The sequence below is a fragment of the Manis pentadactyla genome, chromosome 15, assembly GCF_030020395.1.
Source record: "Manis pentadactyla isolate mManPen7 chromosome 15, mManPen7.hap1, whole genome shotgun sequence".
In the NCBI taxonomy this organism is placed as follows: domain Eukaryota; kingdom Metazoa; phylum Chordata; class Mammalia; order Pholidota; family Manidae; genus Manis; species Manis pentadactyla.
Genome location: NC_080033.1, coordinates 37,482,778 through 37,626,956, shown reverse-complemented (window position 1 = coordinate 37,626,956; position 144,179 = coordinate 37,482,778). Strand labels below are relative to the sequence as shown.

The 144,179-nt window shown below is 41.6% G+C and overlaps 2 protein-coding genes across 9 annotated transcripts; both read right to left on the bottom strand.

The window, feature by feature from the left end:
• Positions 1 to 32,094: 32,094 nt before the first annotated feature.
• Positions 32,095 to 94,182, bottom strand: CYLD (CYLD lysine 63 deubiquitinase). Of its 8 annotated transcripts, none has more exons than XM_036880980.2 (18): positions 94,063 to 94,098; positions 93,358 to 93,431; positions 86,603 to 87,254; positions 85,155 to 85,457; positions 82,827 to 82,932; positions 58,861 to 58,959; positions 57,171 to 57,287; positions 52,177 to 52,556; positions 51,095 to 51,260; positions 50,054 to 50,195; positions 47,222 to 47,344; positions 44,998 to 45,089; positions 44,100 to 44,166; positions 41,425 to 41,557; positions 40,382 to 40,490; positions 39,381 to 39,499; positions 38,889 to 39,105; positions 32,095 to 37,279 (listed from the first exon to the last, which is right to left on the bottom strand). In XM_036880980.2, exons 3-18 carry the CDS (start codon positions 87,104 to 87,106, stop codon positions 37,095 to 37,097), a joined length of 2,862 nt encoding a protein of 953 aa, XP_036736875.1. In that variant the 5' UTR covers positions 87,107 to 87,254; positions 93,358 to 93,431; positions 94,063 to 94,098; the 3' UTR covers positions 32,095 to 37,094. The 8 variants fall into 8 exon arrangements, with proteins under 8 accessions (XP_036736875.1, XP_036736876.1, XP_036736877.1 ...); XM_036880981.2 differs by lacking the exon at positions 94,063 to 94,098 and adding an exon at positions 93,971 to 94,021; XM_036880982.2 differs by lacking the exon at positions 93,358 to 93,431 and having other exon boundaries at positions 94,063 to 94,182.
• A 7,452-nt stretch (positions 94,183 to 101,634) lies between these two features.
• On the bottom strand, positions 101,635 to 136,269 carry NOD2 (nucleotide binding oligomerization domain containing 2). The gene is given in 25 exon segments (XM_057492680.1): positions 101,635 to 102,851; positions 104,283 to 104,366; positions 107,969 to 108,052; positions 109,734 to 109,817; positions 110,297 to 110,379; positions 111,820 to 111,821; positions 112,216 to 112,298; positions 114,515 to 114,598; positions 114,826 to 114,886; positions 115,691 to 115,713; positions 118,725 to 118,788; positions 118,791 to 118,961; positions 118,964 to 119,044; positions 119,047 to 119,343; positions 119,346 to 119,537; positions 119,540 to 119,762; positions 119,764 to 119,945; positions 119,948 to 120,133; positions 120,136 to 120,507; positions 122,893 to 122,993; positions 129,992 to 130,229; positions 130,232 to 130,257; positions 130,259 to 130,454; positions 132,473 to 132,617; positions 136,019 to 136,269. Coding segments are annotated over 23 exon segments (2,982 nt in total). The 5' UTR covers positions 130,447 to 130,454; positions 132,473 to 132,617; positions 136,019 to 136,269; the 3' UTR covers positions 101,635 to 102,778.
• Positions 136,270 to 144,179: the final 7,910 nt, after the last annotated feature.

Genomic DNA, 144,179 nt, shown 5'->3' with positions numbered 1-144,179 from the left:
TGGGATTTTAGGATCCTAGACATGGAAGGATATGGAGACCATGCTTGAGAAACTCACCATCAGGGATGAGAAGGGGAAGCTAGAATCTGAACAGATCATCACAACATAGCAGAAAGGCTTTGAGTGAGATGGGCATAGGAAATAATAATGACAACATTAAGAGTAGTAATGATGGTCAGGATGTCCACATTCATGGAATTAGTCAGAATAAACCAGGTTATGCTGCAGTAACAAGCAAACCCATGATCTCAGTGGCTTAAAGCAGCCAAGGTTTATTGGTTGATCATGATACTGTTCATTGCAGATAGGCAGGGTCCCAGGGCAGGGAGAAGACTGCCTATTAGAATTACTAAAAGAACCCAGCAAGTAAAGCATCCACCATGTCAAAAGTTGACAGTCATTGTGCCAGAGTGAGAATTCAGGGGAGTCTTACACCTGCAGTTAAATACTCTAGCCCAGGCAGTGACACCCATAATTCTTCAAATAATTCATTAGCCAGAGCTAGCTCCCACCTACCTTCTGGGGATGGAGTCGGGGGGTAGGAAGGGTAATTCTCCCATGCTTTCACAAGTCAGGGAGCCAGAAATATTTACTAAACAGCATTAATAACCACTATAAAGGCTAGCTCAGGTGCTATCCAAATGTATTACATATATTAGCGTATTTAATTCAGACAACAACCATAAGAGGGAGAGACTGTTATCTCCATTATGTAATTGAGGAAAAGGCAGCCTAGAGAGGTTAGTGTACCTAAGGTCACAGAATAAGTGTTGGAAGTGGAATTTGAGCCCAGGACTCTAGCTCTGGAATCTGGCCTCTTAACCACATCACTCTATTGTACTCAAAGGAAGACAATCTCCTGGGGCTTGGGGACAGAAAGGCACCCTGGAGAAGCTGGAGCTGGTGGTCCAAAAGCATCACTATTACCATCATACCCATCCAGTCTTAAAGAATGTTCTCACACAATATCACGTATCCATCATTTTTGCCAAAAATATGTAACCTAAATATAATCAGAAGGAAACAATCAAACCAAAATGGAGGGACATTCTACAAAGCAACTACCCTGAACAACTCAGCATCAGTGTTTGAAAGACAAGTGGGGAGGCTGGGCAGGGGGGCGGCACAGTCCCTGATTAAAGGAGATAGACATGTCAATACCATCCTTGATTCTTCAGCTGCATGCCAACTTGGGGAAGGGGTGGGAGGATGCTTTAAAGGTCTTTACTGAGACAACTGGTGAACTTTGACTGTGGATTGGATATTGGATGATAGTATTGTATCAATGTTAACTTTCCTAAACTTGATGATTATACTTTGATATGCCAGCAATAATCATACCACTAGATGTATATAGAAGGAGAGATAAAGCAAATGTGGCAAATGCTAGCAATTGGTGAATATAGGTGACAGTACACAGGCAATCAGTGTACCATGTCTGCAACTTTATATAGGTTGGAAATTTTTCCCCAAAAGAAGTATTATTAAATAAAAAGTGCCACCTCCCTCTGTCCTGGTTATACTATGCATGCATGTGTGTTGTGTCTACCTTCCAGCTGGTGACATGAGCAGTCGTTACCCACTGGCTGCCACTCTGAGGACTGGCTCATCCTGTCCAAATTGGCCTGAGCAGGTGCTCAGGGCTGCGGCTGCCCAGCTCCGACCTTGTCACTTGTCACAGCCTCTCCTCCCTCCACGAAACTACTCTGGGTCACAGTCCTGCTCTACCTTGCCTCCTCCTGCCCCCTTCCCACCAGCATTTTCAAACCTGTCCTCCCCCTCCTTGAATTGGAAAGGGAGAGGTATGGGGCCCCCACTGTGTGACCCATAGAGAGACACTGCCCCCCTCCCTGCCTCCAGGGGAACTAATGCCCATCCCTCAGGCAGCAAGCAGCCCATCTCCCTCTGCCCAGAGGCCCCAGGGCAAGCAGGACAGTCACAGCACACATACTCCATGTTCCTGCCCCTTAGAAAAGAAAGCACAGCAGTGGGATCAGCTTCCCTCTCCTCCTCCGGCCCCTTACTCTGCCCACACCACGCCCTGTGGGTCTGAGGTGGCTCAGTGCAGACATGCACATATGTGACCATTTGCTCCTGTGCAAGCAACTCTCTAGTCAAGTATGAGTCTTTTATCAATTATCTATTATTATTATCATTATCTAAATAATGACTTATATTAAACCACCCCAAAATTCAGTGATTTATCTAACAATAATTAATTATTTTCTTGATTCTACAGGTCAAATGGCAGTTCTGTTTAAGCTGGGCACAGAGGGACTCACTGATGTGTCTCTGATCCCCTGCAGTAAGACTGACAGCTTTGCTCAGTTCACCTCCAAAAACCTAGAGTAGAATTGCTTGGCTGACTCTTCTGTGCTCCATGCAGTCTCTCACCCTCCAGCCCACGAGCCCAAGCTTGCTCTCATGTGGAAATAAAATCCAAGAAATAGAGAGCTCAGAACTGACATAGGTCCTTTCCACTGTATTCTATTGGCCAAAGCTACTAACAAGTTCAAGGGGTGGGGAAATAAACAGACTCCACTTTGTGATAGGAGGTGCTGCAGTCACATATCCCTGGATACAGGGACAGGTGGAGAACCCGAGCCAATTTTGCAAGTAATCTACCAAAAAATGTGTGTACCCTTGGGTCTGTCCATATGTGCATGCCTGAATACATGAGCTTGTGGGAGGTGCATACACATGAGAAATAAAGAAATTGTGTTTTCACCATAGCAGGCTTCTCACACACAGGGATTGTTAATTCCAGACTCTTCTGTCCTCCCAAAAACACCTCTTAGAGGCAGACCTCCATCAGTGGTGGCGGTACTACCTGGGAGTACTTGCCAGTCTCTTCCCAGACCCAGTGCTTAGCACAGCTGTAGAACAAATTAATGTCTGGTAGCCCTGTCAGTGAGGCTGGCCCCATAATTTCTGGGACCCAGTGCAAAATGAAAATGTAGAATCCCTTATTCCAGATTTACTAAAAATGTCAAGACAGTAACAGCAGAGCATTAAACCAAGCATTGAGTCCTGCTAAGCATGAGGCCCTGAAGAGATCACAGACTCATGAAGGGGGCCCTGCCTGCCAGGCCTCCTCACCTGGACTGACCCTAACCATCCCCCATTTGCAGTAGGAGCCCCACACAGCTACTGCTGGGCCTGCTTCATTCATTCATTCATTCATTCATTCAGTACAGATTTATTGGGTGTCAACTGCACCCCAGGGGCTGTTCTAAATACTGAGGATGTAGCAGTAAACAGACAAGCTTCTGCTCTCAGGGAGCGTATGTTCCAGAGAGGGAGACTAACAATAAGCAAGATAAATACATATGTCATGTGTCAGAGAGTGATAGGGGCTATGAGGAAGAAACAAAATGGAAAGAGACCCAAGAAGTGTGGGGCAGGGGCCCAGCCCCAGAATGGGAAGGAGGTGGACAAATTATAGCTAGAGTGGTCAGAGCAAGCTTCACTAAGAAAAGGTAGGAAGAACATTCCAGGGAAAGAGAACAGTCAGTGCAAAGCTCCTGAGGCAGGAACATGGAGTATTTGAGGAACACCAGGAGGAAGGTAGGACTGCAGAGAAAGGGGCTGGGGGAGAAAGCAGGGGGTGAGGGCAGAGCAGAGGTGGTCAGATGTACACGGCCTTACTGGTCACGGTGAGCTGTTTGGTTTTCACTCCAAAGAGGAAGGAGGAACCAGCACAAGGTTTTGGGCAGAGGACTGACCTGGCCTGACTTATATTTCAAAAAGATGGGCCTGGCCGAGTGAAGGGTAAATGGGGAGGCGAGAGCAGAAGCAGAGAGGCTGGTCAGGCGATGCCGGCCTTCCCCACCACACACCATTCTAGTCCAGGCCATCAGGTCCCACAGCCGCACCTGTGGCTCTCCGCTTGTGGGCTTCTGCAGCCAGCATTCAGACAGCAGGAGGTGCTGGGATTAATGCCCGAGGTGCAGCCCTCGGCCACTGACAAGTGAAGTAGAAGACAAAGTCCTCCCGCTTCCTCGCCACCATATATGACAACTCCAAACTGCACCCTACAGCACTGCCTGGTCCCCAGCAAGACTGTGCCCCAGTTGCCCATAAAGGTCACCTGCTTGATAACATACCTCTATGGACTTCCCTTCTCCACATGGTCTCGTGGGGTCACCTCCCAGTGAAACCACACACCCTCACACTCCTGTCTCAGCTTTGCTTCTGGGTAAGCATCACTAAGAAGGCTGGCAGGACCCCGGTGGGTGGGGTGAGGCATTACAGATGGTAAGGAGGGGTCAGCTTCTGGCTGCCCTGGGGAGGGATTCAGGACAAACAGAAGGTGGGGTCGACAAGTTCAGGCACCTGTCTTCACCTGCTCAAGTGTCTTTGCCCCCCAAAAATAGGTCCCCAGGCCTGAGGGGCATTCAGCCTCCTAGACACTGAGAGGCAGACTGTGGCCTGCACACAGCCCTTGGTGCCCAGCGGCCAGCCCGTGGCCTGCAGGCGGAGGCGCCCAGGCTCCCGGAGTTAATGAGGTCCCAGCTGAAGCAAGCCGGGCTGAAAGTGACAAACGCAACAGCATTACAATCCCTTCCCACAATTACCGTCGGATGGCTATAATATAAATATGCAAATTCTCTGGGCTTGAACTTTAACATCCTCTGTAGAGACCATTCATCTCTTTAAAGTATTAATTTAAGTTGTAAAAGGGCCCATACATCACCGCGTGTCATTTTGAAAACAAATATTAATCAATTTTACCCTCGGAATTGCTACTGCGGAGGCGGCCCCCATTACCGTGCAACAAGGCAGCAGCGGCGAGAGATTTACATATTCATCCGAGCTTAAGGAAGCCCTTGATAATGCAAGTACAACCCCAAAACTTGGGCCTCCAGACCTTATCTGCGCACCCCGCTGGCCCATGCTGCTTGGCATTCGTGCCACAGCGCCATGCAGATGAGGCCCGCCAGCTATCCGGATAACCTTGAAGGCTGGGACTGTAGGCCGAGGCCGGTTCCCACCTTCTCTCCCAGAAATAAAAAAGTATTAGAAAAGGTTGGATTCACCCTCCCAAAACAGTGGAGGCACAGCTCTGGCCTGGGGAGTGCTGAGCAGGACAGGCTGGTGACTGTGCTAAGTTTTCTTTTGCAGCAGCCTTAAGACCAGGACCTGGAGTGGCAGCCTTGGAAGGAGGGCTCCAGCCTCAGGGCCAGGAGCTTTGGGGGTCGTGGTCTTCTGGGGGCAGAAAAGGGCTGTGCGTCATTTAGCCCCAGGTTCACAAGTAGACTCTGCATAAACATGCCGTGTAAGTTTGTCTGGATTGTTTTAGTGTCTCTGAGCCTCAATTACATCTTCTGAGAAATGGACCTAGACAGTAAATACATCAACTCACAGAGTCATTGTCAGGATTAGAAATTATCAATGAAAAGCACCTGGCACAGAAATGGGTTACAGTAAGTGCTCAGATTGCATTATCAACACTTATTACTATCCTCAATTCTTCTCCATACTAATCAATCTCTAGGGGGCCCTTCCCTCTGGTTCTTCATCCTTGCATTTGAAGTGAGTTTAGAAGGACAAAACCCCCTCCATGTCCACCCTGCCAGCTTCTAATATCCAAGTCTAACAGAATCTCCTGTCACCTGCCTAAATATCCACCCCTTCTTTACAAAACGCCAGAGCCTCTACAAAGTCCCTAGGATGAAATGAGTACAGGTGAAAGGTTAATCATCCCAGTCCATTAGACTCTGATAACCCTGTTCCTCTAGTCATTCTCCTGAGCCAGGCTTATAGGAGTCCTGTGGACCCAGTTCAGCACAAGGCTGCCACTGTCCTCTGATAAAGCCAGCAGAAGGCACATTGCACCCGGACAGGTGCGTGAGGTGCCCTTTAGTGACCTGCACACATTTGTGGGCACCCACTGCATCATCTGCGTGTGCACGCATGCTCATGCACAAAGAGCACTCACTGTGCGATCAACCTCCACAACACATCCCAGAAAACTCCACTTCCCTTCATCAGCCCACCTGCAATGCTGGGACAGGCCTTCCCTGATGGACTTACTGGGTGGAACTGTGCACAGCCTAAGGGTTTTCCTGGGAATGTTATGCTGACTAGCGAACATTGTCCACCATCTCCTGGGAATGTTGGGTGTCAGTCAGTGTCAAACATTCACTGGGGCAGCTGCAGATCCTGGCTCACTTGACAAACAGGAAGAGTTCCCCATCCTTCTCCTCCATATTAGGGCAAGAGAAACTTATTTCATCACTTCTAAGCTTAGGGAAGGCTTTGGGATCACTCAGGGATACAATGAAACTCCCACCCCACAGGTGTACCTGAACCACACCAAGCATATATACATGTATATGTCAAACCACATGTAAACATGTGCAGTGGCACATGTGTGTTGGACCATATGTAAGTATGGGCATTCATACGGGTGTGTGCTTGGTCACATGTGTGTGCCCATTTGTTTTGCACTATATAAGTGTGTGCACCTGCATATGTTGAGCCACATGTAAAAATTACAGGTAAGTGTATGCACACTTTTCTATAAGAGTAACATGCAAAGAATGACAATCAGAGGTAATGACAGGAAAAAAATAAACATGGTAAGTGGCCAGAAACAAAAAAAGATGGGAGAGAGGGAGGGAGAGAAAAAGAAAAGAAATCATTGTTCACAACATCATATAGTCAAATTTTTAATTCACCAAACATTCATCCCACAGATGTTTATTAAAGATCTAGTAAGTCTCAGATAAAATGTCCAGTCAAGTGGCCCAAAGACGCAGTTATGGGATGTGGAGCAGGCAGTTCTAAGTTTTCATACAGTTCATTCAAACTACCCTAGGCTGTGAATGAAGGTAGGCTGTGAAAAAGTCAGGAAGTTCCAAGCCAAGTCCTTTTCGTCTGCCCTACATCTTAGAAACCAACATGGGTATTTCCCAATATTTAAAGAAACCCCAGGATTTGGAAAGTCAGTGATAACAAAAGAGGTAGAAAAATCCAGAAAACATGATTTTTTTTAAAAAGGGATAGCATATGTTACTTTTCTAAATAAAATGTTGAAATAAACTAGCCTTTGCCAAGAAATCTGTCTTCAGACACAAACTCTATTTACCAAACAGTCCCAGAGTCCCTTGTCAATAGATCTCCAAGTTTCTGGAAGCAAATTGCCTGATTAGCTGAACAGCAAGGATAATGACCTTGGGACGTTATTCACTGTGATTCTACTTCTTCACCTGTAAAACAGGGATAACATCAGTACCGGGCTTATAGCATTGCCATGAGGATAAAAGCAAAACAGTCCCTGCCAAGTGACACCCACTCAATAACATTAGCAATCAGCTGTCCATCATCATTGTCATCACAATTCATCAAGTCAATAGATATGTTGAGGTTTTTAAACTTAATTCAGTGCCAACACTAAAAACTAGAAGTTAATATAAAATCATTCAGAATTCCAGTTTCTCTTAAAAAACCCAAACCTCTGGGTCTGCCAGGCCTGCATTCACCTGTGGTGACATTTGGCTGCAGGTGAGCTGAGGTGGTGCCCACCAGTTTGCCACATACCCCACCTGGCCCACTTACTCATCTCTATTGCTGCTTGGCCCCCGTAACGAATCTTGATGTCCTGCTCACTCCCCTTGGTAAACAGGTGGGAGGACTAAGGCCCAAAGAGGGAAAGGAAGCTGCCATAGCTGGGCCTTAGCAGCTAAGTGGCCCCAAGCCCTAGCCCAGAACCCTTTCCACCCTCTCCTACTAAATTCTTTTGGGCCACAAGACCAGAGAGAGGCTGAACCCTCAGCTCTAATTTGTCCAAGCTCTAAGAGACCCATTCCCTCCCTTACTCAGTATAATGGGATTCCCAAAGATGGAAGGGGACACAAGTATAGGGTGGGGTTAGGGGTACTGCAGGAGAGCTTAGCTTGTCTGGAATTTGTTTTAGCCTGTCTTCCATGTTCTTTTACATTTAACGTATTACCAATATTAAGGCAAAGTAGATCTATTAGACAATTACACAAGGGAGCTCAGCAGCTACCATAAAGCCAATGAAGTTATGACAGCAGGACCCGGGAGGAATCAAAGCTGAGTAAAACCTGTCGAGGCTGCTGACAAATGATGATAAAGTGATGGCTCGTGCCATCGCGGGATGGAAATTGACAAGGTGAGCCTCCCCACCTAATGAACAGATGCAACCCTTGCTCCCAATGAAATGCACGGCAAGTTTAATCTCAATAAGCATCAAAATAAATTTGCTCCCATGTTTAGCAAGGGCACAGACACATGAATAGGAGGTGTGGCCTTCATAGGAGGACCCCAGCGTGTGGTGTGGGCCATCAGCAAAAGCGCTGGAGGCCTCCCCATATATAGTATCCTCGATGTACCTTCCTAAAAATACCTCCACTGCTCACCTATCCTGCTCCTAGAACAGGAACCGGGGCTCAGATGGCACCCACGTCACAGGGACCCAAACTGCTTGGAGCAATTGTCTCCATGACTCCTATTAAATGTCCGCAGCTCTGGATTCTTATAAAGTAATGTCAGTTATAGAACAATACCAGCCTGCCAGACAAGACACATTAGAAGAACAAGGCGGGTGGTGTGGGGGTGGGGGAAGACACTCCCACCACCAACCCTCGGAATACAATGCACCAGCTGCACATTAATAAATATGTAATGTTTGATTAGAAATATGTATAGTATTTTTCCCTCCTCAAATGCCGGCTCGCCCTCAGGCGGAAGACGGGATCTGGCCCACACTGACGGGTTTCTTTCTTGCTTGCTTTGAAAATACAAACTCAAATGTTTTCCTGTCCCAGCTGTTTCCCATTGTTGCTGTTTATCAGCTTGAAGGATGAACAGTGGAATAAAAAACACGCTTGCATTTCAAATGTGCCAGTCAGTCACTCCATTGTTCCAAGAAGAAAGCTTAATTGTCTGTGCTGGCAAACTTCTTTTTGGTGAATGTCCAGGTTTTAAGAAAAGCTATTCAGCTGTGCAATTTGTTTAATACATGCAGAGAAAAGCATATAAAATCACACGTTTTCTAGAAAAAAATAAATATAGGAAAAGAGGAATTTTGGAAAAGAACGAGTCACATACTGAAGTTTTCCAACTTGCCCACACTGGGCACAGACTTCTTCTCCCCTCTTTCCTGAAGTCTCAGCATTCTGTGGGGATGCTCCTGGAGAGTCCCACCTTGTGGTCAAGCATGGTGCAAACAGCACAGCTCAGAGGCAGCAGCAAAATGTGACTGTGCTGTCCCAAACCCTGCCTTCCTGGCCGATTATGCCAACTTCTGTGTGAACAGCTCCTGCTTTCTAGGAGTGAGGCGCAGACACAGTTAGCCACACTCAGGACATATCTGGGCAGTTTCCTCTGGAACCCTCTCCAGATTTGAAACTACAATGAGAAAAAGTTTCTTTGGATAAGGTTGGACATGCCCAAAGCAGACAAGGCTCATCACATTACATCTCAGCCAGAGCCTGTCAGGTGGGCACACAGGAGCATGCCTGGGCACCCCACACAGGCACCCACCTAGCTGGGGGCAAGGCTGCCTGGTCAGCCTGTAGGGAGAGCCCACCCTTTCCCACAGAAATGCCATTTACAAGGCAGCATGGTCTTCTGTTAGGGGGGAATGTGCTGAGCTTACCTCTCAAAGGGACCTGGCCCCAGTAGGCTTCACATGAAGCTGGTTCCTAGGGGCCAGAGAGCAATTAGAGCATCAGTATCAGTAGGAAGACCCTGTGTCCCTTCCAGACTCAAGTGTCTAAGAAACTGCCCCTAAGATGGAGATGACTGATAGCAGAGCTTATGTGTGAGGTAGAAAGGAGAAAAACTTTACATCCAAGAGTTGAAGGGTGTCTCACCTGAGAAGTTTCAGCCCTGGGCTGGTTCACTATGGATTCCATGAGACTGAGAAATGAGAACAGAACATTCTTGGAGCAAAAGCATTTATACCCAGCTTTAGTCTCACAGCACTAGTTCGAGCACTAAGATCACATCTGCATCCAGCAGTCTGCAGGTCCATAATCCAGCTCCTTCTCTGCCTCCTCCCAGAGCACTGGGCGGAGCTCTTCACATAGTGACTCAGCCAGTAACAGCCCACTGCCTACAGGTGTGGAAGCAGTAGCCTAGCAGTAGGCCAATTACATCACCAAGTAGTTTAGGGTCCGGTGAGGATTCTGGCCATAGGAACTTCCATTTTTCCCATAAAGAGACACCAAGGAATTAGGAGAAAGGACCTAAAAGTAGGGTGAAATAAGAGTTATTGTCGAATTTGAATTTTGACATTTTCACCCATCTCAATCTCTTCCCCAGTTTGACCTCAGCAATGCTTTTCTGCACTAGAAAGAAATATGACAGCTGTATCATTAAACCCAGTTCATTACAGTGTCCCCTGAACTTGTGAGAGAACAAGGGGCTCAGAAAGGGGCATGAATTTCCCAGGACCCCACAGTTTCTAGGTAACATGATAGCTTGAACCCAGACCATCTGAGTCCCGGTCCACCTGGGTCTGGGAAGAGAATCCAGGCAGAGAAGTTTAACCTGGGCCTGCCCAAGTTCCCCAGCTTCCAAACCAGCACCCTCCTCAGAGTGACTGGGGACTGGCCAGGGGCAGCCCTTGAGGGCAGGACATCTGACCCAAGGGCTGGCCCCCCCACACCCACGGGAAGTTCGTTTCCCCGGCCAGCTCCTACTCACACTCCCCACAGTGATGGTTGCCAACACCCGCCCTCTCCAGAACCTCCTGGCCCCTCTCTTCCATCCTCTCCCTCTCCCCATGAAACCTTACATCTTTTCTCACAGAGAATATAGAAGGACAAATGAGAAGAAAGTTGTTCATGTTTACTGCCAAACCTGTGAACACACCGACCCAGAGCCAGCCGTGGCCGTGCTGCCCGTCTAAGGCCAGCCCCACCACCCTCCCCTGAGCCCAGCCCACATGCTCATCAAGGGGCCTCCCTGCTGCCGCCATCACCTCTCCCTTGTATCTTCAGCTTCCCCTGCTCCTCTGGCCCCCCTGATGCCATGAACATATATCTAAGAGTCTCCTGACTTGAGAAAAACAAACACACAAAACAAAAGGATCTGAAGGGCAACCTAGGCATCCCATTTCCCTGTCCTCCTGCCCCAACTCCCTGAAAAGAAAAGCCACCACATTTGAAAAAGAAAGAGTGACTCTATAGCCACCCTAGAGAAGCAAGCACTTGTCCACAATTCCTGGGAGATGGGAAGCAGATGAAAAGGGGTTGGCAGGAGCAGAGGAAATCAGTGAAAACCATCAAAGCCAGAGCTGCTGAGAAAGGAAGAGAAGACGCAAAGCACCCTTGGGTTCAGAGGAAACAAATACAGAGAGTCGGGGTGGGGCAATCAGCAGAGTGATTAGCAAAATAACTGTGTTCAGTCAGCCTTCCTTGGAGCTCGAGAGGCCCACCTGCCCCGTCCTCCAGACAGAAGGCTGCAATGGCATTTAAGCCCAGGGTAAAACCCAAGAAAGCAAACTACTTCTATGGTCAGTTTTACTTTCTGATTTGTCAAGTGGAGGTTAAGCCACCTTCATTCAGGAGTTAGAAATATTTATTTCCATCCAAGCCTAAAAAATCCTGTCATGATGTAAGTACAATCCCAGAAACCCTCCAGGCTCATTCATAGTGAAACAAAAAATATAAAAATACCTCGTAATAAACCTACCAAGAAATGTTCAAGACCTATGAGAAGAAAACTAATAAAAATTTACTATGGGACATAAAAGAAAACCTGAATAAATGGAAAGACACAACCATAGACCTGGATGGAAACACTCAATATTGTAAAGATGTCAAATCTCTTCAAACTATAAATTCACTTCCATCCCAATGACTATCCCGACAGGATTTTTTATGGAACTGGACAAACCAAATGTCATTTAAAAAGGAAAAATGCAAGAGAATAGCCAAGAAAATTTTGAAAAAGAAAAGCAATTGGGCATTTCTTCTACCAAATATTAAAATAGCCCATAAAGTATGTAAAAGAGTATGAAACAGTGGGATTAGGAAAAGAAACCAAACAAGCAGAATAAAAAGTCCAGAAATAGACATGCATGTCAAGGAAAAAATCAGGGAAATTCTGAAGTTTCAATACATGAGATTGTAACATCTGGCACTTAATTTGAAAAAAAAAAAGTCTGATCCCTACCTCACATCATGTATAAAAATAAATTCCTACCTGATTTAGAAGTCGGATATTAAAGACAAATCTGGGAAAGTGTTAGAAGATAACCACATGTTTTATCTGATGTGAATTTGAAATCATGTAACATAAAAATAATAATGTCTTCCTGTTACATGCAAAATTAGAAATCTCCCCAAAGTAAAACAACTCATCAAGAACTGTGTAACCTCAAAGTCAGTGGACCAAGTGAGCTGAAACTACGTTTACATCATTGCAACATGGTGATGCCTCTTTAGCTGGTGGAAAGGACCTGCTGTCTTTTGTCATTTCCATGACACCCATGCAGTTTTTCCCCATCACAACTGATGACAGTAATTTTGGTAACTAATGTGCATGATCACAAACATAAACTGATCTTATGATTAAAAATATATTTTAGTCTTTTAACATCATCCAAGCATGTAGTAAAATGTGGTAGTAACGCTCAATTTTCTGCTAAAACACACATATACAGATACACACACATGTGGGCACACACCCCTAAACATCAGTAACTCTGAGCTAGAGAATGGAGAGGATAAAGTTACTTTGAAGACCAAACACCCACTATGATGTACTGTCACTTTATGAGTGCGTGCCCTGTAAAATATCAGAAACATCACTGAAAAGAATTCATTATCATCATAGAGTTGTGCATTCCAATACTATACACACTACCTCATGGAACAATTAGTCTTGCTTTATGTTAGTTTTGAATTAGATGGGATGTTTAGGATGCTGTTGTACCCTCCCAGGCCCTCTTTCTGGACCCCAGCTGCTAGAGGTAAACTGCCCTTCCTCTGGAGAATTGCCCTCAGCTGATGGGAGGTACTTTGCCCTGGAAGTTAAGCCCCAGCACATAATAAGGGCAGCCCACAGCCAATGTCTAGCTGATCGGGGGGTACAGAAGACTCTGGCCTCAAGGAGGTACACCTGCTATGTGCTTTATTAAGTTTCAGAGTTCCCTACCATTGTCATGGCTCAGACAAGACTGAACTTTACTGAGGTTACCTCTATGGCCTGCTCTTCTGCCACTTATCAGGCTGGGTTCTTTCCCTTACAGGCTGCCTTGCCTGAGGGTTTCAGCCCTGGGCTGGTTCACTATGGATTCAGTGAGACTGAGAAATGACAATGGAACATCCTTGGGGTAAAAGGGTTTATACCCGGCTTTATTCTCCCAGCAGTAGGTCGAACACTAGAATCACATCTGCATCCAGCAGTCTGCAGGTCCATAATCCACCTCTATCTCTGCCTCCGCCCAGAGCACTGGGCAGAGCTCTTTATATAGTGACTCAGTCAATAATAGCTCATTGCCTCTGGGTGTGGAAGCATGGGCTTAGCAGTAGGCCAATTACATCCTCAAGTAGTTTAGGATCTGGTGAGGATCCTGGCCATAGCAACTTCCATTTTCCTCACACAGGCTTTTCCTAAAGAGAATGTTCTCAGTTGACTATGTGATCCTGAATCCTTCTCTCAGGTTCTGCTTCTAGGAAACCTGAGTCAATATAGTTGGTACCAGGAGTGAACCTAGGAATGTTTCCTCATTCAAGGGATGGGATTCTGAAGTTGTTAGCTGGCTAGCATCAACGACCCATCACTGGTGGTAGAGAAGAAATGTCTGTGACCTGCAGGAGCAGTGTAGTTGCTAAGACATCCATCTGGGGTACACTGAGGCATGGGATACAGATGGAAGGGGCACACCGCCTTACGGGAGAGTTCTGACATTTGAGAGGCATGGGAGAAAAAGGGCTTAGAAAGACATGGAACTGGCTGCCTATTGATGAACACCAGTGATACCTTCAAAAGAAGAGAAAACAGGCTCAGATAATCAATCACAAGATAAAGCAAACCATGAGAGATCAAAAGCCATGGGGCTGAATTATAGAGCTCCACATCCCCTGTAACTGGAGGCAGACAGAGCTGACCACCAGGGACAGAAATGCAGGGAAAGCTAATTTCTCAACCTACGCAAATTTCCTACACCAGAATCAGGACCCTAAGGAGGAAGGTTGTAGGACTCTGAAACTTGGGGTAGAATCATCTGAATACACATACATGAGAGCTTTGAATCCTCTGGGTCTACAGAAGTTTGTGAGAAGACACTGTTGGCCTGCCTCAGGATCTGGAGCCACCTCCTCCTCTAGCCACCAGATGAATTTCTAGGGTTAGATCTGAGCATGAGTCAACTATGCTAGGACTACTAAGGGACCAGAACACTAACAAGCTGAAGTTGCAGGACCTGGTGAACATGTATAGGCAGAACATGTATAAGCCCAGGAGTGGGTTATGGGGGTGCTGGGTCAAAGTGGACAGAACATAATGTTCTGGGTAGGAGAACATTTGTTAATAAGTGAGACATCTCCTTTGACCCAGGATTTTACACCTAGGAAATGTGTCTAACACACAGCTGGGATGGCTCTCAAAAACTTAGAAAAAGTGATTGCTCACATTAAATCAAGTAGAGAGGCCAGAGCCTCAGAAGGGAGAATACTTCCCAATGCATTTTATGAAGCTAGCATTACACTGATGCCAAAACCAGATAATAATATTACAAGACAAGAAAATTATAGATCAATATCCTTCATGAATGTATACTCAAAAATTCTTTTAAATACATGAACAAAAAAAAAGTCAACAGTATATAAAAAGACTACTACATCATTACTAAGTGGGGTTTATTTGTCCCAGAAATGCAAAATTGGATCAGCACTAAAAAAAGTATAAATTTACCACATCAACAGAATGAAAAAAGAAAAATAAAGTTGTCATCTCAGTGGATCTAATACAGAGGTTCAAAGAATGCCCACTTGCACCACTTACATTCAGCATTGTACTGGAGGCTTCCCAGCAGTGCGGTAAGGAAAACAAAAGAAGTACAAAACATCTTTGTTCACATTCAATATGATCATCTGCATTAAGAAAGAAAATTTACCATAGTTTCTTTTTACCATAAAATCTACTAGCTAGTATATGAGGTTAGCATGGTCGTAGAACATGAGATCAGAATGCAAAAGATCAATTATATAGATCTTTATGTGCTGGAAATGAACAAATAGAAGTGGAAATTTTAAAAAAACATTTGCAATAGCTTCAAAAAATATGAAATAGTTATGGATAAGTCTAACAATATATGTGTAGGATTTGTGTGCTGAAAACTATAAAACATTGCTGAAAAAAATAAGTTAAAACAAAATAAATGCCATACTGTTAAAATGTCAATTCTCCCCCAAATATTTCTATAGATTCAATTCTATCCCAATCGAAATCCCAGCAAGCCGATTTTATATTTACATGGAAAATAAAGGACCTAGAATCACCAAAGCAATTTTTTAAAAAGAAGAGCGAAGCTGTGGGAATCTTACTAAATTCAGACTTACTACAGCAGTGTCTACTATAACCAAGATGGTATAATATTTGCAAAATGCTAGCCAGATAAATCAATGGAGCAGAAATAAGAGTCCAGACATAGACCCACCATAATGAGCAATTTATTTTTGACAAAATGCCAAAGATCATGGAATGGGGAAAAAAATAATATTTTCAACAAATGATGCTAGAAAATCCAGCATTCATTTCAGAATAAAAAGAACATTGACTATGAAATACCTTTTTGAAATGACTCATGGACCCAGATGTCAGAGCTAAAAATATGAAACTTCTAGAAGAAAACATAAAAGAAATGTTTGTGATCTGGGCTTAGACAAATAATTTTTAGATAGTAAACAAAAAGCTCAGACCATAAAAGAAATAATTAGATTTTGTCAAAATTAAAACCTCTGCTCTTCAAAAGATAGTGTTAGCAAAATGAAAACACAAGCCACACATTAAGAGCAAATACTTGCAAAACACATATCTGATTAAGATATGCAATCTCAGTAGAGATGATATTGCCCTCAAGGGGGAAAAAAATGGTTCCTCAGGGAAAATTGTTTAAATATAACAATGGTGTGTGGCTTCTCCAAAAGCAATAGTGCATAAATAGATACACAGTGTATGTGTGGTCTAGCCATATTTCATGATGGGTGGCATTAGGTAGAAAGGTCTAAAATGGTTCCTTGGGTTGGGGGAGTAATATTAGAATAATGTATTTAGAAACACTGGATAAAATGTTGGCAATACAGAATACAGAAAGAACTTTCTTACATCTCAATAATAAGACAAAGAATCCAATAAAAAAAAAATCGGGCAAAAGTCAGACCAGATCCTACATCAGGAAAAATATGTGGATGGCAAATAAGCACATGAAAAGATGCTCAACATTATTAGTTATTAAATAAATACAAACTAAAACCACAATAAGCTACTAGAATGGCCAAAATGAAAAAGACTGACAATCCAAGTGGTGGTAAGAATGTGGAGCAACCAGAACTCAGAAAATATTTTGCCAGTCTTTGATAAAGTCATAGGACACACACTTACCTTATGATGCCACAAAATATAATGCTAGGTGGACATATATCCACACAAAGTCCTATATGCAAATGTTTGTGGCAGCATTATTTATATTAGCTTAAAGTAGAAACAACCCCAAAAACTATAAACCAATGATGAATGTGATGGAATACTGCTTAGCAATAAGAAGAATGAACCATGGAATCTCAAAGCACTGTGACAAGTGAAAGAAGCCAGACCCAATTTGTATGGTTTCATTTACATGATATTCAAGAAAAGATAATACTAGAACAGAAATCATATCAGTGGTCACCAAGGTCAGGAGTAGGGAGGGTATTGACTGCAAAGGGACGTGAAGATTTTCCGATGCAACAAATGCCCTATATCCTGGTTGTGCCAGATAAGGGACTGTATACATTATCAAAACTCACTGAACTGTTCACTTTTTAAAGTGATTTTTACTCTTTATCAATTATACTTCAATAAACCTGATAAAAATTAAAAACTTAGGGAGCTCCAACTACATGTTAAGCATTAAGCTGACACTGGCCTCATGAAGGTAACAGTCATGTAGTGACTTTTTTATGATGCACGGTTCCAAGACCAGAAAGGGGACTCAGTGGGTGGGAAAGTGTAGGAACACAGACACCGCCTCAGTGCAGCGTGACCTCTCAGCCACCTTGACCATCCGACTCGTCTGATTTACTGCAGCTCTCCCTCTGCACCGTAGAACACAGCAACTGTCAGCCACAGCTCAGATGCTGCCCTCACTGCCTGGTTCCTCAAAGTGTGGTACCCAGACCAGCAGGGTCAGCATCACCTGGGGGGAAGGGGATTGCTAGAAGTGAAGAGTTTCTTACCCAGCTTATGCCTACTGAGTTAGAACCTGCATTAACCAGACCCACCGAAAGTTCAGATCAACACCTGAACTGGGCTGTGAGGGCTTTCCATGCAGGGGGAACAGAACTGAACCAAGCAGAATAAAGGACTAGGTCAGACCTGATGAATAGATTAGAAGTAGGCACCAGGAAAACTGTGTTTAGAAGGATTCGGAAGCCACAGCCAAGCTCAATAAAACAAAAGTGCTGTGATCAATTAATGATGTCTGCTATGGAAGTAGGAAAGGAAGACAGTGATATACAAGTCATCCTGACCTAGGCTGTCACCAGAATGATGTGGCACACAGAGACACACTTAGAAGTGTAAAGAGACATGGTCAGCTATCATACAGTCCACGCTCTCATTCATTCACTTGTGGAGAACGGTAAAGCACCGCTCTTGTCCCCAGGGTCCTCCCCTGTCCACTCCAGCCCCTGGCTGGTCTTTCAGAAAACAGGTCCCAACATGCCAACTCTTCCAGTTTTTCAAGAAAAGCTGGAGACCCAGATTTATGTGAAAAATTCCATTTTTTAAACTCTGGCAACTTTTCACTTTTATTTCCAAACACCACGCAGACTTTGCGTTTGAAACCTCCACAAAGCAGAGAAAGGGCTGTGGTTTACAGCTTCCATCACTTCCCCTAGAAGAGGCAGAACTTTTGGGGACGCATACCAGCCCCACCCTGAAAGGCCAGTGCATCTATCATGGCAGCAGTCTAGCCCACAGTCCGTCCCCACCCAAGGCTCTTAGGTTCTCAAATGCACGCCTATTATATCTGCCACCACTGCCATGCCCTCTTCAGATAAAGAACCCAACTTTTTCTGCCTCTGGTGTATGTGATCAAAGTGCCCTTTCTTTGCTGGAAATATAGATCAATATGGGCTACTAGGGGCCTGACACATACAAGGGCCCTCCTGGAAGCCCCACTGCCCTGCCAGCCGCCCACAGCCCACCTGCCCCTCTACTAGCCACCTCCTACCCACACAGCCATCTCTGCTCAAAGGGACATGCCTGCCGCTCCAGTGACAGGTGTGTGAGGTATGGAAGGACTTGCAGTTGATAAAAGCTCTTCCCCCGAATGCCTCCTTGGCATCTGGGCAGACATTCAAGACAGCCTGAAAGAAAACTAATTACCTTATAAAAGCACCTAGAAAAGCAGTTTCTCTCTTACCATATGCCAATCCTTTAAAAAAAAAAAAAGGAAAAAGAAGAAGCTACAGTCTGGAATCAGAACTGGCTCCATGGCTAAACCGACAACAGCAGGACCAAGCAGCAGGACACAGCGTAGCCGCGCACAAAAGCTAAGTGCTCCCTTCCTGGTGAAACGGACAAAGTGAAGCACAGAACCCAGGGCGCATGTGTCCCCATCTGTGTCCCTAAAACAGTGGCACCTATTTGCCTGCAGCTATCATGAAAGGAATATTTCTAGAACGAAATTAGAAACTGGTAAAAAGGCTTAACTCCGGGGAAGGGAACTGGGAACTAGGAGGCATAGTGGGAGGGAGGTGTGCTTTCCACTTCTGTATGTTTGACATCTTTTTAAACATATGATTATATCAGTGGTTTTTTAATAAAATTTTTTGTTTGGGATTGTTTTTAGATTTACAGATTTGCAAAGATACTATAGTTCCCACATACCTTCATCCAGTTTCCTTTAATGTTAGCATAACTATGGTACATTTGTCAAAACTAAAAACTTAACATTGGTACAGTCCTATTAAGTAGATGAGACTTTGTCCCCATCTCAGGAGTTTTGGTACAAATGTCTTGGTTCTGTTCCGGGTTCCCATCCAGGATCCCCCATTGCTCTGAGTCCTTCAGTGTCCTTAGTCTCCTAAGTGTGCGATAGTCTTGCAGACTTTCCCTCTTTTTCATGACTTTAACCCTTTGGGAGAGGAGTGGTCAGATACTTTGTTGAACGTCCCTCAGTTTGGGTTTCTAACGTTTCCCCATGACTGGACTGGGATTGCAGCTCCGATACAATGGCTGGGGGAGAACAGCGGAGAGGCGGCACCCTTGTTACCAGATTGTACCGGGTCCCGGAGAGCCACGCGACCCACCACCAGCGGTGTTCGCCCTGGTCACCTGGTTATTAGCATCTGCCCGTTCCCCCGTGAGCACTGCTGTCCTTCCCTCGACACTTTGGTCTCCAGAAGGGAGTCCCTGCGTCCAGCCCACACTCAAGGAGAAAGGAAGCCCCACCGCCTGGGGTGGGCTCGTCCACTTCCGCTATTTGTGATTTTCTGAAAGGGAGATTTGTCCCCTCTGCCCCATTCTCTAATGTATTCAATCATTTGTTTGTATCAGTATGGGCTTGTGGGCATTTATCTTATTATTAGTGTTATCATGCAGTTCTGCACCTATTTATTTTGTTGCCTTAATTATCTCAGCTTTCATTATATTTGCTTTTTAAAATGTTTTTTTATGATAAAAACTTACAGCCATTTGGGAAACTGTGACCGAGGATAAAAGGTTGCTTGAGATCATCAGGAACTATCTCCGGGCCTCAGTCTTCCATATCAGAGGGGACAGTCCTGGGGAGTGACAATGGGTTCAGGCTTCAGAGTGAGACCATAGTTCAAATCCCAGCTCTGCCACTTCTGTGCTGGGCAACCTTGTGCAGGGTGTTAACTCCTGATGCCTCCGTTGAAATATCAAAAAAAAAAAAATGGGATGACTATGATAAATAATAATACCTCCTACCCCTCAATTTTTTGTGAGAATCAATTACGACAGGATCTGGACAGCATTTAGGTCACCATCAGCTGTGTCAACTCCGAGGCCTGAGCCCACTGTCACTCCCCAAGACTTCCCCATCTGGTATGGAAGACTGAGGCCTGGGAATACTTTCTGATGGGTTCAAACAACATTTTGTCCTTGGTGCCAGCTTCCTTAAATAGCTGTAGGTCTGTATCATTAAAAACCATTTTAAAAGACAAATATAAACCAATATAATCGGCACGGTGGGGGGCACACGTTGTTGGCTTGCTGGGGGCTAGGCGGGTTGGGGTTCCTACACACTCACCGCCTCCCCCTCCCCCGCCAAGCAGTTCTGGTCATCAGCAGGACCTGGGGAGGGCCACCCACTCCCTAAGGAAGGGAAGGGTGGGAGGCCTGACTTGGGGTGCAGCCTGCCTCTGGCTCTGCCTCCTGGGGCAAGGGTGTCACACCCTCTAGGCCTGAGTTTTGTCATCTGTGAGGAGGGGCTCACAATGCTGCTACCCTGCCTTTCTCAGTGAATAGTGAATATGTAAAGCCTTTGGAAACTACCAAGTTCAGGGCACTTGACAAAGTTCACGCGGTTGATTCTCAAAGCTGTTGCCCCCGGCAGAGAGTCCGGATACCTTTCCTACCCTGGGCACCCTGGTCTGTTCAAGGGGTTCTCTTTCAAGCTTCAGTAGGCTCAGAGAATCCCAGCCTGCCTGCCTCCTCTAGTTGCCCCCACGGCCCCACGCAGAAGCTGAGTAATGTGGAAGACCCCATCCCCCACAACTACTCCACTGGGACTCCACCTGGCCGTGGTGACAGGGCAGGGCTGCACTCCCTGTCCTTCCTCGGAGCAATGAGTGGCCCGGGGCCCATTTCACAGCCCTGGAAACTGAGGCCAGAGCGCACTGCTCACATCAACATGGTGAGCAAGTTTCCAATCAAGGACTCACCCGAGGTCTAGACCCCCCAGGATTACCCTGCCGGCCATCCCACCCTGGGCAGCCGTCACCCCTCTGGGCTGGGGAAGCAGCAGGAGGCCAGTGGGATGAGCAACTCTCTCCTCTCCACGTCTGCGCCTCCTGCCCTGATCCTGTGCCCCGGGAGGTGGCCCAGAGCATCCCCCCAGCCCCTGGGGAGCCAAACCTTGCTTCAGGACAGCCGCACCCCCTCCTGCTGCAAGCCCCACTGACCAGACGAAGGCCCCAGGAGCGCTCTGGGTTCTTTTGGACCCGCGTTTGAACTCTGGCTCCGTCATTGCTGAGCTGAGATATCTGGGAAATCACCGACTTTGCAAAATGAGGTACCCACACCCCCTTAATGGGAATGTCACAAAAACAGCTGAATGTGTAAAGCCCTTGGCCTTGGTAAATGTTCAGGAGGTGGTAGATGACACTCCTCTTGTTCCAGCAGGACTTGCACAGCAGCCTGCATCCTTCCTTCCTGCCTTCCTTCAGCCAGGCTCCGTGGAGGTCCTGTGAGCAGCAGAGTCAGGGAACCGAGTGCCGAGCAGAGCGACAGGGCGGCTCTCCCAAGCCTGCGCCCTGGTACGGGAGCCGGCCCGCCGGCAGACAGGCACACAGGTGTAAAGTGACCGCTGGGGTGGGGACCCGTGTGGCCCTGAGAGCCCACACATGGGGCCTTGATGGAGTCAGGTGAGGCTTCTTCATGGCCAGGAAGCACAAGCAAAACCTGAGGGGTGAGTGGATACCGGCCAGGCCACGGGGCAGCATCCCGGCTCCCGGAGGAAGATGTCTGAGAGAGGAGGGTGAGGGGAACAGTGGCCCAGGGGCCTCGAAAGCTCTGGGGAATGAGCGAGTGAGGGAGCCAGGAAGCCAACCGGAGGTGAGCAGCCACTTGTGTCCAGAACTTCTACCCCCATCCACCCCAGCTGCCAGAGGGGAGTCCCTGTGCTCCCTATTCATTACCTGACATAACTAATTGCCTGGTGACATTTCCCATATTATAGACAAATGTGAATTATGGGCCCAGCTGTTCCCCTTCTCGTCACCAGGAATCGGTTGATAAATATGTTTATTCGAGGTCAGCCTCGCCTCATCCATTAGAAATATTGTTTTTCTAAACATTACATTGATTTAATTTAACTCTAATCAATTTAAAATGGTTCTGACAATTAACAAAAGCTTCAAATATGACCTTAAAGTAATAGGATTCATTAGCTATGTTTAGGATTAAACTTACCCTAATAGGGCAATTTTTCTTCTGAGGGTATTTGGTAACCGACTAGTGGTCAGTCAAAATGAAATCAATTATTATAAATTATACAGTTAAAGTTGATTATGTATCCCCTGCTAATTTGTATAAATAAGGGTCTCTGACAATAGGAGTAATTTATTAATAACTATCTCTACCCCAGCCCGGTATCACACTTCATGTAACAGCTGCCAGGGCATGTGTAACCAATGAAGTATTATTTTCCAGAGCTGCTCTCGACGTATGCTAATTAAACCCATAATTAATTGGAGCAGTTATAGTTAAGACACAATGCTGGCGCCCTTTGCCCTATTATTCATGACAGTCAACTCATTCAAAAGGCAATCTGATCAAAAATTCATATGCTAGCGCAGGCACCCCAGAAAGAAAGGCGATCCTACCGCCGAATGCCTGTGATGTGACAGCTGGCATGCTGGGGAGGGGACGAGGCAGCCAGGATTCAGGCCCTAAGCCTTACTGGGTCTCCCACACTGCCACCCCCAGCCAGTACCCCTTGCAGAAGGGATGTGGACAGAGCGGCAGAGCACAGGGACTGGGACAGGCTGTCTAGGCCAGACCTCACAAATCGGTGGCCAATATAGTGTTTAGAAACAAACAAAAAAACTCAGTTTTTAGGCAAGGCCCTGCATGCATCCAGATGCAGGTCCATCACCACCCAGGAGAGCCTGGGATCCAGACCAAGCACCAGCCCCACTCAGTTGTTCCCTGTGCAAACAGTGCATCCCATGGGCAAAGGGCCTAGCCATGCCTCCCTTCCAATCCAGCTCTGCTTCTAATTCAACACATGGATTACACGTTTCTGGGTGCAACCCTATGCCCTGCAGTTAGGCCATAGATTCTCCAACGTTAAAATGGAAAGTTGGACCTGATCTCAACCCCTCCAAAGACTCCTGACTGTAATGGTACTGTAAGACAAGGCCTACTGGCCAACTTGACCTCCCAGAGAGTTTTCTCATCCTTCACTAGCCCTGGGTTTTAAAAAGAAACAGAAGGCAACCATTGTGGAAAGCAGTATGGTGGTTCCTCAAAAAATTAAAAATAGAAATACCATTTGACCCAGGAATTCCACTCCTAGGAATTTACCCTGAGAATGCAGGAGCCCAGTTTGAAAAAGACATATGCACCCCTATGTTTATGGCAGCACTATTTACAATAGCCAAGAAATGGAAGCAACCTAAGTGTCCATCAGTAGAAGAATGGATAAAGAAGAGGTGGTACATATACACAATGGAATATTACTCAACCATAAGAAGAAAACAAATCCTACCATTTGCAACAACATGGATGGAGCTAGAGGGTATTTTACTCAGTGAAATAAGCCAATCAGAGAAAGACAAGTATCAAATGATTTCACTCATCTGTGGAGTATAAGAACAAAGCAAAAACTGAAGGAACAAAACAGCAGCAGACTCACAGAACCCAAGAATGGACTAACAGTTGCCAAAGGGAAAGGGACTCAGAAGGATGGGTGGGAAGGGAGGGATAAGGGGGGAAAAGGGCATCACAATTAGCAGGCATAATGTAGCAGGGGTGTGGGGTACACAGGATAGGCAGTATATACAGAGAAGACAAGTAGTGATTCTATAGCATCTTACTATGCTGATGGACAGTGACTGTAATGGGGTATGAGGGGGGGACTTGATAGTAGGGGGAGTCTAGTAACCATAATGTTGTTCAAGTAATTGTACATTAATGATACCAAAATAAATAAATAAATAAGAAACAGAAGGGACACACACACCTTAAGCTGGAGGTAACTAATCAAAGTTCCTAAACTTGAATGCAAGAACAAATTTCATTGAAACTCATCTATTTGTTTAAAATACTGTATAAATTATAGCAAAGTGAAATTGGTGTTAAGTGATAAACTATAGCACACTAAAATTTTCAAGAGTTTGTTTAAGCACATGTGGATTCCAAACAGGCAGCCCCAGACCAAACGTGGTTAAGAGCACTCCAACCTCAGAGTGGGGATTTAGAGAGCAATTGCGGAAGCAAAGCAGGAAAGCTTGTGATTGGCTACCACTTACCAGGTGCCTGATGTGGGGACACTTCATTGGCTGCTTGTGATAGGTTGGTCTCAAGTCTCATTTTCTCGTGTTCCAGAACCTAGACTCGGGCATCGGTTCTGAGTTGCTTACTTAGGCTACCAACACATTAGAGCCACCCAGTCTAATGGCCTCCTTGTTTAATTACTTTGATGTTGGCTAAAACTAATAATAATAATAAGGAAAGGAGGGAAAGTAAATTGGAAAAACAGCTTTGGAAAAATGGTGCAGCAAAATATCTTCCGAAGTTAAGCATGTTACCTCTACTGTGGCCCCGCGGACCACTCCTGGCACTTCCAGGAGGAAGGCTTACATGAGTGGCCAAAAAACCCTCTTAAGAAGGTCCCTAACAGTGTTATTCATAATAGTCCCAAACAGGAAACAACCCAAATGTCCATCAACAGGAGAATCAAGAAACAAATTATGGTATACTTATACAATAGAGCATACATAGCAATGAAACATAACTCCTGATATACATGAGTGAATGAAAATCACGGACAAACCATTACACCCACAGGAGTCCGAAACCGGGCTAAAGGAACCCATGGTGACAGACTGGAGGCAGCAGGAGGAACTGGGCGGAGCAGAGGGGGCAAGCCCAGGTGCTGGTAAAGTCCCTGAAGTCAACCGGAAAGGTGCATAGCCACGCAAAATTCGTAGGCAGGGCAGAGAGCAGTGAGTGCCCCGCTGCGCCTAGAGGGCTGGACGAGAAACCGCAGCACGTGAGGCTGGGAGAGCGCAGTGACATTGGGGGACTGGGTTCCCAGCGCCCCTCTCCATTCTGCAGAGAGCAGGCCGCAGGCTCTGAGCTCAGGGTCTCTGGGGAGCGGGTACCCGAGCCTGCTGCTCTGGGTCCTGCGGTGCCTGGAGAGGCTGCTTAGTTTCCAGAGCCCGCGCAGCCTCCAAGCACCACCCAAGTCTAGTTAGCATGTAACTTTGGGCACATCCTCTATCTCCCTTGGCCCCAGTTTCTCCATCTGTAAAATGAGCCTCTCCTCTCCACTCAGAGAGTACGGAGCAGAGAATGGAGCGTTTTAGGCCCGAGTGCCTTCCTTAGGTCCAATCCCGCAGAACCAGTTCTTCTTCACATGAAGCCTGACGACTGTTCAGCTGCCTCCTTCTCTGACAGTTTAGGCTGTCCCTCGAGACCCCTCCCACCCCCTCTCACCCCCACCCCACCCCCTCGCACACAGAACAATCCTGCTGGACTGGTAATGGCTTCTGTTTGGGTCCAGCCTACAGCAGCCGCCCGACCCACACCTTTGATGTGGTGAGGTCTTAGCGGCCTCCCCCTCGGGTGCCAGCTGCTGGTCATTCCCTCCCTGGAGTCGTAAAAGTGCTCTGATCTCTGTGGCCCCTCCACACTCCCTTGATTTTCCCAGACAGTCTTTTTCCTTCCCAGGCCTGCCAGGAAGTGGGTATCATCTTCTTTCAAACTTGGTGGATGTGCACCTGGGGCTTTATCTTGCTAAATGACCTCCAGAATTACCACTCCAAACTCCCAAACATCCCAATAGTCTTTGATTTACAGCTCACAAACTTTCCCACATCCATTATCTCTTTCTGATTAATGGCTCCTACCAGGCACCCTCACTCCATATCCTGTCATTCAGTCAACCTAGGGTTTCAATTTGGATGATACTGACAAAAGCAAAAACAAAAACACACAACTCACTGGCATACACTCTAATCTATGGAGTAGTGTGTCTACTGCTAACAGATATTCAGTACAGTCATACAAATCTCTTTGTAAACAAAATTATGCTATGATACATAACTTTTTTATAACCCACATTTTTCACCTAGTATACTGCAGACCTTTGCTCATGTCATTAAAAAATCGTGCTGTAGAAGAACCTTCAGTGGCTGCAGAGTACTCCAGAGTCCAGCTATACCGCAAACTGATCAAGGTCTTGTACATTAAAGTTTGTCAACTTTAGCCCCATTATAAAAAATGTTGCATGGAGCCTTAGAGCTAATCTTGGGCACCCCTGTGATCATCACATCCTTAGAAAACTTCCCTAGCAGTAGAATTGCCAGGCATAAAGTATACACATTCAGACTTTTGAAAAATAAGCACCCATGTATCAAACACCCACAGGACTCATAATTGAGTGCAATTGTTCAGGGTCAGGGGCTGAGAAAAAACCAAAGACAAATCAGTCTGAGAATGGGACTGTGTGTACATAGACCCAAACACCATCAGATGTGTGACAAGGAGAGGGGGCTTATTAAGCAGCTGAGCCCCTGAATGTCACAGCTGGCTAGGACATATATAGTCCAATCCCATTGTATTAGGGATGGAGAAACTGAGGCTCAGAAAGATGGTGACCTCCAGTTCTGGATCTTTCCAACACACAGCCCTGTACTTTCTTTAAAGTGAGCCTTGCTCAGGAAGAACAAGCCAAGTGTCAGGCTGAGCCTGGGTATGGGAGTGTGAACTAGCCTTATCCACCTCCTAAACTGATCAGGAATGAGAAAAGGGCGTGAGACCCAGCTTACAGCAGAGGCAGCGATCATTTAAGCTCTTTGGGTCTGTTATCACTTAATCTATAGCATAAATTAGGGAAGATGGGAATGATAGCTTTGTAAGAGATTCTGCCTTTCAGGCACACAAAAAGCAGTTCATGCAAACTCTGGATTTTGCTGAAAAAATGGCAGGTCTCAGGCAGTGGTTCTCAAACTTCAGTGTATATAGGATTCACTTGGTGGGGTTAGAAAGAGGTGTTCAAATGCAGATTCCAGGGCTTCACTCTGAGAGCTTGATTCTGTCCATTTTGTGTGGTGATTCTGCAATCTTAAGGCCCAGGAAACATTGATGAGAGTGTGGTTGATTGTCACATGTCACCCCGACAATGTTAGCCAGATTAAAGTTACTTCAATAGATACTAGGTTCACCCTGACAGCCTTTTCCTACACCCCATTTCCCCATAGAAAAATGTCACTAATGAAAAGAGAAATCTACACCAATTAAGGACCTTGACAAAGGATCCTATTTGCCTACTTTCTCACTGATTTGTAATTCATTCCTCCGCAGATCCCTGAGACCTCATGTCCGACCTTTCAGCATTTGCCCAGTAGATGGCAGTACCTCATTTGAGGTGCCATTTGTACGAGAAGGAAAGCTGTAGGTGGAGAGACAGGGAAAGGGCAAGACAGAGATGGTGAGAAGACGGTCACAAGCAGAAATGTCCAACACTAACCAGCTGTCCTGAAATGACACAGAGAAAGCATAAACCGTCCTAGATGTAACCGATGTGTAGCCCTGCCCAAATGCCACATTTGCTTTTAAAAAAATCACCTGCGGCTTCCCAAACCTGGGATCTGGCGTCTGGTAGCTCGCTAGGAGTTAAGATCTTGGACATTGCCATAACCCATTATGACCACAAGATGGCGGTGCTGCGCCAGAAGGACAAGTTGACTAAGAAAATGTAAATCTTTAAAAATTCCAAAGACTTGAGAATATGACCAGACATGGCAAAAATTCTGAAATAAATTAAGTGACAACAGGTCCGAAGAATGAGGAAGAGAGGCAGGGAAGGTTATCAGTCAATAGCCATGAGCCATGGCTAACCAGAAACTCCATGTTCCTGGATGAAATCATTTCAACAAGCATCTGTCTAGGTCCCCAGAATCACTACATCCCCCTTGGGTGTGACCAGTGTCTGACTACCATCAACAACCAATCCACGAGCCTTCTTTATGGACTAACCACCCATCCCGGACTTACCCTGCTTCATATTTAGCCCACCTTCCTTGTCTGCAGCCAATGTGAATTTAGAGAACTTTTCTTTCCTTGAGACCCCTCCCCTCCATAAATGTGCCCTGTTTCTTGATGTTGGTGGACAAGTTATTTCTGTTAACTGGTCTTGCTGCTGGTGAAGCAGAAGTTTCCAGTCCCAGGACTCAGTCATTATGTGGTTAGCATTTGTAAAGACCCAACAAAACCTATTTCAGAGATCTTTCAGTCTCCAGAGTTTTTGATTGGTCAGACTTGAGAATAAGATCATGGAAGTGGTGAGTCCCAAACATAGTATACAAACACGATGGACCACCAGGCCTGTGGGGGTCATATGAACAAGGACAGTGGCCTGCTCAGCATTTATGTATGTATCTCAAAGACCTAAAACCAGATGCCCCACCACCCCACCTTCATACTTTGCATGGTACAAGGCCCTGTATTCTTTTCCTAACAAAGGACCACATACCCGATGACTTAGAACAACAAGTAGTTATTGTCTCAGTTCTGGAGGCTAGAAGTCCAAAATCAAGGTGACATCAGTGCCATCCTCTGTCTGACATCTATAGGGGAGAATCATTCCTTGCCTCTTCTAGCTTCTGTAGAATCAGCAAATCTTGGTGTTCCACAGTCTGTACATGCATCCTTTCGATTTCTGCCCCCATTGTCACTTAGCTGTCTTCTGGCTGTGTGTCTCTCTCCTATTCTTATAAGGACACCACTCATACTGGACAAGGGGCCCATCCAACTCCAGTACAATCTCATCTTCACTAATTATATCTGCAATGACCCCATTTCCAAGTAGGGTCACATTCCAAAGTATTGCAGGTTAGGACTCCAGCATATCATCTTGGAGGAAACAGTTCAATCCGTAACAGTCCCCAACACCTCCACCTAACTCCAAGAGTGAGAAGGGACCCCAAAATTCCTGAGGTGAAACTCTCCACAAACTGGCAGTTTCAGGACTTGTATACCAAAGTAAGCCAATTGAGAGGATATTAAGAGTAAAAATTTGTCTTGTATACTTAAGTTGGTAGACTGGAAACCATGGATGCTATCATTTTCCTTCAGATGTTTAATATTATATGATGTGCTTAATATTTTTAACAATCCGTGTGTGCAATTGGTTGGGAAATTCTCAGCAAAGGCTCCCTACCCTCACCCTCAGTGTTTCTGTTTTGCACGGTGTAAGTTCCTGTCAATAAATTATGAAATAAATGAATAAATAAGTGTATCATGGAAGATTCCAACAGAAAACATATAACTTAATATATTCCTTTGAATATATCAAAACAAGTTCTAATAAAGTCAGTTTGTACTTTGACAAAAAAAGAAGAGATCATGAAAGTGGAAGACGGGAGGAAAACGATGTGGCGTTGATTAGCACTTTGCATACACTGTTTCATTTCCAGTTCGTAAAGCCTACGAGGGAACTTCTACGAGGTCTCCACTTCAGAAAGGAAACATTGTGTGGGAAACAAGGCTGGGACCTCTTATATTATCACAAAAGAAATGGGGACAGTGATCTAATTCTGTTTACATCAAAAGTACTGAATGGGGTGGTTTCTATGCATAAAAGTTCCTTCTTTCACTCAGCAAATATTGGAGTACCTTCTTTGTGCCAGGCACTGTGTGTTAAGGAATAAGAACTGGAGGAACGAGACAAAGTCCCTGCTTCTACTGCAGAGAGACCACCGTAAACCGTTAGGTCCAGGCCAGGGCCTACAGGGGAAACGCAGAGTGCAGGGGCTACAAAGTGCCTGCAGGTGCTTTTCACATGATGTCAGTAGTAAACTGGACCTGGCTCCCACTGGCTCACAAGAGCCAATTGTTAAATTTTCAGGAATTTTGAACCAGTTCTTAAATACATCCATTATTGAAATTAAATTATATAAACTTGCAATTAAGTAAGTTAAAAGTTATAATTAAATATAATTTAATTTAAAACTCATCACTTCCTAATTATTTCACATTTTACAATTGTCTGTGCCAGGGGTAAGCAAACTTTTTCTATAAAGGACCAGATAGTATTTTAGGCTTTGTAGGGCGTGTGATTTCTGTCACGACACCTCCACTCTGCCGTTGCAGCACAAAAGCAGCGGGTTATGTAATATGAATGGGCATGACTGTGTTCCAATAAAATGTTCTTTAGTAAAACAGGCAGCCAGCTGGGTTTGAGCCACTGGCCACAGTTGGCCAACCCCTGCTCTTGTTCAGGTATTTATGTCTATCATAACTGTGTGCTGGAAATGCTCTATACTTACGTGCTAATCCTACTTGTATCTCTGTGAACTGCACCCTCGGTGGTGTCACACTGGTGGCTTGCAGCCAGCCATGTGAGAGTATTTACACAAAACCAGCCAACACTGCCATCAGGGCTTTGCTTCTCCCCGGAGAGCTGCTTGTTAAGCACTTACCAGCACATCACCGGCTTGTGCGGTCTGTGAGGGCCTCTGAGGAGGCAGCCTTTGAACAGAAACTTGGAACTGCACTTAGCCTTCCTACCCTGCAGAGCAGGAGGAGCAACTTCTCGTAGGAGTGGTTAGAGACTGGCAACTCAGGGCTTGGACATGCCAGTATTTCAACAAATGACACAGAATCATGATGCCAGTGTTGCTGGGCAGCTACATCTGAGGAAATCTCTCCCTGCACACCAGGTGAAACCATGACCTGGATGACAGGGGATCGTTCTTGACTGAACAAGAAAGAATTCTCCATCAGGTCAGAAGAGTGTAAGTAAGACAGGAATTCATTAAAGCAAGAGTGGTAATGAATGGCAGCTGCCTTGCAGGCAGCTGAGAGCAGGAAAGTGCAGAGAGAGTTGGGGAAAGCTTGGTGAGCTTCTGCTCAGCATAGGGCAGATCCCCTTGCCAACTCCTAAAGCCAGGGTCACCTGGCATCCCATGTCCACTTGGATCTGCATTGTGTGGGGTCTAGCCCCTACAACCCCAGAATTTGAGGGAGCTGCAGACCATGGGATGGAGTGAGATTATGTTCTGAGAACTTCCCAAAGAGATTTTCAGGCAGGCTACTAAAGAGCAGATCACGCAACTGCAGTTCCATCCAGGTCACCCAGGTGATGGGAACATGCAAGCCCTGATCAGAGCTCTCAGCAGCCCCTCCCTACTCATCTGGAGTAAAACAGAGACAGAGTGAAGCCTTGGAAATAGAATGAAATAGCAAAGAGACAAAGATGCTTACCACTGGAAGAGGGCAGAGACAAAGCTGTTAGCAGCACGCACTTAAAGAAAGGGGAGTGCGGGCAGCCTGAGAGAGGAGGCTTTGAAAAGGCTGGGGATTCTGTATTTTAAGGATTCTCAGGAATGTGACAAAGGGCCAGGGGTTATAGATTTCTAAAGCACTCTAAAGATTCTTATCTCTGGTGAGAGACAGTATGTCTCCTCTCCATTATCAGTCCTCCAGGTAATTCTGCAAAATCAACACAAGACCCTGGTCAGTTCCTCTCCAGGATAGCGGCTTCCCTCTGGGAACATGTTAGTTAAGACCACCCACCCTGCCCCCATGGTGGATTGTTATTGTCTGTTTACCAAAGAATATGTTAGGAATATTACCTCCTAACTTCCTGGTTTTTAAAATGGAGTCTTCGCCTTAAGATGGAATCCCTCCTGTTCTTACTATGCTGTTTATATCTTGGCTTTTTTGAAAATTAATAATGATGCCTGTCTCCTATCTCTGCCCTATCTCACCAGAAGGCAACCTAGAGATCGGAACAGGAACAGTCTGTGAGCTTCGCTGAAACAATCACAATGATGGCAGAGGCCTGATGAAGGTATTCATTTTCAGGTAGCACATTTTCCCAAAGGAACCTTCTTTCCTGGTACCACTGCAACAATGGAAGAAGTCATCCTCAATTCCAGTTTTCCCATAACCCAAAACCCTTCCCCAAAGAAATCAAGGAAAAGGAACCATAAAAATTTAATTTTAATGATACAGAAATAGTATATAGTACATTTCTTTCCACAGCAGCACTTCATTCATCTCTAGAAAATTTAACAAAATTAAGGCTAAATCAGAGCGATCTGATAGTAAAGGGATATTTTGTGTGGTGCTATTTTTAAAGAATGTCTTCATAAATATATAATGTTCTTCAGAGAAAAAAAAAAACATTAAACAAGATACCAGGTATGGGAAATGCAGTACAAAATGTTCTCCTTTATGCCAGTTCAAAAGAAATGACCACAACTTCCCTGGGAAGTTACTAGTGGGTTTTTTATTTGTTTTATAATGAATGTTCACAGGCTATTAAGACTTTCTGGAGGTAAAATTCCACAGTACTAGAGGGCAATTTATAAAATAAAACCAAGAACAGTTGAGTCTCCAACATAATCTCTCTAGAAAAAACTGAAAATCAAAGTGGATTGTTTAAAAGTGCAAGAGAATTGTATCAGAAGCTGTGGTGCTTGAAGGGACAATCCTCACAACTGGCCTTTCCTCTGACCTGTAATGGAATGAAAGACTTCAGAATTGGGTCAAACAAAATGCCAAGACAGAGGGGCAGAAAATCAAATGTTGAGTGACGAATATAAGTACTGATATTTACTATGATCAGAAAGTGGGAATCTCATTTCCACTTTTTTACAATCGTTGGCCATATTTGCTGGCTAGCTTTTCACCCCGGCTTTCTGACTCAACAGAGACCCTTCAGTTGCCTTAGGATTTGGAATAAGATGAAGAGTCTCTTTTTCTTTCTTTCCCTCCAATAAGACTTCCTAAAGGAGAACAGACAAGTCCAAAGTAACTCCCCGCAGGAAGCCTCACTCTAAAATAAAATGCTCCTCTCCAGCAAGTGCCCCCCGCCGACCCCACCCCCTACCCCTGAGGAACACAGAAAGCCTGACTGCCGGGGGCCCAGGCCCCCACAGAAGCTGTAGGAGGTCTGCCTGCTCTCCTCCTCCACCCTCCCTTCTGCGCGCTAGTTTCCATTTCAATGTGCTGTTCTCTGCCACCCCCCACCTGCCCTGGTGAATGCAAGTACTATTTTCATCGAAGGAGAATGGTAGGTGTGTTAACATCACCAACCCCTGGAGAAGGTGGTCTTGTTTTTCATCATAAGCCATACAGTCCATCATTTAAACAAGGACATTTTCCTTATAATAAGAAGACCTATTACCCCAGAAAAGTATTTTCTCATATAATGTTAAAATGTTCATCATAAAATAGCAGGTAGTAAGAAATAATTTTTTTCTTTAATTTTGCATAATAATTTTGTTTTTCCATTTCTTTGGTTCCCAAAGCCTCAATTTCCCCTAAAGAAATAAAGTGGAAGGCAAATGTCCAGGTAAGTAACATCGAACATCCTCTTAAGACTTACGTGCGTTCTAAAGACTGCTAAAACCTCTAGGAAACAGTGGGTTGAGGCATATACTAAAATCCATTTTCTTACATAAATTCATATGTAAACACAGATAAACAATATGATAAACATCCAATTACTCACAATTACATAGAACAATTAATACAATTATCATTATATGATCACACAATCACATAAAAAAGGATATTTTTTATTATTTCAATGTTTTTCAAATCTGGCTGATCACCAGTTTCACCTGCTTTTCACTAACAAATTTCCTAGGCCCCATTCATGAAGAATTAGAGACAGCAGGTATGGCCTAGGACCCAGAATTTTGGGGGGGGGGGTTCCTATAAAATTTGATATTCCAACCCTCTTGTTATACAAAGGAGGACACTGACGTCCAAAGAAGTCAAGATGTCATGTAAGGTTGACAAAGCAAGCAGCAGAAAAGGCCTGAGAACCACAGCTCTCATCTCCTAGACCTCTACGAGCTTCTGTTACACCACACTCGCTCACAGCTTTCCCTGAGCCCTGGCACCCTTACAGCTAAGCTAAGCAACCATTAGTAGACATCCTGTTGTTAGAAGTAGGTGATAAGTTGTTTGAGAACAGGGACCAAGCCTCATATTCCTTCTGACACAATCCTAGTAATTAATGTCCAATAAATACTTGTCGGCTGTCACCCAGCTAAGGCATAATGCCATACTCCCTGCTCGTACCTCAGGTTATGACCACTCAAGCAGATACAAAATTATCTAGCTGGATATTGAGATCCACCCAAGGAAGGTCACGACGCCTGAATTTATGAAGCTGCCACGTTCAAGCAACAGTAATTTGAATGACAATACAAGTTGCATAAGATTACCATGTCTTCCCTTGTTCCTGAATTCTGTGGAAAAAGCTAATTAATCCAAGGGATAGAAAGAAGCCATTTATCTATAACATTTGGCAAATGTGATTTCTATAATACTAAACTATTCTAAGGAGGTACTCTTTAGTGACTGTAACAACTCTATTTTATTGAGTTTTATTACTTTTTCTCTTGGTTTTCAATATGTTTTCCCACTCTTACAAAACATTCTTTTGTGGATGGAGTCAAACTCCTTTATAAAGCTGAGAGTGAGGGACTGAACACATTTAGCTTCTATATTATAACATGGTTGCTCTTCTCTCCCTGTCCCTCCCCCTTCCCTCTCTCTTTTTCTCTCCTTTCACATGTATACACACACACACGTATTTATTTGGAGGTGGGAGAACATAGCTTATTCTATTTTCTATTTGTAGCTATGAATCATGAGCCACATTACAAATAGATGATTTGACTATGTTGCCATCTCTACTGCAGATATGATGGAAAAAAGGGATAATGAAAGCATTTAAAAAGCCAATCAGAAAATACTAAAGAAAATTTAAGGCTAAAGTCAGTTAAACAGGTACATGGGTCACCGGTGGCACAGCAGCGCAGCCTTGCTCGCACCCACTGACACACTGGGCTTGCTGGGGCAGGGAAAAGGGGGCCCGGTCACAGACCACCCAGGCCGAGGGAAGGGCCCAACCCCCCGCAGGCACCACCGCATGGCAGCCCTCCATTGGGTGCTCCCTCCCCTGGGGAATATAAAGATGACCTAAAGGGCTACTTGAGGAAACTGTCCCTAGAAATCATTTCTGGATGAGGCCCCTTCCACCCAAAAGAGCCCTACACCCCATGGGACCCCATGCCTTCATCCAGACAAGTCTTCTTCAAGTCTTCTGCTATGACAGGCCAGGCAGGACAGACCTTCCTTGAGTTGTATTTTGTCTTAATTTTCACAGAAAACAAAGTGTCTTTTCATCTCTTTTCTTTTTAACTGTTAAATCCAGTCTTACCTAGTTACAGGTTCCTAATTATTCCTCCAGATAAATCTTCTAAAATCATACTGATGACCTCATTCATCTATGTATTCATTCAACTCATGTTTAAGAAGGGGGGATTGGACTTGTGGATGGTCAGGGCCAGAAGAGACCCAGACCCTCTGCAGCCCAAGCCTCTCATTTACTGAAGGGTGGAGGCAGGCCGGCCCTCAGCCCAGGGTTCCTTCCCAGCCTGACCTAGTATCCATCCCACCAGCCCACCCAGGCATTTAGCATAACCCCGTGAAAAATTTCTGTACTTCTTCATTTTAAAAATGAAAAACTTACAAGATGAATTTTTGTACCTTATGATTTACAATGCTAATAAATATTAGCAAAATGGAATGATAGAACCAAAGGGTAAACATGCCCTTAAAAAAAATAATTGCAGGGCTATAAAGATTCTTTCCTTTTTTTTTTTAACATTAAGTGTTTTATGAAGTCATATGCTGAACACATATGACAACTTCTCTGTCTTCCTGCATGGTTAGGAAGTCATTCCAGAAAGACGATACCACAGAACAATACCTGGATAATACATATTGCACAGCACATCTCACAGCACTAACACTTAAAATCTATATTCTAGTCTACAGCATCCACTGTGGTCTGGACACACACTATGGGTATTAGCTAAGAAAACATCCATTTTCTTATTTAATCAGGAGGATAAAGCTGCTGATAACATTTCAATAAAATATCTGATTTATAACTGTCATTCTCTCAAGTGAAATCAAACTGGATTTACTCAGGGCACTGACTGATCAAACTGAAGTTCTGGACAATCTCCTTAAAATAGCAGAGGGTGAGGTATCCAACACATCTCTTCAGGGAAATTTTGATGAGCAATTCTATATGCCAAATGTATTGTCTTATGGACAATAAATTTGTGTTGGAATATATTACCCCAATCCTTTAGTAAAGTTCACTTTGCCCTGTTCCATAAAATAGTTAGAGAGCCTTAAGAAAAAATGTCAGCTGACAGTTATTACTATGAATGTGAAGAGCTTCAATTGCTGTACACTCTAATCCCCCAAGAAAATTACATAAAAAATGGACGCTTTATGACAAAAATCACTCATTTATCTCAAAACCAGAACAAAGTAGAAAACAACACCATTAAAGGAATTTAAGTACTTTCCTGACCACTATTGCAGAAACATAGAAACTCAGCAGAATGCAGACATGCAGGAGTCAGCAGTATATAGAAAAGAATTAACAAAACAAACTCAGTACAACTTTAATAACTGGATTTCATGAAAGTAGACTCTTAATAAAACCAAAATATTTCCTCCTCAAGGCAACCATTAGCTACAAAGGAAAAATGATTTCGTATCCTTGGTCTATAAAGAAGACACATTTATTTACACTCTCAATGGACTAAAAGAGGTTTTAAACTGTCACAATTAAAATTTTATGCTTCCAAAAATATTGTATGATCAATGCACTTAACTTAAAGCTTCTGGTATTAATAACTTCATTTAGACTTCTTAAAAAACCAACACAAACATACTTTCTAGAGTGCAAAATGCTTCTTATTAAATACTTCAGTAACACAAAAGCAATCAGCTTTTAAACACAGGAATCCTTTTCTGAAGGCTCATCACCGTGAAGACATCCATTGCCGGCAATGGATGCTGAACAGAACTGCCAGCTCCAGTGAAATGCAACATTACAATTTTGCGTTCAGTTCTTGCACCTGTCCAAATGACCCCATTTATTTGTACAGACTCATCGTTGGACTCTGGTACATGCACATGTATGCATCACAAAGAAGTCTTCGTGCACAGCCTTGAATTCTTCTGGAGTCCAAGGAATGCAGGTCTTCTAGAGACATTTTTAAATACTCTCCGACTTCTGGGCATGGGGTAACCTGAGGAATATTGAAGCCATTCTGACCACCTATGGAAAAGAGGAAGAGCTCTATTTAGGGCAGTAAAGTTCTAAATCCTTTTGCTGCCCTGGCCCCAGAAGCAAGTTTACAATTGCTTTGTAATGCTTTCTACATTTAGTTTCTATGATTTAGTTAAGGCTGATTTCCAGAATCTGAAACACCTTATTTTACTTCTGATTTCTAGAAGTTGAAGCCTCTTTTTAACTGGACAGTTTTCTCATTTCTTGGTTTCTGAAAGGATTCTAGGGTCAATAGTGAATAAAACTGGTGAAAGGACACATATCCTGAGCAAAATCCAAAGCCTACTTTTTAGGCCTCTCTGTATTCAACTAGGGACTGATGGCACATGTACATAAGCGCACAATATTCAGCTCCTCGTGTTTCCATAGCCCTTTCCAAGATACAAGCACCCCTGTATACTTCACCATGAGATCGTCCAGGGTAGAGCAGATCTAATAAAATAAATACCATTTTTTTCCTCTTAATTAAAAAAAAATTTTTTAATTTCCCTAAAATTTAAAATTTTATTTCCCTAAATTGGCTCTACTTGTTCAACTCTGGGAAGGTTTTGATTTACATATCATTAGATTGAATAGAGATGCTGTTAGGGAATCCAAAAGGCTCTTCTGGTTCAGCATCCCAATGACTTTTCCAAATGTCTGAAACTGCTATGCTTTTGAATTACACTGTTAAATACAATTTTTAACTGGGATAAGGGCACATTTACAGATGGGGTTGTGCTGTATCCGTCAAATGTCTGACAGCTGAGAAAATGTTGAGAACACTTGGTCTAGACGTGGGGCCTCTGATCAAGAAGCTGCCACAGAGGGACTGGAGTTTGAGAGAGTGGCCAAAGGGTGAATGGGCTATAGAAGAAGGATGTGGGATGTGGAAGTGGCCTCACAACCTTGCCTGGGACTGGTTCTAATCTGTGAACACTGTACAGGGGTGTAGCTCCTTTGACAACCTTTCATGCCTGAGACCTACCAGAGCTGCTGGCATTTCACATGTTCTCATTAAGCATTTGTTAAATAATGACTAAGCATCCTAGAAAAATGGCCTAGAAAATACAGCATTTTCCCCATTTCAGAAAGAAACACATTACATGCAGAATAGGCTTATTTTTCCAAACACAATATGTATTTCTATTCTTAGCTTTGTCATTTAGAAGACAACATGGTTTAACAGAAAAACAAGGATAATCCCCATCTTGCAAGTGTTTAGGTATAATGACTTAATATTACCCCCATAATGTACTTCCAAGTACAGCTTGGCACATAGGCACTTAAATGGCGACTATGGCTTATACAGAAGGTGAGAGGAACCTGAACATAGAAGAAGACAAAGCCAGAAAGAAAACCTCTCAGTCCTACAAAAAGAATTTTAACACTCTATTTTTTTAACAAAGACGATATGCATGTCAATATATCACAGCAATATTATCCCATAGTTGAGTATCAGGGCTGTTAACACATTTTAAGATTTAAGACTATTGTGTCTCCAAGATATCCCTGAAATATTTACACAAACTATTTTATTATGCAAAACACATCCCACCATGAATTATCCCACCACAAACTAAAAGTGCTACAAGCAGAAGGGAGGTTTTTAAAATACCATCTCGATCAGCCATGCTGTCAAAGAAGAGCCAGGCAGAGTCGTCTTTCCCATACTTCACAAAAGCAACATAATGGCTTGTTTCTATACACAGAACAGCAAATAATTCCATTTTCTGACAGGGGATGCAGCCATGTCTCCAGTCCCAGTCAGGTAAATCTTTGGGAAGGGACACGGGGTTATATTTATGATTCAGTCGCTTGGGATGAAGGTGGACCTAAAATGGAACATGAAGAGAACGTCACTAATGAGCCACACTCAATGTTTCAAGTGAGTGGATTCCACTTATTCCAAATGAATACATTTCTATAAACAGCAACCACATACTCACATAAGTCTATCAACTAACAGCAGAGACATAAACACTACCACTTAATCATAAATTTCTAGAAGTTAATTATGATTTTGAAAATTTCAAATCCTAAAACCTGTTTTCAAACAAATCATTTACTGTTTGATAGGAAAACATCCATTAAGTGAAATCAAACTTACTTGAGTGTTGCAGGTTTTACAAAACTGCTTTATTTTTCCAGCTGAGATGTCAGGATCATCATAGCATTCTCTACACTCATACATTGCAAGCCCACCACATATCCGGCACTGCCTTGGGGCTAACATGGTGGGAGTAGAAGGGGAGTTAGGAAGCCTTTTAAAAATTCATTATTTCATTAAAAATATGAAACAGAAAAGTTAAAGTTTACAAAGGACTTGGACTCAAAAAAGTCTATTCCTCCATATCCCCATAAATTTGATGTTATATTTCCTTAGACTCAGGATATCTTCTTTAAAGACATTTTCTCAAATCATCTGACAATTTTTTTAAACTAATATATTCTATGGTGTTTTCCCATGATTATAAAATGTCTATTGACGAAAATTCAAAGATACAAGAAAGCATAAAGAAGAAAATTGAAATCATCTACAATTCCTGTTAACAAGAGGTAACCACTATCAATACTATTGTGAATTTTCTCCAATAATTTTATATCTGCATATTTACATAACTCTGTGTGTGCATGCATGCAGGCATGTATATTCAGGTGCGCGCGCGCGCGCGTGTGTGTGTGTGTGTGCGCGCGTGCAGCTCCTCTTGTGGAAGGTATCAGTGTATTTACCTTTTCACTTAACATTGTATCATAGCCACTCGCATACACTATATTCTTCAAAAACATGAATTGTAATGGCAGCAGTTTCATCATACAGATACACCTTAATTCATTTACCTACTTTCCTCTTGTTATCATATAGGTTGTTTCTAACTTCTTAATTATGTGACAATAAACATAGTTGCATATAAAATATGTATTTGTATCTCTGATTATTTTCTTAGAATAAATTCCTAGAACTGGAAGTACTAGCTTAATATTTCCAGGCTCTTCAAATACCAAATTGCCTTTTAGAAGAATTGTACCTTGTTGGACTCTGACTCGTAATAAGAATGACCTCACTCTTTCTGAAAAACAACAAAACGAACTAAAAAATCTCATACTTACTGTCTTCAAGTAAATCTGTGATATTTAATTCCAGAGAAGGAAAAATCTTTTTAAATAGTTTAAAGTCTTTCCCAAATCGAGGCATCTGAATAATCAAACATGATGGTGCCTAAAAACAAGATACATATTTTTAGAATCAAAATGCTAAAAGAAATTTTCCCTACAAAACTGAAATAGTCATGGTAGTAGCACCAAGCAGTGGTTCCACCATAACACCAGTGGCCTGTAAAACAGGATCCGTGCGTAAATGTGGAGTATGGAGGCAGAGCACCAAAGAGCCACAAGTCTTCAAGTGTCCAAGATCCATCCAGGATACCCAGAGGTCAGGCAAGGCTCAGCAACCTTGGTCTCTAACAATATGACCACTAGCTAAAGTGACATTCTCCTTTGGATTTATACTTAATACAGATTATGGAAAAATTATTTTTTCAAGTATAATAAAGAAACTGTCGTCACTAAAGGACGCTGTTTCTTATATTTCAACAACTAAATAACTGCCACTGTTAAGGTTTTCCAGAACATTCCTTCAGAAATGAATACAATAAAAATAAACCACAAACATGTCCTACACTAAGCTCATGAAGACACTCAGTAAATAGTAAAAGAAAAAAAATTGTATCATTTTGTTCATTAACAGACCAATATAAATGGATTTGTCTCTTGTTAAAGGAGGAAAAGTAAACATTCTTTTTTGATATATTTGGACAATATGCTTAAGTAAAATGTTAAATCGGGCAAGATTTTATACTAGGTAAAGTGACAAGTTATAAAAAAAAAATCTTCCTTTTGCTTTAAATACTGCTTAAAAGTTCTCAAGTTACAAAATTACCTTGATATGTTTTTTGGCACCAAAAATTAAAATAAGTTAATCTTAATTGTAAGGCATTTTCAGACACATTGAAACACTGGACATTTTTTTTAAGTTGTGTTTTATTAACAGTCTGTGTTTCTAACTGCTCTCAGTTAATAGTTACTGTGTCTATTATTAGTCCTAAGAATATTAAGGACTGTCATATAAAATACGACAAGTAATTATCACTAACCTCTGCAAATTTCAGGTTACTGTTGATAAAAGACCATTCTAACAATTGCTGAATTGTAGGAACACCAACTTTCTCATTTTTTTCCATAAAAATCTGATAGAAGTAACAGTCTTGTACTTTTTGACCTGCTGATCTGAAAATATAACAAAATAAAACATATAATTTATTTACAAAATGCTTAAGTCAAAAACTGGAGCTATATCAGCAGTATTTGAGAACATAAAAACTATGAAATTGATGGTACAACTTTGGACACTTCTACAACAGGGGGAAAACAGTAATTCAATAATAAAATGTACTTTATGCATAAGACCTAAAAATGATTTATTTTAGTTTTCATATTGCAAAATTCTCTTAGTGATCAGCAGGAAAATAATAGAATAATCTGCAATCAAGAAACACTGTGTGATCAATAATAGCCAGAAGCTAAGATTACTTGCTTCAATATAACTGTCCATATCTGGAAAGCAGCAAACTGCATAAATGCTTGAAACAGGAAAATAAATTCTTATTTGCCTGAAAGGGACAGAGCCTCAGAGACCTTCTAAACCAAACTTTTCATTTCTAAAATGAAGGCCCTGAGATCTGGAGATGGATAACTACGTCCCTGCAGCTCCAAGGTAGAGCTAGTAGGTGTCATAACAACCGCTTACTGTTCTTTCCATGAAAGCATGCTGTCTCTTTACATGTTCACTCATTCATTCAACAAACACCAAGTAAGCAACTATTATTATATGCTAAGCATGGTGTTACCCTTACTTTGTAAAATTTCCCTTCTGTTTTACTATTGAACACAGTTAATCTTTAAGACTAACTCTATCAAAAGGATCAATAATCTTTAAGTTTACCATTTACATTTTAGCAGAATTTCTGGGTATAGACTCAGACTCTTTATAACTAGATGTAGAAATTTTTAGGGAAAAATAGTAGCAGTTTTCATAATAAACCTGTTATTCAGAAGTTTTTACCAACCTTTAGAAATCCTCAGCTTCCCAAAGTGACCTATACCCTGAAATTAACAAAACTTACTTGGTAACAAAGCAGGAGCTTAAGAACCCACAGCAAATAAAAACAAATGATAACCAAAAAAACCTGAAGGTTATGCTGTATCAGTATTTTAATGGGTCATTGACTACTAAAAAACGCCAGCATTTTTCTGTAAAACCCAAAAACATTAAAAAAATTAATAGGTAACAGAAAAAAAATAAGAAAGGAAACTAAGAAAGCCTCAAGTAGTAGAGATCAGTAGTTTTAACAATGAGAAATAATAATGCTGACAGGGGAGGGATTGTGGCTGAAGAGAGAACAGAGTTGCACACACAGAGAGGAGAACCAGAAATGAGGGTGTAAAGCAAAGAGCTTTGTGATATTGGCAGGGAAGAAAATAACACCCACTCAAACCTTCATACTAAGGTTTTAGAAAGCTAACACCCTGGAGTAATATTAGCTGATCATTACAACACATGTATCCAAGAATCACAACAAAACTGGTGCTACTGTACAAAACTGAACAACTGAGATTGCCATTTTCCAGCAACAAAATCTCAGAGCAGAAGGGTGCAAATGTCTCCAAGAAAAAACAAACATCTACAAAGAAGATAAAAACATTCACAGATTTGTATAATTTTGGCCTATCTATCTGCATAACACAGACTATCATGAGTAGCAACTAAATTTCTTTACATATTCTGGGTTACCTTAGCACAGTGGAATATAACACATTCGTGTAATGAGAATACCCAGACTGTGTCCTGTAACAAGAGGTACTCAGTGATACCATCTGAAATTGCCATATTATCTTTGCTGTTTGACTGCTGATTTTATTCCCTTATTTTTCTTAGAATGCTGCAGTCACTCTCCTCTCTTGTTTGGGACTATGACTAGTTTCATTTTTCTTTACACTCCACACACAATTACTCATTATTATTACTACTACCATCACTGTTATTGTTTTCAAATATGAAGGCTTAATTTACTCACATTTACCAATTTCTTGATTCTTCCTTGTTTCCTTCACAGCACTTCCTTATACTAAATTTAGTTTTGTGTTAGTATATCCTGTAATAAGTCTCTGACTGGTATTTTAGTCCTGGTTCTTCCTGATCAGGAATTCTGTGCGTCTTTATTCTTAGAATTTAAGTCTGTCAAAAATTCTGGAAGATCTTCAGCTATTATCTCTCAAAATATTATTTCTTCCCTATTGTCTCTAGTGTCTCATTCTAGAACCACAATTACAATCTATCTTCCATGTCTCTTGTCCTCTTGTTTTCCAGCTCTAGTAGTTTCTATATAATTCTCAAGGATTTTCTGGTTGTACGTATAGCTATTACCATCTTTGACTAGACAATAAATATATATTCTTGATCTTATTGTCTTATTTCAGTAAATTAGAACTTCTAAAACAGTATCAAACTATAACTGTGGCGTTGTCCACCCTTCCTTCCTTCTTCTTATCTGTCCATTCAATAATGGCATCAAACAACATCACTTAAGACACAGAAATGAGTAAGAGTATTTGTCTGTAATAAGTTTTAAGGGAAGTAAATAGTATATTAGCAAGATTTTCAACAGAGAAACCCAGGCTAAAATGTAAAAAGTTCCAGTATTTAGACTGTGAACATTTAACTATCTGGAATTATAGACCATCTCTGCTTCTATAACAATTTAAAAGTTACCTTATTTTTAACAATGGTTCTACCCTTAAAATATGATGAAATAGGATATTCAAGAATTCTTCAGGATCTAAGAGAAAATCAAAAATCAAATAAGTCACAGACAAAATTTTAAAATAATTCTATTATTTATTTAGAATTGTATTTCTATATTGAATTTAATTTCAGAACACATTACTTCAATTAAAAGTATATAGTTCTCAAGTTTTCCTAACAAAAAATATAAAGGATATTTAATGGCTATGAAAAACTGTTATGGTCCAATTTTGTTATAACTTTATTGCATTTGAAAGGGTATAATACTTCACACATGGTGAAATGATTTTACCTTATGTTGGGGGATTTAAGTAGCATAAAGGCAGAAGTATGACCTCATTTTTTCCTACTATTCTAAATTTTAGTAAGTTTCTAAACATAGCTAGTTAAGTATGCTGCCAACTCATTCAATATCAGGAGGTGAATCTCTTGAGTAAACCCATAAGCTAGAAATAGATTAAAACACTCTCTGACCATGAACTTAATCCTAATTGGCTATTTTGTAATGCCCTCCAAAACAAGGAAAGCTGCCTGGGAAAATGCACATGGATTCTATGTCACCCTTCATTTACAGAAAGGGAAACAACTCTGCACACCATTGCTGGATGGAAGGAAAAGACCCTTTATTTATTCATTTAAGGCACTAAAACCAGCTAGCTTCTTAGAGGAGTTCACTATTCTACCTATCACTACTTCTAGAAGACAGAAAGCACTTACAAAAAGGGAAAAAATTTTGTATCACATAGGAATAAATTTCCAAGTTAAAATAAAATCCCCAAAATATAGGGGAATATATTTCAGCCAATAATTTGGCATCTATTTTCAAGTTATTTTTAACACATATCCTATAAATTAGGACAGTCACCTTTTTCTTCAGAGGTAAATCCTGATGCAGCCTCAACTTTTTCAAGTATTTTCCTCAGTTTCATAATCTTTGTTGCACACACATATCCATATCTATGTAAGTAAAAAACAATTAATTCTGGCATACATATTAAGTTAGTATAACATTTTGATAGTTACACATTATATAACTCGAGCATGTCATAAATCAATAGGTTAGACAATTATTTTCAAGAACACAATGACAGGCTTCTTCTTGAGGTTTGAAAAATTTGAAGTCTAGAATCAGAATTATCCCAGATACTATTATACTTTTAAAATAACTGTCATATACTAATATGAGAGAAAATATTTTTAATTTATGATAATTGGTCTTCTAATACAATTTGCTTAAAAAATTAAAGTACTTACCTTACAAAACAGAAAATATAATTTTAAGAGAGAGAAAGACCTTTTAATACTCAAGGGTGAAAGAGCCATCAAGGGAAAAAGGCACTGAAAATGTGAAATCTTCAATCAAACCAACAATCACATGTATGAGATTTTCTTTCATCTTCATATACAGGACACATTCAACACATTAAAAGTCAACCTTTGATAAAATTCTAATTCTAAAACTGGCTTCAGAAGAAATCTTTGAGGCCAATACAGGCTTAATAAGGATGAGTCAGAACCAGCTAATCTCATACCCATTTTTTATACTGACCATCCATCCATTCACTCATGAACTTTTGGCAACCAACATATACTGAGCATGTATCATTTACAGAGTAATCTGACCTGTCGGCCACTGGGAATACAAAAGAAGTGGAGTAAGGTAAAAAACATGGTCTCTGCCTTTGAGAAGCAAGAAATGAAGAAAGCAGAAGTCTCAGTACCAAATAAAACCAGCCAGTTAAAGACAGACATGAATGCTGCAGACACAGGAAATCTTGATTCAAACAAGGCATCTGACAAGTTTCTTGCTGTGGACAGGGTGACAAAGTCTGATTAACCATAATTCTTAACTGGCTGGACAACAGTATCCAAATAATGTTTAGTAATAGACTTAAGGTATTTGGAAAGGAAGTGGTAACATGCCTTAGAGTTTTGGATTTGATCTGTCTTGTTTTACTATCAATTTCTTGGGAGAGTACATAGTATGTTTGAAAATTTGCAGAAGACAAAATAATTTATGTTAAACGTAAGACTCATAATTACTTAAAAGGTAAAACCTACAGTCATGTTCATCATTACAGAATTTAAGGAAAACAAAAGATGTAAGTAGGGAAATTTACACTTTCTAAATTTCTCCCTTATAATTTACTTTCCCCCTCATGTTATACATGTGATAGAGTAAGTCATTCTGAATGCTCATTATATATCAGTGTTCTGCATTTTTTTTTCAAAATCCTGTACCAAACTATTTAAAAATTTTAATTTCTAAGAAAAGTATGTCACAAAACTTAAATTTATCTTAGTATAGATTTTAAATTACATTCTTTGCTCTCTATATTCCTCAATTAGCAGATTTGTTTTATGACCTGTGGCCCTCTTTATAATCTAAATTTTATAATGTGACATTATCACATTATACCACTTATCAAAAGTCTTTACTAGGTGTCTCGTCACTTGTGCTTGTCCCATTACGAACTGCTTCCTGTGGCCAAAGAAAGACATGTTTATAATTTGGAAACTAGGAAATGACCAAAAATATCACCCTTTTAAAGGAGGTGGACTGAGGCCTAAATATATTCCTCCAACCAAGAAATGTGTTAATAAAATACATCCAATTTTATTCTAATACAAACATATTAAATACTAGCTATTCTACAAATTTTAATTTTCCCTTGATTTTCTTTCAGATAAAATTTAATTTAAGAAGACCCAGACTGTACCAACTGGACTAGCAAGCATGATTACTGAGAGAGGTAGTGCTGGAACTACTTCAGACAAAGAGTACCAAGTACTTTCCATCAACTTTCATAAAACTATGGCAGTTAGTAATTTGTAGTATGTGCTACCAAAATGGTATAATCATGTCAGGGCAAATACTATGTGCTACACCTTGACCAGATTTAAGAAATTAGATAACTAAAGGCAGTATAGGGAACAAAGATTTTTTTTTAGTTGTTAATACTTCATCAAGAGAACTGTTTTCACCCATTTCTTATTAAATGAAAGCAAGGTATAAATCAATTACTATACCAAAAAACAGCAAAGAAGATACCATCTAAAAGCAAAATAACTATATATCTTCTACTTACATTCTCAGAGGATTAACAATTTCTGTCCTCAGCAGCTCTTGAGTTTCACTATAATATTCTACATCGTTCTTTTCTTTAGGTCTAAGTAACACAGTATCCAGAACAGAACTAAAAGCAAACAAGCTGCAAAATAAAAGGAATATTTTTCTTCATGTTGCACACATACTACTTTTTGAAAGACAGATACTAAAAAGACTGTGATGAAAATAAATGCAAAGTCTGGAGAACAACTAACATACAAATTAGTGTTTTTTCATTAACACAGATACCCGGGATCCCCATTAAGGTTCCGATGATTCAATCATCAGAGCCTAGAGATCCTTCCAAGTTAAGGAGAATACTGATACCAACAAGGCAAACTATAGATTGAGTGTTATAAGATAAAAATATGCCTACAGTATATTAATAAAACCTTACAAAAGTTGAAAGCGGGCCTGCAAATATGAGTTGAATTATAAGAGACAAGAGAGGAGGAAGTTTGGAAACTACTTCCCAAGGTAAACACATACCCAATATATAACTCACTCTATTTTTTTCACTGTTATTCTTTTATTATATCTTATTTCCAAATTTTATATTTTCTAAAATTTGAATATAGTTGATATACAATATTATATTGGTTTCAGATGTACAATGTGACTCAATAATTACATACATTACTAGATATTTGCCATGGTAGGTATAGTTACCCCATTCCCATACCAAGATACTACACTATTATTGGTTATAATCTCTATGCTATACTTCCATCCCTATGACTAACATTATATCATTTGCAATTTGCACCTTTATCCCCTTCGCTTATTTCACCTGTTCCCCCACTACCTTCCTGTGGTATATAGGTGTGTAGATATCTTTTCAAATTAGTGATTTTATTTTCTTCCTGAAAATTGCCATAAGTAGAATTGCTGGGTCAAATAGTATTTCTATTTTTAGTTTTTTGAGGAACCTCCATATTGTTTTCCACAGTGGCTGGACCAATTTACATTCCCACCAACAATGTAGGAGGAGGGTTCCCTTTTCTTCACATCCTTGCCAACATTTGTTATTTCTTGTCTTTTGGATAGAGGCCATTCTAAGTGCTGTGAGGTGATACCTCTTTGTGGTTTTGATATGCACTCCCTTGATTAGTGATGTTGAGCATCTTTTCATGTGTCTGTTGACCACCTGTATGTCTTCTTCGAAAAAATGTCTGTTCTGGTCCTCTGCTGATTTTTTAATTGGATTATTTGGTTTTTGTGTTGAGTTGTATAGGTTCTTTATATATTTTGGATATTAGCCCCTTATCAGATATATCACTTGCAAATATATTCTCCCATATGGTAGACTGACTGCCTTATTTTTTGCTGTTGAGGGTTTCCTTTACTATGCAGAAGCTTTTTAGTTTGATATAGTCTCACTTATTTTTCCTTTGGTTTCCCTTGCCAGGGAGATATATCCAGAAAGAAGTTTCTTAGGCTGATGTTTGAGATTCTTGCCTATGTTTTCTTCTAGGAGTTTTATTGTTTCATGCCTTACATTTAGGTCTTTAATCCATTTAGAGTTTGCTTTTCTGTATGGTGTGAGACAGTGATCTAGTTTCATTCTCTTACATGTAGTTGCCCAGTTTTCCCAACACCATTTATTGAATACACTGTCTTTTCCCCATTGTATATTCACAGCTCATTTGTCATATATTAATTGACCATATATGCATGGGTTTATTTCTGGGCTCTCTATTCTGTTTCACTGAGCTATGGGTCTGTTCCTATGCCAATACCATACTGTTTTAATCAGTGTAGATTTGTAGTATAGCTTGAAATCAGGGAGTGTAATACCACCAGCTTTGTTCTTCTTTCTCAAGACTGCTTTGGCTATTCAGGGTCTTTTATGGTTCCATATGAATTTTAGTATTGTTTGCTCTAGTTCATTGAAAAATGCCGTTGGTATTTTGCTAAGGATTGCATTAAATTTATTGATTGCTTTGGGCAAGATGGACACAACCCACTCTAGATATCATACTTCTCTCTCCCCACACCTCTTTGCAGAAATCTAAATCTCTTTAAATGCCAAAATCACCTGTGACACTGGTAACTTGCTGGTAATCAAAGAAAAATAAAATTTGGCTAATATGGAATTTTATCAGGAAATCCAAAGACTATTATGTCAATTTCATAAGGCTGTTTTTGTTAGCACATCTGAAAAATTCAAAGCATCCTGCCAAAAAGAAAGGCCCACCACTTTTATTCTTCCTCTAGACTTTAAAAAATTTTTAATATCCCCTAAGCTCCCCAATTCTTATGACACAGCGGCACAGAGCTAACAGGTTATACTGTTTAACAGGCAGCAGGTTTGGCTCCCTCTTCAGAGTGTAAAATTTCTTTCCATATTAAGTTGTTCTACTTTGGAATAAACTACATACACAAGGGAACTGTGCTTGCACTGAAAATAATTCTGTAAAATAACTTCATGATTGTTTCTACTCAGTAAAACAGATACAGACTGCAGTCATGTTATTTGATATGCTCACTAAGACACGTACTTGCTCTCCTCACCTAACGATTTTCCAGAGATTAGAATATCATTGCATTTGTACCACTATCATTCACCCCTTATTCATTATTCACAACATCACTTTTATATGAGTTTTTTGGACATAGGCAAATGATTAAGTTTTTGGATACAGGCTTCCAAGGAGTATATGATGAAATGCAAATCTCCCTTTCTTTCCTGACCCCCAGCCACCCCATTACTTTCCTCAGAGGCAGTTAGCAGCTTCTCTCTCTCACACACACACACACACACACCTGCCTCCATGGCACTATATTCCTATTGCATTAATTTTAGACCTACCAGAATAAGGTTGAGTCTAAGTAACAAGAATTGTAATGACCCTGGATACCTTTCTTCTTTCCAATCATTATCTCTAAACCTTCTTTTTCCATTTTTGGTGGAGTATTTTCTTCTACCACTTCACTTAAGTAGCCTCCAAATGCTGAAAAGTAAAAATGAAAATGAAAGGAATTCTTTTTAAACTATGACAATATGTATCCCCACATATCTTTCTTATTTTAAAATATGCTTTTGTATTTTGATGCAAAATTTGTTTTTAACCTAAAACTAAGTTAAAAGGTTAAGTTTTGGTTAATTTTTCTTCAATTTGGCTTATGAAAACTGGCACTGTTCAAAGTCAACCTTACTTCCTTCAAAATTTAAACTAAGTAATATATAAAAACATTTGTCAAGTAAAATATTTTGTTTGCCCAAATTTTCTTATTTGTCTAAAGATGTTTCAATTTCAAGATGGAAAAGAAAACAAAGAATTCTGAAGTACTCTTTCAACTGTAATGAAAAATGTTTTTCATAAAGATGGCTTCGCTATTTACGCCTGCTTGACAATCAAGAGGCTTCACCACAATTAGCCAAAACAGGAAAGGGATGGCATGAGGAAACTGCCACCTGTCACAGGTAGTAAGATCTGTCCCTCACCAATCAATCAAAAACTATGTCTCAGAGTAGTGCTGACCTCCTGAGAAGATAAGCTCATTGATGTAGTTAAACAACACATTGAGAAGGTAATCAGGGCCAAAAAGAAGGACAAATTTCAATTTCTACCTCTGTGTTTTTGAAAATTGTAACCAAGAGGAAAAGAAAAATAAACCCCACTATTTTCTAATTTTAAGCCTCACTGTTCCTAATACTTTTTTAAACACCCCTCTTAAAATAACAGTAACTTCTTATACTCCAAGTAGCAATTTTTACTGATTTAAAGCTTGATGAGCACTGGCAAGAAATATATTGAAACCCTGTCACTGCCACTTACTGCGAAATGACATACAAGATTAGTACTAGAGTCATTCTAGGTTGGTAAATAAATGAAAGGCATCCAAATACCTAGAGAGTTACAGCGTTCAATCTGATTGGAAACTGGCTGCAGTGATGCGAACCTAGAGTCAGGCCTGCAGCTCTTCAGTTTAACAAACAGTGCCTTCTTCAGAGCACAGGTGAAATACCGAGTGCCCCTGAAGGTTCCGTCTGTACAGCCCGCACATTCATCTTCCTGAAAAGGAAATCCTTCGACATGCATTATTCTGCATCTTGCAAAGATATTTTACAAAGAACTAAGGTTTCTAGGATTTGCTCCCAGTTTACTCTTTCTCATAACTCCTTCATCACGCCTGTACTGAGAACCCCATCAGGAAAAAGGGGTTGGCTAATGAGCGCTTCAGCCCACAGCTAAAGATTTAAGAAATTAATTCCTTAATCCAGCATGAAATTCTCAATGTAGTTCCTTTCAGAAAGTATGCTTAAACCTTCCCTAGTAAACCCACTGTCCTGGACCATAGCCACAAGTATTAAAACCACGTAGGGAAGAAGCAGAGGGGAGGAGGCTATTTTAACAACCACCCTTCCCCCAAAAAAGCAGCATTCACTAGCATGCTGACAAATTTAAAAAAGAAATATACTTAAATAAAAGCTAAATGTACTCAAATTGTCCTCTCCTGATTATGAAGTGCCAAACAGTATATTTTGCTAATCTCCAAAGGGAAAATTTGCCCCTCCACAAAGATCTCAAAAGATCTCTAAAATTGGCAATTAATCTTAAAGCCAATGACATAAATATTAGAGCTGGTTGCAGGGAGGGAAACAGAAAAAAAAAGGAAAGCTGATAACAGACTTTCTTTTCCTTTCTGTATTCTTCTGTGTCCTTCTGTATTATTGCTCAATATAATGAGCCTAAACATACTGGCCCCAAAATCTACTTTCATTACTTGAATACAAATCAACTAATATTAGGAACAAGTGCATCAGATGCTTAACGGGTGGCAAAGGAAGTCAGGAACATGGTAATAAAAATTTTCTCCAGTGATGGCTTTTTTGAAAAATATTATATTCACCAAAAAACGTAATAGGGAAAAACCTGCACAAAACCCTAGATAGGGAAAAATTCCAGCTTTTAGGTCAAATTAAATTACCAGTTCCAGTCCAGCTAGTACTTCATTGAGTCCCGGTGGCTGACCAATCCAACGGATTACCCCATAGAAAGGAGGGTTCTCTTTAACTTCAGCCAGCGAGCCCACTTCCAGACCATGTGAGTTACCAGATGATATGGCCAAGGGTGGACTCTCCTGGACAGGTGTGTTGTTTAGCTCGCCCATCACAGACTGAACTGACAGAGAAAGCGGACTGTGGCCAATACTTCCATTGGTATTGGGCATCTTTGTCAGATTGAATGGTAAAGAGTGAAATCTGTTCTCGCTGGATAATGAGTTGATGGAAGGCGGTTGCAGTGGTGGTGAGGCATGTCCAAAGTCTGGAGATATCTCTGTAAGCGATTTTGCAGGGTCTTCAGCAACTATAAAAAAGTATTCTTGTTTAGAGACATTCATTCAAGAATATTAAATATGCCCTACATGTCTAAAACTTCATATCTATATCTAGCCCAACTGCCCGTTTGACTAATAGGATTCTCCTAAGTTTTGCAAACTTCATTATCTCCAAAGCACTGTTCTTGATTCTCCTCCACACCTCCCATTTCTCAGGAAATGGCACCCAATTTTTCAAGCCAAAAAAATCTATTATTGATAGATATTAAATAGACTTTGTTGGTAATACAAATGAGTTAGAAACCAGTGCAAAAATTTTAAGAAAGATGCTTCTATAAAACTAATGGATCAAAGAAGAAATCATGTAAATTTTAAAAATAAATAAATAAATAAGAATATTTGTGGAACACAGCTAAAATAATACTTATGAAGGAAATTTTTAGACTTACCAGTTTATTTTAGAAAAGAAAAAGGTAATATTAATGAACTCAACATACAACTTTGTGAGTTAGAAGAACACAACTTCCAAGCAAGTAGTCAAGAGGGAAGATAAAGACACGAAAACAGAAATTAATGAAAGACAAAACCAACATACAACAAAGAGAACTAAAGCCAGAAACTGTTTCCTTAAAATGACTAACACAGTTGCTAGGCAGGTACTGCATCAATGGGGAAAGAATAAACTGCTTAATAAATAATGTTGAGATATCAGTTATTGTATATTTTTTAAATTAAATTGGACTCTTACCTCAAACTCTACAATAAAAGCATTTCCTGGTGGCTTAAAGACAAAGTAAAAGGCAAAACTATAAACTTGTAGAAGATAATATAGAAGAATATTCATTATGATTTTAGGGCAGAGAGAAATTTCTTAAACGTAAGTATACAAACCAGAAAAGAAAAGACTGGCAAATATGGCCATATTAAAATTAAGAGCAACTTGTTCATTAAAAGGCATCATAGCAAAATCTGAAAATCTGAGCCACAAGCAAGGAGAAAATACTTGCAATACATACATATGACAAGGGATTAAAATTTAACAAAGGTTTATAAATCAGTAAGAACAAGACCAAAAAAAAAAAAAAAAAAACAGAAAAAAGTGGACAAAAGACTTGAAAAGGCAACTCAGAAGAAGATACCAAACCACCAACAAGTCAATGAAAAGATTCTTGCCCTCACTAGTAAGTCAAAATCAACATGAGATACTATTTCAAAAGTTAAGTCTTAGAACATAAACTGCTGGTAAGGATGAGAAGCCAATGGTACACTTACACATGGTGATGGGAGTGCAAAATGATGTAAGTACTGTAGGAAACAGTCTGGCACTATTTTAGTAAAGGAAAGATGTGATATCCCATGACCCAGTAATTCCACTCCTAGCCATACACCTTAGACATGTCTAAGAATGTTAATGGCAGAGCTGTTAATAATAGCAGAAAAATAAAAACAATTTAAATGTCCATCAACAGATCAAATAGATAAGTACACTGTGGTGCATTCATATATTTCACAGCAATGTAATGGAATACTGTACTGTAATGAAAATAAATTATCATCATGTTTGGGTGAATCTGTGTAACATAACATAATGTTTAGGGTGAAAATTACACAGCATACATACAGTCTAATTCCTTGCATATAAAGCTTAAAAGCATGCAGAACAAACAGCATACTGTTTATATACACAAACTTATAAAGCTATAACGAAAACCAAGAGAATGATAAACACTAAATTAAAAATGACGGTAGCTCAGAGGAGCGATGAAGAGAATGGCAGTAGGAAGAGGCACCAAGGGGATTTTAAGGCTAATAATAATGTCCTTTTTCTTAAGGGAGTATTTGACTATATGGTGTTCACTGTACTTTTTATCTTACTGTTCTTCATACCTTATCTAAGATTCTTTAGTAATGATATTTAATATAAGATTTTTAGAAGTTATCTTTTTCTTTCCCAAGCCTTCAACCCACCAAGTTCAACACCGAAATCCATAAAGCATTTGGTTTAATCTCCAAAATGTATCTCAAATTTGTGCACCTCTCTTAACCTGTACTATCATCCCCCTAATCCAGGCCACTGTCATCCTCAACCTGTAACCAGTCTCTGACCTGTTCTCTCCTCCTTCTTTCTGTCCCTCTCCAATCTATTTACCACACCACAACTAAGTGACATCTTTTCAAAATGCAAAGATTTTATGTATCTTGTATCATCCTCCTATTTAAAAACTCTCAATGACTTTCCAGTATTCTTACAACAAACACTAAATTTATCACCAAGACCTACAAAGCCCTTGATGATCTAGCTCCTACTTACCTCTCCAAACTCATTTTCTATACCTCCTTGACTTCCTTACTATGCAGTAGCCCTCTGCACTACTTCCTGCTCCTCAGAGACACTTTCTCACCTCAGGACCTTTGCCTGTACCATGTCCTCTGTCTAGAATAGTCTTCTCAAGCTCACTCTCTGACAAGTTTGTTCACATCAACCAGATCTCAACCCAAACATCCTTTCCTCAAACAGACTTTTCCAAAACACTCTATGGTAGACCACTTCCCACCAGTTGCTCATTTCCTTCACTGTACATGTCACAATCATTATCTTGTCTGTCTATACATTTATATCTGTCATACCAACTAGAATATAAGCTCCATAAGAACCGGAATTTTGTCAGTCTTTTCCATGGTTGAATCCACAGCACTTGGTCAGTATAGCCACTAACACAAGAAAATACTCAATGTTTGCTTTATAAAAAAGTGAAGAAAAAAAAAGTGAATACATGAATCAAATGTTGTAGTGAAAAGTTTTTTGAATGTGTAAGTGAAATTAATTACAGAAATGTTCTTTTATACCTAAATTACTTCTGTTTTCTTATTTAAATATAAAGGCTACACCATACAAATTTTATTACTTTATATGTCCCACTTAGGCATTTTGAATCAATATTCTTAGATGAAATTATTAAACAATATTAGATCAGAATCAGTAACTTAGGAATATTCTACCACAATATAGGAACTGTATAAGAATGAGAAAAAAACAGCAAAAACATAAATAATTCATGTTACCTAGATGATGGGAAAACTATGGTTTTACTAGTTTCCTTTCCTTAGAAAGAAACCAGTACACAGTTAAAGTATTAGCAAATCTGCCAGTAACAACATGGTAACTGGGTGGAGCTGCACCCAGTCCCTGTGCCAGCTCAGGCCCGCAGGGCTGTGATTCACCTAAGGACCCTTTCAGGCCCTTGATGTTTCAGCACTCTCAGGAATTTTTTGAGCATTGATAACTGCTAACACATGAGGCAAAATCCTAAGGAAAGCACTCTATCAGGAGACAGAACCTCCTGGAGAACTGTCATTCAAGTAAGCCACCTGCTTTGTGGCTAGGAAGAACTGTTGGGGATCAAAGGCCTTGACTGTTTATCTTCACAATACCCTATCTGATTAGAAATGAAGGCATGCAGAAGACGAAATCAAGGATAGCTCACTCATCATTTCCCACATGAGTATCTAACCCTGACTGATGTAACAGCAGACCTGTATTGGTACATTTGTCATCACTGACATCTCCTTCCTCCTCAGCTCGCACTTTCAATCTATCTATCTGTGAACCTTTTCTATTCATTTCCTAAATGTCTCCAATAGCCATCCACTTCTCCCCATCTCTTCCCCAACAAGTCTAGTCCCAGCTACTATAAGCTATCTCCAAGCCTTGCAACAGCCTTCAGTGGCGTCACTGCATTCCATCCACTGTCCACCCTGCAGCAAACCTGGTCATGTCACCTCTGGCTGGAAATCCTTCAGCGGCTTCTCATTTCCTTTAAATAGGCACACCAGGCCCCACACACCTGGCCTTGTTTGCCTTTCTCATAAAATGTTATGCGTCTCTGTTCTAGCTACTTCAGCTCTTTTTAGCACTTGGCAAACACCAGGTTCCATTCTTCTGTGAGGCCTTTAACATCCGTTATTCTCTCTGCCTAAAAGTTCTTCTGTACCCACCCTTTCACTCTGTTATCTACCACTCCTCTGATAAATCTAAGCTCATGTCCCTTCCTCAGAGAAACATCCCTGAACCCCTAAATAAATTCATCCTTAAATATACTCTCACACCACCATGTGCCTTCATTGCATTCTTCACGGTTGCAATTCTACGCCTGTTTCTGTGATTGTCTACTTTAACAACTTGATCATAAACTCAAAAAGGGCAAGGAACATGTCTGTTTTTTATCACCATTGTAACCTCAGTGCCTAGAAGAATGTCTAGCACATAATAAGTACTCAATAAATACTTGTTGAACACATGAACAAAGAAAAGAATAAAGCACAAGAAAATGATGTCCCACAACCAAGGGAATACAGTTTTTAAAAAGGAGTATTTTAAAGAGAAAAAAAAAAACCCAGACAGAGAACTCTTTAGATGTTTCAAATGATTCTACCCTAAACAGATCAGTTAAGGTAAGAGAAGAGGTTTCTAATCCATTTTCTAAATGTTTTATTAATCTTAACAGTAGTGCAGTACAAATTGTATATATGATATTTTTAGCATTCTGTTTCTAAAAACTACATATATTAGTGAAAAAACCCATTGTTCTCTGATGAGTTAAAAGGAGAGGATTACTATAATGAACACTAAAGTTGTAGATTACCTTCATCAATGTACCATGTATTTTTTGATTTGGTTTGTGGTTGTGAGTCAACAGAAGACCCATTTAAGGTATAAAATAATTCAGATCTGTTTCTATTTCCAGGGTCTGAGGTAGATCCTATGGAACAAAAAAATTTCCTTTAAAAATAAAATCAGTGTGGTGGGAAAGTTTTTCCATAAGAGAAATTAATAGGCGTATGGTGTTAACAAATATTTATACAACCAGTAGATGTATACAAACACAATGTATTTTACTACTGTCTTCGGCTTTTAAAAGTTTGGTAACAATTTTGGCAATGTCAAAAAGATTCTTCCATCCAAAAGTCAATATAGAAGGGGAACAGGAGTAAGTTAAAAGAAAAGCCTGCTCGTCTTTTAATTTCCATTTTTTAAGTGAACCGCTTTGAAAAAATCATTTCACATATTATGGGTTATTTCCAAATATCAAAAATCACCACTCCCCAATTTCATTTGATGAACCATTAGTTCACAAATTTAACCTATTATTTAGAACAGTTCCTTTCAGAAGAAGGTAATCTTCAAGTGTTATACACACATAAATCAATGTACAAATTAAGTTTAAAATATTTAAGGTTTAAACATTTTGGAATGTTGGCCATAAAATTCTTTGCTTAATTTCTTAATGTCTTTGAAAACATGAAGCAGTATTGTTTTTTTCCATGTCAGATATGGAAAATCCAAGAAGGAGATAGCGTAGCTCTCTCACATGAGATTATTCTGCCTTAGTACTAAGAAAACATGATACAGTTGAGAGCACAGGGATCTCCAGAACCCATACAAAATCTTATTTCCTTTTCAATTTAAAACAGGTGGCTCTATACTTCATACCTATAACTAATATCTGCTACAACACAAGTAACACACATTTTAAGAAAACCTTTAGGCTATTTATATTTAAGTGAGAAGAGCAAGTTTGAGCTATAATCCTATCTAGATTTATAGGTTAACATAAAAAATACTATTACCTACATATGCTATTTAATTCTAAGTCTCCCAAGGTCCAGTGTCATATAAAATGTTTCCTAAAATACAATTTATTTTTACGTGAGCCTAAATAGCTTTGTCAGTAGATCATTGAGGAAAAAATATTCTTCTCCTAACCCACATTTGAATCAACAAAAAGTTTTAAGGCCTTTTAAATGAGCTGTTTAGCTTATATAACTACCTCCCTATATATCTATGAAATACGTGAAAGCTAAGGAAAAAAACAAGAACTCCACATATACTGTGAAGGGGTTTCTGGAAGAGAGACAAAAATTTTTGCTTAGCAGTTTGAAATTTAATTAGTGCCACATTTAGTTAGCCAAATCCACATAATTATTCTCTCTATACTTTATCCTATATAACATGGTCCATATATGATTCTTTTGTACCCTTGCAACTCCAAAATATATACAGAAATGATACAAGTAGGGGGTTCCCAAAACCAACTTATATAGACTAGCAAAAGACACAAGTCCTTATAGGAAACTCTTCATCAACTAAAAACAGTTGGGAACTCTTGACTTAAGCAAGAGCATCTCCAACAAATTTTTAGTAAACTACTAAAAATGTTTGAAAGAGTAGAGTCTACATATACATCAAGGAGTAACACCTCTTAACCTTTTTCAATGCTATGGCAAATCAGATATCATATAAGTAATGAAGAATTATATTCTATTAATCCATACCTGTAGCCTTTGGTTTATTATGACTGGATGAACCTTTGTCCCCAACACCTCTTGATGTAAAGGCAAGTTTGGGAGGCCTCCTTTCCTGTGTCACACTCTCTGAAACAGTAAACATGTTTTTTTAAAGATAAATGCAAATTCTTACAGAAGAGAAACAATTGAGCAAACAATGATAATAACAAAAAAAGCTTTCTTACAAAAAAACAGTATTTTCACAGTAGTTTTACAAATTCTTAAAGGCTGTCAAAAGTATTGAAAGCAACAATACCAAAAAAAATAAATAATTGCTGTACTTCAAAATGTATTTTCCACAAGAAAATACACCCCAAATGCAATTCAGCCAAATGCTTTATCTTCTTGAAAATTTGATCACTTGTAGTTAATTTTATTTGATGTGTTAAAACACTACAAAAAAAAACTCAATTTTTCACAGGTTTTCCCAAATCAGTATCCTAAGTCTATCCCTGTGCTCCACAAATATTTCTAGGAGATGCTAAGATAAACACAGATAAACATACTTCTTTACTATGTAATACCAGAACCTTTAATATGCTAATGTGCATTGTGAATCTCTCAAAGAAGGATACAGTAATTATTTGAAATATTTTTTGTGGCTGTCTACTTAGCATTTTAGAGTAATGTTATTTCATGAAACACAGTTTGGAAAAAGTCTGTTTAGGAATATGTATCAGGAATATATTTCAAAAAACATACATGTTCTAATGGACAGTGACTGCAATGGGGTGTCAGGGGGACTTGATAATATGGGTGAATGTAGTAACCACAATGTTCATGTGAAACTTTCATAAGGTTGTATATCAATGATACCTTAAAAAATAAATAAAACCCATACATGTTAAGAATAACATTGATGTGTGTACAAATGTATACACATATAAATAGGAAAAACACAGACAATTATACACAGATTGATGTAGAAAGCCAAAGACAAATATCATTATTTTTTAAGACACTCAGAACTTCTTCTTGAAATAAAGGTGTAATAAATTTAGCAAACCCGTTTTTGATATTATAAACAACAAAGGCCAGTAGTTTTCATAAGATATTCACAAATACAGATCAAGCAAATGTAGAAAAGTCAGTCTGGAATGTTTTCCTCCTGGGAAGTTCATCAATACATCTGTAGAGTCCAACCTGACACTTAGGAGTCAAACCCGAAAAAGCTGTGTACCAGCAAAAATGGTATCACCCACAGTGGATTTTTGAGAACAGAAGGGAAAAAAATGGGAAAGTTTTCACATTTCAAAACACAAAGAAAAAGGCCTTTTTTTTTTTTTAAGAAAAAGGAAGTAACACTGAAGTAATTATATGTAAATGATGCTTGGTAACTTTTTTCCACGGTTGGAAGGGGAGGAGATTGCATTATTAAACTATCGTAAATGTCTCAGAATAGGATCAGATGGAGCACCATTTTAACTCAAAAATTACACTAAATAACCATGATTTTAACCAAGTGGTATGGTTAAAGAAAAGCTATTTACTAACATATTTACGATACTGCCATTCAAATATCTCCAAGTATCACATACAAGAGCTACCCTGGAGGTGGATGAAACTTCTTGGTCACTGGCAAGAGTTCCCCGATTACAGCACATAAAGTGACTAAAGAAAACTAATTCCCACTAGTAATTGTACTTAACTGCATGTAAGTCCATTTAAAAGATATTCACACGTAAACAGTAATCTATATACCTGATAGAGTTAATGGTGATTATAACAAAGGCAGAAAATGCCTTTAATTAAGGCAACTGAGCAGTAGCAGAGGGGTGAGCCTGTGGTGATGGCTCTACTGAAGATGCTGGAGAGGGCCCCAAAGATTGAGAATATGGAGGACTGGAGTTGGACATGGTAGTTTTCTATCAGACTTTGTCTTTGAGGGGATCAAATAACAATTGTGAGCAACAGGTTATGCCTACAAAATTCTATGCCACACCTAACTTGTTCTTCATCAATTACTTACCAAATACTTTTTGTTTATTTGTCACAACTATGTTCATAATCCAAAACCAAAGCTTTGTACCATAAATGAATTTTAAGAGACTATCATCTCAGGAAAAAGTAAGTATGGGAAAGTAAATAAGATAAGAATAAAGTCAGCAGATAATTTTGTGATAGTAAAACAAACCTGCTTAAGAGATATTAAAAGAGATAGCATGGTATGTCCACCAAATGGCAGGTACAAAAATAGACACAGCAGTCTTGTTCATAATAACCAAAAGCTGAAACAATCCATTCTACAGGAGAATGGATAAACAAACTGTGATCTGTTCACACACTGGAATACTACATAGTAACAAAAAAGAATAAACTACTGACATACACAACATGTACACTGTGTTGAGTAAAAGGAACCAAATGACAAGCATCCATTATATACACACAGCAGGACTGCAATCAAAATTATAAAATTATATATGCACCCCTGTATTCATTGCAGCATTATTTACAATAGCCAAGATATGGAAACAATCTAAGTGCCCATCAACAAATGAATGGATAAAGAAGAGGTGGTACATATACATCATGGAATACTACTCAGCCATAAAAAAGAAGGAAATCTTGCCCTTTGTAACAACATGGATGGACATAGAGGGTATTATGCTAAATGAAACAAGTCAGAGAAAGAAAAATACCATATGATTTCATTTATAAGTGAAATCTAAACAGGAACTGACTCAGATACAGAGAACAAACTGGCAGTTGCCAGGGAGGAAGGTGGTGAGAGCACACCAAAACAGATGAAGGAGATTAAGAGATACAGACTTCCAGTTATAAAATAGGTCACATAAATATAATGTACAACATAGGAATACAGTCAATAAGAATGTATAGTGATGATTAGTGCACATGGTGTGTGTGGGGTCACGGGGAAGACAGTGTAGCACAGAGAAGACAAGTAGGGACTCTGTGGTAGCTTACTACACTGATGGACAGTGACTGCAATGGGGCATGGGGGGACTCGATAATAAGGGTGAAAGTAGTAACTAAACTGTTTTTCTTGTGAAACCTTCATAAGAGTGTATATCAATGATACCTTAATAAAAAACATATATGGTAACAAATGGTAACTAGACCTATCATGGTTATCTCATAATGTACAAAACTATCAAATCACTGTCTTGTGCACCTGAAACTAATATATTGCACATCAATTATAATTCAATTTAAAAGAATCTCACCCATCACTCTTGTTGAGGTAATCAGAAAAAGAAAAACCCATTGGAGACTCCTGAGTTGGAAAGCATAACAATAAACTAGTGAACAATAAAGATCAAACCACAAGAAATATCTATGAATTTGAATGAACCATTAAAGTAGGGAAAATTGCTTATTTTTTTGATGTACTGTTTAACATCATCAGCCACAAGAGCATAATTCAAAACCAAAGGAGAATTATGTATCCACAAAGAAACCTACTAAAGAAAATATAAGTTTACTTGGGTAGAATGAGTATTATAAAACCCAACAGCAAATATACTACATATAGCAACTATCCAAAAATCTCTACAAGGCCAGAATATTGATCAATATACTGACAAATAATTCCCTTATATTTTAGATGAGCTTATATGAAAAACTGTTAAAGAAATGCTGGAAGGTCCCATGAAATAACATCAGAGTTGCATACTGAGATCTAGTGCTTCAAGATAACCTTCTTGGGGCTCTAATTGTCTCATATGAGCAGGAGTCCTGCCTTCACAGACAACATCCAGAGTGACAATCAATCTCAATAGAAGACCATTTAGCATTATTCATCAAACTGTAAAATACACACACCCATTAACCCAACAACTCTACTTACAAGAAGTTACCTCCTTTTTTAAAGTTCTTGTAAATACTTTATATGATTATGAGCAAAATATATCCCACTTAAATACTCAGATAAGCATATTGATGGCACACAGGAAACATGTTCAGATGACATAATGTTGAGAAGGACAGACAATACATGAAAGGACAGAATTAGTATCCAAAATGATCTGAATGTTGGAAGACCAGATAGCTCTAATGACATAAAGTTTAAGAGGGACAAATGCAAAGTCCTGCCACATGTCCCCCAAATCAACCACACAAGTATAGAATCAGAAGCGGAAGTACATGTGAACAAAATTGGGGATTTAAGTTAAGAGTAATAAGCTCAGTATTCATTAATTCATTGATTTGTAAGTACATTCACTCAGACAAGAAATACTACCTACTCCATGCAAAGTGCCCTACAGTGGTCCCTAGGAAAATAATTCAGATTGTGACAGTTCTGTCCTCAAATTTTTTCTGTCAATGTTCTGTTCTATAGCAACCCTTAGATCACACATAGCCTACAATATTCTGTTGCCCTCTTGGTGCCCAAGCGTAAAGATGTCTTTAACAAATCAGTCTTACTCAGAATATCTAGAAGTCATACCATAGAAAAATGGCTAAAACAACTCAAACTGTTTAGGCTGGAGAGCAGAAGACATAGGTGTCAAATGGGAATTGAATTGTTTCAAATGCTCTTTCTGCATCCATTGATATGATCATGTAATTTGTTTTCTTCTTTAACCTATTAATATGGTGTATTACATTGGTTGATTTTAGAACATTGAACCAGCGTTGCATCCCTGGCATAATCTCTTCTTGGTCATGGTGTGTAATTCTTTTTATATATTGCTAACTCCAATCCACTAACATTTTGTCAAGAATTTTTGTGTTTATTTCATGGGAAACATTGGACTGTGGTGTTCTTTTCTTGTACTGTCTTTGGTTTGGCATCAAGATAACAGTAGCTTTGTGTGAATGAATTTGGATACTATTCTGAATTGAAATAAATTGGAAAGTGTTCTCTCTTTTCTGGAAGAGATTGTGTAAAACTGGTGTTAATTCTTTAAACTTTGATAGAATTATTCAATTAAACCCTCTGGGTTTGAAGATTTATTTACTGTGTGTATGTATTTTAAAATTAGGATCAGTTTTCTTAATTATATAACTATTTAAATCATATATTTCATATTGAGTGAGTTGTAGTAGCTTGCATTTCAAGGAATTGGTCTACATCATCTAAGCCATCAAATTTAAGTATGTTAGTTTTTTTATTGCGTTCCCTTATTACTCTTTTGATGTCTGCATGGTCTGTAGTGATACCTTATCTCATTCCCGATACTGGTAATCTCTCTCTTCTCTTTTTTGTCAGTCTTGGTAGAGGTTTTACAGTTTTATTGATCTTTTCAAAAAGTGAGCTTTTGTTTCACTGATTTTCTCTATTGTTTCTCTGTTTTTAATAATTATATTGACGTATGCCCCTTATTATGACCTTCCTTCTGCTTGCTTCAGGTTTATTTTGCACTTCTTTGTCTAGGCTCTTCAGATGGGCACTGAGTGATTTGAAACTCTTCCTCTTATTTAATATAAGCATTTAGTACTATAAATTTCTCAGCACTTCTGTGGCTGTGTACCAAACATTTTGATAAGCTGCATTTTCATTTTCAACTTGTTTGATATGTTTTTTGATTAACCTGGAGGCTTCCTTTTTAACCCATGGATTATTTAGAAGTGTGTTGTTTGGTTTCCAAGTGCTGGAAGATTTTCCTATTATTTTTGTTACTGATTTCTAGTTTATTTTCTTTGTGATCAGAGAATATACTCTGTATGATTTCAAATATTTTAAATTTGTTTAATGGCTCAGCCTATAGTTCTGGAATTAGTGGTGATGACTGCTTAACATTATGAATGTTCTTAACATCACTTAATTGCACTTATTAAAGGGTTGAATATTCTGGTATGTGACTTATATCTAATTTTTTTTAAAGCTAGAAAATTTTCAATATCTAGAGCTAGGCAAAAGTTGTTAGACCTACACCAAAAGCATGCCCCATGAAAGAAAAATTTGTACATTGGGCTTAAAAAAACTCAAAATATTTTGCTTTGTGAAAAGACCCTGTTAAGAGGACAAGAAGACAAGCTAGAGACTGGAAGAAAATATTTGCAAACCACATACGGTAATGTAAAATGAACCAGAATCTAGAATATGTAAAGAATTCTAAAAACTTCACAGTAAAAAAGCAACACTCTAATTAAAACATGGGCAAAGGAGATGAAAAGACATTTCACTAAAGAAGATATACAGATGGCAATGGGCACATGAAAAGATGTTCAACATTATGAGCCATCAGGGAAATTCAAATTAAAGCCACAATGAGCTATCACTGCACACTTCTCAGAATGGCTTAAATAAAAAATGGTGACAACACCAAATGCTGGTAAGAATGCAGAAAAACTGGATCACTTACATATTGCTGGTGGTAATGTAAAATGGTACAGCCACTTGGGAAAACAGTTTGGCAGTTTCTTAAAAAACTAAACATGCAAATACCATAAAACCAGCAAATGCACCCCTGCATGTTTATGCCAGAGAAATGAAGGCTTATATTCACTTTTATTCACTGTCCACATATGTTTATAAGAGCATTATTTATAATAGCCAAAGACTGGAAACAAACCAGATGTCCTTCTATGGGTAAATGGCTAAACAAACATGGTACATTCATAGCATGGAATATTACTCAGGAATAGAAATGAATAAACCAGTGATACACACAATATGGGTCAATTATCAGAGAAATATGCTGAGTAAAAAGAAAGTCAATCTCAAAAGGTTATATATTGTACATTTATATACAATTCCATTTACATAACATTCTTGAAATAACAGAATTTAGAAAAGAAGAACACATTAGTAATTGCCAGAGATTAAGGACAGGGTAGGGGTAAGAGGGAAGGAGTATGGTGATGAAAGGGCAACATGAAGGATTCTTGTGGTAAAGGGAATGTTCTGTATCTTGACTGAATCAATGATGATATCCTGGTTGTGATATTGGACTCTAGTTTTACAAGAAGTTACCATTGGTTAACACTATATAAAGAGTACAGAGGATCTCTCTGTATTATTTCTTACATCTACATGCAAATCTATAATCTCAAATATTCTCAAATCATAAATAAAGGACTTATAGTTAGAACTTATAAAGAAATCTCACAACTCAATTTTTTAAAAAGTTTTTAAGTGGCAAAAAATTTGCACAGATACTCCACCAAGGCAGATACGTAAAATGACAAATATGCACATGACAACATATTCAACATCAGTGGTCATCAGGGAAAGGCATATTAAAACCACAATTACATACCACTATATACCTATCAGAATAGCTAACACTTCTAAGACTGGCCATCCCAAGTATTGGCAATTACGTGAAAAAACTCGAATTCTCATGCATTGCTGCTGGGAATGTAAAATATAAAATAGTACAGCTACTTTGGAAAGACAGCTTGACAGGCTTGTTTTTGTTTGTGGGGAGAGGGCAGTTTGTTTGTTTTTTAAGTTAAATAATCACCTACGATAGTATCAGTCATTTCACATCTAGGTATTTACCCAAGAGAAATGAAAGTCGATGTTCATACAAAGACTTTTCATAGCATGAATTTTCATAGCAGTATTATTCAAAACAGCCAAAAACTAGAAACAACCCAGATGTCCATCAACAAGTGAATGATAAACAAACTAACAAACTGATATATCCATATGTTTATAGGGAAAACACACTGTGTTTTCCTTTACTCACACTCACAACACTGACATTTCTGGTCACCAAATGTGTGGGGAGTTTTTCCACACCAAGCTGTGACACCAGCTGGGTGTCCCACAGTTCAATTCAATCTGACACCATCTATTTGGAGTTAGCAGTAATTCCCACAAGTTAAGGGCTCAGTCCAACAGGACTGCCCCGACTTCAGACACCAGTCACAAATCCCAGGTTGTCCCAGTATTTCTGACTGACCAGCTATGTATCAGGGTTCCCACAACCCCCTCCTTGAGTTCAATAATTTGTTAAAATGGCTAACAGAATTCAGGGAAACACATTTACTGGTTTATTAAAGGATATAATAAATGACACAGATGAACACCCAGACGAAGAAATATTTAGGGGGACGTATCTCCATGTGTTCAGCAACCTGGAAGTTCTCCAAGCTCCATACTTTGCAGACCTTTACAGAGACCACCACACAGTCATGACAGATTATTAACTCTATTTCCAGTCCCCCTCCCCTCTCCAGAGGATGGGGTTTGGGGCTGAAAGTACAAGCTTCTAATCATGGCTTGATCTTTCTATTGACCAGCCCCCATCCACAAGCCCACCAAGAGTCACCTCATTAGAACAAAAAACACTCCTACTAACCAGAAAATTCCAAGGGATTTAGGAGCTCTGTGACAGGAATCTTGGCCAAAGACCAAATATTAGCAAGAATCAGGAACAGAGACATATAAATATAATTCCATACCACAGAAGGGAATTCTTCTCAGCAATAAAAAAGACATATGGATGACTCAAAAAATAGTTATGTTGAGTGAAATAAGTCAGACAAAAAAAGAATACATCCGGAGTTACTCCATATATATATAAGATTCCAGCAAATGTGAACATATGTATACTGACACAAAGATCATCACTGGTTGCCTGGATTTGGGGAGCAGGCAGAAGTGGGAGAGAGTATCACAAAGACCACAGTTTGGTAATGGATATGTTCACTATCTTGATTGTGCGAATGGTTTCCTGAGTGTTAAAACATATCCAATTACATACTTTAAGTATGTGCAATTTATTGTGTGCCAGTTATATCTCACTAAAAGTGTTAAACTTTTTTAAAGAATGTACAAAATGTATATAAAATATGCAAGCATTGAATAATACCAAAAACATTATATCAAGAAAGATAAAAGAGGAAAGTAAGTAGGGATCAGTGTTAGGATGGCAAGTTCTCATATACGCTTTTAAAATTCTGTGAAAATATAAATACACTGCATAATCTAAAAAATAAAATTATCATTACATTCCCAACCCAAAATGAAAAAAGAAGTCACAGACTGGACTAGAAAAAGTGGAAATGTGTAATTTAGGCTGAAACATATGACTTAGCTTTGAGAACTGAACATAATGTCAAATTAGGTATGTTAGAGTTTTAACATTTGAAACAGAAATGAAAAGAGGAAAATGTTTATAACAGGTTGAGATTCCTGCATCTTGCAGTCAAAGATATCCTTCAGAAACCCACTGTAACATGCAATTAACCAGGATGAATTCTTTACTAAGTTGATCCAGCTGTTCAACTGCTTCAAAAGATGATTTCTATGCTGGAAATACTAATTTTGTCCTACAAATGAAGGTAATTGGGAAAGAAAAAGAAACTAAGGAACTAAGGAGATACTATGACTCTCTTTCTTTCTCAAGAAAGGGAGTTAATGATGACATGAAATATAAATGAATACCCATTCAAATGAGCTAAGTTAATTTAGACAACTTCACTTTTAAAAGTCTATTTGCAAGCTTTACCCTATTGGCAAAAAAGTATAATTTGTATATTATGTTACAAAAGCTGGCATTTATTCTCTTCTAGGTCTCTGAAAATTAAACTTTAAAAGAAAAAGAAAAAAGCATTCTTTTCCTTTCTTGTCACTGCTCTGAGAGCCAATAATGACAATGAGAGCCACTGAACTGTAAGATCAAAGTATGCCTGACAAGTGATGCTCAAGAGATTCATGTAACTAATTTTTATTATCTTAATCACACATCACTATTTAAATAAAATACAATTGTAAATGTTTTTGAAGATCAATACTCATAAAGAATTCCTTGTCAGGTTATATATAATTCCATCACAGAAAAAATAGAAAGGGTAGCTTTTTCTTTTCTTTTCTTTTTAAGTGCTACTATAGAACCTAAGATCATTTACATTTCAAACCAAACTGAGATGTAGAAAAAATATACAGAAAGAAATACAGTTCCAGAGTTTGGGGGGAGGAGGGGAAGGCATTTCAAACCTTTATTCTTCAGGAGACTGAAAAAAACACAATGAATTATACACAAGCCAATATCATATTTCAGGTATATCTTTTTCTTAAATTATAACAGTGAGCTAATGATTTCCTTAGTCTCCCAACTTACTCAGCATAACGAGTTATATTCAGTAGTGAGGTGTAAAATTCAAAGAAATTCAATTAAGGTAGGTAAAAAAAAAATTAGTTACACTAATACGGTTTTGAGCTTTCAAAAGTACCCTTTGGAAATTAAAAAAAAAAGAAAGAAAGAAAAAGAACATTGGCAAACACATTTTTTTTTATAAGACAAGTTGAATTACATTTATCCATGTGATTTTGGAGAAACGTATTAGCACAGAACAGTTATGCCCCATAAGAATACATAAATAATGAAAGAAATTTAATTTTACAAGTGATCCTGCATAGTCATCCAATAAATTGACATTATAAAATTAGCATAATTCATAGAATTTACACAGGACAAGGTTTCTCAACCTCAACAACAATGATATTTCTGGCCAAATCACTTTCTGTCATGAGGAGCCACTCCGCATTGTAGGGTTCTTAGCAGGAGCCCCTCCTCTACCCACTCAGTTCAAGGTACTCCCACCCTTGGTGTGATGATCTAGAATGTCTCTGCAGATTGCCACATGTTCCCTGGAGGCAAAATTACCCCAGGTGGGGAACTACACTGGCTTAGAACTGAGATGACCTTCTTATAAAGGTTTTCAGTAATGCTTAAAAACAGTTTTTTAATTGAATAACTACTGTGTGAAACAATACCATATTTCAAACAATCAAAAACTATAAAAAGAAGATCTAATCATGAAAGCCATTATACCCACCAGAAAAATCCTTTTTCTTGAATAAATGTTCTCCATATTCCAAAATACATATTTAAAGGTATTGTTGTTACGATGAAGTAAGCTCATACAAGACTATTTCTCATTAAATATAGATTTAATTTTAACAAAATATGAAAAGCAACTACCTGGAAATGCTGGAGAGTGAAAAAAGCAAGCAATTAATAGAGGAGACTCAAAATGTGGAGGAAGATGTCAATACAATAATATAATGCAAAATTACTCAACATACAAAAAAACAGAAACTGTGACCCATCTCCAAAAGAAAAAAATCACAATAGATACCAATCCACACATGATTCTAATGTTGGAATTGGCAGAGGGGAATTTTAAAGCGATTATTATAACTATGCTTAATGAGGTAAAAGAAAACATGTTCATAGTAAAAGAGAAAACAGCAGCACCTCACCAGAGAAATAAAAGCTATTTAAAGAAACAACAACAAAAAGAAACAGATGGAAACACTTCCAAAAACTTAAAAAGACAGTATCTGAAAAAAATAACTCATTGGATAGACTAAACAAAGTGGGTATAAAAGAGGGAGAACGTTTCTTTGTTGAAAGATAAAATTTGCAAACCCAAGAAACTTAGCAAACTCCAAGCAAGATAAATATGATGAAAACCATTTCAGGGACATCACAGTTAAACTGTTGTAATCAAATACAAGGGGAAACTGTCAACATATCCAGAGAAAAACATAAGGGGAACAGAATTACACACAGGGGAACAGTGGTTCAAATGATTGCTGACCTTCATCTGAAAATAGCAGAAAGCCAACTTTCAAGCAGAAAGGAAAGAAAAAACACCAATTCAGAATTCTATATACACTCAAAATATCCTTCAAATATGAAGGCAAAATACATTCTCAGATAAAAGACAGGAGAAATAGATTTCTAGAAGACCTACATTCTATAAACAACAAAAGAAGTTTTTCAGGATAAAGGGAAATGTTAAGTGGATACTCAGATCTTTTAACTTCTCTAAAATATATATGACCATGTAAGCAAAAATTATAACATTTTCTTGTGGATTTTTAATGCATATAGATGTAATATACATGATAATATAAAAGAATGAAGAAGAGGTAATTAGACTTACATGGTAGCAAACCATCTACATTTTACATAAAATTATAAGTGGTAATCGACTGAAAAATGTAATCCTTGGAGAAACCAATAAAAGCAAACTACAATGAAATATAGCTAAAAAGCAAATAGGTTAATTACCATATAATTCTTAAGATTTTTCAAGTAATCTACGAAAAAGGAGGAAATGGAATATAAGAGGAAGGAAAAATAGGGGTAAATAGAAAATAGATAAAATAATAGTTCTAAGCCCAATATACTAATAATTATATTTATATATTTATATTGTATTAATTATGCTAATAGATTAAATACAACAATGAAAAAACAGATACCACATGAAAAGACAGACTAGATTTTTAAAAATTATATGCTGTCTAAAAAATACCAAGTAGGATAGAGTGGAAAAATGGAATGAAGAAAGGGAGGAAAAACACTTCAATCCAAAAAACACATTGCGGGTAGGGCAGAAAAAGTAGGATATAGAAAATACATGAGATGGTGGAAATAAATCTTATTTTCAGTAATTATAATTATTGACAGATTAAAATCTTCAGTTAAAATTCAAAAATTGTCAAATTAAGGAAAAAAGATTGCCAACCATATGCTGTTATGAGACATACCTGAAACATAAATGATGAAAAAAGAGAAATACCTGGAAAATACTAACCAAAAGAAAATTTATCTATATCAGATAAGACAGAATTTAAGGCAGAAAGAATTACTGGTGATAGAGATGGTCACTACCCACTTCTGGGTCTATATCTAAAGGATATGAAAACCAGATATTGAAAGATATCTGCATTCTCATGTTTATTGCACCATTATCCACAATAGCCAAGATACAGAAACAACCTAGGTGTCCATCAACAGATAAGTAAAGATATGTGTGTGTACACGCACGCACACACACACACACACACACACACACACACACACACAATGGAATATTAGCCATGAGAAGGAAGGAAAGCCTGCCATTTCTACAACTTGGATGAACCTTGAGGGCATTACGCTAAAAGAAATGTTGTAAAAAGAAGAAAAATACTATATGATATCACTTACATGTGCAATCTAAAAAGGACAAACTCAGAGAGTCAGAGAGTAGAGTGGTGGTTACCAGTTCGAGGTCATAGGAGAAGTGGCGAGATATTTGCTCAAAGGGTACAAACTGACAGTTATAAAATTAGCAAGTTTGGGGATCTCATGTACACCATGATAACTGCAGCTAATAACACTGTATCTGGTATTTGAATGTTTCTAAGAGAGAAGACTTTAAATGTTCTCACCACAAAAACACAAATGGTAACTATATAACAGAATGCAAGTACTCGTAGCTAATTCTATGGTGGTAGTTAACTTGCAATTTATAAATGTATCAAATCAACATGTTGCACACTTTAAATATGTTATGTACCAATCATACCTCAATAAAGCTGGAAAAAATAAAAGAAATTAATAAAATTTTTAGAATGCACTCAAAAAGAGATAAAGAGAGGATTCTGAGATGGCAGAGTAGGAAGCACCAGGAATCTATCTTCCTGTCTAGACAACAATGGCAGTGGCAGAATCTGTTTGGTATAATTACTTTGCAACTCTGGAGTCTTTGAAGACTTGCCACTTCCAAGGGAAGGTTTGAATGGTAAATTGTGGTTAATTTTTATCAATTTCAGGTCTTAGCACAGTAGCATCTACCTGTCCCCCACCCTCAGCCCCAATGCAGGTAGCCATACACATGTTCCTGCAGCAGTTTATGTGCAGCTTATAGAAACCAGGGTAGGCAAAGAGGACCCTGCCCTCCAACTATCAGGGTGTCCTAATCACTGACTGCTGCTTCTGATCACAGAGGTGCTGACATAAAGGCAGTAGCTGATATTGTTAACTCCCTCCATTGCTGCAAGCCTCTCTGGCTGAATTGACGTTTAGGGGACTTAAAGGGCTGATGCCCTTTTAGTCCCCATTTTCATTTTTCTTTTTCTCCTTGTGGAAGGTAGACATCCAAAAACAAAAAATTAAAGACGAGGACATCCAAAAATAAGAGTATATATGGGGATAATTAGAGTATGACTGCACATGCTCTGGGGGAGATACAGGCTCAGAAAAGACCTGAGAAGACCTTAAATTCTTCTTTCACACAGAGATAGACTACAATAATTCCATTTTTGAACAACAATAACAAAAAAATCAGAAGACATACAAAGAAACAGGAAAGTATGGCCCATTCAAAATAAATAAATAAATCATCAGAAATTGTCATGAGAACAACCTGATGGCAGATCTACTAAACAAAGTCTTTAAAACAACTAACTTAATAAAGATGCTCAAAGAACTACAAGATTATATGAAGAAAGTTAAGAAAATTATTGATAAATGGAATTACAATAAAGAGAGAAAAGCCTACAAAGAAACAAAAAAAAAAAAACTCTGCAGCTAAAAAGTACAATAACTGAAATGAAAAAAATTCAAGAGGGATTCAAAGATACATCTGAACAGGCAGAAGAAAGAAATCAGTGAACCTGAAGATAGAACAATGGAAATTACCAAGTCTGACGAAAAGAAAAAAACAGAATGAAGCAAAGTGAACAGAGCCTAAGAGACTTGTGAGACACTATGACCTGTTGGTGTACCAGAAGAAGGCAAGAGAAAAGGTGGAGAGAGAATATTTGAACAATGGCTGAGAACTTCCCAAATTCAATAGAAATACATGAACTATAAACATCTATTAATTTCAACAAACTCCAAGTAAGATGGATTAAAGAGACTCACATACATTATAATCAAACTTCCAAAAGACAAAGAGAGAATCTTGAAAGCAGCAAGAGAGAAGCAACTTGTCACACACAAAGGATCTTCAAGAAGGACTACAACCAGATTCCTCATAAGAAACTTTGGAAGCCAGAAGGGCCAAATAGTCAAAGTGCTTTAAAAAAAAAAACTGTTAACCAAGAATCCTACATCTGACAAACTACTCATCAAAAGTGAGGGAGCTATTAAAATATTCCTAGATAAAAACTGAGGGAGTTTGCTCCCACTAGATATGCCCTGCAAGAAATGGTCAAGAAAGCCCTGCAGAGTGAAATGAAAGGACACTAAGACAGGAACATGAAGGCATATGAAGAAATAAAGATCTCAGTAAAGGTAAATACTCTGGCAATTATAAAGTTAGTATTACTGTAACAATAGTGTATAGCTCTAGTTTTTGTTTTAATGATTTAAGAGACTAACACATTTATAATACTTTCTAGTTTATGTTTTGGGACATACAATGTATAAAGATGTAATTGTGTGACAAAAACTAAGGATTTGGGATGGAGCTGTTAAAGGAGCGGAGTTTATACATGTTGTTGAAATTAAGCTCGTATAAATTCAAACTAGAGTGTAATAATTTATGATGCTAAATGTAATCCTCATGATAAACACGAAGAAAATAGCTATAGAATATACACAAGAGAAAATGAAAAAGTAAACATTTCACTACAAAAAATCAACTAAACAATAGAAGACAGTAATGCAGGGGATAAAGGATATAGATTATATATAAAAAAACTATAATGCATATAGAAAATAAATAGCAAAATGATGGAAATAAGCTCCTCCTTATCAGTAATAATTTAAATGTAATTGGATTAAACTATCCAATCAAAAGACAGAAATTGGCAGAATGGATAAAAATATATTATCCAACTATGTGAGGTCTTTAAGAGACTCACTTTAGATCCAAAACCATGAAGAGATTCAAAGCGAAAGGATGGAAATAGATATTCTATGCAATAATAAGCAAAAGAGAATGGGGTACCTATACTAAAATCAGGCAAAACAGACTTTAAAAAATCAAACAAAGAAGGACATTCTATTTTAATAAAAGGTTCAATGTAACAGGAAGATATAACAATTATAAACATTTAATACCTAATAACAGATTAAAATACATGAAGCAAAAACTGACAGAATTGAAGGGAGAAAGAAATAGCCTACAATAATAATTGGAAACTTTAATACTCCACTCTCAATTATAAATAGAACCAGTGAAAAGAAAAGAAATAGAGGACTTAACACAATTAACCAGCTAGATCTAAAAGACATATGTAAAAACTCAACCTGACAACAGTATACATATTCTTCTCAAGTTCACATGAGACATTTTCTAGCATAGCCCATATTTTAGGCCACAAATTATGTCCCCAAAAATTTTAAAGACAAATATTATATAAGTATCTTCTCCAACCACAATGGGATGAAATTATAAATCAATAACAAAAGTAAAACTGGAAAATTTACAAATTTATGGGAATTAAACAACACACTCTTCAACTACTAATGGATCAAGAAAGAAATCATAGGGGAAATTAGACAATACAAGATGAATGAAAATGAAAACATCATGCCAAAACTTAGGGGATGCAGCAAAAGCATGATTAAGAGGGAAATTAAATCTACAATGTTTATGTTAAAAAACAAGAAAGATCTCAAATAACAGCCCAACTTTACAAGTTTAGGAACTGGAAAAAGAACAAACTAAATCTAAAGTTAGCAAAAGGAAGGAAATAATAAAGATTACAGCAGAGATAAATGAAATACAGAACAGATTAACAATAGAGAAAATCAAAGAAACCAAAAGTTGGATCTTTGAAATGATCGACAAAATTGAGAAAATTTTAGCTAGATGGACTAAGAAAAAAGAATCAAATTACTAAAATCAGAAATGAAAGTGGAGATATTACTACTGATTCCACAAAAATAAAAAAGATTATAAGAGAGTACTGTGAACAAAACAGGAGAAAATACTTGAAAATTGTATAGGTCTGATAAGGGATTGATATCCAAATATATAAAGAAATCCTAAAACTCAACAATAACAACAACCACAGAAAAATTTAAAAACAAGCAGACTTGAATAGACACGTCTCCAAAGATATACAAACAGCCAATAAACACATAAAAGATGCTCAACATCACTAATCATTAGAGAAATGTAAATCAAAACTACAGTGAGATACATCCTCACATCTATTAAGATGGCTACTATCAAAAAAATGGAAAATAAATGTTGGCGAGGATGTGGAAAAATTGGAACCCTTGTACATTATTGGTGAGAATGTAAAATGGTAAAGTCATTATGGAAAACACTAGGGTGATTCCTTAAAAAATTAAAAATAAAATTACCATATGATCCAGCAATTTCACTTCTAGATACACACCCAAAAGAAACTGAATGCAGGGTCTAAGATATTTTTCCCATGTTCATAGCAGTATTATTCACAATAACTAAAACATGGAAGCAACCCAAGTGTCCATAAAGAGATAAATAAACAAAATGTGGTATATGCATACAATGGAATGTTATTCAGTCTTATATAGGAAGGAAATCCTGATACATGCTACAATATGGATGAACCTTGAGGACATTATGCTAAGTGAAATAAGCCAGTCGAAAAACAACAAATACTGTATGATTCCACTTACATGAGGTACTCAGAATAGTCAAAATCATAGAGACAGAAATAGATGAGGGGTTGCCAGAGGCTGGGGGTGGAATGGGTTGGGGAAATGGGGGCTACTGTTTAGCTGAAACAGAGTTTCAGTTTTACAAGATTTAAAGAGTTATAAAGGTGGATGGCAGTGATAGTTGCACATTATGGATGCACTTAATACCACTGAACTGTACACTTAAAAATGGTTAAGACAGTAAATTTTATGTTATGTGTATTTTACTATAAAACATTTAAATTGAAATACAGGCAATTTTTAATTTTTTTAATTTTAAACATGGAGTGAAAACTTTTAAATAAATTTTTAAAGCATGAAGAAATTAGCAAACTGGACCAAGCAATGTTGAATCATGATGATGCTAGATTTATATCAGGAATGTAAGGCTGATTTAATATTAGAAAATTAACAGATTAAAGGAAACAGAGGATTATCTCAACATATTAGGAAAAAGAGGTTAGTAAAATTCAATATCCATTCATGATAAATTCTTAGAAAACAGGGAACAGTAGGTAACTTCTCTAATGGGAAAAATAACAGCTTCAACAATAAAATCCAATCATGAACATCCTACTCAACAATGAAATGCTGAAAGCATTTCCATTAAGATCAGGAGCAAGACCAAGATGCCTGCTATCACTGCTTTTATTCAATGTTATATTTAGTCAATGTTCTAGCTAGAAAATAAGATAATAAACCAAATCTTAATAAAAGATATAAGGATTAGAAGGAAGATGGAAAACTGTCAGTATTTTCAGATGATAATTATTCACTAAAAAAGTGATCTACAGATAGATTGAGAATAAAATATTTTAATAAGGTTGTTTACAACAAAACAGCATATAAAAGTCAACTGAGATACCACTTCACATCCACTAGGAAAACTAGAATCAAAAATTCAGACAATAACAAATGTTGACAAGGATGTGAAGAAATCTGAACATTTATACACAGCTGGTAGGAATGTAAGATGATGTAGCCACTTTGGAAAACAGTCTGGTAGTTCCACAAATGATTAAACAGAGTTACCATATGACCCAGCAATTCCACTCCTAGATACATACCAGGGAAAACTGATAGCATACATTTACACAAACCTTTTATGCTAATGTTTGAAGTTATAAAAAAGATGGAAAGAACTCAAATGTCTATCAACAGATGAATGAATAAACAAAATGTGGTACATCTACACAATAAAATTCAGGCATAATAAAGGAAAGAAGTACTAAGCCATGCTACAAAATGGATGAACCTTGAAAACATTCTGCTAAGTGAAAGAAGCCAATCACAAAGACTACATATTATATGATTCTATTCATATGAAATGTCCAGAATAGACAAGCATACAGAGACAAAAGTAGATCAGTAGCTGCTTAAGACTAAGGAGGAGGAAGACATAGTGTACTGATAGCTAAAAGGTACAGTTTCCTTTTGAGGTGATGAAAATGTTCTACAATTGACTGTATTGATGACTGCACGTATCTGTGAATATACTAAAATACACTGAATTGTACAGCTTAGATGAGTGAATTATACAAAATGTGAACTAGATCTCAACAGAATTGTTCAAGTCAATTGTATTTCTATATATCCCCAAAAAGCTTAGAAAATGTTTTACTTTATAATGTATAAGAATGCATGAAAGAAACAGAGACAACTACAAAATTTTATTAAAGAGACTAAATAAATGAAAGGCTATATAATGTTCATGTATTAGAAGTTTCAATAGAAATGTCAATTCTCCACAAATTGTTCTAAAGATTAACTGCAATCCATTCAAAATCTCAACTTAGAACTCTTGTAATATTTGAGAAGCTGATCATAAAATTTACAGTGAAGAAATCAAGGGCCAATGGCCAAGACACTCAACAATCATTACAAAAAAAGAACATTATGAAAAAGAACAAGGGAAATGTACTCTTACAGCTAGAAGACTTCTTCTAAAACTATGATAATGAAGGCCTAGGGTCTTAGTGCAGGGAAAGAACAGAGCCCAGAAACACTACAAACCTATGTTGAAACTCAACTCTGTTGAAACTCAACTTTTACAAAGCAGGCACAGTGCATTAAATGGGCATGGATACTTCACATCCTACACAAAATCAAATTGAGGTGAATTATAGACTTACACATGAAAGGCAAAAACAAGGCAACTTTAGAAGACCATGTAGAACAGCAAGGAGGTTCAGAAGAGCAACACGATGGGACTGGAGCTCATATTAAAACAAAGAATCGTTAAAACCAACGTGGTACTGAAGCATGACTAGACAGAATAGAAAGTCCAGAAATACACTGAAGAACATATGGGAATTTAATATGATGAAAGTGGCATCTCAAAGGAGTAGGAAAAAGATGGACTTTTTAATAAATGATGTTGGGACAACTGGGCAGCTATCTGGGGAGGCAAGGATAGAAACAAAACTGGATCCACATTTCACATCAAATACTGCATAAAATAAAAATAGGTCAAAGATACATACCTAAAAACTAAAACCATGAGAGTAATAAAAGAAAACATGGGAAAATTCCTTTATAACCTTGGAGTGACTCAAAATTCAGATGCCATTAAACAAATCTGATAAATTCAACTATATAAAAATTTTTAAATCCTACATGGCCAAAAATACCTAAAGCAAAATCAAAAGACATTACACTAAATGAAATAAGCCATATACAAAGGACAAATATTGCATGATTCCACTAACATGAGGTACCTAGAATAGGCAACTTCACAAAGGCAGAAAGTAGAGAATAGAAGTTACCAAGGACTAAGGGGAGAGAGGAATAGAGAGTTTTTTCTTAATGGGTATAGAATTTCTGTTTGAAGTGATTTTTAAAAGTCTAGAAATAGGTAGTAGTAATGGTTGTAATCACTGTAAACATACTTAATGTCACTGAATTGTGCACTAAAAAATGGTTGAAATGGTATGGAGGGGTCAAGAATGGAAACAAGGTATTTTACTGTATATTTTTAAATTATTATTTATTTAGATATGCAAGTATATTTCTTATTAATTATTTTAGTATCTTGATAGCAGTTTCTAATTCAATGGTACATGTATTTGTCAAAACTCAAATGATAAACATGGGAAAATTCCTTTATAACCTTGGAGTGACTCAAAATTCAGATGCCATTAAACAAATTTGATAAATTCAACTACATAAAAATTTTTAAATCCTACATGGCCAAAAATACCTAAAGCAAAATCAAAAGACATTACACTAAATTGCATATGTATGCTTTTTATTTCAAAAAGAAAAAAATCCTAAATGCACCTGACCCTTGAACAACACTGGGGTAAGGGATACCAACCTCCAGTACAGTCAGAAATCCATGTATAAGTTTTGACTCCCCAAAACTTAACTACTAATAGCCTACTATTGACCAGACACCTTCTAATAGCATAAACAATTAACACATATTTTGTATATGTATTATATTCTGTATTCTTACTATAAATTAAGCTAGAGAAAAGAAAATGTTAAGAAAATCATAAGGAAAATACATTTACAATACTGTACTATATTTATTGAAAAAAAAATCTGTGTATAAGTGGACCCATGCAGTTCAAACCCATGCTATTCAAGGGTCAGCTATCTTTATCTCTCATTAATTGTATGCATGCAGAAGTATTTATGAGGAAATGTACCAATGACTATAACTTACTTTGAAATGCATACAAAAATAAGATGGATTAGTATGTGAATGGAGGGACAAATCTACAATAAAACAAGTACCATACCACGTTCACTGTAGAATCTAGGTGGTAGGTATGGGGATGTTCAAGTATAAAATTTTTTAGACTTTTCTGTGTTTGCAAATTTTATTAAGAAATATCAAAAATATTTTACTTAAAATTTAAAAATAGAGAACTCATGAATCAATAAATAAGCAACTGAACAGATAAATGGGCAAAGACACAAACAGGTGTTCAATATTAGATACAATGTTCCAGAAACATATGAAAAGTTGTTCAAGCCTATTAGGAAACTTCAAATTAAAACTACCTTGATATACCATTCATTTCACAGGCATCAGAGTGGCAAAAATGTTAATCACTACCAATGTTAAAGAGGATATGGGGATAACCTCAACCCCAAATGTCCATTAACATTAGCATGGGTTATTAAATCATGGGGCATTTATATAGTGAAATATACTAAGAAGTAGTGGGGGTGAATAAATTAATACCCTTATCCACAGGGAAGAATCTCAAAATACATTTTAAGTAAAAGATGCAAGTTAATTATAGAGTACAGTCAGTATGATTATAATTATATTAAGTTTTAAAACAGACTAAATTAAACAGTGTATTATACACTACCCCAATCCAAGCCACTATCACCTCTCACATGGATAATTTCAACAGTCTTATTCCTGGTCTCCTTGTTTCTGCCCCTAACATGCGGTCAGAGTGATCAGTTGAAAACATAAGTTAGGGTAAGTTGTCCTTAGCTCCCTTCACCCCCAGAATAAAGCCAAGAATCCATACACCAGCCCACTTGGCCCTGCCTATTCCAGCTCCTACTTTCTGTCCTATCACTCTCACTCAACCTGCTCCAGCCACAGTGAATGTCTTCCTACTTCTCAAACTGGCCAAATTAGCTGCAGCCTCAGGCTCTCCCTCAGAATCCACGTGGCTCCTTCCAGTCAAGAGCTCATATGTCACTGCATTAGAAAGGCTCACTAGGACTACTCTATATAAAATTAAAAATCCCAACCCTCAACCCAGAGCTCCCTTTCCCCCTTACCTTATCATTCTCCATCTAATGACCATCTAATTGACCATATATTCTACTTATTTACTGTCTGTGTCCATTCACTAGAATGAAAGGCCCATGTGGGAAGACTTTTTTATGTTTTGCTTCCTACTGTATCCTCACTACCAAAAAGAAGCCTAAGTAAGGGCTTAATAATATTTGAATGAAGGAATGAATTTTCACAAAGTCACTTTTTAAATATGCATTTATTACAATATTAAAAGTATTTTTATTTTTAAATTCATAAATGGTGTTATTTCCATAAACTGGGATAAAAAGGTAAATTAAATATTACTAGATAAAATATCAAGCATGTCTGCTTTTCCCTGAATGTAAACTGTTTGTTTCTAAAAGGAAGCAAAAAAATAGCTAGGAATCTGATTTGCAAAAAATTAAAAATTAATTTTAAAGAAGTCAAGAAAAGCAAAGTATGTCAGACTTTTACAAACAAAACTGAAATAAAGCTATTATTTGAATCCCATACCTCCAACTAAATTAATGTACTCTTCAGTAAAGCTAAAAGCTAAAGTAGAAAGCATTTCCTAACTCAGCAAAACAAGCCTTTAATTACTTGCCAAGTCAACAGGGAAACATGAAGGGCAAACATTGTAGGCTAAAAGGAATCTTAAGAATCATCTAGTATTAGGCCCTTCAGTTTAACAAAAGAAGAAACTGAGAACTCAAAATGACCGGCAGGGAACTCAAAACTGGTGTGTGTCAGAATTAGCAATAAAGGAAAACACTAGAAGCAAAAAATTTAATAAATAATTAATAATACATTTGTTTAGTTATGATCCTTGCTACAGCAAAATTCAGCTTTTATAGAATTCAAGACAAAGCACATCTCCATGGAAACAATATTCCCAAGCATACATGTGAGGCTGAGAATTATATTTTTCTATGCAGGTCTTCACATTCTAAGTATACACACAAGATCTGGGGTAAGGAGGCACTGAAATGAGCAGGGCTTTGTACATTAGGTCTGGATTTGAAATCTGGCTCTATCACTTACTTGATCCTAGTCAATCTTAGCCTTATCTAAGCCCCAGATTTCCTTTATCAGCAAAATGGGGATAATTAAGACCTACCTTATAGGTTTTTCAAGAAACTAAAAAAGTACAAGTCATCTAATTCAGGGATGTGTGCATTTTTGACTATCGAATACAGGCTTACCAACACTTCATTCATAGCTGTGTAATTAGTGCTCAATAAAAATCACCACCTCTGATTGCTTCTGTCAGTTTCATGATTAACATGTTATCAATTGACTAGCCTCCAACTGGAATTCTAGTAAAGAGCAGGAAAAGGTGCTGTTGGTATCGCTATCAATAGGAGGCTATCAATTAGTTGACAAGAGACATCAGGTGCTGCTTGTCTGAGGTAAAATAAAAGGTTGCTTAAGGTTTTTTAGAAGATGGAAGGTTGAGTGATCTGCTTCTGACTGCAGGGTCATGAAACCTAATCAATTAGGCCGTCTCAAAAATTATGCAGGGCATCCAGCAAGAATCCTCTCAGTAACATAGTAGGTTACATTAAATGTCTAACTTCTATGTAAAGGCTTCTAATTTAAACCAGGCTCTCACTCAAACAGATGGTATTTTATTACATTTTCTGACCTTCTAATTATAAGAAAGGATTTTTCCCCCCACTTAGAATGAACAGGTTATGAAAAAAGTGAATGGTAATTTATAAATGCCACTCCATACTCACACACTTTGGGAAATAAAAATCTTTTAAGTATGGTTTTCATTTGGGGGTAAGAAAGCATGTTCCATAATATCTTTAACATCCCATAATATACAAATTCCAAGAATGCATCTTGAGGCTTATATTTAATTCTCATAACAAAATACATCCAAGAAACTCTGCCTTATTAATATATGAAACACAAGGAAAACATACCTGGGATGATATCATTGATATGCAAGAGAATTGTACTTTCAACACTTGCAAAACTACAAAGCTGTACCCCATCAAATCTTCCATCCCAGTTGCCAATAGGATTATCCTAGAAATTAAGTAATAAAATAAACTTTAAAACCCTCCTCAATAAAACATAAATATGAAAGTCTGTACCATAAAAGGGTCTTCCAAAACATTTTACGTTGGTAAATTTTAACTATTTTTCCTAAAAAAAGAGAGAACATATCAGGAATAATTACCACAGTAATAAGCCTTTTTGTTTTTGTTTATTTTTGTTTTGTTTTGTTTTTGGAAAAATGAGGTCTAAGAATAATCAAGCCATAGTAAACCCATAAATGAGCAAGGAATCAAAAGTATTCATTGTACTTTACTGGACAATAAACACTAGTCTATATATAAATAACCACCTGATAGGAAGATTCATTAACAATATATTTCACCCAGAAATCTGCCCCTAACTGCCCCTAGCTTGTTCTCCTCACTCCTGCACTCCCTAAGCAGTTAAATCCTCAACTTGAACTTTCTGTCCACATAAATTCTTTTCCCTTGCTTGTTCTTTGTCATTTTACAAGTATGCAAGAATTCTCTCCAAAATGGAGATTTTTATATTTAATTATCTTATATTTCCATATAGCACCAACCAATACAATGCTGTTCATGCAGCTAGATAAGAAACAGGCAGCCAGATGACTGCCCTGAGCACCACGCATACAAAGTGCCGAATGTCACTGGAAATAGAAGATGAAGAATACTGCATTTGCCAGAACTTTCCCTTCACGGAATGCACTGAAGGGGTTTTGAATGAATGCGTGCACAGCCAGCTGGAGATAGACAAGGGCAGGGGGAGAAACTGGGGGTGCAAACCTCTAGAAAGTCTGTCCCAGTAAACAAGATGATCTCCAGACTGCCATCTAAGGAGGGGAAGGCCTAATGGCTTAAGCCAATAATCTTAAGCAAAGGGAAACTAACCTAATAATCAGTGACCCTCGTTCTCCAACCTTCCTCCACTCAATGCACAATCTCTCCTCTATGTAAATACTGAATATTTAAAGAATAATGTTTTAAAGGTAAGCTTTAATATTAGCTATCCTGAAGAACCCATATGTTTTAATCCAGCTCTAACTATTCACATGGCAAATGTTCAGTAAATGTCTTAACATAGTAATGTTTGTCTAACTAATGGGTATCAAATAGAATTTCCAAGCAAGGATAAGAGAACTTTATGCTAGAACATTCAATGTCCTACTGAGAAGTATACCCAAATAGATAAAAATAATCACTAAAAACATTGTGAGTACAAGAGTCCATTACTCACACACTCTCCTAATTCATTCTAGTGTTTAATAATTCTGTATTAATAGCTTCTTTATATCCAACAAATTCTTGTCTATATTTTCGCTCTACAATAAAAAATGTTACCAGCCTTTTTCTTCTCCTCCTTTTAAAACCACAGGTATCATTCAACTTGCCGTATTGGGATATACCCATTATTAATAAGTATGATTGTAAGGTAACATTAAAAATGAGTGACACAAACAAAAGAATAAATAAGAACAAATATTCCACTTATATGAGGTACCTAGAAAATACAAATTCACAGAGACAGCAAGTAGAATACAGATTACCAGTAGAACACTGGCTGAGGGGCGTGAGGAACGGGGAGTTAGTGTTTAATAGGTACAGAGTTTCAGTTTGGGATGACGAAGAAGTTCTGGGTAAGGGGTAAAGATTGTACACACTGAATGTACTTAATGCCACAGAACTGTAAATTTAAAAGTGGTTAAGGTGGTAAATTTTATTACATATATTTTATATGTAATATAAATAAAAATAAAATAAAAGGTTTGAGTGAGTTACATCCTACAAAAATACTCTCTTTTCCTCTAAAGCAATGGCTTTTCCTCTATTCAGGTATTTCCCATAAGTGATTTTTATACTACTCATTAAAATCAAATAGCAAAATACTCCAAAAGAGAAACAGATTACAAGAAAACAAAAACCTTTTCAAAATAAAGAAAAATAAGACATCATGTAATATATTTGAGTATTTTTATTTTCTGTTGGTCAGCTATCATATGGCAAACTTAAAGATTGAAAACATTATTCCATTTTACTCAAACTAGAAAAACGAGTAAATGTAATTCTGTATCTAGACTCCTGTCCCGTATCAATGCTCCTTTACCAGAGATAAATTAAAACATGGTCTTAAATTATTCCAAACTAGTCCATTTTAAATATTCAAAGTATTTAATTTGTACCTAAATTGGTCTACATTCACAAAAATAATATATTTCAAAAGTTTCTTACCATGTCCACACCAACAAAATATCCTAAGCTTTCTTTTCCTGGCAAAACATCACAGAATATGACTGTTCCAGATTCTATAGTTTCTCCAAGCTTCAAAGAAACTCTGGAGTTTATTTCCAGAGGTGGAAGTTCAGCCTGCATTGGGTCCCCTGGACCTGCATAATCACTTTCCAGTCCATTGTCATCATCTTCTATGATTTCTAGCTTGTCCAACGCAACAAATACTCCACAATCTTCATCACACTGGAAAAGTTGTTTCCCTTGATATATTCCATCAGTGAAACCTTGGCCACGACCTTCTTCCTAGTTTTTAAACAAGAGAAAAGAAAATTATTGATTGACAGAGAAAGATGATCCATAAGAAAAAAGATCCACTCTGGGGATTTTGGGGAAATCAGTGGAAAAATTCTAAATAACACATATAAGAAATATAATCATGAATAGTTGCTATTGGATTTAGGATGTTTTTAAAAAAATAAGGGAGAAACTGTATCGGATCCAGAAATAGAATTACTTGGTAATTTCAAATTGTAATTCCCCTGCAAGAGACCTGGGCTAGATTTTATATTGTGATTTTAGCAATAGTTTTATCATAGAGAAAAATTTACCTGAAATAACAGTAACATTAGCTTCATTTATTCAGCACTTACTATGTTCCAGAGAAGGAGCTAAATCCTGAATCAATATATCACAAACACACTGCAAGGTGTGTAGTAGTATCACTATTTTACAGACTTGGAGAAATAGCTTAAGTAACCTGGTAACCCAGCTAGTAAATGGCATAGCTGAGATTCAAATCTCCACTTGTTTCACAATCACTGCTCTAAAAAATTAAATCAGGAAGCAAATGAGGCATGAAATTCTACTTGCAAGAATGTCAAAGTGTAACTGACATTTCAATTCTTGAGAATTTATATTAATTTTGGAAATGTATCACAGAGTTCTTGGCTCTCTTTTCAAATTTCAAGATGATTTTCACATACATTGTCAGGGAAGATTATAAGCAAGTTTAAATTGCTGCAACATATTTTTAAAGTCTTATAGCTTAATTTCATTACTTAATAGCACACATTAAGAAAAACTGAGGCACCTACAAATGATGTCACAAGATAATAAATAATTTTGTGAAGCAACTAGTTTACAGTTAGTAGAGTTCTTTTTTAACATAGGCAATGTTAAAATTGCTAAGATAAGGAAGCCTTCAATAATTACATAACGTTTGTATTTCCTAGCAGGTAGTACTTAAAAAGTTTTTGATGAATCATCTCAGCTTATCATTAGAAACTAAATCCTAAGGATTATGAATATTAAAAATTATGGAAGACTTCTGGAAAAACTTATTTTGCATTTTAAAGGGAAAAAACACATGCGCTTACAAATACACATAGACAAATAAATACACACACACACACTAGAACGGTAAAACTAGAACGGTTTACCAAACTTACCAGTAATTCTACTCCAAAGAATATTCCCGACACTGTCCTCTCTGCTAATAAGGGCCCTCTGAAGCGTACAACTCCAGGAAACTTTTCTTCCCCAGATCTCAGCTGCACTTTCACAGGGCAGCCCACGTCTATTTGGAGGCCTTTACTTAGTCTGTTTCTGTTTTTAAAAAGGCTGAACCTCTCTTCACAATTGGTAATTGCCAAAAGTAACTCCGTGAATTTTTCATTTATTTCTACAACATCCTTGTCATCAACAAAGAGCACTGCATGTGGTTGCTCTAGGATCTTTAATCCAATCTGATTTTTCTTGCCTTTTGCCGAAGGAATCCTCGAATGCCCCACAGCACGATCTTGGATGTACTGTCCTATACTTCCCTTTGGTACTTTAAGGAGTTTTTGTGTTTGTTTGTCTGTGACGCTGCATTCTTGAAGAAGCAAATAAAAAATCCGCTCTTCCCAGTAAGGTGAAGTAGCTTTTTCTTGGCTCCATAAGCCTGAACTCATTGTGATATTAACTCCAAAATATTAACTCAAAGAAATGGGAACTACTAAATTTGTAGAAAAACTGTGGAAGACAAATGCACTGGAAGTCCCCAAGCATGTTCTTAGCAATTTGCTGTCCATGCTGTAAAAAGACAGCAAGTCAAAATGCCTGGAGGACAAGCAGAAAGAAACTTTACACTTTATTCTACAGGAGCTAAAATTAAGGTTATAAAGATTTTTCAAAATCTCATTCAATTAGTAAGAACACGCACACAAATGAAATATTGCCACAAATAACTAGAAAGGTTAAAAGATACATAACACTTATACCTACTGTAACTTTGCATATTTAATTAAGGAGAAACAACTCTAATGTATCTTAAAAGACAATACAATAATGTATGTTCCTGCCTTAGATGCACTGAAAATTTATAAAATCAAATTCTGTAACAGATAACTTTATATATACATTCTGACATTTTTAAACTTTAAAAAGTATCACTTTTAATAAATCCTGCCTAACTTAAATGGGTAAGATGCTGTACTTAGGCAAACACACATAAATCAAAAAGGCTATTATTTCTGTACACACAGTTTAAAAAATTATCCATCATAATTAAATTAAACATCTTTGTCAATAAAAATATCATAAAATCACATTCTGAAACTTTAACCACAATTCATTTATCAGTGTGCCATATTTTGATGATGGAAATTTTACCTGACTCAGTTTCATCTCCCTAATCTTCTACACTATGTCCTTAGATAAGGAAATATTAATCATATTCATCATAGCTGTCATTTAATTTCTCACAATCTCAAATATCAGACATTTAAATATGATTAAAGATATTTTTAAAACACAGTTTTGTAGCCATCAAAACTCAGACTACGTTACAAGGAAATATAATTGCAGGATAGTATCAAATATATAACGTTTTTATACCCCAATTTTAACTATGTATACTAGAAAGGAATACACAAAGGTTTCTTTCTCAGTTTCAAATTTTCATTTAAAATATTTACAAGAATACTAATCTTTCACCGTTTAGTCTTATCAATCCTACTTTAACTGATGGCTAAAAACTACATAAATTCATTAATTCAAATTAAGACTTTAATTCATTATTTTAATTAACTATCTTGCTGATAACAATAGTTCCTATGTATGCTCTGTCATATGACTGTGGTTAGTTTCAAAACACAGTATTTCTTCCATCTTTCTGTGCTCTAGAGGTATCTATTTGCATTATTCTGGGTAAATGCAGCAGTTGATAGCACTATCATATTTATTTTATTCTTGGAATTAAAACATAGATACTCCTAAAACTAAAAAACCCAATTTTTAAGTGTAATCACCTAATGATTAAATAATCTGGCAAATCATATATAGAATAACATTTCCTTTAAAATGCATTGTTAGATAATGAGGTACAATCTAATGATAAAGTGTTTGTCCTTCTACAAAGCCTGAATAACACACATAGACTACCCAAAAAAGGGTAAAGAGTTTGGCATCCCTTTAAATAAACATTATTGAAATATCTGTGCAACATCTACTGAAAGCAGGGGCAGAGCTAGCATAAAGTGGTTCCCTTTTTTCTTTTTTTTATAATGTGTTTGTCTTAATACCACTTGAGGGCACTATCTACTTCAGCAGCAATACGATCAATTAATATTTGCCACTTATATAAGATATCTGTGGAAACCCCTATCTTGGCACCATATACAAAACCCCTTATGGGGGCTCCCTAAACAGCAACCCAAACATTTGGCTGTATTCCTTTTAAGTACCAAAAAGAAGTATCTGTTATTTCTGACTAAAATTCTTTTTTAATGTCAACAAGGAAATAGCCTTATTCTTTTTCTTGATCATTGAGCTATCAATATGAATATAAATTATCTGACTCCCAATATGCAAAGGTGTTCATTGCCTTGTTAAAAGGCTTTACATTGTATCTGCTTTCTATAGATTTACAGTCTACAGTTCTCCTTTGCACATCAGCCATTTTCTATGGTTTCCTACAGCATGCATTTAACTCCTTTTATGGCCTGTTACTTTCCAACTTATTGCTTCTAATCAGTTCTGAGAAGCCAGGTGATGAAATATATTTGTGTGTTTAAAGAAACAAACAAAAACACAGTAACAAAAAGAATACATAAATTCTGAATGAGGCTTTTAGGAGTAAAGTGCACACCTTTATTGCATTATTTGGTTACTCCCAGGAGGTTAAGACAACTTTTTGTGAAAAAAGGTGAAGAAACAACTTTTAAAAAGGTGAGTTTTCTTCTCTTTAAAGTGCATTTAAATACCTTTGGCCAAAAGTTATTTTAAAGCATAGCAATTCTATTTTGAAAAGAAATTGTTTTTTATTCCTAAAGTTATACCTTCAAATATTAAAATTAAGAACTTCTTGAATCTTAATGATATTAGATGCTAATGACTTCTACTATATTGGTTTTGTAGCTTAACAATTAATGTCACACTTTAAAATAAAAACTACCAGTACTAATGAAATATTACCAGAACAAAACTAAGTTACTATATATAGTGTATTAGGACACTATATTTTAAATGAATTTGATTACAAGGGTGTTCTTTGAGCATCATTGAAGACATAGTCCACAGACAAATTCAATGTAACTACTTCGGTTTATAAAAAGGTTGAGGACAATTTAACAACAGTTATCAAGAACCACACTTTACAGTGAACTACACAAGGAACAGTAACCTTTCTCTAATTTGTATTAGCCTAAGTGGGCGTGAGCTGAACTCAACAACAGGATGGGTAATGTCAGACAACCAGAATAGACAAAGCAAAAGTTATAAAATATTTAAAAAGCATTATCCAAAAATAAAAAGGATATGGTCTGTCCTCTTTTAGAAAGAACACATTAAGAAAGAAAGGCTTGGAACTTCCACATTAAAAATTGATTCTCTTCATTGCAACTGATACTTAGAGAAAGTTGAATGGGGAACTTCATGGCTCTAGTCTAGAAGTATACAAGACAATAAATGTAATGATCATTAACACCCCAATATACTGGCATTAGAGCAGAAATATGTTAAAAAAGACTTTCCTTCCACTGTAGAAGTGAATATAATACCAACATTCTTCTTTCACTCAGATATGCACAACAGTTAGATTAAGTGTTAAGAACCTCAAGCAATAAAAACTAACTGCAGACTACATGGGAAAAATTTAAATCACATTGTCAATGAGTTCTTCTGTGGGGCCCCTGGAAGGTTAGCTTGACCTAACTTACTCCATTTTGTAAGCCTAACTGCCTCCATTTTGTGTCCTCCATCTTGAATAACTATGTCCCCTACATGACCCCCTGCCTCCATTTTGTGTCTTCCATCTTGAATAACTATGTCCTCTACATGAACCCTGCCTCCATTTTGTGTCCTCCATCTTGAATAACTATGACCCCTACATGAACCCTAGCCAACCAGACCGCCTCCACTTGGTTCTGTGTCCTCCATCTTGAGTAAGAAGTTTCCCGCTCAAGCCACGCCCATTCCCTCGAAAACCATGCCCGGCAACCCGTGCAACAAGACCCTGACCCTCCTCAGCCAATCAGCTAAGGTCACAGTAAACCACCCCCCTTGGAAAGCCCCTACCTGGTTTTTGCTACAGTATAAAAGCAAAAAGGGAACTTTGTTCAGGGTCTCAGACCCAATCCTGTGTTCTGACGGGCCACTGAGACCCTAGTTCAAACTAGCAATAAAGACCTGTTTTGCTCTTGCATCTCGCGACTGAGCCTGGTGACTGCGACTCCACACTGGGGACTCAAGGAAACGGGGCACAACACTTCATCAATCAAAGTTTTTTACTGTTTAGTAGATTTATGAAGTCAGCAGTGTTAGACACCGAAAAATATAGAAGATTTAAGATATGATGGCTGCCCTCATTTGTGTTCTCTTAACAACTTCAGGTCTAATTGTTAAAAATTGCCTCTAATAAGTGTACTTCACTTTGAGTGTGAATATAACACAAATGATTCATCTAAACACCACGGTACTTATTTCAGGCTGGAAAACTGAATGACTATGAATATCCTAATAATTACTGTAAATACTGAATGAAGATTACCAAAGTGTTGGATATAATAATATATTTAACCCTAAAACTATACTGAACAAAAGGCTTCTCTTTTAACAACACTCGAGATAAGGGAACTGTTCAGGGTCACAAAGATTTGAAAATATAGCTGGCTATTGAGCTTTTTGATGATCTGGATTCTGAGAAAAAGATAATTTAATTGTATTAAAGTCATGTAACCAAGACGAGAGTTGGAAGACACAAAAATCTATCGGTTTCCCTATCAATGCAATGAAAAAATGATCAAAAAATAAGTTTTGTATGACAATATTAAAAATCAGAATTACCATGTTCTGAAAGATAATACGGAGTAAAAATGAACAGCATTAGCTACATAAAATTGACAATGGTTAACCTCTCTAGAAGATACAAAGTCATTTTGATTCTCAAGGTATCAGGTTATACTAGTTATAGAACCTCACTAGAGAAAACAGACTTCTAATTCACAAACGTTTTGCATCCCTGAGATGTTCCCAAAACCAAAGGAGGCTATCTAAATCAGAAAAAAAGTTACAATGCTAAAATACTGCCCCTAATTACAAACAGCAAACAGGTAGGAGGTGAATGTTAATACCAAAGAAAGAAAACACACTGGACTTTTTCTAGTCGCTTCTAGAAAACTAGAATAATTACCATTTTAAGAAAGACTCTCTCTCTCACTAAAAAACAAGTTGCTATATTCCTAAACAGCTAAAGAATAGAAATGCAGAGATTCAATGACTAGAAAAAAAGACAGTTTTAATTTTCCTCATAGATTAATTTGTTACCCAAGTACACAAGTATTTAGATCCTAAAACCTGCAGGATTTGTAAGGTCAAAAAAAAGTCTGGCTCCCACATGTGTATATTCATGTCAGAAGAACAAGATCACTGTCGTTTCACCAGTTAAGCCTGGCCACTACACTTCCAAACTGTGAATTCCCCAAGTCCTTCATCTTTTTATTTTCAGTGCCAAACGAGTGCCAATGTATGGTAGGCATTCAGTACAAGACAATTTAATGAATGACAGTTAACTCAGGTGGTGAAGGTGAAAGTCAAAATTCCATTTCCTCCTCCTAATTGTTTATATGATTAAAATAGTCTTCCAGATTAAAAGAAGGAAAAAAGAAAAGAAAAAGACTCAGGAGTTGGGAATGTATAATGATTTTTACCTAAAACTATACTAATTCTCTTAGTAAATGAAGTCAAGGTCAATTTTCACACTTCACTGTTATACATATAACAAGAAACAAGAAAATTTTCAGTTACAAAAACAAGTTGCTTTGAGGTTCATTTCAAACCTGCTTCCTAGATCTTCCCAACATGTCTGATGCCTATACATTCTGTATAACCAATGAAATACCTCAACAAATTTAAGATTATAGTGTGAAAATCAGGAACAAAAGACTAATAAATCAACTACTAATATAATTACTCCTTTCTCTCTTCTTTTCCTTAAGTCAAACAAAATCACAACTTAGGCATGCCAGACCACAATAATCATTGCTGCTGAATGTTTATTGTTTTATGTAACAAATGCCCTGGTGTTACCAGCTTTTCACAAAAGTTAACCATCCAGGGAAGCTTTCATCAAATACTATAAAATTATGCAGAATTTTATTAGAGAATGTTCTGCATGTTAGCAACATTCACAGTACATGAACTTCCACAAGAATTTCCAACAAATAATTTTCTCCTAATACTGTTCTAGTTCATTTCCACCTACTACCCACTGGGGAACTGACAAGCTAAATTCTTAGGTCCTTTCAGTCTACTTGGGGCATGCGGGGGTGTGCAGAAAACCAACACTTGAATGAACATCGTCTCTCAGGGCCTGGGTTTTTCTCCAGGAACCAAAGACTGCAAAAGGAACAATCTTATTAAGGTCCCTGTTACCGTGAATTCAAAAGCAAGGCAGCGAATGCTCTTTAGTGAGGTAAGGATAAAACTTCCTGGCAGAATGGGGAGAGGAAGGAGGCAGGGTGATGGGGGCTGAAAGATCAAAAGACTTGGTGGCTGGAAGATGACAACATGCAAATGCCATGGCTGGAACAGAAAAGATGCCAAATACATGAATAATGGGCAGCTGACCCAGCTGAGAACCAAATTCAAGAACACGATCTTCGTCAAGACTTCGTGATTTCCCTACTGACGTTAATACGAGAATAAAGGAAAACAGAAAGAATACCTTGCTTCAACAGAACGCGCCTTTCAACTAAAGAACTCCCGTTTGTGTAAAACCATCCCCTGGAAAGGGGGAAACTGAAAGAAAAAGCAGAACACGCAATTAACGAGGCCAGAACCTTGACTGCTTTTCCTGGATGGGAGCCACAAGCCCCCCAAAACCCATCAATCAATATGCCCCCACAGTATAGAAGTGAAATGTCACAGCCCGGAGCTCTCGATTCCAACAGGGGCCGTCGGGAGCCGGCCAGGGGCCCCTGCCTCGGTTTCCCCATCTGTAAGTGGCGGGTAACAGGGGAAGAGGGTTTCCTGCGCTGCTCCCACCCCAGGTCCTTTCTTCTCCAGAGGTCCCGGCGGCGGCCACCACGGTTGCACGACTCGGGAGCTCTCTCAGGAAGCCCGGGGGATGGGGAAGTCCCGGGGATGGGGAAGCCCGGGCTGACGTCAGCAGGCTCAGCACCCCGGGGGCCTGGCCGGCTCCGGGCCGGGGTATCTAACGGGCCGGCGCGGAGGGCCCGATGGCCGCGGTGACTGGAGGCGCCCTGAGGCCAGGGAGGGTCCCCGAGGGGACCGGGCCGCCCGCCGCTCTCCAACTCGACCGCCAGCTCCGCACTCACCTCCGGCGGCGGGGCGTCACCCTCTCCCCAGGCTCTCCAGCTAGCGTGCTGGACCAGCCCCAGCGCCCCACACCCACCGCCCTAATATTTACCTCCGACGCTCTGCCCCGGCGCAGCCGAACCTGCTACCTGGGCCCGCCCCCACCTGCCCCGCCTCCGAAACGCCCAGTGCGCTGAGGGAGGAGCGGGGGCGAGGGGACAACCGCCGCGCTAACCAATCGCAGCCTGCTCTGCGTTCCTGAGTGCGCTCTGATTGGGCATCCCTGTGACAGATCTTCCTCCAATGGCTGCCGGCCTGGAGCGAGCTGAAGGGACTTTCCGCTCTGTCAAGCTCGGTCGAGCCAAAGGGAAAGCAGAGGGGAGGAGAGGAGATGCGGGTATGGGGTGCGGGGAGCTCTGGTTGATTGGACGAAAAACTGTTGCTGCTGCATCACCATTGGCTGACATCGGAGCCGGGGCGGGGCGCTGTGCTGCTCCCGGCTCCACCTCCCATGCCGGGTCCCTGCTTTGGCTTATCTGTCAAAACTCCACTAGACAGTTTGTGGCTGGGGTGGGGTGCGGTTCAAACGCTAGCAGGGAATGGGGTTTCAGAATTCCATGAAAATGCAAAGCTTTAGAATCAGACCTAAATTTGAATCCTTTGCGCTTTCAGTTAGTAGCTGAATAACATAGGTAACTCAAAAACTATGCTGAGTCTCAATTTCCTCCTCTGTAAAATGGAGATAATCCTATCACCTGTTTCTAAGGATTGTTGTGAAATACTATATGACACACAGCAGAAGCTCAGTCTTCTGTCTCCCTCAGATTCCTTCTCTCTCTTCTTCTCCCTAAGATTTGGCAGAAGACCTCTGCTGTTTCTGAACTTCTATTGCCACCTATCCCCATTTGGAGGGAGGTGTCCCTAGGGTAGTGAAGAAGGAATTTCCAGCCGCCGCCTCACTCAGATCTGCACCCTTGGCCACCAGCCAGGACTTGGGACGTAGTTAAGGATCTTTCAATTAGAAGGGAGGTTTCTGATTCCCAAAAGTGCTCAAAATATTTAAGGAAGTGCTTTTTATAATCAGTCCCAGAGCCCTGCAGCATGCCTTACTGCACTGGATACTCTTGTTAATTAAATCCTTCTCCTTTGACATTTTAAGTACCAATTATAGAAGAAGGTGATTAATACTGAAGAAGGAAGAGGGTGTGTGTGTGTGTCGTGTGTGTGTGTGTGTGTGTGTGTGTGTGTGTGTGTTTAATCACGAAAGGAAAAATTTCCCCAGTGGAAGATAACATTTCTGAAGATCTGGGGAATTTAAGCCAGTGAGTACATGAAGGAAGTCACATGAGTGATTACTAACAGTATTAGTAAACAGGCCATCCATCTCCCTTGCCACAAGCACCCAGAATGAAGGACATCTTTTGAAAACCTGAGCCTCGGTCCACTCTTGTCCCTCCTTATCCTGTTTCCCATGCTTTATGACCACACTGCAGTGGAAAGGAATAAAATGAGAACCACCAGCCCTGGTTCACAGTGTGGCCTTAGGCAACACTGTTTCCCTCTAGATCCAGGTTCTCCAATAAGGTCGGTAGGACTCAGACATCACTGTCTGACTGTCTGGAAGAAAAAATTTCAACCTGAAGACTGTTTTTGCTTGACCCATATAGTGAAGAGGAGATAGAGTGGGAAATATTGATTTTGAAACCCTTTAGGCTGGGCAAGCCCTCTCCCTATTTTCCAGTTTGCCACACAATAGTTCCTATTTTATCCTGGGGCACACTTGTCTCATTTACATATCTGTTGGCCCCTGACAGCATTTGAATTTGCCACCCCTGGACCAGAACATCTTCATGTCCTCTCTGATGATGGCATTTGATGCTACCAAGCCCTCTGCTTCAGCAAGGTTTGCTTCCCTACCAGCAGTGCTCACATACCTCTCTCAGTCCTCATGTCACACCTTCCCTGAATCAGACAGTGTCCAAGAGATATTCTTCCAAGCCAGGCCTGATAAACAGGGCTTATTTCAATTACCATCTTCTATCAATTGGTAATGACTGCCTAGAACGTTATGTTCAAAACAATTCTAAACCTGTATTCAGGCTCACGGGGAAAAGAGATGTCTGCCAAGGGGTGTTAGGGTAATAGTGTCATGGTGCTATTATTGGCAATCCTTTGTAAGCTAGCCTCTCATTTTACAGATGGAAGATCAAGGTCCAGAGAGGGAAAATAACTTGCCCCCAGTCACCCAGGAGATGAACTGAGATCCTGTCCTCCTGATGTTAAGCCAGGGATCCTTCTGTCCTGCCTTCCAAATCATCCCTTCATTTAAAGGCCAAAGTCCCCTTTCTTCCAAGGGTCACTGCAGATGGCCCCAGGCCCCACTGATCACTCTGTATATCTACCACCCCACAGCTCTTCCACTCAGCCTGGCCTGGGTTCATGCAACCAGTGGTTGGGCTGCTGAGCAAGTACCAGGGAACAGAGCAGTGTACAAGAGAGATGCCATCCTTGCCCTCTAGCAAGGAAGGCAGACCTTAAATGACTAATTACACCATCACTTACTTCATTACTGAGGTTAGAATAAGCCTCAGAAGGGGAACTGCTCTAAGCACGCATAAAAAGTGGTTGAGTGTTCAGGGAAGGCCTGGAGGAGGAAATCACCTTTAAGATCAAGTGGGAAAGGTGACTGGAAGTCAGTCAGGGGTGAGGGAGAGCACTCCAAGCAAAAGGGACAAGAATGTGTGTGACAAGTTGGGGGAACTGAAAGAGGTAGAGCACAAATGTGGGCACACAAGGGCAAGGCCTAGTGAGCCAGGGCCAATTTTTGGTCTTTATTTCAGGGGAAGTGGGAGCCCTCTGAAGGGTTTAAGCAACAGGAGATTAACTGAGATTCTAAACTGTCTTGCATAATTCTCTTATTGCACACAGTGGGAACCTAACACAAAGCCACTGAATTGAATGAGTTCTCTGCCCAGGAGCTGGGAACCTCCTGGTAGCCTGGTAGTGGCCTGTGGTTTACTGTGACACCTGGCAGGACTCCGCAAAACCTTCTCAGTAGCACTGGTCATGGTTATTCATCAGACCCTGCAGCAAGCTTCCCAAATGGCTACCACCGGCTACCTCCTACTTCTAACCTCACCAAATGCACTATTCATTTTATATCCCACTGTCTACTTGGCTTCTTCACTCCACACAGACCAAAGCAAATTCCTGATATTCCCCACTCCCACTGGAATCCTCCCTGTCTCAGGAAATGGCAACTTCCAGTTGTTCATCTAGCCTCCCAAGGTTCCAGCTACTGTCCCTCACTCCTGTGACTAGGTGCATTCTGAATAAGCTCTAAACCACGCAGCTACCTGGCCCAAGTGTCCCCACAGGCAAGGATAATGATGGGCACTTTCTCCATAACAGCCCAGGGCAGCGTTTCAGTGAGTGCATGAGCTGAGAGTCCTCCTTCTCAGGGATGTGCTTCTCTCTTAGTGAGGGAAAGCTTCAGGTGCAACCAAATGTTCTGCTGAGGGCTTTTACTCTGGTCAGCTAAAAGCTCTTTTTGAAAAGATAGAAGAGATTACTTTAATCATCTTTAAACTAATCCAACTGAACTAGTAATCCATGCTCTCCTGTTTGAGCTACTTGCTGTTATCAATGACAAATGATTTCTGTGTGATTTGAAAGACACATACAGAGAAATGGGGTCTAATGCTCCTCACTGGGACCTGTGGGTTGTATCTGGAAACCCCTTTTGAGCAGTAGCTACATTAGGAATGATCCCATGTCCCAGGAAACCTTCCTCCCTTAGGAAGGGGACACTAATGGTGTGAGGAAAAAGGTGATTCATTATTATAATCTGCCCAACTTCTGCCCCCTTTAAATAGGTGGATTCTCCATTCATTCAACAAATATTTGGGCAACCTCCTATGTGCTAGGCTCAGTTCTGGACTCTGAGGACACTGCAATGAGTATGGCTCCTGTTCTCATGGAGCTGACACTCTAGGGCCAGGAAGAAACAAATGCACATGAAGCAGCACTTGCCGAGAAGGCAATATTAAGCAGGGCAGGGAGAAGAGAATGGTTGGGGACTGCTATTTTAGGTAGATAGTTCAGGGAAGGATATCCTTGATAAGCTGACATTTGAACAAAGACCTAAACTAAATGAGGAAACCAACCACACCACTGTCTCAGGAAGAGCATTCCCTTAAAAAGAAATAGCCATGTACAAAGGTCTGGAAGCAGCAGTGTGCTTGGCATGGTCCAGGAACAGCCAAGAAGTGGTGGGACTGGCAGGTAGAGAATAGGAGCGTGAGTGGGAAAGGGGAGGCCAGTGAAAATACAGGGGTGGACCAGGCCAGTAAGAGACCTTGACTTTCACCCTGAAACAGATGAAATCCTGGAGAGTAGTGGCTGGAGCACAGTGGCTGATCTGTCTTGTGTTTTAATGGGCTCACTCCCTGGATCGAGGGCAGAGGCAGAAAGACCAGTGAGGAGACTGATGCAGTCAGTAATCCAGATGAGGGTGGGCCCCAAAGGAGACCCTTGTTTCCTAAAGGTGGAGAGTAGATGGAAATGAGGGGAATGTGGAACTGATGTCAAGAAAGAAGTTATTCCAAGTAAAAAAGGGACAGAGTGTTCCTGAGAGGAAATACCTTTAGGGTGATTAATAATAGGAGGAGTGATACTTAAGGTCTTGGATTGGTACATTGTTCAGGAAATGATAATAAGTAAGATTAAATTTAGAGCAAAAAGGGGAACCTTGGAGAATCCAAAGATCTTGGATTGCCAGACTGCACAACTGCGGTCTCTCTCTGTGTAATTCTCCAAGGGAAATGACCTGGGCTGGTCCCTAATGTCATTCATGACCTTGCTGTTGACCTGTAACCAGCCATGCAGGGCTGGAGGCTATGCACTTCCTATGCACAGGCATTGCTAGGGTGTGTGCCAGGTGCTGTGTGTTCCACCCACTGGGCTGCACCAGTCTCCGGAGTGCGGAAAGAGGCGTGAAGATGTGTTGGTGCAATAATGAGATGATGCTGTATGTAGTCTCAACTCAGCCTGCTTGGAATGTGATTCCACCTCCCACGTTTCTGTGGGGTGTGTTCATTTCAGAATCCGGTTTTGGCTCTAGAGGGCGTAAAACAGGTGGACTTTTTTTTTCTTCTAGAATGATGGTGAATAGAAGTAAAGTCTGAGGCTCGTTACAAAATTCTCCTGCTCTGATACCTTTTTCTCCTGCAGATAAGAATTATGTATTCTTAGCCACAAATCCGAAATCTGTCTGCACTTGGATAAGCCACTGGCCACAACAAGCACTCACCTTTCAGGTAAACTCTGACCTGTTGGAGAACGTTTAAGAGTCCTAGCTCACAAGTTACCTGCACAGGCCTAAAATGCTTTTGGTGGATCTGCTGGACTTTGGAAAGTTAGGAAGCTTCTGCTCTGAGCTCTAGGAGTATTCACCTATCATGATCTCTGAGCCACCCTTCCCTGGTCCCTCTTGAACTCTTCCCTGAGTCATGTTATCCAGGACCTCATTCCCCTTCTGATGCTGAGGACACGTACAATGTTACATCTGGCGGTGACTCGCCCCCAGGCTCCAGACGCACACCGTAACTTGGCATCTCCAGCTGACTTCTCCATTTGACAATCCAAAACAGAAGTGCTTCCAAACTTGTTTCTTCCCTGTCTCTCCCAGTCCTCCAGTTACTCAAGTCAAAAATCCAGGTGTCATCCTTGAGCTTTCCCTTTTCCGCATCCCTCTGATCCATTCCATTTGTAAGCCTTTGGGATCAACCTCTAGAATGTCTCTGGAATCCATCCTCTTCTCTCCACCTCCAATAACGGGACCTTAGGCAGCCAACTGCCTCTTCTCTGCAATAGCTCCACAGGGTCTCTCCACATCCCCCTCCACCTACTCCCACCCCATGCATTCCCATCCCTTCTCCACTAGGGAGCCAAAGAGATCTTTAAACGTAATTGGGTCGCATTACAACTCTTCCATGACTTGCCAACATTCTAAGATCAAGATCAAATTCTTGACCACAGCCAACTAGGCCCCTCAGGAACTGGCCCTATCAAAGCTCTGCAAACCTGTGTGATAACACTTTCCCCTTAGCCTGCCTCAAACCTACCGTCTTCGTTTCCTGTGGTTGCTGTAACAAATTACCACAAACCAGGTAGCTTAAAATGACTCAAATGGATTCTCTTACAATCCTGGAGGCCAGAAGCCCCAAATGGGCTGCAATCAAGTTGGCAGCAGAGCTACACTCCCTGCAGACATTCTAGTGGAAAGTGTGTGTTCTTGCCTTTTCCAGTTTCAAAAGCTGCATTCTTTGGCCCATGGGTCCCCTTCCCACACCCCAAAAGCCAGCAGCACTGATCTTACTTCAGTGGTCACATTGCCACCTTCTGTGTCAAATCTCCCTTTGCCTCTCTCATATAAAGACACTTGCGGTTACACTTAGGATCTATCTAAGCTATCTAGGATAATCTCCCCATCTGAAGAGCCTTATCTTAATGACATCTTTAAAGCCCCTTTTGCCATATAAGTAACAATCACAGGTTCCAGGAATTAGGAGTTGGATATTTTGGGAACCACTATTCACACCTACCAAGCTCTTTCCATACATATCAAGCTCTTTCCCATGACAGGGTCTTTGTACAACTTGTTCTCCGTTTCTGGAATGTTCGTCTCTCCCCTCTGTCTTTGCAGGGCCAGCCCCTTCTTGTTCTTGGGATCACAGCTTACCTATCACCTCCTCACAGAACCTGTCTCTGACCAACCCTCATCGGAAGGTTTCCCTCTCCCCTGGACCTTGGTTTATTTCCTTCCTAGCACTTAGCACATGGACCTTATTTTATATATTTTCCAGTTAACCTGTTTCCTGCCTGCCTCTCCCTCTCCCTACACCATTAAGTCCCTTGAGGATAGGGATGGTGTTCATCCAGTGACCATCCTAACATATCTGGCTAATAAATAATTGCTGAATGAATTTAAGGAAGACGAATTTACCATCCAACATGGTGCTGTGCAAATGTCCACTGTGTTTACTCCTCAGAGTAAACATACCCACCTTCCCCCTCATCTCCTCTGAAACAATGGTCCGTCCGTACAGGACCTACCACCAACAAAGAGAACCCCAGGCACGCTGATGCTCAGAGCCCAGGGAGATGCAGCAGCATCTATCCAGCCAGGCATCCAAGCAACCTTTCAAAGAAGCAGGTTTCACTTTGCTGAGCAGCCACCTGAGCCCTTGCTCATTAAAGGCAGCTTAAGAATAATTTCGACAAGGCCCAGCTAAAGATTCCTGGAGCCACTTGGAGAGAAGCAAGGGGGACCTAGGGACTTTCTCACATTTGCCTCAGCCTTTCAGCCGATGCTCCATGAGGCTGCCGCACAGCTTAAAACTTCACGCTGGGTTAAACTTTTCTAAGCCAAAGCCAAAAGTGTTTTGATGGCAAGGCTATTTCTGAGAGTTGTTTTTGCCTTAAGCAACAAATTATCTGGTCAAAACACTATTTTCCCCCTTCAAGTGGAAAGTTGTGCTTTAATATCTAACAGTGTTCCAGAATACATATGAATTGGCAACAGTGAAGATCGCTTTGGTGACTCAATAGTTTTCTTCTTTCTGATTATTTACAGCATAAAATTCATGGTCATGTTTTTTCCATAAAAGCATAAGCTTGGAAGAATAACACAAAGTGGTTTATAAATATTCCCCAATTTTCACAAATAATAATGTTTTAAATAATAACACTTGCACAGTACGTGACAGTTTACAAAGGCTTCAATATGCATCATTTTGAAAAACCCAGAAAAACATTGGCCTTTTAAGGAAAGGCTTTGATTTTGCCCCTGTAAACTTTTGATCCATAATTTTATATCCTAAAGCATTCTAGCACAAACAACACTGAATCATCTTTTATGAATATATTTTGGAAGTCTGCTGTCAAAGAGTTCAGTTCACAGGCATCAGCCAAAGACCCAGTGGGGCTGTTAGAAATGCTGGCCCAGATCCATTTTTAAAAGCTGCATTTGAAATGGGTGGTTGTTTCCAAAGGCTTAACTGAAGAGTAGTTGATTTCACTGGAAATAAAAGTCCACGTGTGATACCAGTTGTGAAAAAATCTTCAAAATCTAGACTGTTTTGGGAAACAAATGGCTGTCATGTGTCCCCTTTCAATAGTCTTAAGTATCACAAAGGAGAGCAGGGTAAAGTAGCCCTTTGCACTCTGCATGTTGGGGGGTAAACGTTGGGTGAGGATAGGGAGCAGGGGGTAGTTATCAGGGAAATAGCAAAGCTGAAAACACCAGTATTCTAAATCCTCAACCACAAAGGAGCACCGTGTGCAGGGTCCTGCAGGATCCAGGATGAGGAGGAACTGGATGTGGGGAACAGCCTGGAGGAATGACCCATGAGTGAAACATGACAGGGCTTCCTGAATGCCCCTCCCCTTTGTGAGCAGGGTGGATGGGGTCCTTCACATGGGCCCAAGTCTCTACACCCAAGACACTCAGTAACATTGCTGGCCCCCTGACCCACATCAGATCACCTGGACGCTGGTCCCATCATGCAGAGGGGGACAGCCCCTCTTCTACGTTCCACAGATTGAATTGTGCAAAGAACTTGATGGCAAAAGCAGGCTTTCCGAATCTGGGCCCCAAAGGGCACTGATGCTCCTTCCTCTGCCAGAACAAAGGTGACCTACTGTGCTCACCCTGGGCAGGACAGGGCTCCATCTGGATGGGCTGCTGCCAAATGTAATCCATCTTCTGAGATCCAAACTCCTGGCCTTTTCACAAACAGACTGAGATGAATGCTGGCCTAGAGACATCAAAGCAAGAGTCTGGTGTCCCTATGGCTGAGCTTCTCAATTTCCTCTGGATAGAGAGTGTTTCCTCTGAGCCTAAAGGGGATAAAGCAAAGAGAGGTTTGAGTGTTGACAGAACCAGAGCAGTGCTTGCAATCCACTTCCTGAACTCCCACTTTCTGAACCCATTCCTGGATGGCCTGGCCCCCCAGCCCAGCTGCAGCTCACCTGGGAGGAAAGTCTACACTGATTTTACCCTCTGTCAGCCATGCAGCTTGTGAATCACTGTGCACAATGAAACAAGACCCCAGGTCTCTGCAGAGAGAATCCAGCCAGCCAGCCCTGACTCCCCAAGGCCTCAATTCTTTTTCAGGCAACAGCAGAATCTGTCAAGAATGTACTGAGCAAATCCTGAAGCCCTCCCAAGCTCCACCCACAGGCAGCAAATAACATCAGAACCCTTAAAATATCAACCTGATGCTGGCTTGCTCCCCTCAGACACAGAATGTCTGGAACTCAGAATGTCTGGATCACAGAATTTCTTAGAACTGCACAATGATTAAAAACACAAAAACAAAAAACATACTCTGCCCAGGATCTGAGGACCTCACAGGCTATGGGAATTACACAGTCATACAGAAAGAAAAATCTCTCTATTACAAGGCAGATTTTTAGAAGTCTTTATATTTTAACTTCATCCTTTGATATCTACAGTTGCAGCTGCCTTAATATACTTTAAAGGGGAGGGTCAAGTCTGCATATTTACAGTAGGGGTCACAAGATTCCAGGGATGAGGCAAGTAATAAACAGCAGCCAAAGGGGGCCTTTGGTGGGGCTGTGATCAGCCTGAGCTGGTTAACCCTTCTCTCAGCCCTTCCTCTACTCTGCTTAATTACTGGCATTTTGAATGCGGGTCCAGAGTGGCCAGCTATTTTGAGAAAACCCTAAAATATCAGATTGTTACAGGGAATCTCCTATTTTTAAAACATTGGTTTCTAGCCTACTGCCTAAAACAGTGACATTCACTCCTAACACGTTAAACCAGGGAAACTTTCTATTTATTATCTGAGCGATAAATAGATCCCTGGAAAGAAGAAAAATCAGTCTTTGAGGCTGTGACTTGATACTTTTTTCAAATACATGATGGTTTATGGCTTTTAATTAGAAGTTCTTGGAAACACTGTGCAGCAGTTCCCATCCTGTGGAGCCTCCATCCAGACCTGCACAGGGTCTGTTACTACAGCCCTGGCCTGTCAAGGCAGGTATAACAATGCCCAGGAGAGCAGGAGCTGAGCTCTTTACCTAAAACAGAGATACTCATGATTAAAAATGAAAGACTTGGTTCCTGCTTAGAGACATGGACACATCTTTCCCAGACAGAATTAGATCCATCACTTGCAGAACACCACTGAATGTCAGAGCCAGAAGGGGTCTTAGAATTGCTCAAGTTCCTCTCTCCCTAGCTCTCTTTTACAGATTGGAAAACTGAGTTTCAGAGAGATAAAGAGGCCTATGCAGGGGCCCTACCAGACTTCCAGGATGCTGTCATTTCTCTCATGGACTTGCAGGAGGGCTTCTGCACCAAGGTAGGTGATGCAGTTGTTGGACAGCCTGGAGAAGAAGATGGAAGGGTGAGCTTCAAGGAGGCATGGTTCGCAGTTCTCCTCCGGAGCCTCTCCAATCAAATGAGGCTTTGGGAGCTGGCCGGCATCCGGAAGCCCACCTGCCCCTTCAACATGCCCCTCTCCTGTCTGAGATTCCCAAGGAGTTCATGCATAAAGGCTCAACACGAAGAAAAATGGCACCCCTCTCTCCTATGTTCACCAGCTTCATTTATCTAATTAAGTAGCTACTCCAGAAGGTGTTTAAGTATGTGTATTTTACTTGCTGGGTGCCACACTTCCTGGGTTTAAATCCAGCTTACCCCATGGCTTCCTTTTGATCTCCTACAAACTAGTCCCAATTTCTTCATCTTGTCAAATGGACCTTAGAATGTAACTGCCGCATGGAGTAAAAGAATTAAACATAAGACTGACATTCTACAGCACTTGGCACCACACTTAACTGATAGAAAATAATCAATGAACAGCAATATTTTCATCTGGGAGGCCTTGAGGGCCAGGAACATGGATTTGAAAAATATGAGGTTGGGAAGGGGAAGATGGTACGCTGTCAGGAACAGCAGGGAAAGGGTCACGTATGCCCAGGTGTTCTTTTGCTCAGAGCTGGGCCTTCTAGAAAATCCCCACCACCTCCTTCACCTCCACACTTTCAGGACCTTCTCAGAAGCTGACCTAAGGCAACACAAATAATAATAACAGCCTGTATTTATTGAACTCTTACTACGTGCCAGCTGGTTACCTATATCATGTCAGTGAGTGCTTCCAACTTGAGAGAAGGGTCCAATTAGTATCTCTATTTACACCTGAGACTGAAGCACAATGCCAAGGAGAAACAGCTAGTCATGGTGGAGCTGGGGTCCAAACCCAAGCCATCAGGCACCAGACCCCACACTCTCAACCAACACTTGGCGGTAGATATGCCTGGAAAAAGAAGGATGTAGGCATCTTTTTTTTTAATCTGTATAAGAAGCTTGATTTTTATAGAGAAGCAGTGGGGGATGATATTCAGTGGTGCTCAATTATATGAATCCCCAAAAGGCAGCATGGGATAATCCTTGCTGTCATTACCTGGCATCTGTCGAGGTCAACTGGGGTAAATCTGACAATGAGGGAGGACAAATTTACCACATCCACACCTGGTCAATAATAAACTGAGTATTGCCAAAGGCATCCCTGTGTGCAAAGCCTGGCATCCCAGCTCAGACAAATCCAGGCTTCACCCAGGCCTCCCACCCCAGTTTCCCCATGTGACAAGTGGAAGTGTTTTCCCCAAACATTTGGCAACTGCCAAGCCCTGCAAAGCAACACAAACAAGTGTTGCCAGTGTGGCTGGCGGGCTGGCAGCGAAGCAGATGCTCTCCCGAGGCAGCTGTCTGCCTGTCTCTGAAGGCAAGTGTTTTCCCTAGGACACATTTGCCAGGGCAGATGCCACCCTCCTTTAGCAGAAGGAGCCATCTGATGGTGCCTTGATGTCCCTCTGAAGTGGGACCTTTGGCACCATGGCTGGTGTGGTGCCAGCCTCAAGACCATGGGCACAAGCCCCTGATGATCACTAGCTGGACTCCTGCCCACATCCACTGTCCCTCTTCTTGTGGCACTGGGGCTCTGCCTTCCGAGTCCACCACCAGCGGTCCCCTGATTGCTTCTCCACCAATACTGCCACTGCCCAGCCCTCCAGCTCCCAGACCCATAGGGCCTCCATGAGCTCTTGCCCCTTTCACCAGCTTTCTCCACTGCCATCCACCTGATCCAGTGCTCTCTGACTGCAGGAGCTCCTGACTGCTTTCCCCACTCCCATCTTACCCCTCTCCCACCTGTTTGGCACAAAGCAACAAGCACGATCTTTTTAGGATGTAAATCAGATCATGTTATTGTCCTGATTAAAACCCTCTGAAGGCTTCTCAGTGACCTTAGACTAAAACCCCAAATCCGTCCCATGGCCTGAAGCCTATGTGACCAGCTCCCCCCACCTCTGTGCCACACCACCCTCCACTATGGTCTGACCACATAGGTCCTCCTGTTGTCAAAACCAGTTGCTTGTTTCTGCAGAAGGCCTTTGCACTTGCTCTTCTGCCCACCCAGAAGGCGCTTACCTGAGACCTCAGCTTGGCAGGAACCTTTTTGTTATTTAGGATACAACTCAAACCACCTTCCCAGAGAGGCCTTGACCAAGGGGCAGTAATGCCACCCTCTCCAGTCACTCTTCATAAGTTCCCTTTTGCATTCTTTTTAGAGCCCTTATTACTAGAGAAATGATCTTATTTATGTGTTTGTTTAGTTGTTCATTATCTTTCTCTCCCACTAGGATATAAGAGCTATGTGAGCAGGGCCTGCTCTGCCCTTTTTACCAGTCTATCCTCAGTGCTTCAAACAGCACCTGGTAGAGTGCTCCAGAAACATTTCTCCTATCAGTACACAAGTGGATGAATGCACAGTAGTCCCCCTTATCCGCACTTTCAATTCCTGCAGTCCACCATAGTCCAGAAGCTGATATCCTCCTCCTGACGTTTGGTCAGAGGGTCAGCAGCAGCCTCACGCTGCCTCACAGTGCCTGCATCATCCACCTCACTTCATCTCATCACGCAGGCATTTTAACATCTCACAATATCAGAAGATTGAGTACAGTACATAAGATATTTTGAGAGACAGACCACATTCACACAACTTTTACTACAGTATATTGTTATAGTTGTTTTATTTATTATTTTTTTATCTCTTACAGGGCTTAATTTATGAATTAAACTTTGTCATAGGTATATACATATAGGAAAACACTTAGATTATATAGGGTTTGGTACAATCTGTGGTTTCAGGCATCCACGGGGGTCTTGGGACATATCTCTACAGATAAAGGAGGACTACCATAGTGTGAATGCATGATAAATGAAGGAAGGAATGCACATGAAAATGAGCATAGGCATGCCTGCCTGCACAGTGCAACAGGAGTCGCCACTGGAGGTGACCATGAAAAGAATTCTCCAGCCTGAGCCAGAAAGGGCCCCTGGAGAGCAGGAGGGCAAGTCCTGAAAGCCCTGGAGCAGATGCTGTCAGCACCCTGCTCTATTCCCTCAGCTTCCAGCTCCAACTCTGAGGGCTGCTTGCTGCGAAGACCTTCACTCTCTGCCTGAGGACTTTCTATTGACCCTGGGAGCATGCTCAGCCATGTGCAGGGCAAGCCAGAAATGCTAGAAAATTAGTATTCCTACAAGCACACATCAGCCAGTGAAAGATAGATAGTTGGTAGATACACACCCCCACAGCCTCATGCCTCGATTGGTTCCAGGATCCTGGAGCTCCCCAGCACCTCTGAGGACCACCTGCCTGGATGATAACTGGCTAGACCACACACTCGCCCTTCCCTGCTACACTTCACTACTCTCTCACCAGTGTTTGCTGAGACCACCTCCGAAGTAAACAACCTGGACTAGAATGCCTGCCTGTGTTTGGGGGAACCCAGACAATACCAGCTGTTTTCTTCCAGGTCGCCTCGTGTGATTAACCAGGCAGGAAGCTGTCCAGATCTCTGATTCAGTAAAACCCTCCCCCAAGGCCAGTCATTATTGTCCCAGCTCCTGCCTAAGGGTTCCTTACTTCAGGACTTTTAAGCTTGAATTTCTCTTGAGTCCTTTGGCAAGAGAACACACACCTTCATCCTGGAAATGGTTCTCCTCCAGACTGGCAAGAATAAAAGAGAAAGCCCAGTTGATATGGTAACATTCATTATGAAAGATGATGTCAGTAAAGATTAACCTACTTGCCTCCCATTTAGAAAATACAGCATCTGAAAATCCACATTTACAGATAAAGAAAGAAAGGATAAAACAGACTGTGAGGGTTCTGGATTCCAGAGGTATCTTTGGCAGAGAATTCACCCCAGAGCTCCTCCATATAAGAAGCTCCCTCATGTCCCAGCTACCCAATAACCACTTTCCCTTTCTTGCTTATTAATGGAAGCCTGATTTCATTTGGGGCAGCCACAGGCTTGGTGAACTACATTTCCCACTCAACACTGCAGCCAAGTGACATCCACATGGACATTAACACATAAGGCGAAGAAGCTGATAGGTGGGGCTCCAAGGAAAATGCTCTTTCATGGGGAGAAAACCAGCTAGCCTATGCCTTTTGCCCTTCCTGGATGTACAGGCTGACTCCTGGAGTACAGATGTAGAGTTGCAGAGGCAGCAGCCATCTTGTGATCATGAGGCAACCAACCACAGGGATGAAGCCACATACTGAGGATGTGATGGAACCAAGAGACAGGGTGCAGACCCCTGCTGACCCCATGTAGCCACCATGCCGGCCCTATACTACCCACCCCCAGACATTAAAGAATCCTTTACAGGTTTAAGCCACTGCAGATGGAGGTTTTCTGTGACTTGCAACCTAATGTAGTCAGAACTGATACACGCACAGTGAGGCATTCCTCTAACAAGAAATTCCAAGTGGTAAAATCCAATCAAGATGCAATCAGTGGTACATTGGCAGAGCTAGTGAGCCCTGCCAACAGCCAAGGGCCATCCACGATATTCATTTTGTGACAATGCTCGTATGTTTCAGTGCCCTTCTGCTTCCTGGAAAAAAATCAGCATTTTATCTCCCTGATATAACTTAGAACTGCCCAGAACATGTCATAAGAAGACCACACTAGTGGCATCTAAAGGATGGAAAATTTGCAATCAGTGTCAAGTCACCAGTATAAGAATGATTCATGGTTCATCTTTTAACTTCCTGTGAACTCCACTCCACCTTCCAAAGTGACCCTGACTCTGACATCCAGTTTCTGAGCCACTCACATTCACTTTGAAATAAGAGTATCAGTAGTACACTCATAGTACTAGAGTAACTGCAGCATCAATAATAACCGTAGTAATACTGTCACCATGACAACTTAATATTTATGGAGCGCTTACACATTCACCAGGCATGATATTAAGCCCTTTACAGGCATTAAGTCATTTAATTCTTATAGCAGTGTTTTATAGTCAGAAGTAGCCATACCCTCATTTAACAGGTAAAAAACCTAACATTCAGAGATTAACTTGCCAGAGATTACAGCAGGCTCTGAAGCTGAGCCTGCTCAATTCCAGAGTCTGTGCTCTCAAACCTTTTGCCACATGGAGGCAGGAAAAAAAAACAACAAACCAATAAAAAATACTTAAATAAAAAGAATTAGCACCTATATGCTAGGCTCTATAAGCATCATGCCACCCAGACATAGAAGGATAAACACAATCTCCCAGTCACTCAGGCACCCACTGTTGTCTTCCCCACACAGCTGCTTTCACAGATAAGGCCAGGGAATGAACAGAGGCTGTTGTTATCTGCCTTCCCAGGGCAAGGAATCCCTCCAACTCACCAAAGTTTTTCCAGTGCCACATTCTTTTCCAACATCAGTGCTAAGGCTTCAGCACCCACACTGCCTACGTCGTCCCCCACCAGGCTGCATGTAATCAGGGAATAAAAACATGTCAGAGCTGGGAGGGACCTCAGAGAAAAGTTAAGCCACGAAGGGCACAATGCAAGGCACACAGAGCCCCACTCTCTCACCTGCTCCATTTCAGCATTGCTATTTGATTACAGTGCATGTTTTCATTAAGCCCAGGAGCAGCCTCACAATCCTTCCCAACACATTGTCCTGGGCAGCCACTACTAGATTGGAATTGGTCCTTGAGATAAAATGTATCTGATTAGCCCAAGATCTTCAATTTACAGACAAGGAATCAAGATCCTTAATGGAAGAAGGGACATCCAGAAAGACTCAAGTGTCCTGACTCCAAATCCAATGGTCTTTCCTTCACATCCCACTGCCTATCAGAGGAGAGTAAAAACAAAGTTCAAAGACTGTCTGAACTGGCCCAGGTTCTTCCCTCATCGCACTGGCTTCCGCATGGCAATGGTAGAAGAGATACTGAGGCCTACCTGAGCCACGTCAAGCTCTGGAGACCACCCAAGGCTTCAGACAAGGCCTGGGTCCCCTTGCCACCACCTCAATTCCCCAGAAACTGAAAAGGCCAACAAATAGTTATCAGTGAGTCAGTGAGCACCTACTATGTGGTAGACATGCATTAATAGTGCCCCTCCACTTTATGGCCCCAGCCAGAGGGGCAAGAATTCCACCCAATTCCAGAAAAGTCTCAGTGGGGCTCCTAGGCTCCAGCAAAGTGGACCTGCCCCCATTTCTTTGGAGAGATGGCCAAACTTCACTCACATTTTTCAGCTGCTTCAGACTTATAGAATGGTAGTGGCCCACCCAGCACATACCCTCAGGGATGGGAGAAATTCACATGGTTGTGATATTTTTGCTGACATTTAGGTCAGAGCTGCTTCCTAGTAACTGCACCCACAAGCCCTTGACTGCCCTCTGGGACCACCCAGAACAAGTCTCATTCTTCTTCCACAAGCCAGCTCTTCATCTCTTGCTCCTTCTTAACATCCCCAGTTCCTTCACAGTGTCTAACTCCTTCGCCTTCTGGGTCGTCCTCTTCAGACCCACCATAATTTGGAAACATCAAGATGGAGCCAAGCTCTTACATTGTGACCCAGCTATTTAACATATGGTAAGTTAGCCTGGACCTGTACGTGCACAAGTGAGCAGACAGCTGAACTAGAATGTGCCCTGCACTTTCACTACGTAACTAGTTGGCCTCTGGCTATGTGCCAACACTGCTCTGTGCTCCAGGGATATGACACTGTAAAAGCAAAAGCCTGGACATAAGTGTGCATCAACCTGAGACCAATTAAACAGATTATGGACATCCAACCAGTCAAAGACTAAGCAGCTAGTCTTTAAAAATGAGGTCATAATGATGTGAAAGATATATTGTTAAATCTTTAAAAAAGCAATATTTAGAACAGTTTTATCATATGATAATGTTTGGGAGTTTTAAACAGTGCCTGTTCCAGACAGGTGCTGTAAAGGTGTTGAAAGATACATACCCCAGATATACCAAATGTGACCACAAGCAGGAGAGCGCTCAGTGGGGCTGGGACCACCCTTGCTCTAGACTCTGTGTGGCTACTAATGCAACCTGGAAATGGTGCTGATCTCCCCAGGAACATAGTCCCACTTGTGGTCAAACTGAGCTGTGGCAATTTGCCGGCCTGTGAAATGGGCTGGAATGCCAAGGCCCGAAGGTTATTCTCGGGTTGTAAAACTCCCAGCTGTTGTCAAATGGACCCAATTCATACCAGGGCAGGAGACAGGCTGCAGGGGCCTACACAGGTGCAACACTGGGAGGTGGTCGCTCTGCCGAGGAAGGCCCACTCTGAGCCCGGCGGTCTGTGGGTCTACCCTCCCAGCCTGTGTCTGATTCCTCTCCTTTCCCTGCCAGGCCAGGCATGGCCCCATAGCAAGCAAGAGCTCCGAAGGACATGGTAAAGCCCCAGCCCACCTTGAGTCCAGTCTCCAGCCTTCCCTAGCTCCTTCTTTCCTCTGCTCCCACCCCTGGCTGCACATCCTCTGGCAAGCTTTATAAAATTACTGATTCCTAGGCCCTGCCTCTAGATATTTCATTTCATTAGTGCTTCAGAAGCTCCCAAGCAGTTCCAGTGTACATGCAAAGGCAAGAAGCACAGCCTCAGCACCCATGATGAGGACCAGCGGACTTCCTGCCCCCAGCTCATGGGCACTGCCCTCCCCTAACCCAGACATCCTGAACTTCCTGTTTATCTAGTGAAAAGCAAGTTGAGGCAGCCAAGGCTACCCACTCCCTCCCTGCCTGCCTCCCCACTGTAGCCCGGGCTGCCTCTGGGCCTTCTGGCTGAAGAGTTTCCCCTGCCCCTAAATCTTCACAGGCCCCAAAGCCTTTCACACTGACCCCTGTGCCCCAGAATCCAACCTAGGAACTGCAGGGAGGTGTTGGCTCTGAGACCCTAGGCCAGCACCTGGGCTCCTGCCGCCGTGATGTGGTTATTCCCCAGTCTGGAAGGGAAGACAGAGGAGGCTGAGTGTTGGTGCCCACAGGCCTGGGACGGCAGGGGGAAGGGTGACCTGGACAGAGAAGCAGGGCAAAAGCTTCGAGGACCTCCCTCAGGACTCAGGAGCCTGTCCTCTTGCTTCTGCCAAGCACATGCAGATGCGGTTGGTGCTATTCATGCCTCAGGGAGCTAATTCAAATGCTCTGACAACTTCATTTTCCAGCAAAGGGAAAGGAGTGGAGAGACCTGTTTTGCAAAGCAGTGTAACAGGCACAGGCAGGAGCCACAATAGGCAGCTGTCCTGGGGGGTAGTTTTCCCAGAGGAGCGAGGGTGACTCACTGTCACACCTTTTTCTCCTGCCTCAGCCACCCCCAGATGCTGGACTGTGTGTCCCCTGCAGCCTTACTGGATTTCCTGTTGCTGTGGGTAACATATACCTGTTCTGAAAGAGCCTGGGGTAGGCCCAGGTGGCTGGGAGAGAGGAGGGGATCCTGCTGAGTGGGGTGGGGGGGTGGGGAGAGGGGCAGTTCATCCAATCCAGATTGTCAGGAAGTTTCAGAGAGATCCCCAGAGCTCTCACCCACCACCCAGGCTTCCGGGAATCATAACATGCTTTCATCTTTTCTAAGGGTTTTCATATGCTTTGAGCCTCTCTCTGGTTCACAACAGTCCTGCAGGGTGGGTATTATTATCCCCTTCAAGAAGGGGTGAGGTGGCCTCTCAGACCTCTGAGCAGATTGTGTAGCTAAGAGCCCCAGCTGCTGTTTGCCCCAGGTTGCTCCCAGCCAATGACTAGGAGCTGTGAGTGTGCTGGGCAGACTTGGCTGGGAGACTCCCCAGCTCCTTCCCTGCCCTCTCAGGACTGCACCGAAGCCTAAGGCCCTTCCTCCCTCTCTCCCTCACTCAGGATCACACCTGCTTCACAGTCTGCCGGGTCCCCCAGCCTCCCACAGCTCCCTTCCCCCATCCTATTCTCCCCAGCAAATCTGTTGCACATCTAATCCCTCCCTGGAGGACTGAACTAACACAGGACAAACATGCTGAGAACTTACGTAATTTTCCCGCCATCATTTAGCCACGAACTCTCTATACAAACCACTTACGATGCCGTGCCAGCTTTTTATGCGTATTAACTTGCTTAATCATCACAACAATCTATGAAGTGGCTATAATTACTCCCCATTTTATAGAAGGGGAAACAGAGGCACAGAGACATTGGGCTGCCCAAAGTCACACAGCTGACGAGGATTCACATCTCAGGAAGCCTGGATCCAAACCTCATCGGTCCGGCTCCAGAGCCCCACGCTCTCAACCATGATGCTCTATTAGTAAACCTAAGGCCTCAAATTCTGAGCACAGCACCTTTCTGCTACCCAACAGCCCTCCTGGGGGAGGGGGAAATCGGGCCAGCCCACCTGCTCTCGGCATTCTGAGTGTGGGAGAGCAAGGGAAGGCGGCAGGTGAGAGTCCTTTATACAGAACTGTACAGCTGGCGCTGGCCTCAGCAGCCCTGCCTGAGACTGCGCTGCATATCAGCGACTCAAAACTGGCAGCGCCCATCCCCAAACCCAGCCCAGAGGGTAGAAAGTATGGATGAAAGCAATTCTTCACTTCATCTTCTCTTACTGCCTCATACATCCAGGAGGCAAGAATACCCCAGAGAGAATGGAAAGCTGGGCCAACCCGGGGACCAGCTGGAGAGGTGACTGAATGATGTCAGATAGGAAAGAGACTCCAGCTGAGGGCAGGAAGGAGGGGCAGGAACACAAACTTCTCAGAGGGGAGTGCAAACCCACACCCACCAAGCAGTGAAAAGAGCTTGTGGGAGCTTTTTGGCAGCTGGCCACCACAGCTATGGGAGTGACTGCTGCATGCCTCCCCCCACAGCTGGTGCTCAGCATTCATCAGGGGAGTCAGCAGCCCCGGAGAGCTTATGATGCTCTTGGACACAGGGAAGGAAAAGGTCCTGAAAGCCTCTTCAGCCCTGGGTGCTGATGGTCAAAGGGCAGGAAGCCCTCAACAGAGTCCATCCAGTTCACTGGGGAGGTCACAGCATTAGCAAAAGCCTGCTCAAAATGAGACACTGCTCCTTGCCCGCCCCCTTCAGCCAGGAGAACACAAGCCCAGTATGGGCCAAGCCAGGACTGAGACCAGACCTAACTGACTCTGGGGAGGGGACAAAGAATAGTTTGCAGGGAATAGGGAAGCCCTGGGGTCACCTCAGTGCCAGGAAGCTCCACTAGCATGCAAGGAGCCTGGCCACAGAGGGTGCACAGCCATGGGATAGTTTGTTGTTGAACAGACTGGAAAATTCTGAGAGAGAGGATGCACTGAGACAAAGCACAGTGGACAGCAGCCACTCAAACCCAGGGTAGCCCATTCCCTCAGGGATAGGACTCACCCCAGGCCTGCCAGCCATGCAAACACCCCTGTCCTGGCCCATCATCTTGCTCATAGCTGTGGCCCCAGGGGCATGGCCTGGAGAGAGGCTAGGGACCTGGGGTCAATGCCATGGCCCAGCCGGACTTACACCAACTTCTGCAGCTGCTCACAGTGACAGGCATGTTCAATGAGCTTGCAGATGCCTCAGTCTGAGTATTGTTATCTCACAAGTTAAAAAAGACAAAATAAATCTGAGACAGAGCTGATGAGAGAAAAAAAAAAATTGAACAAAACCCCAAAAGAGACTTTCACTCATCCCCAACATGCCAGCATCTGTGCCTCTGGGAAACTCTGCAAGGACCAAGCAAGCCAGAAAGTTGGAGACTCCCCTCATCCCTAGCAAGGGTGCTGACGGCATGTACTATATGGGGGGTGGCTCAGGAAGTAGGGAGCCAGAACCCCTGGCTAAGAACACTGGAATCCTCAGGGAGTCATTGATGTGGTCCGAGGCACTGTTTCCAGCTCTGTAAATGGGAAATGATCATCACAGCAACCTCATAGAAGATTCGAGGCAGAAAGGAGCATCGGGAATTAGGCCACTTCCAGAGTGATCGTATTACTGTCTCAGTTAGCAGATGTCAGGCCAGTTAAACAAGAGTGGCCCCAGCGTCCAGCCCTTCAGCCCAGTGATCCCCCTCCTGCAGAACAGACCTTGCCTAGCAGGCCCCATCTGACACTCCTCTTGGGGCAGCTCCCAAAACTCACCCAAATCCTGAGGTCTTCCGAAACCAGTAGGTCTAATAAGGGAGGTCTTCTGAAAATACAGACTCTCAGGCCCCTCCCCTGAAGCTGGCAATTCTGTACTTGTGGGGTGAGGCCCAGGGATCTGTGTATTTAAAAAACTGTGCACATGATTCATTTTCAGGCAAACTTGAGAGGCCCTACAAAAAAGATTAACAGCTCAAGCTCTTGGAATTCCTCAGTGGAAGTTCTGATCATGAGCAGCCACTTACTAGCTATCTGCTGGTCCCTTCATCTATAAGAGAGAAAGGTGGTATTACCGACTTCACAGGAGGTAGTGCTGAGGATTTAAAGAGACAGTGCATATAGAGGCCTGTGAACATCTGGCATGCAGTGAAAGCTACCTGTAATCATGTTGCTTGCATGTTTAGAGCTGACTTGCAGGTGCTGTCCTAAGCCCTTCCCAATAGGACAGGTATTTAATTATCACAAAAGCCCATGGTGTAGGCACTATTAGGATGTCCATTAGGAAAAAGGAAACTGAGGCACAGACAAGTGAAGTGACTTTGCCAAGGTTGCACAGCACCTAAAGGATTTGGGCCTACGTGGCCTGGTTCCAAAGCCCACCCTTAACCAGGACACCATATGGCCTCTCCCTCATGGCCTTCTGTGGGCTCTTAGAGCTGAGATTTTCAGGCAGCGGGTTATGACCCATGGTGGGTCATGAAATCAACTTTGAATGTTCCGAGCAACGTTTTTAAAATGGAAAAAGAAGAGAACAGAGAAAGTGGAGTATATCACATTAATAAGGGAGTCATTTTGTAAAGGTTTTGTTCCAGTTTTGCCTGCGTGCATGCCCACCTGTACTCTCTCTCTCTCTCTCACTATGGGTCACAGTCAAAAAGTGTTGAAAGCCATCACCCTAGAGAGCCAGGGTGGAAAGAAACCTATATGGTACTTTGTATACAGGTTTCCTAGAGGCTGAGGTCTTCAGTTGGCATGGAAACACCTCAAGTGGGAGAGAGCAGCTCACTCAGCTCCTTGGAAGTGAGCCTGCACTCCTTCCTCTCTTCCCCTCCCCCTCTTTCCCCGTCATTCTCTCTCTCTCTCACACACACACACACACACACACACACACACAGAGAGGAAATGCCCCCACAACAACCTCATGGCAGTTTCCACCTTCCCCACAGTGCAGGCAATTTCAGTGTGTGTGGTAAAGAGCAGGGGAATGTGGCCAAGGACTTACATTGCTAGTGGAAAAGCAAGCTGGTTCCCATCAACCAGCAGTTTCCTCTGGACCACGTGTATCAGTATCACTAGGGATATTTGTTAAAACATAGATTCCTGGGCCCCACCCCAGACCTTCAGAAAGGGAACTGCTGGGGACAGGCCCAAGAATCTGATTTCCACAAGCCCCTCTGCACACAATAGTCTGAGTGCTAGAACCAGACCGTCCTCACCTTTGTCTGAAAATAGAGACGGGACCACAGCCTCCCCTCAGCCCTTCCACACATTGTAGAGTCACTGGGCTTTCCAAACAAAGGAGAGAGGTTCCACTCATTCTAGGTAAGGACTGACCTATAAGGCTCATCCAGGCCAGTGGTTCCTGAGCAATTGGGGATCAAGGACCCCTTTGAGGACTATGTGCCCACTATCCAGAAATACTCATACTTATATTTATGTCAGGAAAATAGTTCCACCAGGCAGGTCTCAAAATTTCTGAGTGAAATCATCATGACTCCATCTTCCTAGGAAAGTGGAGCATTGTGGAGGCCATCTTCCATTTAACCAGCCCATCCACTCCTCCCCTCTGTACCAGCTCTCAGACCTGCAGGCCTGATTCCCATGGACTACATCAGCAGGCACCCTGCTCTGACTCCCTGCTGGGTTAAGGTGGGAGAAGAGAGGAGAGTGAAGGCAAGGGCTTATCAAGGGCCCAGACCTCAATCTTAGGTTGCTGCAGCCTCAGCTCCCATCAGGCGGCCCTCTGTGGCCTTCCTCTCAGCTAATAGCTCACACCCACCCTGCCCTTCAGGCCTGAGGAGGAAAACAGCCCCGCCCAGCCCCGTCCCACTGTAACGAGCCCCACGACCTTGAACATCCCTTTCTGCTTTCCTTAACTCTCCTCAGACCCAATTTAAGTATGTCATCTGTTTCTTCCGGAGAGTCATACTGATAACATCTATTAATTGTATTTAATACACATATTAACTATAATATATTATATATTATATTTATAAATGTATGACCATGGTGCCTACATGAGGGATAACAAAGCCCACCACACAGTTTCTAGTAGATGTCCCTGTGTTTTGCTTGCTGCTTTGGCCCAGAGAAGGTGGCGCCATTCTAATATATTCGAGGAGAGGCATGTCCCTTGCTTGGGGTCAAATAAGGTCACCTGGGGTAAACCAAGAGCCCTGGGGGTCTGGAGTGGATCTGAACTTTCAGCTACAACTTCTGCTTTCTCAGAGGGTTTAAATAGGGAGCAGGACATCCCCTTTCAAGGCTGGCAGGGAAGCTGAGAGCCTGCAGTGTGCTGGCTGCCAGACCCCGGCACACCCTCTGCCCTCACCTGGCCCAGGATGTGGAGAGGGGGTGCTGGGGCACAGACATTTGAAAGGGCACCTCCCACTTTGAGATGGGGCTGAAAGGAATGTGACTGATGCCAAAATCTCCTGTGGACACCACACTACATAAGGACTAAAAGGGCAGAAGAAATGCTGCAGCCACTCTCTGTTTCAGATATTCTCATCTCGCTGAGACTGTAAAGTCTCCCACAGGGCACAAGTCACCTCTGCTTCGAGGTAGTTCCAAACAGGCGCATGTTACACCAAACTGCATGTGACTGCAAGGCCCTCATGCAGCCTCTGAAGCCCATCCAGACAGGCTGTTGGTGAGGCGTAGGGACTCGTAACCAAAAAGATGTCATTTGTGAATCCCAGCACTGCCATCTCCTGAATGGACAAGTTACTTAGTTTCTCTGAGCCTCAAATTGAGGATAATGGGGATAATAATGTCCCTGCCTACAGCCCAGGGTGGATATGGAGATTAAAGAAGGGAATTCCAGGAAGCATGTAACACAGTGCCTGGCACACAGGACATTCAATAAATTATGGTTTTCATTATCATATATTGAAAGTAAGGCCCAGACTGGGGAAGGAACTGGGCCAGGGTTGCACATGACACGTGGCAGGACCGGGGCTGGGCCTGGATGCCTGAATCCTAGCACAGTGCTCCAGTACCTGCACCTCAATCGTGGCACTCCACTGTGCCTGGCCAGCATTACCCAGCCACACTCACTAAAGAGCCTTGCAGACCCTGAGGCAAGGCAGCAGCTGCTCCATGCCAGTGTTACCCACAGAGTGTCCACCTGCAGGGCCCCAGGCCACCGGAGGTGCCACAGCATGAAGGCTAGGGCAGCATACTTGGCTGGGCCCATGCTGCAAAATGTCAGCTTGAGGTGCCCAACCTTCAGCCCACGCACAGTCTCCTGTGCCAGCTGCTCCTCGTGCATCTCACAGAGGCTCCAGATGAGCTAATGAACCTGGGCATGGCATGCATGCTCTTGGCCTCCCCTGGCACAGCTGGTGGGATGGAGTAGAAGTGTTTGTGAAGACTGGGGCCAGACACCACTGCGCACAGGCCTGGCACCGGAGCAGGGCCTTCCCAGAAGCCTGGAACTCAGACAGCAAGCCCCGGTGCTCCTGGGACAAAAGTCCTGCCAGGAAGGCTGCTGTGATCTGGAGGTTGTGTGGCTCAGCCTCCTGCAGCAAGGATGTCATGCTGCCCTCCTTGCCCTCTGAGCCCTGCATGCACAGTGTGGCCAGCGGCAAGCTGCCTGGCCTGCGACAACTGCAGAGGTGTCTAAAGGAGGACGGCTGCAGGCCAGCACTGAGCATGAGGTAGAACACTGCAAAAAGCACTGGGAAGTCATATGTAGCCATTCTAAGGGAGCAGCAGTGCCAGGCATAGTGCTTCAGGCATGCACCAGGAAGCCAAGAGCAATGTCCTCACTGTCAACATGTGCTGCCTGGAGCTGCCTGACCGAGAACACATAGCAGCACATGCCCAGGCCCCAGAGAGCCAGCCGGCCAAGGTGCAGGAGGGTGGGAGCCTGCCTCCAAGCAGACTGGGCTCCAGACCACAGGGGGCTGAGTCTGGTGGGGACGCATGCAGTAGAAAATACTGTGGGATCAGCAGGTACATATCTGTGGTGGTCCTCAAGGACCGCCCACCACACAGCAACAGTTCCTGGTGGCATTTGGATACCATCTGTGTGAAGACAGGAAGGTGGCACAAACCATGCATGGCTGAGGTCGCTTTGAGCAGGCGAATAAGGCAAGTCAGCCACCCCAGACTCACGACGGCACTTTCTCAGGTACAGTTCAATGCCCTCTTCCAAGAAACCCTTGAGGCTGTGCACGTACTTCCTGAGGAACACTGTCACTGTGCCTAGACAGCTGGTCAACACTTTGCAGGCATTTGTGAGCAGGTTACCCTGCAGAAGGTTGAAGAGCAAATCTGGACAGACGTGAGGTCAGTCGGAGAGCAGTGACGCTCATGATCGGTGAACCTGAACCTGAACTCATCAAAGCCATCAAAGGTTAAGAGGAGGCAGTCAGGGTGGTCAAGGAGGACCTGGGAGACATCCTGTTGGCCAAGGTCAAGCCAATAGCAATGTTCAAAGAGCAGTGTCTGCACAGAAGCAGTTTTGCCATACACTGCAGCTGCCAGCAGCTGAATGCGAAGATGAAGAGGACTTCCTGGAAAGCCTGCCCTGCAGCCCACGGCAGGTGCAGCTGCTGAAATGTGCTCTTGCTGCTGCCTGCCTCACCCGCCACCAGCACGGCATCTGCATCTTCACTGCAATGGCCATGGATGCTGAAGAGCTCCTCCAGACCTAGGGTAGCAGGGCTTTTCTGCATGGGTCCAGCCATGCCTGCCTGTGTCTGGATCTCCAAAACATTCCCTGTATATATTTCCTCCAAGCAAAGATTCTCTGTCCCATCATAGGTGCTCAGGAAGCAAGGCTGAGCAGATACTGTGGTCCTCAGCTGGGACATGTATCTCCTACGTGTGGCATCTGAAAGACAGAAGAAGAGGCACCTGAGGTGAGACCATGGAGAAGACGGGATCTGGTCTTGGAGGAACATGATGGCACACGCCGGGGAGAGTAGCCAGCAGGCGCCAATCCTGGCTCTCCACTCATGAGCTAAGGACTTTGAGGGCAGTCATAGGACCTTCCTAAGCCTCAGTTTCCTCCCTTGTGAAGTAGGTGAGATGACAGTCCCTACCTGATAGAGTTTCATATGGATCAATTAAGATAATGCCTATCAAATTCTTTATTTGTGTCCAACACAAAGTAAGTGCTCAGAAGACACTGGCTCGCACTGTTACTATTACTGACATCAGGAAGAGCTGGAGAAGATTAGAAGGCGTGCTGGGCTGGGGTCAGAAGACCTGCACTCTGATGCCTGTCCCACCATATTGGTTAGGTAGCCATAGATAAGTCCCTTTACCACTTGGCCTCAGTTTTATCTTTCTAAAGGGAAACAGAAAGTTTAAGTGCTTAGGAGCCCAGTTTCTGAACTCAGATACATCTGAGTTTCAAACCTGGGTCCACCATTAGCTTGGGCACGCCACTTAGCCTTTCTGGCCTCAGTATTCTTATCTCTAAAACTGAGGGCAATTCACACCCTGAAGGATTATTTCAGGAGGAAATGAGCTAAAATAGAGTTTAGAAGAATGCCTCACCCTCATAAACTCTCAGAAAATGGCATTTACTATCATTATGATTGATGGGTGTAGTAGAGACAACAGGAGCTCCCCGTAGGTGCTCACATCCTAATTAATTCTCAGGATCTGTGAATATGTTACCTTATTGCAAGAGGGACTAGACAGAGGTGAAGAAACTAAAGACCTTCAGGTAGGGAGATTATCCTAGATTATCTGGGTGGACCTGGCCCAAGATGGCCTCAGGGTCACTGGGGTGTCAGGGTCAAGCACTTGGACAAGATTCCCTCATCAAGATCCACTTCCGCATCATCTTCATGCGACTCTCTACAGTGAGAGTGTGTTCATGGGCTGCTGCTCTTAGTCATTCTCATACCAGTATGAGCAAACCACTTCCTGTGTCAGGGGTTAGTTCCCTTTTAAGAAAATGGTGAAGTGGTTGTCTGAAGCCCCAGGGCTGGAGGACCTCAGAGCATCAGGCCTCACTGCCCCAACCTAGTACTGGCCCACTGGTTCTCAACTCAAACGCTAACAAGAAATTCTCACAGAGCACTCTTAGCATGTCAAAGCTGTATTTGCAGTCATATAAAGGAAATGTTCCACGTTTCTGTTTTGATACATTTTTTTTCCTCTCAAATGCCCCAATTTCCAATGCAGGTTATCCAGCCATTGATATCAAAAAATGATTCTCTAAAAAAACAATTATCTCTCATTTTAAAAACAAACGTGTCAATCAACACCTTTAGCAATGTCACCTTGGGGTACCCTGCACCATGTCACAGCATTACAATGCATTAATGGCCAACTGTGCTTGATGATACTAACCAAGGGCCAAGCCCGGCACCATGCTCTGTGCTGTGCACTGGGGTTTGGTCTCAGGTGAGATGGTACACATCCAGATACCATGCACAGGCTTCCCACAGATGTGCTCACTGCCCAGAGCAGAGGGCTCAGGGTGATAAATCCATCTGCCAACACCATCCACAGTTCAGGGCCCCTTGGTGCCCATGAGCTTTCCCTACAGTGACTGATGCAGGAACAAGACATATCAGACTTGTGTCCTCTCTTTACAACTGAAGATCTCTTCTCCCAAGAAAAGAGAGAGCATAGGTGGCGACAGTCTAGAACCAGACCATCCTCCCTTACCCTGTCACCTAACTTCCTTGCCCCAGTTTCACATCTGCAAGGCAGAGAAAATATAACCTCCTCCTTTTCAGGGTTGCCACAAAGGACAAGATGCCTGGGACATTCAAACTGTGCTCTCCCAGCCTCTCCCATCCTTGGGTTTGGCTTGGTGACCATGCACAATCAGAGATACCACATTATCTATTTGGTTCTTGAGTTTCTGATAGTGAGTAGCTAAACCCCAGAGACTGGGAGATACCAGCCCTATCTCAAAAAGTGTTTCCACATCTTTTCATTATTGACAGTGAGTGTTTCCCTAGTAAGGAATTCCCATATTCGCCCCAATACACAGTATCTCCAGTTGTCACTCTGCAGTGCAGGAAGTCATAAAAGCTAACCCTAATATTACACACGGTAATCTTTTTAATCCTCCCAACAGCCCAATGAGACACAGGTGGTGTTAACCTTAAAATGAGGAAATGGAGTCAGGGAAGCTTGCACAGCCAGTAAGTGGGATTCTAACTGATGTGTCTCACCCTGGAGTTCTTGCTGTTATCCGTGAATCTGTGCAGCCTTTTCATTTTCTCATGAACTGAGAGCATATATATACCTTCAAAAGGCAGGGCCGAAGGGACTGGTAGCTCCTGAACATGTTGTAGAAGAAAGGCAGCCAACGCATTTGCCTTCACTGTGGCAAGATCAAGGAGGTTTCTTCCTTTGGAAAAAGCAAGTCATTATCTTTTTAGAAAGGCTGATAAAGGTTTCTACAGATTACTGCCATTTCATAGGCATCTCTCTTCCACCACAATAAAAGGCCAGAAAACAAACAGCAAGATGAATTTAAAGAAGTCAATACAGCATTGGGTGGTGAAATGAACACTTGAACACACACATCCAATCTGTCTTCCTCTCAAAACCCATTAAGAGAGTGAATAATAATTTTTTAAAAAGGCATAAACCTATAAACCTAAAAGGATAGGAGACCACAATTCTGGAAGCAGGAAATCATCTGGGAGAGAGGTGGTTTCATCGAGTCTCATGGCTTGAAACACCATCTCTGCCTGTGACTCCCACATTTTCATATGGAAGTTAAATTGCTGCCCTGAGCCGTGGACATGCTCTCAACTGCCTACCACCATTTCCACTTAGATGTCTTATGAACACCTTCACCTGAATGGATCTAAAACTAAAAACTATCTACATGCATGAGCCAAACCTACAGCCTTCCTCATCTCAGCTTCCTTCTCCATCCTTCTCATCTCAGACATCCACTCCATCCTTCCGGTTGCTCAGCACCAGAATTTGGGAGTCACCCTTGAAACCACTCCTCTGTTATCCACCAGCAAGTCCTCTTGGCTCTACCTTCAAAGCATATTCAGAACAGCACGGTCCAGTAGAGGTATAAAGCCAGATACAATGCAAGAAGCATGTGTAATTTTAAGCCTTCTAATAGCCACATTTCTAAAAGTAAAAAGAAATTGGTGAAATTAATCATGTATTTTATTTAACCCAATATAACTATTACTATTTCAACAGGTGATCAATGTAAAACACCACTGAGGTATTTTACATTCTTTCATGTAAAGTCTTTGAAACAGTCTCAGTGTAGACCAGCCACATTTCAAGTGCTCAGTAGTCACACATGGCCAGTGTACACCGTGATGGACACACAGCTATAAAATTCTACCACTTCTCCCTACCTTCTCTACTGCCACCATCCAAGCCACCATCATCGCTCACCTGGAAACAGCAGAGGCTGCCTAACTGGTCTCCCTGCCTCTGTCCCTGTCCCCACAATCTAATCTCAACACCAGAGTCAGAGTGCAATTCTTTAAAAATAAAAGCCAGATCACACTATTCCTGTTACAAATATCCCACCAGTTTCCCCATTTTCTCAGGGTAAAAGCCCAATTCCAAAAGTAACTTGCAAGGTCCCAAACAGAAAAAAGTGCTGTCTAGACAGCAGCACATTCCTCTCAAATAGAAATAGAAGAGCAGTAAGCATGTAAGTGTGGGCAACACAATTAGCTTGTCATCAACACAATAACCAACAATGACAGAATACACATTCTTTTTAAATACACAAACAGTTAATAAAATAAACCATATATTGGGTCATAAAGCTAACTTCAATAAATTTCAAGGGCCTTACATCATTCAGAGGAAGTCCTCCGAGCACCTAAATTAATAGCAGAAAATTCCCATCTCTGCCCTACTAGCCCTCTCTGCCCCCAAATATAGTCAAGTTCTTTGTAATTCATAGACAAGCTTAAGAGAAGGAATGGAGTCACTTTTTGAGCCAGAAATAAAGTAGGAACCTAAAGCCGGAGGGATCATTCATGAGGCAACACTGAAGCCCAGGGAGTGTCACATGGAGGTATGTGTCCTTGGGGCTGGAGGGCTGGTTTTAACACATAGGGAAGAGGGAGTACAGCCCTGGCATGCAGGAGGCAGATGTGAACTGAGAACTTGGAATAAGGTCAGGACCCCGGGAAAAAAAAAAAAAAAAGTGCTGTCTATTAACCATCCAGACCCCGGTTACTTCTCTTACTTTGATCATTCCACTCAGTACATGAGCCTCCTGTCTCCTAAAAACATCAAGCAAGCTCCTACCTCTGGGCCTTTGCCTGCAATTCCATTTTCCCATCTACCCACGTGACTAAAGCCCTCACCTCCTTTAAGTCTTTGCTCAAATTTTACCTTCCCAGTGAAGTGGACTCCCTGACTATCCTATTTAAAATTGTAATCACTAACCCTCTGTCTCCTGCAACTCTCTACTCCCAAAACCCATGCTACCTATTTTCTACAGTACATATCACCTTTTAACATACTCTCCTGTCTTTGCTCCCTTTTGTTTACTGTCTGTCTCTCCCCACTGAATGTGAGCATCTCTAGGACAAGGACTTTTGTCTGTTTTACTCATTGATATATTTCCAATACCTAGAAGAGTGCCTGGCACACAGTAGGTGCTCAAGAATTTGCCCAATGAATGAACAGTAACAGACTAAGAAGAGCCCAAATATCCAAATCCTAAGCCAACAATGGGCAGGTTGAAAACCACAGAACTATAAAGTTCTCTAGAATTAAAAGCATCAGGTACCTCTGGACCAAAGGAAATGATTAAATAAAGGCGGACTGAGTCAAAGTTTTCTGGAAACATATCTCCAGTTTCCCTTACCCAGTGCAAGCCACTAGCAACTGTCCCTGCCCTGCCATGGCAAAGTATGGTGATTTATATTCCATAAAGGCTGAAGCAGGATCGTCAGACCAGCAGGCGCCAGACACAATAAAGGAGGTAGTTATTATACCCCAAACAGAAGGGTTAAATGACCATGTGCAAAATGAGTGCTGAGATGTCTCTGCATCACTATCACTGCCCAGCCCTCTCACTCACTGGTCTCCTACAGCTCCGGCAGCCAGACCTTTATCCCCAGGCAGGAGGTCTGTGAAGTTTACAATGTGGACTCAACCAACCCAGAAGAAAAGGTCTAAGATGTAAACACTGCCATTTCCAAAAAATGTCTACAGTGAAACTCAAGGTACGCAAGATTCATCTGCATGCTCTGGGTTTCCAGTTAAGTTTTAAAGTGCTCTATTTCAGTCATGAGCAGATGACCAAGAAAGATCATATGCCCAAAGAAAGGATCTAATATGGAAGACAGAGGCCAAATAAATGGGAAAGGGGAAAGCACTTATAGGTAAAAAGGTTATGCAGGGTGAAAAAAATCTCCCCCCACCCTCTGCCAAAAAGTTCACCCTATCATTTTAATCCTTAAGTAAGACAAGATGTTACAAAACCATAAAACAAAAACAGGATGCTACAATGAGGAACATTCAAAAATAGATCTTGGAAATTAAAGGAATCATAACAAAATGAGAACTCAAGGGTTTAAATATTAAAGGTGAGGGTATTATACAGAAAGTGGAACAAAAGGACACAGAGATGGAAAATAGATGAGAAGTAGAAGAAATGAGACAATCAGTCCAGGAGTTCTAAAATTCAAACAGTAGTAGTTTCATAAAGAGAGAAAACAGAAAGAAATAATCGACAAGCTAGTCAAGTAAACTTTCTAAAACATAAACACATGAGTGACCAGATTCAAAGTGTCTTTTGGGTGCCCAGCACAATGAAAGAACTCCAAGGCACATAATAGTGAAATTCCAGAATGTTAGGGACCAAAATAAACTTTTACAAGGTTCCAGGAAGAATTATAAAATGGTTTTGGAATTCTTCTAGGAATTCTCTGAAAGAAAGATTAGGAAATAATACTCTCAAAATTCTGAAGGAAAATGACCATCCCAGAATGTTATACCCAGCTAAACTGTCAATCAAATAGGAGGAAACTCTTAGATATATAAAAGTTTAGAAAGTTTAACTCCAAAACCTCACCCTAGAGAGTTGGCTGAATGATATTATCTCCCAAAATAGAGCAAACCAAGAGAAAGGAAGACAGAGTATTCAGGATACAAAAGAACCAACATAGGAGGACTAGGAAGGGAAATCTCAGGATGACAGCTCTGTACTACAAGTAGACGGCCACCAGTCCAGACAGATTGCAGTAGTGTGACCCAAGACTCAGACATGTTGAGGGTAGTTAGTCCTGGCTCTAAACTTAATCTATATTTGGCTTGTCTGTACCACTAGCTAATATCGTTTTTTCTCTCAACCCCTGTTACCTGGGTCAGTGAGGTCACTCATGTCACCCACAGACTGGCCTTGCCCTATTCCTGGAAACTGAAAGAGCCTTTGGCAAGCTTACAACTGAACATACAGAGCAGCCAGCCTACTTCCTCAAACGATATTCCTGCTGGACATCTGGCCTCTGACTTACAGCCACCCAAACAGATCCTCCAGCTGTAGTGAATCCAGTTTCCCAGGACTCCCTCGTGCCCTTTCCCAATGACTTCCCAGCAGGGGACGTTATAAACTCCCAGAGAAGGTAAAGCCAGGTCATGTCCCTGAGAACCTGTTCAGCCTCCCTGCTCCTGGGAGACTTCGTTCAAGAATGAAAGGCAATACTGTCCTTTCCTGACACAGGTGTTTATGCTGTGTTTTTCAAAACAAAACAATACATTATTTGGAGAATCATTGTATAAGGTATTAAAACTATAAAGAAAGGCAAATAAATGATTAACACAAAAATCAGCCTAGTGGTTGCTATTGAGAAAGGTACTGATAACATTTTATTTCTTCACCTGAGTGATGGGAACATGTTTATACCATAACATGTGAGATGATATACTTTTTAGGAGTCATGGCATATTTCCCAAGTTAAACATATGTAAGCTAATATTGTGAAGGAGCCAACCAATTCAGTCTGCCACCCTGGCCCAATCTACTTCAGTGGCTGCATGAGTCAGATAGATAGGTGGTGTTACAGCCTCAGGTTTGCTAACTATGGTTATGCCCAACTAAGCAAGTTTACAACATGAAGCCCCACATTTCATGTCAGAGAGAGAAAAGCACAAGCTTTGGGGACAAACAGGCTTGGATTCAAATTCTAGCTAGGTCACCTCCCAGATGGGAAATTGGGGCAGTTTCTTCATTGTTAAGGAACAGTATAGCCACACTATACCCTTGGAAGGTAGCAGTGTAGCTGAAATGAGAAAATAAATGTAAAGGGCTACATATAGTGCCCAGTACACAATAGCAAACAGATGCAATGCGTACCTTAGGGATTTAGTTCTTTAACTTTCATTTCGTCTCATTTCATGGCATTTTTCCATTACCCAACCTGCAACCCATGACAACCACCACTGTATAGGAAATTATATGTCAGGTTATGATAGTACCCAAGGCAGTCCTGGAGGAGGGGAATATGTTAGTTGGACATACCACAAGTGCCACCCACACTGAATCAGAAATTCAGCCACTGAACAAAGGCCTCCAGGTTAAAGAATGGTAGAATGCCAGGGTCAAAGGAGGCTCAGAGAGAGCTGGATTCTAAAAACTTAAACCCCATTCCTGTAAACTCCTACAACCCCTACATCCCTCAAATCTCTTGCCTGCCATCCTTTCCATGTGCTCAGCTCAGTCCCAGCCCTCATGTTTTTGCTTTATACCTAGCCCTTTCTTAAGATGGATTCTTAGCTCTTTAAAATGCAGCCTTTCTTCTTTCCAAATACAAGCATTAAGATCATAAATTTCCCTCTATGTTCTACTTTAGTTGCAGCCCATAAATTTTTATAAATCATATTCTCATTATTGTTTGATTCTGAACACTTTCAGACTTCCATTATTTCTTCTCTGGCCCATGAGTGATCCTATTTTCTTTTCTTCATCAATCTAAATACTCCCTCTATTCATGTCCTATCTCATCCTATAATAGTTCCAGGCTGCCTTCTAGACCTCTTCTCTAAACCCCTCAGAGCATATAGGCCAGACCACACTGTTCAAAACTTGATCAAAGATGACAAGACACAATCCTGTAACATCCTGTGTGGACTGAATCAACCCCACCAACAGATCACAGCAGACAAGGTGGTATAATAACTAACCTGTCTTCTGTAGCATCCAGAGGGACAGGCTCAGGAGATGGTGCTCAGGGCACAGCTGTAGGTGTCACGTGCATTAACAGAGGAGACCACACCATGTCCGCTCTGTAAGTACCAGCTTTAAAACAGCCTTGAAGACAGACTGGCTTATTCCATCAGACTCAACTTAGACTTACCTTAACTCACTTGCACACCAAATGCATTTCTTTTAAATAGACAAAAATAAAAACTAGAAAGTCCCCCAACCCAGCCTATCCTAACACTGCATTCATTCATTCAGTAATTTGAGTATTTATCAGTAAGTATTCATTGAGTGCCTACTATGTGCAAGGTACCTTGAGCACAAGATGACAGAGCCTGGCAGGTAGTAGGCATCTAAATAGACTCTGGCTGAATAAAAATGAATAATAAGTTAACGATGAATGAATGAACCAAGGCTCAAGTCCAGCACTGACCCTCTCATTTACTACTGTGAGCTTACTCAAGCCACTTCTCCAGTCCATAAAGTGGGAATGTTAATGGCTCTTCCACCTCCACCACAGGAGGCCTGAGGATCACTAAAAGTTTCAGAACTATCAAACAGACACTTTTCTGTTCTTTTGGAATGGCATTTTCAGAGGAAATTTTATCCTAACTCCAAATGTCTATGATCTAAGGAAATGTCATATCAGAAATCTTGTGTGGGCATTTAAACTATATTTGTACATAAAATGTGCTATATTAATTATTAAATACAATTTATTTTAATAAATTTTTATGATCTGTTGAGTTGTTAATTTAAAACAGGCAGCAATAACAGTGTACAAGTACAGAATATCACAAATAACAGAATTGATAGCAGCCAATGGTAATGTTAATGAGTGTTTCCAATGTGCTAGACAACTGTTCTAAGCATTACACAAATCTTTTTACAGATGAGGAAGCTGAGACAGGAGAGATCAGGATGGAGAGGGTCCACTGAGAAGGTTGAGGTCCTACAGAAGGGCCTTGAGCCTGCATTTTTCTGACTCCAGAAGTCAAGCCCATGGCTATCATCCAACACTTCCTCTCATCAGAAGTGGTGTAATACCCAAAATCTAGAACAACTTTTACCTGCCTGGCTACGTTTTGAGGGGGAATCCCATGACCCACAGTGCTGACTTCATGAAAACAAATTAGTATTGGTGACTAGACACCCTTTTCCTGTGAATTCTGATTACACAGGATCGAAGTGCCTTACCCTGTGGGATGACATAAAGATGGGCAGCATGATTTCATTACACTCATACAGGCTGAAGAAGCCCTGCTCCTAGGCCAGGTCCAACACGCCCTCCACGTGCCTGTGGAGTCTCCTGGCGATGGCTGGCAGGTGATTTTGCAGGTCATGGGCTGGGTGGGGTGAGCGGGAGTTGTAGCAGCCAGGCAGCTGGAGGCACTGGCTGTGGGCCTCCTGGACAGCCACAACAGCTATGCACAGCCCCAAACACCTTTATTCTGCAATGTCCAGGTGGCACCTGCCCAAGTGGGAGAGGCGCTGGCCTCGGAGGCTGAGGACCTCAAAGTCTTCCCAGGAGAGGACTTCCCAGAAAAGCAGCCAGTCCAGGACCCTCTCAAAGCCCTCCAGGAACCCCAAGACCAGCAGCCCCATTAGCTGGCTTCTCTGCACCTGGAAAACCTCCTGTGTGCACATTTGCCAACCTGGGGAAGAGAGTGAGGTCAAAGCAGGAGCAGGGGGGCGCCGGAGAGGACAAGTTGGCCCCCCCACAAGTCCAAACTAGACGGGGTTCTACCCTCAGACACTACCCAATCCAAGTTCCCCACTGTAGAGAGGAACAAACTGAGGCCCAGAGAAGGCAAGAAAGTGGCTCAAGGTCCCACAGAGAGCTTGAAGCAGCCAGAAGTTAAATCAAGACCCCTTGGCTCCCACAGTCATGCTTCATCCCTGGCTTAAGAAATTTAAAAAGGCTTGAGCTAATATTAGGAGAAGCATCTCCCAAGGGATCAGAGAATTCTCTCTGAGGGATTGTGAGAGGGCTCTTCCCTGCTATTGGATTTAGGCTATAGCAGCTCTCTTCAATAATGGCTAATATTTATTAGGCACATATAGTATGCCAAAACCATTCTAAATGCTTTCATGTATGAATCCATTTAACGCTCCCAACCACTCTGCAGTAGGTACTATAATCAGCCCTATTTTACAGATGAAGAAACTGACGCATAGAGAGGATAAGGGACTTGTACAAGGGTTCACACTTAGATGAGGTGAGCTAGGATTTTAACCGAAGCAAGGAAATTCCCAAATGCACATCTTTGTTCCCTTTCTATTTGGGCTCCCCACAAGGGACCTGAGACTCTGCCTGTACAGGGAATCCAGTGCTACCCCAAGGGACAGACCCAGAACATTAAAGATCCTAACTTAGAAGAAGCGAAAATCATGGTGCAAACTAAGTAGTTTCGGAGCTTATGGATGCATTGACGTGTTATCACTGTCCCCTCCCAACTGGCCTCCAGCCCTCACCTCCATCTCTCTCCCTCCCTACCACACATTACATTCTCCACCTTGACTTTGTCTGTTGATGGCTTGCTCTAGGCTCAGTCCTTAGACTCTAGGTTCTGAGAATCTGAGGGGAAGCAATCCCTCAGAGCTTCAAACCTCGGAGGTCCCCAAGCAGCAGAAAAAGTCTGTCAGCTGGATCCATTCTGTGACTGTCACAGGGTCCAGGAATGCACACTGATGCGGTTCCCAGAGAAAATGAAAGTGAAAGCAAGTGGGCATGGAAATAGAAGAATGCCTCTTCTTTTTATAAAACAGGGACATTCTGAGATAGTCAAGGGAGCACATGCCGTAGGGCTTGGGGATTTTGCATCTTTCTTTTTGGTTGTTTATTTGTCTCCCTTCCTGGTCCAAGATGAAGCCTGGGTCTTCCTCGTCCTGAAATCCCAAAGCTTGGCACAGGACTGGGCCCAGGGTGGGCACCTTGGGAAGCTCAAGTCAAATATCCATCAATCAAGTGGAAGGGCTGGAAATATTCTGTGCCTGTCCTCATACACCGGCCAAAGCAAGGAAAAGGAGAAATCTCCGACTCAGAATGCTGCCAACACTAAGGTTGGAAGCCAGATAAGGAAACAGAGAGCAAAGGTACCTGCATGCCTGGCAGCTTGGGAGAAAGAGGGAGTCACCCAGAGGCTGCTCCCACCAGGAGCTAACAGTTGTCTATGGCCTCCTCCCAGAGCCCGCTGGCAAGCAGAGGAGGTAGGGGAGAGGTGGTGGGGGGGAGAGAGGAGAGAACAAGAAAGGGTAGGAAGAGCTCTGGGTTTGCCCTGGAGTGGTTCTCAGCTACAGAAATACCAGCCCCACCACCACCCCTGCCCTAGTACAGGGGAAAAGAACCACCCAGGCCTCCCTCTGGGAACAGTCCAGAAATGAGGCTGGCACTCCGGCTGACCTGAGGCTTGGAGAGCATGTGTGCAGCCTAAGGATGGACAGCCACTCTCTCCTCTGTATCAGGAGAGCCAGACCACTCTCTCCTCCACTGAAGGTCACTAGCTTGGTAGAGCAGGCATGGCCAAGTCACCAGCGAGCAGTTTGGAGCAGGAAGGCAAAGGCTGAGTGGCAGGCCTAGATCTGCTCACAGACCCCACCTACTGGGGAAACCCCAAGAGGATGAGCCAGAAGCCAGAGTTGGCCAACCCACTGTGCAGAAGGAGAGACCTACCTCACTGGGGGATTAGACACAGCCACAGACGTGCTCACCCACGAGGGGACAAGCTGTGAGTAAGCAGGCGCTCTTCCCAAACACACCGAGTCTGGGCAGCTGACAGAAGCTGAGCCACACACACCCAACTGACGGAGACAGGGCTCTGTGGACACCAGGAGGGAGACGCAGGCCTGGGCCATATAAGGTTTGGTGTTCTTCCCTCCCGCAGCAGCTGGAAAAGTCTATCTCTGCCGTGGCCTTCTTCCAAGGGAGAAACCCCAAGGACCAGTTTGGCCAGCCCCTGTCTCTGAGCAGGCATGGTCCTTTCTCATCACAACCAGCCAGGGGAGAGGACCTGGCCTCCTTGCTGTCCTCACTGACCAGCTCAGGAAGTTCCTCATTATGTCTAGCTAAGTTTCCTCCGCTTCAGTTTAAACTGAGGTGAGAGATCAGATGACAGCTCATCACTCACTTCAGAAAAACTCCCTAAAATCCTGCCTTCTGCCCCTTAATCACCTGTTCAGACTTCCCCACTTCAGACTACACAAATCAGTCTGTTTCCACTGCTGTTTCTTCTCTACTTAATTTTGGAGTCATTATAGGCTCTCCCCAAGGAAGGTGAGGCCCACGCAAAGCAAAGAGCATTTCCTTGCTGAAACAGAGGGTCAAATGAAAGGGGCAACCCAGGTGGGCCATGCCTCATCCCCAAGCCCTGAGACCTCCCTCCTTCCTGAGACCATAGCCAGCCTGGGTTCCCTGGAGCCCTGAGCCAGTTGGTTTGCTTAAGTGCTGAAACCTCAGCTCGCTGGGCCCCTGGACGGAAGGGTTACAGAGGCCCAGAGAAGCTGCATCTTCTGAACCATCCTGGCTCTGAGCGGAGGCCAAGCCTGCGCTGAGGCGCTGGATGCATCCCCATCCTCTGCAGTCACCCTCCTTTCTGGCCCCCTTCAGCGAGCTTCTCTCCAGAACATTTCCCACCAGCACACAAACTAATTTCTCCATCGTGAAAGTAAAGCCCTCTCTTCTGCTCTTGACTCCAACCCCGTTTCCCTGCCTCCTTCACAGCAAGACTCCTTGTTGTCTGTACTGCTGCCTTTCCTTCCCCTCCAATCCTGTTCCCTGCACTCCACCCCCAGGGCCTTGTCTCCTCACCGGTGACCTCCACACTGCTGTATTCTCAGCCCTCATCTTGCTGCCTCTGCCAAAGGCATCAGTCAGAGTCACTCCCTCTCTCCTTGAAGCATGCTCCTCACTGCCGTTCGGGGCTGCCATCCTCCTGGCTGCTCTTAATGTCTCCTTGGCTGGTCCTCTTAACACTGGAGCCTCAGAACTCTCTGATTGGCCCTCTTTTCTCTGTATCACTGTCTCCCCACATGAGCATACCTGCTCTTGTGGCTTTAAACACCGGCTATCTGGTGATGATGCCCACAGTTTCATTTTCAGCTCCCTCCACATTAAAATGTCCCAACTGCCTACTGGACATCTTCACAGGGATACCTAATGGGCATCTCCAACTTAAGCACAAACCACACCCCCCCGATCTTCCCCCTAAACAGGTCCCACTTCAGCTGAAGGCAGCTCAAAACGTCCAGATGCTCAGGCCAGAAACCTCCAAGTCATCCTTGATTCTACTTTTCTTCTTGCATCCCAAATCCTCCTGACCTCACCTTCAAAATAGATTCTGAATCTAAAAATTTAATTTTTTTCACTAGCTCTATGCTAGGAGTACAAGCCCCCATTGTCTCCCCCCAGAATGACAACAGTGCACCCCTCACTGGTCCCCCCCTCACTATTTTCTGCCCTCACTCCCTGTAGTGAGTCTGCTAACCTTGAAGTTAGAGCAGGTGACACCACTGCCCCAGGGGTTCCCACTGCAGAGCACAGAGGGGAAACCAGAGTCCTCACCACTGATGTCAACAGTCCATGCAGTGGACCCCCACCGCCCCACCCCTTACCTCTGTGCACTCATTTCCTACTAAGGCGCTATTGGCTCCTCACTCATCCTGCTCCAGCCACACAAGCCTTCTCCTTATGCCTGGAACAAGCCAGACCTGCTCCCACTTCACATGCTTCTGCCTGAGGACCTTTACACATGCTTTTCCCTCTTTGGGAAGATACCTCCTTTCCCCCAGATATTCACATAGTTCATCCATCACCTCTTTCAATGGTTCACTCAGCTGTCACCATCTCAGAGAGGCCTTCCCTAACTACACTGTATAGAATTACAACACCCAACCCCGACTTCTCATCCCCCTTGCCTGCCTTGTTTTCCTCCAGAGCACTGCTCACCACCTGATATACCATGTAGTTACTTATTTGATGGCTGTCCGACTCCTTTCTAGAATATAACCTCCATGAAGGCAGGGAGTTTAGTATAATTTTTTCATTGCTGTCTCCCCAGGATCTCACCCAGTACACTAATAAAGATTGTTTGAATGGATAAAAGAATGAATTTACTCTGCCTGGTTCCAGGAAGCAGAATTGGATTCCAGGGGTGGAATTTGCAAGCCACAAATTTTAGCTAAATGAAGTGAGAGCTGCAGGATTCTGAACAGCTCCCTCATAAGTAACTAGTTCCCACCACTGAGCACATGCAGCAGAGGGATCCTGCCCTGGGGAAAAAGGCGAGCAGACCAGATGGGTCCCTTCTAGCCTCAGATCCCAGCTGTAGATTAGCTAAGGGGATTTGGGTAACCAACAAATGCAGGGGCAGAGGGATTGGGACAGGAGAGCAGAGGCAAGGGGAATGTCACTCTGGTCTTCACCAAGGGGTCAATGACAGACTTCCTTCTATGGAAGACGGACCCCGTGGCCAGGGTACAGCCCAGGGAAAGCCCAAGGCCATGCAGGGAGAAGCCGAAAGGCTCAGAAAAAGGGAGAAGCAAGAGCAGACTCAGAGCCAGGGGTCCCGCTGTGGGAGGGTCTTCCCTAGGGGATCTGGGGAGGCTTTTTAGTTTGTTGGACACAAGTAGGACCGGATGACTGCTCCCCAACGTGAAGAGGAGAGGTCAAACAGCACAGAGGATGTGGTGCTTGGCAGGCCTGGCATCCGGCCTACCTGGGCTGGGGCCTCCACCCCCACCAGTGGGAGGAGACTCCCATAGTAGTTACAGGGCCCCAGGTAGGGTTAGAGGTCATCCACTCTCTCACGTATACCCACCTATTCACAGACAGTAAAAATTAGGAAATTGAGGCCCAGAGAGAGTAACCCCGCTGAAACTTGACACCTGGCCTCATTTCCAGGCCAGCTCCCCGCGTGCCTCAGGATTTGGGTAACCAGCAGGCTCTTACCCTGCAGGCTCTCCCGCCACACACGCCTGGATCCCCAAACCGTGGTCTCTCACCAGGCCTCCAGCGTTCCTGGGGACCAGCAGTTCGCCCACACCCTCAAGCCTCCTTATCCTCTGTAGCCACAGCCCGCCAGGGGGCTCCCCAACCTCGAGACGCCCCCTTTCCTTCAACCTTCCATTTAGACCCCCTCCTTCACCGGGGGCCTGGACGGCTCTGAAGTTAGGCGTCCGAGTTCCGGGGCGGGGGCACCTCGCGGAGCACGGGCGCACTCACCGCGGGCCGCCGGCGCCGGCCCTCTCCGCGCGGTCGGGCCGCCACTCCCGGCTCCGGATCCGCTGGGCCCTCGCGGGTGCTGCGCCGCCGCTCGCCCCGCCCCGCCGCCCCGGCCTCCGCCGCCGGGCCCCCCCGCCCCCTTGCCCAGCCCCACGGCCCTGCCGGCCACGTCCCTCCGGTCCCCACGGTGCCCGCCGCCCGCGGAGCAGAGAGCGCCCCTGCGGCCGGCAGGACGGGCCCGGCGTGACCCCCTTTCTGGGCCTCCTTTCCCCCCGGAGAGTAGCTCGGGACCAGCCTCCCACTCAGCTCTCCCCCCACCCCACACTCACACGGAGACATCCTGTACAATGAAAAGCTAGGAAAGCTGTCGGTGCCAGTATTGACAGACGCACCCTTAGAGAGGCCAGTAAGTCACCCTCGGTATTGTGAAATCCTAGACTAATGTTTTCTGGAGTCTGATGGGTGACGTGTTAGGTGAGCGTGGACAGGGCATTTAAAGTTCCTCTTTTTTCATTTTTCTTTCTATGCTTGTTTAAGTCTCAGCCGGCCGCTCACTGCAGTACTAATAGGGCTTGAATCCCCTCTAGCTCTGCCTAGTCAGCTTGGCTCTGCAACTATATCTAACTCGAATTTAACAGTCACTGCTCTGTTTCCCTTAAATTTATTTTATGACTTCCTATTGTTCCAGACAAGTGGCACTGATTTTCCATTGAAGGTGTTAATATAAGCCTTCCTTTGAAAACACTTGCATTTGGAAGTGTTTGAATGTGAAGTCAATATAAAGGAAAATAACTGACACATACATAGTGCTTACTCTGTACCAGGCTTTACGAACATCAACTCAGTTAATCCCTCCCACAGGGTAGTGACTGTCATTATCCCTCATTTGTAGATGAAGAAATTGAGGCACAAGAAAGTTAAATAACTACTGAAGTAGTGATAGCAGAGCCAAGATTTGCCCCAGGAGTGTGGCACCAACAGTCATGCTCCAACCACTTCCCCACACTGCCTCTGGGTAAATACCTGCTCAGCGGGTGCACAGCTGAGGTTGGGAAATGCGGAGTTAGAAGGACTAAATCTGCCCCAAGGAAATCATTCCAGATAGTGTATAGCTCTATCTACAAGCATGTTCACCACTATCTTACCTATTAACAGTGAAAAGGCAGAAGCCTCCTTCCTAAATGCCCAATAATAGCAGATTGCTTAAGAAAACTGACCCTGAAAAACTTAACGCATATTCTTTCATACCCCACATCCAACCTGGGAGCAAACTGCCGGCTCGACCTTCAAAATATGTCCAGAATGCAGCTGCTTCTTAAACCATATCCATTACCACCTGGGTCCAAATCACTGTCATCTCTCACCTGGGTTATGGCAAGAGCTCCTTCCTATCTGTTCTCCATGATTCCAACTACAGCCTTTCTTCAACACAGTGAGTCTGTAAAAAAAAAAGTCAATTTATGTTACTCCTCTACCAAAACCCCTCCTGTGTGTCCCATCTCAGAGTAAAAGCCAACAAAGGTCCTTACAATTGCTATTTGCACCCAGCACCCTCTCTGTATCCTTCCTTACATATTCCCCTTATTCATCCTGCTACAGCCACACTGCTCTCCTAGCTGTTCCTGGAATATGCCAGGCCTGCCACCACCTCTGGGCCTTTGCATTTGCTGTTCCCCTTCCTGGAATGCTCTTCCTCTAGAAATCTACATGGCTCCCTCCTTAACTTCTTTCAGGCCGTTGCTTAAATGTGAGTTCCTCAGTGAGGCCTTCCCTGACCATTCTATGTACAATTGCAACCCCTTTCACCCACATCCCTTGCCCTGCTTTATTTGTATTTTCTCTACAGCACTTATCTGCACACAACATACTATATATTTCCTTACTTATTGTCTCTGGCGTCAGTCTCTCTCCCAAAGAACATGAGCCCCAAGGAAACAGTCACAATCTTTCTGTCTGTTCCCTGCCTCATCCCAGAGCCTAGAACTGGGCCTGGCATACAATAAATGTTTGTTAAGTGGGGTGTGAATGTACCAAACATGATGCTGTAATCTAATAACCAGTGAAAATGAGTGACCTACTATAGCCCACAAGAACGGCAGCCTCATAAATATGTTGGGTGAAAGAATCCAGATGCAAAAGCACAGTACTGTCTGGTAGCCTTTATATAAAGTTCAAAAGCAGGAAAAACTAAGTCACAGTGACAGGAGCCAGGATAGAGTTCCCTACTGGGGAGGAAGTTGGAGGCAGTAACCAGGAGGAGGGACATCAGGGGCTTCTGGAGTCTAGTAATGTTCTGTTCTTTTTTATCTGAGTGGTGGTTACATGGGTGTGAATACTTTGTGAAACTGATCAAGCTAAACATGATGTTTGCATTTTCCTTTATGCTTGTTATATTTCAGTAGAAATTTTATTAGCATAGAGAGACATCTGTAATATAAGGCTAAATTTAAAGGCAGGCTGCTTTTCAACAAGGATGTCAAGACAATTCAAAGGGGAAAAAGGGTCTTTTCAACAACTGGTGCAGGGAAAACTGGATAACCACATGCAAAAAATGACTTTAGACCACTACTTCATACTATATACAAACATTAATTCAAAATGGATCAGAGGCCTAAATTTAAGAGCTGAAATATAAACCTCTTAGAAGTAATTATCAATGTGAATCTTCATGACCTTGGATGAGGAAATGATTTCTCAGATATGATAAGCACAAGCAACCAAAGGAAAAAAATAAATAACTTGGACTTTATCAAAATTATAAACTTTTGTGCTTCAGAGAACACTATTAAGAAAGTGAAAAGACAACCAAGAGAATGGGAGAAAATATTTGTAAATCATATTCAAAATATACAAAGGACTTCTAAAACTCAACAATAAAAAGACTAATTCAATTTCTTAAATGAGCAAAGGATTTGAATAGCCATTATTCCAAGGAAGGTATACAAGTGGCCAATAAGCACATGAAAAGATATGCAACATCATTAATCATTAGGGAAATGCAAATTAAAATCACAGTGAGATACTAGTTCACACCCACAGAGAGAAAGAAAATAACAAGTGTTGGAAAGGATGTGGAGAAGTTGGAACTTTCAGACATGGCTGATCAAAATGTAAAAGATGCTGCTGATGTGGAAAACATCTTGGTGGATCTTCAAAAAGTTGAACATAGAGTTACCATATGACCCCTCAACTCCACTCCTAGGTATATACTCAAGAGAACTGGAAACATACGTGCACACAAAAACTTGTACACAAATGTTCATGGCAGTGTTACTCATAATAGCCCAAGTGTAGAAACAACCCGAATGTCCACCAGAGGATGAATGGAGAAACAAAAGGTGGTATATCCATACAGTGGAATATTATTCAGCCATAAAATGGAAGTACTGACAGATGCCACAACATAGACAAACCTTGAAAACATGCTAAATGAAAAAAGCCAGATACAGAATGCCACTTATATGAGTCCATTTATATGAAATGTCCAGAATAGGCAAACCCATAGAGAGAGAAAGTAGATTTATGGTTGCTAGGGCCTGGAAGGAGAGAGGAATGGGAAGTGACAGCTAATGGGAACCAGATTTCTTTTTGGCATGATGAAAATGTTCTGCAATTAGATCATGATGATGGTTACACAGCCTTGTGAATGTAGTAAACAACACTGAATTGTACACTTTCAAAGTGTGAATTTTATTGTAGGTGATTTATATCTCAATAAAAAAAAGTGGGTTGCAAAAATGCTCCTACTCTGAATTTTAAAAATCTATGAATATGTACATTGAAAAATCAGAGTAACTTCAAAATTCATAGTTGGATTGTAAGTAGATTTTTTAAACTCTTTTTTGCTAACCTGTATTTCCTAGTAAGTATATATTACTTTTATAATAATAACTTTATAAAACTTGTATTTGCGATGAGTTAAGGGATATCTCCAAGCTCATCAGTGAATCGGGCAGTTTTTGCTGAAGCTCAGATACCCAGCAAACATAATCCAGCTCCCCTGATGGACAGGCTCCAATTCCATTGACTCCTTTACTGTGTCTCCTCTCTCATCCAACCCTCTCCCCTATGGCTTCTAGAAGCACCTTCATTTTCTCAGACCCTTCCGCTCTAGCCCAAGCTTACAAATTCCACTTTAAAACAAAATGTTTTACTGTCTTTAAATAAACAGTTCCTCAGACCTCCCTCATTAATTAACTCACAGCCAGCCCAACATGGTGTTTCTTTTCAAACTAGAGAAAGTCACCCCCCTTCATCTGTGTGGACACAAATGACAACTTGGAAAAGCACAGTAAGTGATGGATTTCAGCCCCCTCCTGCCCTTTCAGGCACTCTCTGCAGGCCACAAGCCTTCAAATCATATACAGTGTTCCCAAACCCCACCCAAACCACCCACCAAAGTCTTCACCCAAATAAACAACCCTCCCAGGCACACAAGATGTGTGTGTTATGTTGATAATTCAAGTCAGATTTTCCTCCACGTCTTAGCCACGAATCCCTCCATAGATCAGGACAGAGAGACCTGAGGTTGAGCGAGGTCCCGGAGGGGCAGAGGTGTCCCCCAGCCTGCAGTGCAGAGATGAGGCCCACACCCTCTTACAACTCAGTAAAACCACAGCGGTGCCCCACAGTGCAATCTACGGTCCCAGTTTCAAAATCCTACAGTCTCAAGAAACTGAGATTTTTGAAAAGCATTTTTTGTATAACTATGTTGTTTTCAGGTACACAACCTAATGATTCAGTAGTTGTATATTTTATGAAATGATCACCACAATAATTCTAGTTAACATCAGTCACCATACATAGTCACACAATTTTTTCTTGTAATGAGGACTTTTAAAATCTACTCTCTTAGTGACTTTCAAATATGCAGCATAGTATATTGCTAACTGTAGTTGCTATACTGTCCATTACATCATCATGGCTTATTTATTTTATAACTGGACACTTGTACCTGTTGACCTCCTTTTTGCCCACTCTCCATCTCCTGCCTCTGGTAACTACCAATCTGTTCTCTGTTTCTCTGAGCTTGGTTTGTTTCAGATTCTACATGTAAGTGACATCTTATGGTATCTGTCTTTCTCTGACTTGTTTCACATAGCATAATGCTGTCAAGGTCCATCCATATTGTCACAAATGGCAAGATTTCGTTCTTTTTATGGCTATATAATACTCCATTGAATATACAGCATATTTTTCTTATCCATTCATCCATTATTGGATATTTAGGTTACTTCTATCTCTCAGCTATTGTAAATAATGTTGCAGTGAACATATCAATGTGGAAATCTTTTTGAATTAGTTTTCATTTTCCTGGAGTAAACATCCAAAAGTAAAATCTCTGGATCATATGGTAGAAAAAACTTTGGGAGTTTTCAAAGGCTTATGAGTCTACATCCAGCTGTGGAAAAATAAGACTGACATGACTGGATTTTGTACCACCTACAAGCAAATACCTCATCAGTTTGGGTTTTCTTTGCCAGACTTGTGGAGGCACATCTGTGAGCAATCAATTCTTGTTGAATTCATTAAAGGAGGTGTGTTGGTGTGGGAGGCCCAAGCTTTCAGACGCCCAGAATGGTGGTAAGTGGTAGTTTACAGTAGTCAGTTACTCACCCAATAGCGATGGAAAGATCCTTCGTTTAATCTCATGTTGCAATTAAGGAAGCTGAGATTCAGGGAGGGGTGGCAGCCTGCCCAGGTCACGCAGTGAGTCAGGGCTGAGCTAGATCACAGCCCTGATCACCACCTCCGTGCATTCGCCCATCATTCACTCAGCCAACAATATTTGAGCACCCACTACATTGGCAGGTGCCGCGGTGAGCACTGGGGACAGAATACTGACACGAACCCCCCGCCATTGTGGCAGGTAAGACTGGCAATATGCAAGTGAACAAACAAGCAAAGCAGTGATCTTGGGGGGCTCCTTGGGGGTATGGTCGGTGGGGAAGCTACTGAGCTGAGGCTGAGGAAGCGCTGGTGCGGGAAGCAGCCAAGAGAAGGGCGCTGCTGGCTGAAGGAGCTGCAAGAACAAAGGCCCTGAGGCACAGCTGAAGGGCAGGAAGCATCCTGGGGTGTTGGTGTGTAGTGAGTGGGGCTGGGAGTGGTGTGAAACTCATTTGCAGGAAGGGAGTGGGCAGCAGGTCACAGAAGCCTCGGGAGACTGCATTTACTCTGAGTGTGGAAGTCGCTGAAAGGCCCAGCTGTTTGCATTCTAGAAGAGGCACCTAGACTCTGAGAAATCAGTATTTCCCTTCCTGACTCTCCAGGGCCCCTGGGCACCTCACCGTCTAGCCTCAGCACCACATGGGGGGATGCTCATGCCTGTGCCCTTCCCCCATGGCAGAGGGGCCTGTCCTGTCCTCGCCTGTTCTCCTGGGCCATGTAGAGCTCTGTGCTGCACAGAAAAGCCAACTCCTAGTGGCCAGCTAGGTCCTTTCTATGCAGACCAGACACCCCTGCATGGCTGGGGGTTTCCAAAGAGCATCCCCTGCCCCCAAAGAGGAAGCAGTAGCTCCTACACACCCTCCCCCATGGTTGCTGGCTGCAGGGTGAGCCGATCACAGGGCAGCATAGAAGGGCTGAGTCTAGCTGGCTTCTCACAGACTCCAGACTCAGGCAGAGTAGGGGAGAGAACTGGAAAACTGCAGGATGGGACCCAGGGAAGGGAAGGCAGAGGAAGGCCCAGCCTTGCTCTATACAGAGCCAGCATCTCCCACCATGGCAGGCCCTTTGCAGAACAGTGTGAGGTGCAGATGAATAAGATGTGGCCCCTGCACTCAAAGGGCTCACTGGTTATTCATGGTGTATTCCAGAGGCACACTATTCATGGTATAGTCCCCTTGAGCTACAGAGACCCTGACCTATGTGGACTATCTCTCACAATAGCAATGGCACTGCGAAGCAGCAGGATTGGATGGCCATTTCAGTAAAAAAAGGTCAGTAGGTAAACAAACATGGGACCTTCCTACCTCACACCATACACAAAAATCTACTCTAAGTGCATTACTAAACCCCAAGTGAGAAAGGCAAACTAGAAAGCATTTGAGAATTGCTGGCACTTACCATGCAGTGCAGTGCTGACCACGGACCAGCATTGTTCTAAGTGCTTTGACATTTCAAGCCATCTTAAGCCTCAAATGGCCTGTGAAGTTGTAGAATAAAGATCAATAAAGGAAACCTCTGCATGGTCTTAAGGTATGACACTGGCTATGAAAGAAAAGATTGCACAGTTAAATAAAGTTGGTGTGGGTAAAATTGTAATATTTCCAGAATATCTCGCCTGGCTTTAGTATATCTGCATATCAATAGGCGTTCAGAGGTGGAAAGAAGTATGGCTTTAGTGCATTTGCATCATTCCTCAGAAGTGGGGAGAAGTTCATCTCCATATCAATGGGAAATCACCTGGGCAAAGAGGGCTTATCTGTACCTGAGAGGTGAGGGGGAGGGCCAGTTTTGCTTCTGCTGGAGCAGGAAAGAGAGAAGGCCCCGGACTGCAGTTTGTAAGCAATAAATGGGTTTTAAACTTTATTTCTCCCTTTGACTGATTTCAGTTTTTAGAGGTATTTTGTCCCATGATTTCCTCTCCCCAGACTTAAAGTTGGCAACTTCTATCCATCAAAGGACCCCATGAAGAGAGAACAAACGCGAACCCCAAGATGGGACAGAATGTTGAAATGTGTATAGACCCAAATGACTACATAAACAACACTACAAACCGTTATGAAAATAATCCAGTCAACAAATGAATGAGGGACTTGAACAGACACTTCACCAAGATGATATAAGGATAGCAAATAAGCCATGGAAGATGTTCATCAATAGTCCTTAGGGAAATGCAAATGAAAACCATGATGAGCTTCCACTGCACACCCACTAGGACGGTTAACATAAAAAACGCTGACCACACATACCAAGGGTAGGGGAGAATGTGGAGCACCTACAACTCCCAAACGTTGTTCATGGGAGGGCAGAATGATGCAGCCGCTCAGGAAAATGGCTTGGCATAATCCAGCACAATTAAAGCTATGCATAGGCACAGACAGCAATTTCACTTCAGATAAACATGTTGCTTGGACGAACACAAGAATTTTCCCATCAGCCTTGATCACAATGGTCCAAACTAGAAACATCACAAATATACATCAACAGACAAAAAAAG

Excerpts from the sequence above, each read along its gene's own strand:
- CYLD (XM_036880982.2), bottom strand. The coding sequence starts at position 87,106 with ATGAGTTCAGGCTTATGGAGCCAAGAAAAAGCTACTTCACCTTACTGG. Across the intron at positions 58,960-82,826 it reads TATCAATGATATCATCCCAG|AGAGTGTGACACAGGAAAGG; the intron begins GTATGTTTTCCT and ends TTACTGTTTCAG. Across the intron at positions 47,345-50,053 it reads TTAGACTCAACCTTATTCTG|CTTGTTTGCTTTTAGTTCTG; the intron begins GTAGGTCTAAAA and ends TTTATTTTGCAG.